This window comes from Pollicipes pollicipes, unplaced genomic scaffold (assembly GCF_011947565.3).
Source record: "Pollicipes pollicipes isolate AB1234 unplaced genomic scaffold, Ppol_2.1 Scaffold_3087;HRSCAF=3621_pilon_pilon_pilon, whole genome shotgun sequence".
NCBI classification, from domain to species: Eukaryota; Metazoa; Arthropoda; class Thecostraca; order Pollicipedomorpha; family Pollicipedidae; genus Pollicipes; species Pollicipes pollicipes.
The window spans coordinates 26,638,147-26,780,112 of record NW_023596225.1 but is presented as its reverse complement, the minus strand read 5'-3'; the positions used below and the strand labels follow the sequence as shown (position 1 = coordinate 26,780,112).

Here is a 141,966-nt window from a genome sequence, read left to right as displayed (position 1 = left end):
ACCTTGGTGATGACCGGAGCGTGCTTGTGAGGGTTTTTATCTGAAACAAATTGAGGCTAGAACCCCGTCTTTGTATTTTTCATCACATTTGTGACCTCTGGGTCTAAGGCTACTTTTGAAGCATAATACATCATGGTGCTTATATACGTGCGCACGCACCTCTTCTAGTGCAAATAAAAGAACATCTGTGGTTTAACGCAGTGGGTAAGGGCCTGTTGTCGAAGGCGCACTCGTTTGTGAGCCGGGACGTCACATGGATCATGTGATACTCCCATTCAACACCAAAGTGCACTTCGCAAAGAGCCGCTGTGGTAAACGCCATCGGGAAGAAATCGAAGCCATAGTATAACGTTTCGTTGCATTTCCGCGATACTAGTTTCATGTTTACATATATTTTGTCTTTTTCAAGTGTACGAAACATTTATTATACAAATATTTTGGACAGTGTGTGGACAGTAAGTGTGTTGCAAACATTATAGAATAACGAGTTGGAAGGAGCGAGGGAAATTAAATGTGCCACTTTCATAGTGGTGAGCAGGAAGTAAGTGAGATTTCCCCCGCAGGGCCGGCTGCTTCAAATCAAGCTTTTGAGTTATTCGGAAGGATTTCCGGAAAACTGGCATAACTGATCAAATCCTACTTGTCTGATATCACAATACGTGACAAGTACAAAAAGGTGGGATACGCCCTTTTAAAGACTTGAGTCCAAACCTTCTCAATGGATGGGTGTGTTGCATGGCGATCAGCACCGCGCTATGCATGGATTGCCGCGTGAAGCCCAGCTCTGCCATCCAGCCGTGAAACTCCGGGTCAGCAGCATAATCTTCCGGAATATGGAAAGTGCCGCAATGGTTGGTGCGGCCGTACTTACCCCCTGCCGTCACCTGACCTTAAGCGCCCCGCTGCCACCGGCCACAGGACGTCCTGGTCAGGTAAATAGCGAACGTTTAAGGCGACTGGAGTCTGGAACCCACTGTGCTACGTGCTGCTGATTCGGAAGGCAGGCTCTCTTACGGGCTGAGCTATCGAGACGGATAAATGCGGTATGTGTACCGTTCAGATCCACAAAGTTATTTCGTACGGTTCTCAAGACAAGGCATCGTGCCACCTCGGTATTGGACGAGCCCTACGCCAACTGACACATTTTTGTTATTTTGATCCATGATGTAAGGACAGCTCGAGCGTCTATGGAATGTCAGCTTCAAGATACTTAGATACGACGCTGACGTCAGCTGTCCTCCGAAATTAATAACGGGCATTTATGAAGGCCACTCTAGAATGACGACGCACATCGAGAGTCACTTAAAAGAACGACCTGATGCACTGACAAATATAAAAAAGTTTTGTAGCAGGTAAAATATCATTTCAACTCCGTCTATCCCACCAGCACCGTGCCATGACCTGGAAAAGACGGAAGCGGTGAAACGAACGATTAACAGAGACTGCGTGGAAAAACACGTGATCATGCCATTGTAAGGACCTAGCCACGACTAGAAGCGCACTTCTTCTCGAGCGTTAGCAGCGATAGTGTGCTTTGTCGCTAGTAGCATCATGACGGCTGTAGAAAATTAAGTTTGCGTCTTCTCCAGCTACCCGCCTTTCGGAGCGAGCAAGACTTGCGCGTTATCAGATTGTGACCGCTTTAAGTGTCACCAGATATGCCAGATATGGTGAAGCCTTTGGTTTGTTTTGGACTGCGATATTCAAATGACTCAATATTGCTGGAACATTTTGATGGTAGAAGCGTGCCAGGAAAGATACCGCCTCCCGTGTTCCATCAAGCTTAACGAATTCTGTAAAGGCAATTAGTTGCAGCAGGACTTCACTGCGTAATTCACTGTACGCCGCGCGAGGTGGCTTCTCTGTCTGTCTTAGCATCATGCTCCAAGGTCGGCTGGTTTTCTGTGGCTCTTCACATCCAACTGTGAGGGAGGGCCAGAAATCAACAGCTCGCACGTTTGACCTTGACTAAGCGTAAATACGGCCAGCCGAGGTCGCCTGGGCTCGCATGCGACGAATTTACTTAGCATACAAACTAGTTGACGAGCTCGCGCCACACGACCGCGTGTTCGGCGATAGCTTATAACTCATAGCATTATCATGGCGGGCGAGACATCGAATTTGTGTTTTTAAGTAATAAATCACCGGTGGGGCATCCGTTTAAGTTCGTCGTGCTCAGCATTCCGCAGCTGTTCGTGGCGCAGCAGGGGCACTGTTGCTCACATGCGCCGCCAGATGTCTCACGTATCACTCGGCCGGAGAGTGACGTCAGATCTGGCAGAAGCGACCGCCTGGCGGTGGCCGGCGCGGCAACCCGCAATGCACGTTTGCTGTGCGGGATGGGCTACCACGGGTGTTTTGCGTCGGCTTGTGGGTATAAAATTCTCCCGAATGCAGCTTATTTTCGTCGATAGTGTGCAGAAGTATCATGTAGATGCCTCGCCAGCGCAAGGCGGCGCTACCTACATCCTATTGGCTCTGGAGCGCCGGCAATTGAGGGTGTAGGCTCCGGAGCCATACTCATTTGCTTCACGTGGCACCTGTGAGTCAGCCATTTGTAACGCCTAACAGCCGACAGTGATTAGAAAATCGCACAGAGGCGACCCTTTCGACCGAGGCGTTTTTCTCTGGCCACCCTAGATAACCGCTAATTGCCTATCCACAGTTCGTCAGAACTTTGTCACAACCAGCCGGAGAGCAGCTGTGTCATGACCGGAAGGTTGAGGGTTCGAAACGCACCAGCGGCCCATTTTTTCAGTTGCTTTCCTTAATCACCGAGGGTGATTGCGACGCCAACGTGGATGGAGTTGACATGCCATATACATGGTGTGAAGCCTATTGAGCTCGCGGCTTACGTGTAATGTAAGCTGTTGAAAGGATTTTGAGCTGTCCACACTCCTGCAGTTACGTCTCATTAGCAGGCACGCGCGACGGCTGCCCGTTCTGACGCAGTACGCGGCGCGTAAGTACATCACAGCGAGGTGCTAGACTTTCACGGCATAAACCATTACAAAATATCATGAAAGCACGAAATCACGATACCAACTATTACAAAATCACGAACGGCCACTTCAAAATATCAAAGTAAGCCGTGAAAGAGCTGGCAAAAAGGTGATTTTGTTGCGGAAGTGCAAGGAGAGGTAATGCCGCAAGCATAGCAAAACTGGCTGATTGGTCGAAGGCGGATCCAGAACACCGGATGGGGGGGGGAAAGCCCGGGCTTGAGGACAGGAATTAAAAAAGTGTCCTAATTTTCAAAAATTGTCGGGATACCATTCCCTTTTAGCTCTAGGAATGCTGCAAGAGAGATTTCTCTTAGAAAATGTTGCCCAGATTTTCTTCGAAGTCTAAAAATGGGTCATTTTTTCCAGCTTCGGCCATCTTTGGTAATGGTATGGTCCGGTTAGCCCTTCCTTGGATCCGCCCTTCTTAAAGGCAGTGTTCCAAATATATGGAGTTTTGAACCGAAATAGCCATCTTGAAGACCTTTCCGTGCTGTTCACAATCCTCTCCCTCGTAAGACCTAAGTCCCTTTAATTTCTGAGTCACACGCCCGCGAAAATGGTGAAAGGCATATCGTAGACAGCATTTAAAAGCCACCTTGGCATTCATGACGTCATAATAATGTCATTCAAATTCTGCCGTTCCATAAGCCATGCAGCGATCAAGGCCAATAAAAATACAGCTGTCGAGACATTCATATCTGGCGTTCGTGAGCGTGATTTCCAGATTTGACAGCTGTCAGTTGGCTTGCAATAAGTGTTGTACAAGGTACAATGACGTAATCAAACCATGATGCATTGAGGAACATATTTACTAAGCAGAGAACTGTGCTGTCCAGAGTAGTCTTCTCCACTTGAAAAAGTATGTCAATATTTAAAAGTGGGCTTGTTTCGTCACATCTGACGCTGGTTTCAATATCTTCATGAGGGGATGAGCAGTTAAAAATGAAGAGACCTATCCCCAAATACGCCAACAAACTGTTTCTTTCTTGGGTATGGCCCATTGTCTTCTCAAAGTTGGGGATGGCGTCGGAGCACCTCCGACCAGGTAGGAAACTACACCTCTGTATTCAAGTAATAGCTTCAGAATCAAAGGAGTATTTGCCCTCCGTCCTAGGATTACCTGCCTTCTTCATATAAAAAGATGTTATGCAAACATAGTTGCACAGCTTTCGTCATCAAAATTTGAAGCCTATCACTTGGGCCAGTCATATTTCCCTTATGGTGAGATGTGGCACCGAACGTTAGAGCATACGCTATCGACGAATGCATGGAAAATTTATAGAAATAATAATTAACCTTAATGACCTGCAAATACAGAAGCCCGGAACCTCGAACGATGCAAAAAAAAAACAGGCAAATGCTAAATAAGCCGTCGTTAGCAATCAAGCGCGCAAAAAAGAAAACATTTTGTCAAAATACACGATCGTAACCGTTCTGGTTACTCACATCGGTCGATGAGGCGACACCAACTATTCCAGGATAGATGTAACCTGGACTGTCATCAAGACACAAGGATATCCGCTTCTTTCATCTGCTTTCTGATTGGTACTAATTCACACCTGAAAGCTAATGGCTCCTTTAACACCAAGGTGGAAGGTGCAACCACCTTAATACAGTGCGTGCAAATTTGCAATTGTTCTTAGTTATTTCACATCCTCGTCTGTATCGAGTATCACCCGCAGTACAGTTCGCCCTCACTACACGACCCTCACACTGGTGTTGCAAACGGCACGTGGCACATTAAGGTGCTAGTTCAGCGCGATCCAGTTCTTAAACATGGCTGTGCTCTTAACCTTTGAACTTTTGAGATGATGAGGCCCGAGTCGGCGGCAGTGGAAGTCAGCAAAATCAAACCGACTCCGGCTCCACGATTGTGATGCTGGCTGGTGTGCGGCGTGTGCATGTTTTGCTGTATGGCTGAACCGATGGCCAAAGTGGGTTATTTTGGACCGCAGAAGCAATGATATGGTTAGCCGTGCCATTTTGGCTTTTCAACACGGATGGGTATTTCACGATTCCATGTTTCCAGTGGTGGAATCTCGATAGTTGTCTTCCTGCACGGGATCGATGATCCGTTTAGCCGATAAGCCATAACAACATCACACTGAACATGCACCTCTGACTTCCCTAGGCACATGCGAAGGGATTGCGCAAGCCAATGGGAGTCATTATTTCCCGGTGCAGTGTCGTTTGCGCCGTCCCCTTCCCGCCACCTGGTGTCGGCTCTGGCAGCCGACGCCGCGCGATCAATGGAGACTGCAACGCCGGGTGTCGATGTGTGCGATTAAACAAGGCGAGCACGCAGCCTCGAAACGTTGCGCTAAAGGTATTCAACGAAGATTTTCCTTATGCTAGGACCGGGGAAATCGCACTCATATCCTGATCATGTGCAGTCCTATCTCGATCTACCCTATTGCGCATGGGCCCAATGTAACTTATTCAGCCTTTCTGCGTCCTTTTTTTCTTGGTGAGCGATTCTTCATGACTTTCTTTTGTATTTTAGCAGGGCTTATTTCAAGAGCAAAACATTGGGGAAGCTCGAACAAGACCTTTTTTAGCGTGAGGGGGGCTAAAACTCCGAAACGTTGAAAAGAAAATGGCAACATGCTCAAAAATTCATATTTTTGCACCATAAAAATAAACAGTACTTTCCAAACGTCCAAAGTAGTACGAAAAAGTACACTACTCAACCCGCGTAGCTAATTTACCGAAGGCAGAGAAATATGGAAAGCGTGGGCGATGAGTGCCGTAACAAACGGGTCAACAAAGCCCGAAGTTTTCGTTGCCTAACATAGTCGATTTACTGGAAACAAAGAGGTGCGCAGTTAAAAAATGTTGGCCCCGGAATATTCAAGGGTCAAACTCTTCAATTAGTTCACTGCGAACACGATCAAAAACACCTTCTTTAAGTCCGATCGCAACGAGACGCACACAGTGCAACGCGGTGTAGTATATTTGCCGGACGCAAACGAGCATGTCTGGTATGTCTAGAAGTATGTCCAGCAGTATGTACAGTAGTATGAGGATGAGCGGGCTCGAACTGCCTGACCAACGGCAACACAAAGTCTTCTTTGTTAGCTGCGGACATGCTAAAAAGGCATTTTCTCGCTCCGAGAGCAAAAACGTACACAAATCAACGCGCCGTTGTCGGTATACCGGAGGTAAACCAGTAAAGGAGGTGTGGACCACGATCATCGGGACCCACGGGTCAACAAGGCCAGAAACTAGCCAGAAGATGGCAAAGCTGGTTGCAGCATGTCAGCAGCCAGCAATGTTGACCAGTGAGCTACGATGTGCATTATCCATACGTCACATTTGTGTTTGTCTCCGGTAAATCGACGACGCCGCGTCAAACGGTGCACTTCTTTTAGAATTACAACATGGGTTAAAGGGTTGCTCACACTATAGCGGCGCGACCTTTTCACCACAGGCCTCAGCCCGGACAATAATACACCTGACCTTTTCGGGTCAACGGAAAGGTCACGGTGGTCACTAGGTGGCTCACGGTGGTCACGGTCACTAGGTGGCTTCTAGGGTCGGAGTGCGACCGATGGCTACTTATCGAAGCCCATCTATTAACGACGCAACATTGAGGAAGGGGGAGTACCTGTGACCAGCGTTGCGCCATTGGTTAAAGGAAGCGAGTTTGCCCTGAAATAGCGTTCGTGGAAGAAGACGGAATCATGTGGAGCCATTGCGGAGTTACGCATTAATCTTTCCCATGGTTGAGGTTGTGGGACATCCACACCACAACCCACACCCTCTGTGGCAGCTAACACACATGACGATTACGGTTTGCTATTGAATAAACAGAGGATTACTAAAAATGGAGAGCTGAGGGGACATGCTATCTCGGGAGTGGAGCAGCAGCCCCTCCCCCAGAGACAGCAGTCCCCTATCCATGGGCGGGGCAGCAGCGAGTACATGGGATCATGATAGGACAAAAATCATGATCATGATAGGACAAAAATACGCCTGCCACAAAGCTGCGTTTTAAAATGTATCCAGAGAAACATTTTTGAACGCGCGGGGTAAAAGGAATGAACAAATGTAAATGAGTCCTTCACTCCAGATGATTTCTAACAAGCGCCCTCATACGGGCGGGCCAGATCTGCATGCTTTTGACCGGATGATCCTTCTCACTCGTTATCGTGCTTCCATTAACACACAAACAGGCTGTCAGGCACTCAAATCGCAAATGCAGCGCGCGTGCCGATGAAAAGCACCATTAAAAGACACATTTCACACGCACACCTAACGAACGTTTGCGTGGCTGCCAACACCGTTCTGCGAGCCCTATATACTGGGTAATGGCTAAGCAAACAGGATGAAAGTCAGCAGCGGCACGATTTACGTCGCATATAGTCAGGCTCCTATATGCAGATTTTAAACAATCGGTCGGTTAAAACCATGAATAGCGATGTACATGGAGCGCGAATAGCAGAAACACGTGATTTGCTTTAGAATCAGGGTCCCCTTTAAGGGGAAGTTGCCGGGTGAAAGCTTTTCCGTCTCCCACGTGCGCTGGGCTATCGAACTGTTTCATTCGCATCTGTATACCAACTAGTATGCACGGACGTTATTTGAGGTGCCCCGCAAGGTCACGAGGACATTTGTGGTAAAGGTTTCACGTTCCTGTTCAGGAAACACAATGCCCTGTTTGACAATCATGCACACTTCATAATGTACCTCGATGCCACTGCGCCTGCAGCTCGCTGTGAGTCCAGCCCAGCTGACTGATCTCTGAGCCGCAGGATTGGAAGCAGTGCTGTGGTAGAACTATGTGCGCCTGATGCCGAAAATTGAGCTTGAAATTTTCGGCCTGTCATTTATAATCATTATCCTATTTTTGGGGTTCTGTCAGTTTCAAAACACATGATACGGAACTGGCGGGGCAACAAGCATCGTTAACGTGGCATGACATCGTTTACGCTAGCTACTGTATAGTTATTAGAACTAACAGCTATCTATTAACCAGATTCTGAGAGTGCATGACATGATCAGCGGCAATGAAAACCGCAGCCGGATCGTGGATCTCATTGCCGTCATAAGAGCTCATCGTCCACAATATTAGCGCAGGTGAGTCCATTGCAGCTGTCTGGACGTAAATGTTGCACAAAATGGCACGCCTCCGTAGAAATGCGTAGGTTGTTTGGGGAGAGTGCCATATGTCCCCACGTTAAGGGAAATGAATTGTTTTCCAACAGTCATTAGTGCTAGAAGCTCCTGACCTGTGTTAAACGTAACTCGATATTTTTCTCATCTTTGGTTAGCTTACTTCGTTAAAGTTGCATTTTTTGTTGCAGATAATTTTTGAAAAGGCTGCAAAAGGCGCAAGGACAAAGTATGATCGAAAATTGCGCCTACGTCATGGTACAGCTAAAGTTAACTGCACCCTCCAAAAACCTGTGTCGTTCTTACGAAACATAAACGAAAGGATTAAACAAAAGGTGGTGCATGGCCCTTCTGACGTGGGTCAATGATGGGAGACTAGTAGCATTCGTGTTGCGTGCCCCCCCCCCCCCCCTCCCCGGTGCAGACCGTGATGTTGGGTAACGCACGCAGTACGATTGTTATCCATTCAGTGATCATAATCAGGAGGAATTATGATCTACATACAATCGAATGATGGACAGTGCTTCACATCAGCAGCATGGGAGCAGTTTTTCGACAAGGAGTGGACAGGTGGCGGCACCGGGCCTCATTCGGTAGGCTGGTGCACCTTATGCAGCCACCAGATTGACCGCAGATCGGTTCCGATAACATCTAACGAGAGGCAAAATTGGCCAAACCCGCTCTTGGGCTACACACAGTGCAAGCCTAGCTGAGGGACCGATTTTGTTGACAAGTGTACTTTACAGAACGCCAAAATCGACCATTTCTCGGTGGTCTGCAGCTTTACTAACCAAAATCGACCATTCTACATTACAGGCAAAAACACTGCAGTTCACGAGATCCTAGGAGTCAACCATTCCTGCCTAAAAGCGTTCGTTACTACGAATAGTTAAAATAGGGGAAGGATGATGCACAACATAGAATATGCTCAAACCTCACACAGTCAAGCTTAGTCATCGGAGCGAAAGAGTAATTCGCTGGTATGTCATGATTGCGCTATCTAATAATTACCGGGAAATTAATAAGCCCTTTTCCAGAAGTCACTCATGTGTAAGGAAAATTTGTCTAGCTCAGATCCCGATCTAGATCCAGACTCGATTAACTGATACGATCTGTCGACTCATAACAGATCAGATCTGTTAACTCCTTTTCCACAAAACATTCCAATCCCCCGCAGGGTCTAATTCCCCTTCCTAGTAGCGTGTTCCTTCTGGGCCCGTTTTGACAACCTGTTTTTCCACAGCGCTGCTTCTCAATAAGGGCTCATTTATGGGCGAGGTAGTCAGAATCATTGACCTCAACCATTTTGAACTCCCCATAATATCGCACGTCGATAACATCGACGATGTCTCTCAAGTCGATGATGCAGCTTTGGTAGCAAATCATTACGCAACAAGAAGAGATGCTCTGTTGCCCATACCCTGCAGCGAATGGACTGACATTAAGTTAATTGCATACCCCATTTCGCAGGGTGTTGGGATCGAACTAAATTTAATACGCAACGATGAGACAAACCATAGATGTGCCGTCCTGTTGCTTGAATCCTGATTCCGCTAACCTTTTCGCAACTTTGTCGTTCCGGAAAAGCCCTGGTAATGATATGAACTGGGGCAGAGACAGAGACCTTTGAGTAGCGAGAGCAGTGTATTTGGCGGGGATTAATTCCGTCATTCTATTCCAAATTTCGTCGCGACATAATTACAGTGGACAAGATTGCAGTAAAAGGAGGCATGCATGCATGCATACAACACCTGGCACCACCTGCACTCATTTCAGTGGCAAACTGGCTGTCTAAACGCGTACCCCTGGGTGTAACTGCGTCGAGGGACGCTTTTACTCAAGGTGCATACGCAAATTAATTAACTGGCTTCCAACGCCGCAGGGTGTGTGAATGCTCATTGTGAGTCACCTAATCAAGGCACCAGCCCCACAAGTCGCAAACACAAAGGTTTTCTCATAAGGAAACCTAAAATATTTATAATGAAAAGGAAATGCATATAAATTCGCCAAGAAGCTTGTGTTTTCAACTAAATGAGCCTGCCAGATCCGCGATTCTACCAGTGGCGCGATTCAGGCGGAAAAGACGGCTTCTTGAATCTGAACACCTAAGTTAACCACCAATCAGTGCTTGGCACTTGCATGGCCTGATGCGAGGGAGAGCACATTTGTCCCACGGGAGGGGTTCTCACATCCTCCCCGCAGCTGTGACCCGTTGGCCGGAAAGTGTTTACTGCACAGCTCACAGGGTCATGATAGCTTGCACAGTCCAACAAGGGATGGACTGCAATATGGACTGCAATGGACTGCTTAATGCATCCTGCAATAGTGTCGGTCACTTTCACAACTTCTGCAGCCTGTTCACGTTTGTGGACTTGTAACTTGTGCTGATAATCCTAGGACTATTTCGCAATCCTGGGTGTCTGATAAGTTCAATCCTGGGATGTACCGGGATCCCGGGTTGAGCAGATCTGTTATGAATATGACGACAATTCCGGGTTTCGGCCCATCTATCGCGCACATTCCGGCTACGATCGCATCCAAATTATCTTCCGTTGTAAAAATATATTGCAATTGAACGTCCTAATTATTTTCAGAGGCGGCGCCGTAGGCCTGAAGTTCTCACATTGACTTTCCCCGGACTCGTCCTGAGTCGTCTCCGTTGATCGGGATGGTCCAACAGCACCCACACCGCCCTGATGACTCATTAGGAGGGTGTGATTTCCTTTCGTGAAACCTCCGGATATTTTCAGCACTTTTTTACATCTGCTACACTTTGTTGTGTTACCATCCTTACTTCTAAGAAAGTGTCTCACACTGCGCTGCCTTCAATTTCTACAAAATCGGAAAACTCAAGCAGCGTTGGCTTCCCAAAAAATGCACAACATTCACTGAGGATGTCGTAGCGCGCTGGGACGGTCTCATGGGTCACTCATCCACGGGGCACTGGCAGTACCTAAGTAGCTAAGGTGCACGACATGGTTACTCACCTCACAGTCAGGACGCTCGACCTGCTCAGACTCGACAGTCGGTATCGCATGTCCTGTATGACCTGTATGACCTGCTAGGTATGATGGCCTGGTAGTATGACCTGTATGACCTGCTAGGTATGATGACCTGGCAGTATGACCTGCTGTGCCGCGTGCGTTAAGAGACCGCGCGCGAGAGACGAGCTCGAGCTCGGAGCCTGACAGTGTGAAACGATGCTAATTATAATTAGGTAATACGATATAAAACAATGCTAATTATATAATAAGCGATGCTTGCTTGCAGAACGCAGCTGGTTCTTACGAGAATTCACGAGGTGCAATAATAATTTTAGACAGAAAGCCACATGAATTATTTATTTACAGGTAAAAAACATTATCAGCGTGTTTATTGCTTCCACTTGATACTTGTGAGGTTTTTAAACAATATTTTAGTATGTAAAACATCTTATAGAACTAGAAATCCCAGGATTCGGAACTAATGCAGTCCTAGTATCCCCGGTTACAGATCCCAGAATGATTAGTCGTATCTGTAGCAGTCATCTCTTGTCTGAAAATAGCTCTCGAGTCTGCCCAGCTGTTAAGGTCGCTTGCGCAAGTGCGTAGCCACACTCACCTCCTGAATTTAATACTGTGGGATGTAATTGTACCACGAGATACGAGGAAACGGTGGTTGCACTGAACTCGAGACCTAGAGGCGCAAATGTTGGCAGGCTGCCATCTCGCAGGCCGTCCAACGGCGGCCAAAGTTAAATACAGGCCGCAGAAATCCGCCAGGTGACCATGCTAACCCCACACAGAACACATACTTCGAAAGCAAGCATTGGTCGGTGAATGCATATGGAGGTTAAAAGAAGTTCAATTCATCGATTGAAATCAAACATCGAGCACAGCATTTAATAGCATGGACAATAGGTGCTATTTGAAGCAAGAAAGCGTCACACTGGATGGACACTCATATACATAGCATAACTCATGGCATAACTCATAAACATGACAATCATCGTTTGCGTTGGCTCACATCATATAAATGAGCAACGCACTGAAATATCTCGAGAGGCACTTTCAAGAACGCCACATGAGAACATAACGTTATCCGTCATGGATGTTAGAACTGGCACACGACAGTCACCTTGACGCTTAAAAAATTTACAGCTTTCACTATCTGCCCAAGTTCAGCGCATGAGAATGGAAAAAGTTCTAGAGACGTCATCCTAACAAAAATGACCCGGCTTGATAGATGTAAACCAGGTATGCCCATCGCGGATGGAAAAACAACCTTGTCTGGTGTATAAGTATGCGCAAGGCGTTTCGCTCAGCTGATGCTCCTGCCGTTGTCAGGTGTTGTTGAATTCTGAGACGGAAAGAATGGTGATGTTCGGTTTTCAGCCATATACACGTCACGCACCCGAATTTTCTCCTGGGAACTGCTGGGATCCGAACTGGGGTCTTCTGATTAGACGTTTGGTGCTCTACCACTGACATACCCGGAAGTAGCAATATTTCGGTGCTTGAATGGGCCTCATTCACCTCCTTGATGTTTGTGATGTTTGTCGCTGAATCGGAAGCCACCTTGGGCTCAGGTATACGCTTGTCCCACTAATGGAGTTGATACCAATGCTTTGCTGGAAACGTCATAACAACTTAAGTCAGGCAAGCTGCCTCCTTGATCTTGCCAGCTTTCCAGTGTTGCTCTCTGTTGATGACGGCTTGTCTTCCCATGCAGGGCGATGATCACCCCCTGACCATACATGCCCTGTCTCGTCAGGCTTCAGAGTTTCAGCCCGGGTGATCGCCTCTCTGCGCTCGTCCTGCCTGGCCGTCAGAGACCGACATGAACGTCCTCTGTAGGATCTGTCACAACTGCATGCGTCGTATAGGTAGCTCTTCGTATGCTCCTTAGGTGTCCGTGGTCTGACATTGTTGAGAGTTCTCTGGTGTGCTGAACCACTTCTAAAGACCGTCCTGATATATCGCTCACAGATTATTGTGATGTTCCCAAACAAGACCTTGTTTTGAGACGTTGTAAGATCCAAGGTCTTGCGTGATGCCGCTGCTGTTGGTTTTTCTTTGACTGGTCTGCTTGTTAAGCATGCTCTTTGGGCTCCTGAACTATGAAGTCTTTCGGGTATTCGCTCCCGTCTGTCTCTGTTGAGATGACCTATTTCTCTTTCTAGTTGTGTCAACATCACTGATGGTACTTGCACGATGCTGATGACATTTCATAATGCCTGTCTTGACAGTGTCCGGGTAGTGTGACTGGGAGCTCAGATGATAACCGGTTGCTGTTGATTTCCTGTGCGCCAAAGTTCTGAACCTGCCGGCGGATCTTTGTTCTTATGCATCTGGGAACGGGAGTCTGTTGTTCCCGCGTTCCAGAGTGAGCTGGATAGATGATCCCAAGCTGTTGATGTCGTCGGGGGCTTTCATTACGTCTCCTTGGTGTTGCCAGAGGACGAATGTGCCGTCCACGTATCGCGGTGACACTAACTGTCTAAGTGTTTTGAGTTCCAATCACCACGCATTTGGAATGTTTCATGTAGCCCTTGACAGCTACCGGTGAGAGGTGATCTCGTGGCCACTCCCTCGGTTTGCTGGCAGCATCGCTCGTTTAGCTGGAATACACTTGTGGTGACACAACTTGAGCATGTCCACAATGTATTATGCATGAACGTGTGTGTCGAGATCGTGTTGAAAGCAGCTCACTGTCACAGTGACTATTAATTCCCGCGTCACGTGTGAGGAAATAGAACATGCTGTCATTATGCAGTAACACGATGCCGTTGGCTGGGGGGCATGTTCTCCCAAGGTGTGTATCATGGTCCTCCAACCTGTCATGTACGACAATTAGGGCTTTATTTGTTGATACGCTGATGAGCAGGCTCACCACCTCGGGGGTTGATCCTCTGTGCGCCAGGCGTCGGGCAAATGTCTTGTACTAACGAAGCGAAGCTAGCTGAGCTCTTAACGTGCGATGGTGAATTAGCACTAGAGAGCCGATTGTCTTGACCACAAACTGGCTCGGCGGATTGCACGCTGAACCCTTGCAGCGGTGATGGTGAACCCCGGTGCCGGTGAGTCTTAGGAGTATGTCGGTCTCGAGCGTGTTTGGGAGAGGCAGTGGCTGATTGGTGAATGACAGACATATGTGACAGATCGCTGTGATGCTGATGAAGATGTGTGTAATAGGCATTTATCAGGTTTCCCTCGTCCTTGTTCTTGTTTAGGAGTTGGTCAGTTTCTGCACGGCTGCTGATGAACGATCTTTCTTCAGCGTGTCGTATTTCTCATCACTGACCAAGCTGTTCAACTTGCGAGTGTAGCTCTCCTTGTTCACGACTCCTGTGGTATTGCCTTTGTCAACTTAGAGTGCGATGATAATGGTGATCCAATGGCTCCTCATTCTCCGTTGGCCACATCTGGCTCCAGTGGTTTGGACGTTTCCGATGTTTGTCTGGCTTTCCAGTCAAGTCCATCTCCCTGCTCTCTCCCGGTCCGCATGGTGGTCGCTTCCATGGAAACTACCATGCCATGTGGTCTGCGTCTACGGAAGAAATTTAGATTATTACGCGTGGACGGTGAGGGGGGGGGGGGTCGGGTCCATACCAATACGAGGCGACTACAAGCTGGAGCCAAACTTGCAACAAGGAAGCTGACATGCCCACAGTGTGATGGGATACAATGTGCCGGTCGGTCAGGAATACGAGCCTGACGGGGTCGTGTGGCGCATGCATCGGAGCACCGCGTGTCGGAGTGATGGTGATCGGGGCGGCGGCAGTCGAGATACAACACATACTGTCTCCGTCTCAACACGGAAATGTGTTCCCGCGACACATCAGCTTTTCCCCCATCTTTCATTTTGAACGCCAGTTATATAGAAACACGCTAGATACCTGTTCCAGTGGGGCAAGATACGTACAGGGCTCTATATATTGCATCCACGGCAGTCTTCAACGCCACTGGCAATTAGCAAAGTAACGCTAATCCTTTGCTCTTGTGTTAACGCACGTCTGCCATTTGCTGGGAACATGCTGAATCAGTGAGATAAGCTTTTTAGGAGCCTCAAGTGTTCCCGTCATATTGCGCAGGCTACAGTCTACAGTCCGCAGTATTCTACAGTTCACTGATAACAGTAGTTCTATTTAAGAGGACGAAAATTCTCCTATGTTGGACTTGAAGGTGCTTTTGGTATCTTGCTTCAAGCGTGCAAAATTATCAACTTAGGCATATAAACTTCCCTGGAATGGTGACTGGGGGATGCACCGTGGAAATACTCATAAAAAGTTGGCCTAAGTTTCTCTGCGAACCTTTAGGGACCGAGGGTGGAAATCGCCATCATATGTGCTTTATGAGATATTAAGCGGGAGAGCACATAACCTTCACACAAACACAAGCAAGATAAGAAATGCGAATACGAAACCCCATGGACGTACCCAGTGCAGGTAAATTGGTAAATTGGATACAATGCAGGTAAGTCACGTAGCCGTCAAGTTTGGGCTCGACAACAGCCTGCTGATCGATTCAATTGCATCACATGTTGGCCTCGCTGAAACCATCAGTCTGCCGTCTAGTTTTCCTCAAAGAACGCTGCCCACCATACTCCAGCCACCACCATTAAGTTAAAAAATATGTACCACGATACTCAACACGCAGACGCTTAATGGGTGGTCAGCAGGGTTAAAACTCGGAGAAAAGCCCCTGAAGCGGTGGGAAGAGAGAAACCGGTCATAGAACGAAGAGAGAACAGCAACCTTGAGCCGATCCTTAAAGAAAATGTTCCTCATTTATATGAGGATATGAACTAAAACAGTCATCTTGAACACCTTTCGGTGTTGTTCACAATCCTGCCCTTTTTAAGACGCGGTCCCCTCTAGTTTCTGAGCTACACATCCGTGACAGTGGGAAAGACATGTCGGGGAGACTGTTTCAAAGCCACCTTGACATTCATGACGTCATAACGACGTCATTCAAACACTTTCATACCCATAACCTATGCGGCCATCAAGACCAAGAAAAATGTGATTGTCGAGGCGTCCACATCTGTCAATCGTGGGCACGATTTCCAGATCTAACGGCCGTCAACTGACTTTTAATCAATGTTGTGCAAGGCACGATAACGTAATCAAACCACGACGCATTGAGGAGCATGTGTGCTGAACAGAAAATTGCGCTGCATAGAGCAGTCTTTTCCACGTAAAAAGTATACCAATAGTTATAAGTGAGCTTGTTTCCTCATCTCTGATGGTTACTTCAAAATCTTCAATCGTGAAACAATCCCTTCAGAGCGAATGTTCCACATTGGAAGACCAGATATGGCTGATCAGATGAGATGAAACAGGCTCACATATAGCTTTCGGAACATTTTTAAGTGGAAGGGCTGTTCCACACAACACAATGTCTTTCTCGAATAAATATGATCCTCAATACGTCATTGTTTGATTATGACATCGTACCTTGCACAACATTGACTGAGAGCCAAGCGGTGGGCGTTATATCTGGAAATCGTGCTCGCAAACACCAGCTATGAACGACTCGCCCATTATATTTTCCTCAGTCTCGATCGCCACATAGGTTATGGAATAACAAGATTTGAATGAGGTTTTTAAGGCGTCATGAGTGCTCAGGTGACCGGGAAGTACTCTCCCTGGTCGACTGTCCTCATTTTCGAGCGCGTGTAGCTCAGAAAATGGAGGCAAAAAGGAAAAAAAAACTTCACAGAAGACGCATCTTAACATTCCAAAGGTTCCGCGTTGACTACGCGCAGGTAGCAATTGCAGCACAGAGAAGTACCACGCTGACACGATGGTGTGCCATAGAAACGCGCCACTCTGTGCAGAGCCGCACCGGCTCTCCTGCCAGCCGGTGCCAACGCATAAAGAGCGTCGCGCGCCAGCCTGTGACGTGCGTCCGCATAGGGAGCCGCTGCGCGAAACTCTGGATGGAATGTATCCGGGGGCCGCTCCAGGAAAGTCATCGAGGGGGCGCATGGGTAAACTATTGCTTTTGAGGAACGGCTACACACCTAACAAACTTTATTCTGAGACATTGAAAATAGGGGCAATCAAGGAGCACCAGGCCCTTCGCCGACTCCCATCCGCTTTCACTCGACGCCGGGTACAGTGGTTCGATGCTCGGGCTGGATAAGCACTGGCAAACACTATCCACATAGGCACCATTCTGATGTCTGGCGAGCTCACTCCCGATTATAAAGCGATGCCGTCGTTTATGTCAGGTCACCATGGGCCAGAGACGTCAGTTTTTGTAAAAAGTTGGGGTCAAGCCGAGGGCCCGAAAACCTACTCTTCCATGGTTGCAACACGTCTCCGAGTTTAGGATGGACAAGTTAAGATAAAAGGGTCAAACCAGAATCTGGGGAAGTGCGACTTAACCTAAAACAGTACTTTAAATGAAGAGACCTGAAAAGCATGCAGCCTGCGGGCAAAATTGAAAGGGAAAAATGTAATTTCATAATTGGGGGATATGCCTCTCAACGACTCCAGTGATCATATCCACTCAACCTTCCTTCAAATTTGTTTCTCAACGTATTTAGCCCATTTTATTTGGACGTAAGGCAATTTTGATTTGATGACATTTATCAACTTGTTCAGTGGGAGGTGTCTGCTTCGTTAAGCGACTGAGCTGACTCTTTGAAAACGCGAGGGAAGACCTGTGACGTGCTGAGGGCTATCTGTTTTGCAAAATTTCTACATGCACTCAGAATCGGTCATGGTATTCCCTGCCCAATGCGACCTCTGGCGGACGGGATATTGACGGGAGCAATCGACGGGATACCTGACAAAGCAATCATAAGCGAGCGTAAACTCATGCGGCTGGTGTAAATTAGAATATGAGTTGAGCGCTGCCATAGTGCTTACCGATTACGTCTCACATAGTCATGCGTCAAGTTGATGAGGCACGCCAGAGCAGTAAACTAAACTGTCCGGAAACACCAATTGAGGCATTCCTCTGCTACTTCTTAAAACAAAGTCGGCCATCGTCCAGATCTCGAATCTTACTCTTAAATTTTTCTTGTGGATTGAGTGTTGGTACACATTCTAAAAGCTTTAAGAAACCCGCTATTCCTACCACTGCAAAGCTCACTAATTTCGCTGCTGCTACTAGTCACACCCCTGCAATGTTCTCGTGTCGCCACATTCTGCAGCGTCTCCAACACCTACACCCGCGAAGTACTGGGCACGCTGCTTTGCCGCGGCAACGAACCTCTCTTTGCAATAGCTGCATTCCATGAGTCCTTTCAATGCATCCTTCGCACATCGTTCTTCGCTCAAAACGTGTGTCTTCTATAGTACCTCGCAACGTAAGTGGTTGCAGTGTTTTTGTCGCAACGAATGAATGAACTGAAGATGAACAGCTGCCGACGGAAGCCGGTCACACACGTTTCGTCACACACGTCTCGTCTCGTCACACGTCACACACGGCGCCGACACGTCTCGTCTCGTCACATGTTGCACACGGCGCGGGCACGTCTCGTTGTTTTACTTAAAGTACTCGCCGGCGGCGGCAGAGCGACCAGCCGACGGCTTCTTCACGACGCAAACACGTGGAACTGCGACTCTTTAGATAAAGTTGATGTTTTTGGAACAGAGCGCATCGTGACGGGTGAAGGATGGGAAATAATGGGGTCATGGAGATTTCGCCCTGACGATGGGTACAGTTTCGGCGACAGCGCGTTGTATTCTGCGCTGTTATTCGAAATGCTTATATTGCCGGCTTCCCCAATAGTTCTTGGCGCAAACGTGCGTCGCACAAACCCGTGGCGTCGTGTACATTGTATACATTGGTCGACGCTTTGAAGTTCGATTCGCGCCTCCACTCGCTCTGGCTGCCGATATATGGAGTACAACGTGAAGAGTTGTACAAACCGGGCGAACCATCTTGGTCGCATCCGTGCACGTGACATGTGGCACGTGCGACCGCACATTTGGCACCACGTGACCCCCTGTTTAATTTTCTACCGAGGCGTACCAGTTTTTGTAGCTCTGATTTCTGGCTACCGAGGTGTGGCCGCGGTTTTGAACAGCTGCTTGTTGCCTTTGTCGCGGACCAAATTTTCAGATCACCCACACATAACCAGTGGGCCGAAAACGAGCATTCCGGCATGTACCACGCCCGAACTTCGGACCGCAACGGCTGGTGAGCCACCTGTGGAAATCTGCTCTGAGCGCACACGCGTCGTGTCCAAGTTTCACCATTTGGCGGCCGGCACTGTTCGGCCCAAACACTGCACAACGCACAATGGGAGAGATAGGCCGACAGACACGCCCTGAGCGAATGTAAATAGTCCTTAATTTGAGTAAAATAAAAATTGTGGCCGTATAAAAAATGCCCAACCAATGTGGCTTCGGGTGGAAGTCAACTTTTCCGGCATTTCTATAATTTGCCAGCCAAAAAAAGTGGGGGTTAGGCCAATATGGTGCAACTGTCATTGCGCAGCCAGGCCCTCACACAAAAACACAAATCGACATCCTTGTCTGCTATGAACAAACTCACAGCAACCAGTGTTATAAAGGATAGTTACTCAGTGAAAGTAGTTTGGAAACTGACATGCAAAAGTAGTTTCGGGGTATCTCCTTACTTTCTACGCCGGTTTGATAAACATGGTAGTACTCCTCCGAAGTAAAACGTAAAATACGGAAGCTGGAATAACTTCAGTAACGATAAATGCGCTCGTTGCCATCGCAACGATGCTACCGTCTTGGATCCAGAAGCTTTGTAGGCCTATATCCAAGGCGAAAGTCCCAGTTTTGGGACATCTTAAAAAAACAGACTGGTGAAACCTCAGTACTAGTTACGCCTAATACTAGCACTGGGTAGTGCCACTGCAGCACCACCACAGTATAATGGGAGTATTAATTTTAGTTATTTTGAGGTCCAAATTCGCTGCGAGCGGTTTGCCCCATTTTGTACTTTTCTTTCTTGGTAGCCCCAGAGTGTAGCCCCAGTCCGCAACAACCGCAGATGTCGTAACTGTCGTTGTCATAACGACGGCAGGCTCTGCTAAGATCCGTCGTCTGCGGTCACGGACAACTGGTCCCACTTTTGAGCCGTTTAAACTCGCGCTCATAGATACAATTCATAAATACCAGGTCATCGACAAGCACTATGTGAGGACCCCCAGCTAGGGCTCCGTGAGCCTCGACAAGCGGCGAAAATGGCCCTCAGTAACGCGTGCTCTTCTCAATACGCGACTCTCTCAACGAACTTGCGATCCGAGACCTGCAAGTACTTCCGACAGTCCTCGTGTCATTTTAGACGGCGGAACCGAAGACGGCCAGTGCAGCACAGGTTGAGAACTGGCCAACCGACTGAACCGCTCTTTCGCGTGTATTGATGCTGTCATAGCGGACGGTCTGGCCGATGGCGACACTAGAGAGCCGCTGATGCCATGCCCACCGCGCCTGTGCGCCGTTGTGTTCACACCACGCCCCTACACTCCCCCGAAGTTGTCTTCGATGATGCAGCGCTTAGACGCGTCGCGCGTTTGTGGGCCTGACGGCATCACCGTCCGTCTAGCAGTTGATGATGACGTTCCCAGTTGTCACTTGGAGCTGTAAACCGCCGTGTCGCCCACTGAGACCTTCCCGATCGGAAGAAAGCAGCTAACGAGACCGCACTCCATAAGAAAGGAGACACCACGGATCCCAGTTACTACTTTTTTATAAATTTGATCCGAGCCCTGTGAATGGATGGATTTCTGGGATCAGCGCTCACGCTAAGCAGTACTTGTTGTGTGATCCCTGACCCCCACCACCCGATCACACAATTCCAGGCAACGGCAGAATTTAGTGGCGAAAGCTTAACGTGCCGCAATGCTCGGCACGACCCGTCTTGGCCTCTGACGTCAACTGACCTTTAGCGCAACCGCTGCCACCTACTACTAGCCAATATCAGATCTCCCTGCTGTTGTCGAGGTGTATGAACGAGCGGTGCGCAAACAGTTGATGACGTACCAGACGCACCACCATATGCTGTGCTCGCAGTGGTAAGGGTTCAGGTCGGATTTGTGTTCGGGGGCGGCCATGCTCGGCGCTGTCCTGTCACTTTCGCTGCTGATATCATTGACAAAGACATTGTGACGTCACTGGTTACAGCTTGCACATCTCCAAGGTCTCTGACAGCGCTGAGCATCGCCGTCTCCCAGACAAGCTTGGTTGGCATGATATCCACCCGGGTTGGTGTTCGTCGTGGCTGTGGGGACGTACCCAGCATTCTCCAAGCACAAATTTGGCTAACAATTGTTATATGGGGTTATCTGTGGCGCTCAGGCCGCATACCATAATTTAATTTTGACCACGACGAGGGGTCAAAAGTTAGAACCTCAGACAAGCTGGAGGTAGCATGCGACATGGCTCATTTCAAATACATTTTTATCTGCCATGAAAAGCGGTAAACCCAACACAAGACATATTTTGCTACTCTTCATAGCGCATCAAAGCTTGAATCTGGAGTTTTTGTGACTTTGGTTCATGAAAATAAGAAATGAGCTTGTAATCTAGTAAATAGTAGCGCTTCGCACTGCTAGTCTTAGGCGTGATTGTTCCTGAGGATTCAACAAAACAAGTTTCTTAAATATGCCTCAAGGTGGGACACGCCCTTTGAAGTCAGCTGGTGACAAAAATCAGCGTGATAAATTTGACTGTTACCACTTTTACTGAGACCTCCAGCCCCTCCCCTCCCGCTCCAAGGCGGGCGAGGGGCCGACTTAACAGCACACAATTCAAGTGTGACAGCACGTCAGACAGCCCACAATTTAAGAACTGTGATGTTCTTACTGAAAACTGCAAGAACTCACTCCATTGGTTGCAAATACAGCAGTGCATGAAAAATGTCCTGGCTTGGACGGGTCTTCCTTTTCAGAATTTGTCTTACTTCCCATGTAAGACTCGCTCAGGTCGCGGCGCTGCCAGAGACACCACCGGTTTTGGGGTCGCAAGGTCATGTGATCAGTGATGTGTCGCAGCTTGTCTCCTCGCCAGCACGACGCGGCAAACCTCGTGCTGAGAGAAACTTGTTTGACAGCTGACAAGCACGCCCGATCGGTCGAGCTCGTTTGAAAGTGACGGACTGGCTTTGATGTGTTTGAGTGATATAAAGGCATGACGCATAACCCGGATTCAGCTGTGCCGGCTCCAGCACCACCATGCTGTACAGCGTGCTGGTCCGCTGCCTCCTGGTGAGGTTATGAGACATAGTGGTCGTGCACGCACAGAAGGGCTCCGAGCGTTTTCAGCTGTGATCATGCCGACATCTTGTCGCTTCTTGTTGACGAACACGCTCGTTGTCTGCAAAAAGTTGTTCTGCATTCTGAAGTGACGTGTTGATTGTGGGTGGCCGGTACTTGCGTTTAATCGTTGAACATGCTCTAACAAAACTGCCGCCCAATCTGAGCATAAATAATTTGTGGTAGCGATACAGTTGAGCCAATCTCTCAAAATCATCATGCTGTGAGACGTCTAGCTTCCAAGCATTTCAGGGAAAACAGTACAACACAAGCAGCAGGGGCCACACGTCCGTTTTAAATTGTCCACATTGCATTGTTAAAAGATGTATTGAGTTATGAATATGTTGTAAATCATCGACATTCCAGGAAGTCCTACTCGAATGGCGTTAGCACGCACGCATCGATACAAACGATAACAAAGCTCGGCGTTTTAAGTCGCTGGTTAAGGTCGCGAGTGGCAATGCTTGCTTAACAACACCATGCATACCGACGCTTGCTTGCTGACGTTGTTTATGTGTTACCTCCCGGTATCGTAAAAGTTAATTACTGTCGAATTTATAATGCCGAAAAACCAGGAGCTCACAGCTGGTTTTAATCCCGTCAAAAGACGTCTTCAGACCCGCTATAGTTTTATCCAATAATCTCTGCGCAACCGGCGGATTTACAGGGGATTGGCACGCGGTAGTCCTCATTCCTCGCCGCTCCGACTTCGAAGCTTCAAGTGACACGGAGTCGAAGCTGTTTAGTGCATTTACGGCGAACATTATGTATAAAGGCAAGACAGTACTAATAGCCTTATTGTTAGTAGAATAACCAGACGAATAAAGAGATAGATGGATTGATATTTCTGCTTCATGCCTTTATCAAAACGCATATCAGTAGTTGATTTAAAATTGCCTGCTGATCTTGCCCATTTGTCAGATTTTTTAACAGCCAGCGACAGTGTTTGCAGGTCACCAACATTAATGGGATTAAGCAAGAAGCAATTGCCAGCCACTATTACGATGCAGTGGTATCTAACTGAGAATGAAAATGCGTGAAAAAATTGTGTACATGCAAATGAATTTGTGTAAGCAGGCATCACGCATCAAGCGTCAGCCATACATGCGGGCGATTTCAATTAAACAGTCATGGTACATCGCGGAGCAGGCATCATCCATAAGTGTAAACGATTTTAAGCTAGCACGCGTCACACGTCAAGGCACTAATCATATTCACGTGATAGACTATGACTAGACTAGAGATATGATATGATATGACTATGATACAGACTATTATAGACTAGAGATAGACTATAGATGATGAGCGCTGTACCTTAAGTCTGGTCACCGACTTCTCATAACAAAAGATTCGCTTATTTTCCTCTCTGAATGGTCACGCGCGCTGTACATGACTTTGAGCTCTAAAAGATAAGCAGGGTCTGTAGTACAGAACCTATATCTCTGTATAGAACCTATAAGGACCACAGACTATACAGGGTCTACAGGTCCTATATAGGGTCTGTAGTACAGACTCTGTGCCTCCGTCGATTTTAGCCTAAGCGTGCTTTGTCAAAAAAAGGTCTCCGAACCGGGTATTTTCTGTTCTGTTTTTAGCACCTCGCAGGTGTTCATTATTTCTCAAACGAGTAGGCCGCATGAACTCCCCGATAAAGACCACGTCTCCTCCATGCTTTTTGAACAGTAAACACATTCCGTATTATTTTGTACTGATATTTTCGTATCCTTTCGTACATTTTTTGCTTGCAAATTCCTCGAAATCCAGAGTTGCGTAAATGAGACCTATCCGGGCACATAGGCTTCGAGATAGAGTATTTCACCAGAGACTTTCTTAGCTTGCTGTCGTTCTTCCAAGCTATGTGCACGAGCGGTATTGATTTTCCAACGATATGTTTGATTTTCCAAAGCAATTTCTCATCTATATAAGGCAGTGTTAAGAACTCGTCGTCCGACAGGGCGTGTTTCCGTTTCCTACCAAAGTTAAGCAAAAGGTTGTTAATTAATGTACATATATAATAATGGTGTACTTGATTGCTATAAATACTATGAGTGGTTGAAGGTGTATAAACCTGTCTGCCCAGATGCACAAATACACAACCAATCTTTACACCCATGCGCACAGATAAGATAGTTTGGCCTTCGCGTTGTCACCAGCGTTACACTAGCCCTTTTCTACTTATAGTGAATGCTTTTAGGCCAGGTTCTGCAGCAGGCGATGGGGCTAAATAGATTAAGCCCTGGGGAAAGAAGCCAGCTGATACTGGATGTCCAACCGTACCTAGTAATAAAAATTACCAGTTTCCTGCAAACAAAGTCAATGATTAAAAACGTATTGACCCAAGGTTGGATCTGAATCAAACAAGCACCTAACCTTTTCACAACGTATGGTTGTCGGCTTTACCGCACTCCATTCACAAGTAACCCGGCTTTTCTCCCATTCAATCTATGAGGCTGTATATATGTGTTGCTTAAATAGAGGCCTTAGTAGATTGTACACAGCTGGCACATCTGGACTGAGGTCCGAGCTTACATGCATGATATGGAAGAAGTTTGGCATGAAATAATGACCTTCTGAACTTTGAAGTCATCTAAAATCTAACTGCCAAGATAAAATTTTCGCATTCGCATTAGCACGATCACCAGTTACACGATCCATCTCTAGCTAACCAGGTGCTAGGTGTCACAGCAGGCAGGAGTGGACCTAAGTTCCCACTCATCAATCGCTCCCTGCGCCTCCCAACTTTCCAGGGAACGTTGGGTGAAATCCGGGGGAACAATAAGACTACGAGTATATGGATATAAACAACAATCTGTATCTTTCCTATCCCCAGCTGATCTTTGGAACTTGTGCTCCTGACAGCAAGTGCCATCGTTGCGTATCATGTACTAACTTGGGGAGGGAGGGCTGGGTGAACATGGCACCTCTCACTTTGATTACATTAATGCAGGTTATGGGTATTTTGTTCAACTTCATCGTAATGCTACCCATTGACCGCAAAGGTTCGTTCAACTGCACTAGCGAGCGGACAAGTGGAAAATGTTACAATGCTGTGGATTCACTGATACGGAAAGCACCAACAAACGCCGCCATCTTCAGATGATGCCAGGTCGCTGGAGCTGCCAACACCAGATGACTTACATTTATTCTCAGTTTAGCACCGTAGATGGCTTGTATGAGGAAGCTAAAAACAAGGCACAGGGTCAGCTCTATCAGATTCACGGCAGGCGCAGACGGCTCGCCAGACGTGTCGGCCCAGGGGTCTCAACACGGCCCGTTGCGTCGCTCGACGAAGCTCATTTACCAAGTAAAGCCACCGGTGGTATCGACGACGGGAATCACGTGTTCCCCGCGCAGAGGAGGCGGGCGTGGCACAGGTGGGCCGGCGGTCCCAACGACTCGGACTGCTGTACGCCCTAGGCAGTGAGCGCTGTAACATGACGGGCGCCGCCATGTAACGATGCGAACCAAAACCCGGATCTTTTTTGCTGCTGCGAAAAGACTTGGACCATTGTCAAGCGTACAGTTCTTACGATTTGCCGTTTGAAAACCAGTATCAGGGTTGCTGTATTGGAAGTAACCGATTGGAAACAAGTGCGTTAAGTTCGCGAAACTATCAGGAGCCGCAGGGAAACAGGGGCAATACCTTGTGGTTTACAAAGGGATAACTGGAAATCCAAGTGCACGTTTTGGTTCTTACAAAAGGTCACTGACAACCGGAAACCAACAGTAAGAACCAGACAAACTCCGGCATCAGGAACAATCTGGACTAATTACTGTGTTCCTACCGCAGCTAATCGACTGATCTCTTCACATCTGACATGTATGATTTTGAAAACCTTACGGTCTCAAAGACGTATGCGATACTTAAGCGGAAAATTGACAGAGACTGCAAAAGTCATTAATCGTGCAGGAATCAATAACGCTTTCTCCACCAAACCACGAGGCCATGTCGTCCTGTCATGTTCCCTGTCACTCTTCTGTCCTTGGCGGTCAGGATTCTTGGATAGCCTGTTGTTCTGGGCAGTCTGCGCTCCCTGACTTGGCGTTCATGCCATTACGCTTTTCTTGGCACTCAGCCTGTGGTTCCTCACAGTACCGCTGTGCAAGAACGCCTGAAATACCGAGAGAGGAACCGCCGCCGGCTTCCGTCACGTGATCTTCTGGCTGGGTGCGCCACCTGTGACCACTCGCCTGCATGACGGGCGGATGGGGCAGCGCCGCCTTCGACAAGAGTTCAGCGCCGGCGGCCAGGGGCGAGGGGATGGGGAAGGGGGGGGGGGGGGCTTGCTTGGTCTGTCTACGAACTTCGATGACACCGTCAAATCTGCGAAATGCAAGGTAGCCGAAATTGATAGCATCACGAGTAAACTTTCCATCCACGTCAGTCATTCATATGGCTTGGGCCACGCAGATATACCACTTAGTCAGTGAATCAGCGATGCAGCACCCGCTGTCATGGTCATGCACTTGTCTGACGATGGCCACCGCCGTTGATGATCCGAACCGCAGCCGTTGTTCCGTACAGGATGTTCTTGACCTGGTTGTGTCCCCAGTGCTGGCTGTACAACACGCTGCTAGAGGACCCGGCCTCCGAGTGTGACCGTCCCGTGCCTGCGCCCGCGGATGCTGCGTGGCCGGCAAGTGTGTGACCTGCAAGCAGGACTCGCTCCGCAGTCCCAGTCTCGTTTGCGCCGCGCACGAGTGCGTGCAGAGCGCGCTGGACGACCACCGCGCCGGCGCGGCCGTCTGCCTGCAGAACCGCTGTGTCGAGTGTTGCTGCGACGGGGACTGCGCGGGCGGCCGCCGCTGCTCGCTCTACCAGTGTCGGCGGAGGGAGGTGGACGGCGGTCGCTACAACAGCGGCTCCGACTGCGCGTCCGGCTACTGCGCCGACAGTTGCTGCACCGACTGCGCCGACCACTCCCACTGCGGCGCGCTACTCTTCCGCCAGCGCGGCGCGCGCCTGGAGCTGCGCAGAGGCAGGAACAGCCGCTCCGACAGCCAGCAGTGCAGCTCGAACCGCTGCCTGCACGGTGTTTGCACCGAGTGTTCGGCGTCCCATCCGTGTAAACCGCACCAGGTCTGCGACGCCGGCACCCGCAGGGAGCCGGCTGACACCGGCGCCACCTGCTGGGTCAGCTTGTAGTGCAAGTCGGGAATCTGCAGAAAACGACGCTGCGGCGCATGTATGAACCATGAAGACTGCGTCAAAGATAAATTGAGTGATGATGACAAGTGCCAGGAGAAGCGTAAGCCACTATCCCCATGCATGATTCGCAGATGGTGTCTGTCCAACATCTGCAAAGACAACCGAATTTGCGTTGACAGCCTCACCGGTTGGGACTGTCTCGAGGATCATTGCTGCAACGAAAACAGCTGCAAAGCCAAGGACCTGTTCGGGTACAGTTGTCATGAGGATGATCACTATCACTCCCATAAATGCGGCGAGAAGAAAACATGCGTGCGATTTACACAGCACAAGGATTGCGAGCGTGTGGGGGGGGGGGGGGGGGACTGAACGACCGAGGGCACGGCCGGCCGGCCAGGAGCGTAAGGACCTCCAGGGGAGCTGCGACAATGACGACCACTGTCGGTCGGGGCTCCGCGGGCGGTCCGGCGACTGCGACAACTGTCTGTCCAACGCCAATTGCCATCGCTCCCACCGCCGCGACAGGGGCATCTGCGGTCAGCGGCGGTCGCTGCGCGAACGCTGCGATGGCGGCGACGATTGCAAAAGAGCCTTCCTGCTTCCGCGAGCAGTGTGTCAGGTGATCAGGCCTAGCCGGCTGTGACGACAGCCAGTACTGTGGCGCCTCCGGGTGGTGCCTGCCAAAGGTGGGCGAATGCTTGCGCTGTGATGCGGACGTCGAGTGCCTCAGCTGAACACTGTGGGGCGGACAGGGAGCGTGCGTCGCGTGCAGGCCAAAAGTGGGCTGCGATGGAAACAAGTTTTGCAATGATCCCTTCAGGTGTCAGGACAAGATAGCGGACAGGCATTGTTGCTCAGGGCAGAAAATCCTGTCAGTCAGGATTTTGCTCGTCTCTTGGTGGACTCGTTTCCTCCAAACGAAAGCTGAAGCAAGTTTCGGTTCCGTGCTCAGTGGAATTTATCGGGCTGTGTACTTCCACAATCATTATCGCCGAGGAAGTGGTCGTGAGTTCAGTTGAGGAGTAGTCAGAAGACTTTGAACTTCCTGCACACCATCCAATTTCTGAACCATTTCATATATATTAGTTTCGAACTCTTTGGATCTATCTATCTTAAGATTAGTAAACAAATATAATTTTTCGTCATGGATTGCTTGGTCTTCCTTTACAAAATATATTTTGACATGGCTGGAGGATACAATTTAGTTGTGTGTGGCACTAAAACGCCAGCCCAGCGAACTAACGTCGAGGGTACGTCTCTAGGCCAATCGTGGCAGATCAGAACTGGTCCAAAGGTGCCCGATTCTGATTGGTTGAGAGACATCACAAATGTTCGCATGGAAAACATAATTCATAAACATTTTTAAACGATACACATCCCCAAAACCACCGGTCTTTCCTGCACTTCTCTGCAAGGAAGCTGCGCAGGTGCGACAAACAGAATAGGATACAATACATGTGTTTCTCTATGCACGGTGTGCTCGTGTGCGTGTTGACCGATGAGTGGGTGCCTGATGACAGTGTTTGTTTACCGTACCCACGCGATATATAGTTCAATCTCGGCGGTGTTTTGCTGCTTTGGCTTTGCACTTGACTGAAACACTGATGTGTCAGTGGAATGGAATGGTCTTCTGTAGACTTTCACTGCAAGAATAGCAGTTGAAGAATCTGGTTGAAGTCAGGTGCAGTACGTTAGGTCTATGCAAACCAAGGACCAAGAAGGACCAAGAAGACCAAGAGTTCAGGTGTGTAGTTCACTTATATAATTGGGGGACCCAGCGCCCCTTCCCCTCAAGTTGACCTCCACCCACCCCCAACTTTTCAGAGGAAGTCAGCCAAATCCAGGGAGAAACTTTTAGAAGGTAGGTTTAGTCATCTTTCATTGCTTACCCACCTCCAAGTCATTTCGAAAGGCTTGCTACGGAAGCACATAATTTTACGACGGCTGCTTGCGTACGCCAGGTGCCCGCCGCTCGTTGTTAACTGTAGCGGCCAACGCCGCTCGGTTTGATGGAAATTACAGCCCCGGCTATCGATGCTCTTGCTCCCAAAGTTGCGAGCACGCAGCTCAACAACTTGTTATGCAATTTGTCTGACTAGTTGATTCTGAACGAGGATGGACGTCCTCTTCCCGTTACCCCTCTCCACTTTGGCCCCATTTTGACACGCTCTGTTGAACACAAAATAACCTTGCCTTCTCTGGGCAAGTGACCCAATGGGGAAGACACTAGGGATACATTCTATTTTCCGGTCGGGACTAAAGGCAAATTTCATCACAGCGCAGGTGCCTGCCGGCTGCCACGCTGACGACACAGCGGCGGGGTGCCCTGGTCAGTACGAAAGCCTTTAGAGAGACCAATCATGCAACGGTAGCCTGCCTGACGCCGTAGGCCCCATGACCCGAGCATTTGACCCCGTCTCGGTGCAGGAGTTCTGATTTACGCAGCAGGACTCGTCATTGCCGCAAGAGGGCCAATAATTGACACAGATACTCCAGTTCGGCTCAACGAGCCTTTGGCTGAAATGGGGTGGAGGTTCCTTGTTCCGCACTGGGAGCGCTGACTGACACTGACACAGCTGACTGACACAGGTCCCTTCCATTTTCTTATTATGGACTCTCATCAGAAGTTTTCTTATCTCTTTTCATTGTCAGAGGGCCTGATCAGCGCAAGAGGCCCTCTGGCATTTGGGGCACCGTCACTGTTTGTGTTCAGAAAATGTTTTCCTGGCCGAGTCGGGACCCATTGCCGACACAGGACCCTCCGTTAGGTACTGTGCGTACCTGACCGACACAGAGGCCCTCATTGTTTCAGGTATCCGGACCAGTGCAAATCGCGGGTCCCGGGTCTTGCTCCTGCATTAAAAACGGCCTCTCTGGGCTTGGACCGGCACGCTGCCGACTGCTTGGTGTTGGTGGTCTCTGGCCGAAAAAGAGGCCCCAGTGTCCCACGGGGGTCCTCAATCAGTGCAAAGGGTCCTTTGACTGACACCCAAGAGCCCATCTCTGCAGTGACCTGTGATCTACAGCCAGCTCTTCATGCTCTCCACATGGGAACTTGATGGTCAGTTGCAAGGGAACCTTCGGGCCCCTCTGCGGGCCCCCTCGAACAATGCCCAGGCCGACTCTGGGTTCCTTGCCAGTACAGGAATCTTCGCTAGGCACTGTAGTCCTCTGACCGACACAGGGGACCCTTCATTCGGTTCAGGAGCCCAACCGATGTAAATCATGGGCCACGGCCTTGTCCCTGCTGGGAAACGGGCCCTCAGTTCCCAGACTTGACGCTGGAGCAATGTGGTGACGAATCCGTCTTGTCACCGTCGTTCAGCCTCCACCAAAGGTTTTGTAGTTTCGCCAAATAGGATTGAGCGGGACAAACCTAATTCTAGATACACTAGACAATAGGTTTCTCCTCGGATTTGACCCACTTTCCTCTCAACGTTACGGAGTTGGATGCCCCCTCCCCCCTCCCCAGCCGAATAGGAAACCAGGGCTCTGCTTTAATGCGTCTCATTGCTGTGTAACGCCGGAAGATGATGTCGTTTGACGTAAATGTCATTTTGTTTGTCGTCCACTGACGAAATGGGGTTTCGGCATTCGACGCAGGGTCAATGTTATGTTGCTTTATACGTTGTTGGACGTGCACGGTTTCGGGAGTAAATTGTCAGCTGATGTGCGCGACTACTAAAGGCTGCCGTTAAAACGCTACGCTCGCGTTGGGCATATCGAAACAGCTAGTGGTTTTTGTTTTTTGTTGTTGTTTTTTTGTTTGTTTGTTTTTTTGGTGGTCGTCGGACGATAACCGCCATCGATGTAGTCGGCTGTTGCCGATAGTCAGATTTTCGTGCCTGATCTAATATTCACGTCGAAGTGAAGGCCGACACATTTCAAGGACCCTCAAACGTAAACGATTTATAACTTGGTCACGTTTTTGGGACCTAGTATTCGATTTTTTCCATTTCCGATAGTGTGGAAAAATGATGCAACTTGCTGTGGTTTGCAGACACTGAAACATCAATGAAAAATGCAAAACACTCGAACAACAGCGCAAAACTAAGCCACAGTCAGCACGACATATGATTCGTGTGATTAAAAAACATGCAGCATGCAGAAAAAAGCAGCAAATACTGAAGTACACGGGGTATGAATATTGAACTTTAAAAGCATAATTCGCTCAGTCAGCCACACTCAATTAAACATATTCATACGAATGTTCAACATACGAATGCTCAACAAGAGCCCAGACTCTAGAAACTCGTGTCGGAAATTCCTGCCACGTGACACTGCAGTGGTTCACTCCGAGCCGACCGAAAGTTAACAGCATCCACGACTGGACTTTTTATAAAAGCCGTGGTGTCCGTCCTTCATTGCTAATTTCACAGTGCATGTCGGCAGAAATGAAATTCCACCCTCACAGAGCGTCAAGGTCCTGGGCGTGCATAGCCCCGGGTCCTGCGTGTTCAGCGGTGCCATTATTTCCTGGTGGGACCGGCCAGAATAATCCACAATCTACCGATGTGTGCGAAATGTCTTCTGGTGGAAGCTCTCGTCTTTCCTCACAATACGACACTTCCTGACCGTGAATGGAAGCTGTACGTCAGCGCAAGGCCCAGTGCGTTCAGAAGGCGTTCAACTTTGGCGTCCGTATTGTGATTGCCTTTCATCGGCGCACCATAGTGATCCCATCGTTAGTGAGAAAAAGGAGGTATCAATGTGACGGAGCTGTTCTCTCAATGATCATGATGATCACTGATCTCGCTGATCATGATGATCACCGCAATGTAGCATCTCCTCCCTGCCCTCGGTGCCTCTGAATTGCTGTGCGAGCGACTGTTCCGGCGCTCTGATCTGTCTGCCCGCCGCACGCGTACTGCTGACGACGGGCAAGTGCAGCTACCCAAAGTGCGAACAGAATTCGCGCGCCGCATTTTTTTTTTTTTTTTTTTTGCTGGGCCACGGACGCTTGGAATTGCCTGTCGTCGGAAGTAGGACTGCGGACTCCAACGGCGTCTATTTCTAAAATCAGCTGGTGGGGGGAGGGGAAAGCAGGAGTCAATAACGTCCACCCAACCTACCCCCCAATCCTGAGATCTCCCTGGATTTCGGCCACTTGGATTTACGTCCGCGATGCTAAAATTAAAATTTAAAAAATGGGTCGATTCCAAATTGTTTTAATGTTGAGGGATGGCGTTCTTTCCGAAGCCAGTGTGACAGTGACAAGGATAATAGATGATAATGATAATATTGATATTGGTATGTTTAGGTACCTAGTGTACCAGCAGCTCAGACGGCAGTTCAGACATCTCAAATCTCAGAGCTTACTGCACCGATCGCTGTGAGACCCCACCATTGTATGCGCCATGCCTGATAAACGCTTGCAGTTAACAATCTGCTAACCCTTGGTCAGGTCAAAAGTCGTAAAATTTCACAAGTTCCAAACTTCTTGTTTGCAGCCAACTCAGCTCAGAACCTATCGAACCGATCATTGCTCCACCACTGGATGCATCATACCTGCTTCATGTGCCCTGCCTGATCAATACGTGTGGCGTGTCAATACCGTTTATTCGCGATTGTGTACAGGCCTCCTCAGCAGTGTTTTGTTGGTTGCTGGCTCCAAGACGTCCAGAAGTCCGCCGAACCGTATTGAGCCTGGTATTGAGCCTGGGTCGAAACGGGCCGGTTTGGTCAGTCTCTTGCTGTGACAGATGAATGACCTCAGACTGGTCCTTAGGGACATGCTTTCAGCACTCCGTGTACAGCTTGTCACGGAGATACAAGTCCCGTAAGCAAACAGGGGCAAAACTGACGGAAAAGACGTCACTGCTGTAGTAAACGGGAATCTTGAGCCTCACCGTACGTGTCGTGTGCCGCCGTGTCAATTCTTTCTCATTTCGACGATTACGACCTTTCCAAATGTGCCGAGTTAATTATCTCTCGTACAGTGTGCTTCGTGTTTCTTAGCTCACCAAAAAAGCGACGATCTTGCATCAGCGCACAAAATATTTACAAATGTTATTGCTGTAATGTGCGTGACCGCAAAAGTGAAGATAGAAATACTCCCTCGCTTTAGTGCTACAAAGACAACAATAGCGTATGGTTTTATAATATAACTTGCAGCTGCTAGGTATGAGTGCTGAAGGTTTGGAAATGATGGGAGCAACAGTTCCTGAATTAGCTGTCTGCATGTAAAATTTTAGAGTTTATTCAATTTGACAACCTTTGAACCTAACCTAGGGTCACCAAATTTTCCACTGCAAGCAATAATACTAAGTGTGGCACATCCAATGGGGAAGATTTCACGGCGATCGGTGCAGTAGGCTCTGAGATCTGAGTTGTCTGTATTTGCGTGTACAATTTTTCCTTCGCGTTTTCGAGGTGTTTGACTTCAGGTCAGGTCTCGATATTGCCTCCCATGACTCACCTTATTGTACGGAACCGATTGGTGAAGGTTTAGAGGCGATCGGACGAGCTGTTTTGTAGAACGTGCGTGTCTGCCACATATGCCGGTTTTTATACCCTGCCTCTTAAGACACTCGCTGCATTTCATCAGGCCCAGTATTCCCTTCTTCGTTTATATGCATTGAGGGGAGGGGGGGGGGGGGTGACTCCAAAGAGCATTGAAGAGGCTCAATTCAGTGTTGGTGGGGAAGAGGAGGGCCTCATGCACCTCGAACGCACTGCAAAGTAACATCCCTGATAGACTCGCTCCGCCCTGTCCATCGAGCAGAGTCCAGGTGGCGTAACCCAACTTTTCACATCTCCCCGTATCATACGTGCATTTAATTTTGTATGCATGATTTTGCCCGCTCTAAAACCGTAAAAACCACACTTCGGCCAAAATATGCAATATGAAAGCTGTTGGGAGCTGTCAGCATGACAGCAAAGTCAACGAAATCCACGCATTTCGCTTTGATGGTACCCGGAATTCCGCCGGCCAAAATATTCCTCCCCCAGTGGTTTGCTCTTAAAACAGGCCGTGCATCAACGTGAAGTCACATTCCTCATAATATACCTTTTTACGAGGTACACCTTATGCCAGCAAATTCCATTGCCAAACTTTTAACTGAGTACTTGAGAGGATACAAATATGTCTAGAGGTCAACTTTTGGTAAAAACAGCATTGCTGACGTTCGCCCACCTCCTGCACATAATAAACAACCTCACGCTAATGTTCATCCCCTGCATTGTCACAAGCCAGGCACGTCTGTCACCGTGTTTAACAGTTTGTCTGGTGTACAAAGATTCCCTTTATGCAGAATCGCATGCAAATCCAGCGGTATGGCAGCGTGTCTCCTTTTAATAGGGTCATACCATTGTCCTACAGCGTGAGAAATTGGTGGTGAATAGACCGTCCAAAAATCATGTGACGCATTTCTGGCCATTTTCGACGAACATTACGCTTTCCTCGTTTTAGTTTATTACGTTTTGGAGGGAAACGCACATTTGTGGAAAACACTACGGCGTTTTTCCTTCCGTTCATGTGCTTCTGACTCTTCTCACCTTGTTTTTGTCCACCACATTGTCTCGGTTCTCGTTAGCCACAGCACCAAAGTCAACCAGCAGTGCTGAATCCATTGCAGCCGCAATCACAATCGCTAGCCCTCCAAGCTACGCTGAACCGAAGGGATCTTCGCGTCCTGCAGTGCATCATCTGTGATGCCAATACCGTGTGACATTTTGTAGCCATTTCATGCCCGATTCATTCCTTGCTTTTCGTTTCGCTGATTTTCTTTCTATGTTTTGTATTATGTGTTATTCTGGTTTTTCCCTTTTAAGTATTTTCCTCTCAAAGTTTCAGGATTTCTCTTCTGCTCAGGGGTGCAGCCAGAGTATTGGGATTGGGGGAGGGCACAGAATTGACAAAGGGCTTATTGCCGTTGAAAGCCCCCTCCCCAAAAAAGGTATCGGATATGACCCACTTGATTTGAAGAGGCGTACAATTTGTCTTTGTCGAATTTTAGAATTTTCCTTCCAGAAACAGAAGCCAGAAGACACCAAAAGATGCAATTTTGTTTGCATTTTGAAGGCAATATACTGAAGGGACCAGGAGTTAAATAAATACATAAAATAAATCATCGGCATTGTTAGCTTTACATTCGGTCAGTGAACTTTTTCTTTATATAGTATAGTTCTGACCATGCCCGCTCGCAAGTTTTAGAATCCAACAAGTAAGACCTGTCGGCCTTTGGCCAACGACATGGAAGCACCCTTTGGCTGACTTGCTCCTCCGCACGCGCCACCTGCTGACCCCGCCGGCATGAAACCCGCCATGGCACGTCGTCTCTCGCCAACGTTTCTCTTTCACCTGATCAATCCTCTAGCTGCGTTGTAGCTCCTACCCCTGTCCCTCTGCCTGTGCCGTCCTCCATCTGCGGCGCGACCCCTACTCCAGACTCCTCTTTCGACCCTTCCGTCCGCACCGAAGAACGAACGGAAAATAAATTGTATACCGCTGACCGTCGGCGATCGCAGCGCGACAATCTCCAGTCTTTCGCCCGCGCCAAGTGAATGAACGGCAGAAGAATACGCACGTGGGTTTTCCTACGACGTTTTACTTGAATTCTCGGCGGCGGCGACCGGGCGATCAATCGGTGGCATTTCGACGTCGCGAAAAAAAGCGATATCGTAGCCTTTTAGGTAAAGTGGACGTTTAAGCGAAAAAGTGCATATGGTGAGCGAAAAATAGGGTAGCAATTGGAGCCAATGAATCCGCGCGTGCGGTGATGTGAATTTCGCCGCGATCGTGGCGACGGTTTCGACGACGGCGTGTTGCATTGGGCCCCGTTTTTCCAAATCCCGACATGCCCGGCTTGCTCGCCGATTACCGGCGCAACGGAGCTTCGCGCAGTCTCGTGTCGCCCACGTGAAATGTGGACAGTACATGGGTCGACGCGTTGAAATTGGATTCACCCTCCATCGGCTCCGTTTGCCGAGATGTGGCGTAAAACGTGAAAAACGGTCGAAAACGGGAAAATCTGTCTTCGCCGCCGCTGCGCACGTGGCACGTGGCACGTACGCCAAACGTGACATCACGCGATTCCCTGTTGGATTTTCTGTCGAAGGTGCTGATTTTGCGTCGCTCCGACCGCCGGTTGCCGCGATGCGGCCGCTGCTTTGAACGGCCGCTCGCCGATTTTCGTCGAGGTCGCTTTTTCGCGCCGCCCATGCTAAACCAATGGGCCAAAAACTCGCATTCAAACACGCGCCACGCGCGACCCGTCGACTCTACCGCTCCGAAACTCGCCTCAACACGTCGTCACGTGCGCACGTGCATCGTGTCAAAATTTCACCTTCAAGCGACTCGCCATTTGACCTCCACCCGTGTCAACGGCAAAAAACGACCCACAGACAGACAGACAGACGCACCCTACCCAAATTACCGCAAAGTCCGGCGTTACAGTCTCCATGAGTTGGGCGTCGTCGGCTACCTGGCAAACATTACAAGCGGCAGCCAACGGGAGAACGAAAATGGTGACGATTCTGAAAAGTATCTCTGAACGCTTTAATACCTCATTTGTACATTAAAAACTCAGTGGTAGCTCGGGAGTAAGCTAACCTGTGTGATTTTTACATTTGTAAAAAGAACGGACTAGCATTTACAACACCGCAAACCGGTGCTGGCACTTGGTGGAGGAACCGGACAAGTAAAGGTGGAATCTATTCGCGTGTTACCGTAGCTATCAATTAGTACACAGAACAATATAAAAATTATGCAGGTAAAACATATGCCTTAGTCTATTCTTCGAATAGTACTAAGTGATTTTGAAGGACTTTGGGAAGCATAACGTAAGTCGTTGCGTGCATTTGCGAGGAACACGATGCATGTAAATAAGGCAGCAATAATAGCCGCATTCCTCGCAGAATATCTAACAGGATGGAGAGATGGATGCATTGATACTTCGGATACATGCCTTTTTTGAAGCGAATATCAGTGGTAAGTTCAAAATTGCCTGCCAATCCTACTCGATTTCTCATGTTGTTTTTTAAACAGCCGCCAAAGTTTGTACATGTCACCCACATTCAGGCGATTAAAGAAGGGCAATTGCCAGCCATTACTATGACACAGTGCATATCTAACTAAGAGTTAGAATGCGCGAAATATACGTGTACGTGTATCTTCCCATTCTCCGCGATACTTTACGAGTAATACGGCTCTTAGCACTGCCTTATTTAAGAGGCGTTATTTACGACGGTCGTTCTCGTACCCAGTATCACGCCTCTCGTTCTTAGATGCAGCGGTCAACGCCTCTCACAGTTCGATGGCAGCTGTACCCCTGCCAGCGGTGTCTCTGCTCATAAGATTGCGAGCGTGCAAGCTCAAAGCATTTTAATGTAACTTGTTTCAAACCTCCTCAGGCAAGCATGGATTGACTATTTTCTTTTTTTCACCTCATTTCGGTCCACCGCAATAAACACTAAGGAGACCCCCTACCTTTGCCAGGGGAGGGGCCCGTGGATAGATCACTACAGGAAACATCAACTTTCCCGGTAAGGGGCTGAAGCCCCATTTCCCCCCCCAGGGATAACTCACCCATCAGTCCTCTTTCCTGAGGTGGAAGGCCCCTTGACCCCAGCAGTTGGCTTCGGATCGACGCAGGGCCCTCATTGACCCAAACACATTCCTTGTCGCCGCAGGGTCCAAAACGTGACAGAGATTCCAGTGCGGGTTAACGGGTCACTTGCTGAAATGGGGTGAAGGGCGTCCGTTCGGCGTTGGGGACCCTGCCTGACACAGATGTTTATCAATGAAGTAGAGATGTTTATCCATCAGGTATGGAGACCAAAAATATCGCGGCCATGATTTGTATAATACACGAAAATCCCACGCCCTGGTGGCAAAAGTGCTCAGGCGAGCGGCACTCAATGCCGCTGACTGTGGCCCACGCGTCGCAGGGGAATTTTTTTAGCGTGCACCAATAATTTAGCAGCTTTTGAGTAGACTGAATGCGCCGCAGACGCTTCGATAAGGAACTGTAGTGAACATACATTTCGAATTATCTTGTGTTGTTGTTACGCCCCCCCCCCCCCCCCCCCGGCCGAGAGGCAGAGGTTGGGCCCGGGATTTTGGGAGGCTGAACTGTGCTTGATCAATAAAAGGTGATACTTTCCTTCTGTCGCAATTTATTTATCGGTATGCAGGCCGCTTGGCGACGACCATGGAGGCGCGCCAGCGGCGCAGTTCCTCATCTTCCTTTCCACGTTCGTCTGCCGATGTGGATTAGTATAGTGGATTTTCTCGTAACTGACGTAAATGCCCTTTAAGTGATAATAGTGATTAATTTTATTTTGCATCACCAGGAGGGGGTATTCTTCAAGTACTTCATCTTTTTAAGAAGAAGAAAAACCCTGGGATATATTACCCATACAATATAATACCCAACCTACCTAATATAATACCCAGAATACCCAGGAGGGTTGGTATTTTTGCACATCCAGGTTAAAAAGCATGCACATCCTAATATTGAGCCCAGTACTTGCCTGACAGGTCAGAGGGGATTGTCCAGGGTCATGACCTAATGACACGGTTGAAGGCGATCATGGACAAACCAACACAGGAAGGCAATAAAGATGTTCTGAACATCTGACTTGCTGACTGTAAGGAGGTCCAATGTGATGAGATTGCACTCATGCCAGACATGTATATGTGCCCTTGCAATGATGCCACTTACCCCTCTGCTGCCTGCATACAATGCTTTGACAATGCTGTTCTTACTGGACATGAGTCTTTGCTGAACATCAGCTGCTGACTTGGTAGAAGCTAGGAAGAAGCTAGGAAGAAGACCTGGTAGAAGCTCAAGGTCTTCACACAGGTCATGGTCCCTTAATATTGTTTTGTGAAATGGGCTGTGAGTAAAGCAAGCAAATGAGCTGCAAATAAAAAATCTGGGAATTTTTTGGCCATTCTCTAAGTGAATTTGAGCCAAGTTGTTAGGATATTGTTGTTTGATTGCTGATTGGTATGAACACAAGATTGTTGTATGGTGTGAACAAGCATTTTCTGCTATAGGCTCAGAATGAAAACATTATTTTGATGAATTGCATAGTCACATTGTATAGAGACTATGACAACCTCTGATGCATCTGATGATTATATTTTTTTGGCATTAAAAGTCTGGCACTTGAATGATGTTTTGTGATAACCAGAGTATACTTGAATAAAAACTTGAATATCCTGATGTCTGCCACCATTAGCTGTGAGTCATCATGCATACTAGTTCTGATACATGTTATAAGAAGCTATTTAAACATGTAAAGTGACTGCAGAGTATTTCAATCCATGTTTGAGATTATCATTGGGGGTATAGGTGATGCAGGTGCAGTTACAATCTCATTATTTTTTATTTGGAGATGGTTAAGGGAACAAAGGATGTCACAAAATCTATGAATGTGCCTGGAGTGTCTCTGTTTATATGGTGCAAAGCCATCCAGAATAATGTCTTCAGTGCTGTACAGCACTGGGAAGTTACACCACAGGACATGGTTAAACCAGTGAAATAGTCAAAATTGCTGTCCAGAAAATAAGTCAATTTATTACACATATGTGCATTTAAAATGGTTACAGAAAGGAACTGTCAAAATACAATTAGTTCCTGTTGGAAGTTTTGAGAGGATAAAATCAAGCACATAATGCTTATCTCCATCATATTTCAGGATGCTAATCTCCAACCTAGGATCTGTGCCAGGGATCCTGCTCCGGCATGGTCCGGACGGTGCACGGCAGCTGCTGAATGGCATGCTGCTCCGGCCCGCGACCATCTTGGGCCTGCACGCCAGACGCCGCGCACTGCACGCCGGCGTGCTGGAAGCAGCGCGAGCGCACGCCGACCGCACGGCGCTGGTGGACGCCTCGGGCTCGCACACGTACGGCCAGCTTCTGGCCGGCGCCGGCCAGGTGGCAGCACTGGTCGCCGGCGCCGTGTCCGAGCCCGGCTCGCGCGTGTGCTTCATGACGCCCAACGGCCACCAGTACGTGGCCATGCAGTGGGGCATCTGGATGTCCGGCAATGTCGGTAAGCTGGACTACAGCTGGGCTGTGGTGATGTTGCAGTGATGTCTCGGTGTTTGGCTGTCCAGTGTAGAAATGTTCGGTAAGCTAGCCTTACAGTCGGGCTTTGGTCATGTTGCAATGATGTCCCAATGTTTGGCTGTCCAGTGTTGAAATGTTCGGTGAGCTGGCTCTATAGCCGGGCTGTGGTCATGTTGCAATGATGTCCCGATGTTTGGCTGTCCAGTGTTGAAATGTTCGGTAAGCTAGCCTTACAGTCGAGCTGTGGTCATGTTGCGATGATGTCCCAATGTTTGGCTGTCCAGTGTTGAAATGTTCGGTGAGCTGGCTCTATAGCCGGGCTCTGGTCATGTTGCGATGATGTCCCGATGTTTGGCTGTCCAGTGTTGAAATGTTCGGTTAGCTGGCCTTACAGCCGGGCTGTGTTCATGGCGCGATGATGTCCCAGTGTTTGGCTGTCCAATGTAGAAATGTTCGGTGAGCTGGCCTTACAGCCGGGCTGTGTTCATGGCGCGATGATGTCCCAGTGTTTGGCTGTCCAATGTAGAAATGTTCGGCGAGCTGGCCTTACAGCCGGGCTGTGGTCATGTTGCGGCGGTGTCCTGGTGTTTGGCTGTCCAGTGTTGAAATTTTCGGTGAGCTGGCCTTACAGCCGGACTGTATTCACGTTGCGGTGGTGTCCCGGTGTTTGGCTGTCCAGTGTTGAAATTTTCGGTGAGCTGGCCTTACAGCCGGACTGTATTCACGTTGCGGTGGTGTCCCGGTGTTTGGCTGTCCAGTGTTGAAATTTTCGGTGAGCTGGCCCTACAGCCGGACTGTATTCACGTTGCGGTGGTGTCCCGGTGTTTGGCTGTCCAGTGTAGAAATGTTCGGTGAGCTGGCCTTACAGCCGGGCTGTGTTCATGTTGTGGCGATGTCCCAGTGTTTAGCTGCTCAGTGCAGAGATGTTCGGTAGCTCACCAACTGTCCCTGGTTTATTTGACGAATACTGACCGCAGTATGCAGAGAGAGGAAAATGTTCAGAAGCATTGGCAAAGGCATGCTACTATGGAACTCAGAACAAGTACAAGTGTTAATCACGCTGGCCCAATGTCTGTCTCGTTTCCACCAGTATTGCATAATCTGTATTTCTTCATGTGGACGGCTTGCTGCATGTTAATCTGAAACTTTCGTATAACACCCAAGAGGCGGCTCACATAACGACATTGACTAGGGATAGATCCAGTGGGCCAGCGAGGCGTCGATTCTACAGCCCCTGATGACCGGGAGGCAGTCCGGGTGTGGAGAGGCCCGCCGCAGCCCGTGACCAGAGCCCCCCCCCTCCGCAGCCCGTGACCAGAGCCCCCCCTCCGCAGCCCGTGACCAGAGCCCCCCCCCCTCCGCAGCCCGTGACCAGAGCCCCCCCCCCCTCCGCAGCCCGTGACCAGAGCCCCCCCCCCCCTCCGCAGCCGTGCCGCTGTGTCGGGTGCACCCATCGGCCCAGCTGCAGTACTGTCTGGAGGACAGCCGGGCGTCGGCCGTGCTCACCACGCCTGAGCTGGCGGCGCGCCTGGAAGCGGCGGCAGCGGGGGCGGCCGGCGGCGTGCCCCTGCTGGTGGCCGAGCCGGGACAGGGGCGGGAGGAGGCGCCCCAGCCGGCACCGGGCGCCGGTGCCGCGACCGACGCCGACGCCGCCGCCATGATCCTGTACACGAGCGGCACCACCGGGCCCCCCAAAGGTACGGCAGCAGCGGAGCGAAAGGGCTGAAGCGGAGGTCTCCTCCGCGTCGGCGACACGTAGGGCTTCTGGGTCTGGGTGCTCTGGACGTGGATGCCGTCGGCATGTCTGATGATGTTATGTGTGCAGAGATAACCTGGCGCAGGGGGTCGTGCAGTGTGTATGGGTGGAGCGATGCGGGTAGTCCGTGACGCCTTATATCAGCAAGTCTCGCACCACCCTTGCCAGTACTCCTTATCAGTTAAGTGTTAGCCCGTTACCTGGTTTATTTGCCTAATCTGTGTGGGGTCTAATACCTGAATGACAGAAGCTGTGAGTATTTGGAGTTGGACGCCCCCGTGTAGCGCCAGGGCCTGATTGTGTCAAGCGCTCAGGATTTGTGATTGTATCAAGCGTGTGTGCGTATTTTTAAGTGAGCCGCTGTTGGGATCTTTCATCGGCACATCGTCATTTGCCTGTAAAGCGCTATAAAACGCACTGAGGTCAGCTACTACGTCTCCCCGGCATAAGTCCGTCCGCCCCGCTTCCGGCGCCAGGTACGGGCCTCACGAGCGGCGCGTGCCTCTGACTCGTCCGCACCGTCTCCTCCCAGGCGTCGTGCTGTCCCACGGTAACCTGCTGAGTCAGGTGCGCGACATGGTGTCCGCCTGGGAGTGGCGCCCCTCGGACGTGCTGCTACACACCCTGCCGCTCCACCACACGCACGGCATCGTCAACGCTCTGATGTGTCCGCTGTATGTGGGCGCCAGGTGAGAGAGGCCGACAGGCGACCCGCGCGCCAGCGCCACCGGCCGGCGGTGTTGTCGGCGCGCTGCGCGTCCGCGCCATGTGGGGGTCGGCTGAGGGTTGCTGGCCCCACGTGCTGCCGCTTCCCGTCAACATAGCGGGCTATCACCAGGACTAGCGTCGTTCAGGAAGGAGCGTGTCGATGGAGGTTTGCGAAGGCGGACAGCTGTTATGCCCGTGCTTGCCTCTGGAATCCTCGTGTGCCCTGCCACGTGCGCTCTGCCAGAATATGCATGTTCTCTTGTGCATGTTGGAAGCCATGCTACGCTGGAATTCTGCGTCTGCTAACGTGTGAGGCTACCGTCAGTCGAGAGTCCAGGGTGTGTTTCGGTTCCGCTACAGGGACCTGCGACTGCCGTGGCGTTTGCCGCCGGTACAGTGTCGTGCTGCCCCGCCGCAGGTGCGTGATGCTGCCCGAGTTTGATGCAAAGCGCGTATGGTGGGAGCTCCTGGACACTGTGGCAGAGACGGCCGACCAGATCAACATGTTCATGGCTGTGCCCACCATCTACGCCAAGCTGCTGGAGGAGTACAGGAGGAAGAGTAAAAACAACATCGCCTACCAGTCCTTTGTGAAAGACGTGTGCACTTCGAAAATAAGGTGAGTGAAAACGATTTCTGTTGGCTGACGTGGTCATTCGGTGAACGCATGGTGGAAAATTATGGCACGGCCTGGCACTTGGCACGCCAGTTGATGCGACAGTCGTTTGAAGCCGAGAGATGATGAAGCGTTTGATCTTTCCACACTCATGCGAGGCACTCCTGTTTACTCAGAATGACATTGAGGTATGTCGCTGTCTCAAACTGATCGGACTTTGCCCGTCTCAGAACAATAGTCAATACTCGTTTCTACGTCAGACTGATGAGGACAAATTTGTTGCGGAATCAGTCTGACGGCGAGACCCAGGTATCCCCCAGACTTGTAGTGAGAGCAGTAAGGCCCGGTATGCCCCAGACTGGTAGTGAGGACAGTAAGGCCTGGGTATACCCCAGACTGGTAGTGAGGACACTAAGGCCCAGGCATACCCTAGACTGGTAGTGAGGACAGTAGGGCCCAGGTATGCCCCAGACTGGTAGTGAGGACAGTAAGACCCAGGTATACCCCAGACTGGTAGTGAGGACAGTAAGGCCCAGGTATACCCCAGACTGGTAGTGAGGACAGTAAGACCCAGGCATACCCCAGACTGGTTGTGAGGGCAGTAAGGCCCGGGTATGCCCCAGACTGGTTGTGAAGACAGTAAGGCCTCGGTATACCCCAGACTGGTCGTGAGGACAGTAAGGCCTAGGTATACCCCAGACTGGTAGCAGGGACAGTAAGGCCCAGGTATACCCCAGACTGGTAGTGAGGACAGTAAGGCCCAGGTATACCCCAGACTGGTAGTGAGGACAGTAAGGCCCAGGTATACCCCAGCCTGGTAGTGAGGACGGTAAGGCCCAGGTATACCCCAGACTGGTAGTGAGGACTGTAAGGCCCAGGTGTACCCCAGACCGGTTGTGAGGCCCACACGTACCTCAGACTCACGCCGTCTGGGTCCCAGACTTGATGGTGAGCGGGTCGGCGGCCCTGGCCCGACCCATCATGGACGAGTGGGAGGCGGCCACCGGCCACCGGCTGCTGGAACGGTACGGCATGACCGAGACCGGCATGGTGCTCACCAACCCCCTGCACGGAACCAGAGTCCCAGGTCAGTGACGCGCCGACACCGCCGCTGGCACACTGTGTGTGTAGGGTGGGGGGAGGGGTCTCTGCATGATGTTGACTCGTTTAGCGTAGTGTCGATTGGTGCGGAGCATTCTGCTGGGTTGCATTACGAAATCGGGATATATATATATATATATATATATATATATATATATATATATATATGAATATTCTTTTGAAATGACATGTTTTTTTAGCTTGTGGTAACATTTTGCATGCTGTAAGCTATCTTGATATATTTGATTCTAAATTACAAGATTTGAATTACATTGATTTCAAATTACAATTGAAGTTGGTCAATACAGCAGTGAGGAACATGACATACATAAGAGCAATACTAGTGGCCTAATTGATTATTAATGGTTGATGATAAGGTGAAAAATAAAGATACAGTGATGTTTCAGCTACAAGGCTTTGTCAAAACAGCACGTTGATGAGCAGTGGTCGCTGCTCATAAATGTACCAATTATCATGTACATCAATGTACTAAGTGGCTGATCAGCGACGGTCAAAATGAGATAAGAGAGAGGAGAGAGAGAGAGAGAGAAGAGAGTGAGAGAAGAGAGAGAGAGAGAGAGAGAGAGAGGAGAGAGAGAGAGAGGGAGAGTAGTAGGGAAGAAGAGCGAGAGTAGAGAGAGAGAAGAGAGAGAGAGAGATTAGAGAGAGAGAGTAAGAGAGAGATCGATCGAGAGAGAGCACTAGAGAGAGAGCGAGATAAGAGAGATACGAGGATGAGCGAGAGAGCTATGAGAGAATGAGGAGTCGAGAGAGATGATCGAGTGCTAGGGGAGCGTGTCTCTGCTGATCGAGAAGGTGGGGATGGTATCCTCCGCTCTCGCCTCGAGAGAGCGCTCGAGAGCGAAGAGAGAGAGAGAGCGAGCGAGAGAGAAGAAAGATAGATGAGCAGAGAACACAGAACCACACACGCATACACTTCCCTTCTCCCCTCTTACACCAACTACACCCTCCACCCGAAGATTGCCTATGGCTGAACATTTTGTGAGTCGCTTTTATTCTCCCTGCTCGGCTTGCGTTGTTGTTTTGTCATTTTGTTCGAATAGTTACTTTTGCTGTAATGCCAATTTTGGTTTTCAGGTGTTCAGAAGGAGCCTTTATTTATACACATAAAGCTCACTTTCCCCGCCGAAGATTTGATTGCTCCAAATCCGATTACCCGGCTGAATCCGATTACCCGGCTGTAGTGGTGACGTTTACATACGATGCTGGAGAAACGTAATGCAAGGCACAACTTTTGTGAAGAAGTCGTTTTCTTAAGAAAGAAGGCTTATTTTCAGCGGCACTAGTAGTGTAGCGGATGGGGTGAAAGGCAGAAGCATCACCTTACGTCTTAACATAGTATTCAACCAATCAGGTGGAATGCACGCGAACGCCGATGAATTTCGCTTGGAGTGGTACATACCTTGCAGGGTTCTGTGTCGGACCTTACAGGGTGAATAGAAGATCAAAATCCACTGAGTGTGAACCAACAGAAGTGCGTTGGTGAGCTGAGTACAAAACAGGGGTGTCCTGAAAAGAAAATGCTTCATTATTGTGGAATATCCCTTGGCCTCTGCTCCTACTTGTTCTTCAAGACACGTGATGATTTCGAATCTAATTGTCTGTGCCGCGGGTATCAGATGCCTACCCTGCGTTGGTGCTCCCTGACGTCTTTCGGTTGCCTTCTCTGGAGTGAGCGCCTTAAGAAGCTTTCCGGGGCGGCCATTTGAGGGACCTCTTTCTTGGCAGTTTGAGCCCCTTGGTTATTGCTATTGTGCTCTTCACCAGCTCGGCCTCTGCCGGGCGCACGCCCTAGACGACTCGTAGCCCGGGGCCGTCTCGGAGTACATGGCATCACTAGGTGCTAATTAGACGGGAGCATCGTTCAGGGTCCCAGGCTGTTTCCAGGTCCCTCACGGTCTCGTGCGCTGTGAGGTATCATTTGCAGTTGACAGGACACATGGTGGAGCGTCAGCACGTGTTGCGCTGTTTTATAGCGTACTGCGTTTGCGTCAACGGATCCAGAGAGGAACATCCTCCGCTACACTCCCCAAGATTGCCAAAGTCGAGCAAAAATGACAGGTTTTTTTACATGGAAGACAATTTGAATAAATTTTGCTTTGACGCGGTGATGTGTCCTTTACAACACTCCTTGAAGTAAAGCAAAACGAAATCTGATATTTTGGGAAAGATTGGGGCATGCTTTTTTAGAATAAGGTCCCCGAAGGCGCAGCTCTGTATCCGTCCTTACACTGCATACGCGTGCCTGCTGTACCTACCACCAATGCGGTCAAATCAATTTATGCATTTTTTTGAAGCTGGTTTGCTAGTTAGTTACGATAAAAAATGGCATTTGCATAGGTGTTACGAACTGAAAATATGCTTTGGACGCTTGAAGTAAGCCGCAGTGATGTGCTCATGTCGATAAGACAGTAATAGCCTTATCCTTCGTAGAAATACTAGGAGAAAGAGAAATAAACGCATCTATCTCTCTATTCCTTTGGTTTCTCCATGATGAATAAGATTATTACTACTGTATTATCTATGTTTACAATGTTTCTCGCAAACCCACTGGTAGCGCCGTGGTGTAGTCATGTACTATACATCTCTTTCCATGCGTATCATCCTGTACACCCGTCATTGCTCAGTGCCGAAATAGCTCAGTTGGGAGAGCGTTAGACTGAAGATCTAAAGGTCCCCGGTTCGATCCCGGGTTTCGGCAGTTTTCTTTCTTAGAACTTTGCTACTGTTATCGTCAAACCGCTCACGATACCAGCTGATATTGTATAAACAGCGGGTTTTAAAGCTCAGAAATCAGTTGTGCAGCAGGAAGTTTGTTAACATAATGACGTTAGTTCGCAAGTTTCTAAATTTCATACAGAAGGCGAACATAGTGTTACCGCGGTAGATTCCTCACTGCGAATCGTGGACCAGAGGAAGATAACGGATGCACGGTAAGTGGCACTGTGGCCCCAGTGCGGTGGAACTTACCGTGATTGACATGCCACCAAATTTCGGTTACTCCATCGATAGCAAATTAGCGGCCTGGTTCGCGTGAACCGTGCCGCCCGCCGCTCCAGCCTTGTGCGACGACACCCTGTGCGTCGCAGGTGCCGTCGGCCGGCCGTTCCCGTCCGTGGAGGTGCGGCTGGCCCGGTTCAAGCCCGGCTCCGGGGAGCAGTACGACGTGCTGGCGGAGGGCAACAGCCGCGGCACCACCGTCACGCCGGGCTGTGAGGGCCAGGTACGGAGAGAGCGTGCCGTGTTGGCGAGGGCTGGGCGTAAACCGGCCGGAGAGCGGCTCCAGAGGGCAGGTAATAGGGATTGCTAATAGTGAGAACAGAGACCGGAAAGTGCGGACTTTGTCGGGGAGCTGCCACAGAGCTGGACTGTTTGAAAATAGCAATGCAGCATACCGATCACGCATCATAATTTAAAGCTGCTCTAGTGCATATGCTTCGTACAGGTGGCGAGTGAGTGACGGATTTTTATCGATCGATTTTATGGTGCATCTACACCCGCTTGTGTTAGTGACGTGGTGATGGGAATGCCTGGACATGTTCGAGGATGGAGCTAAAATACACTATCACAGCTGCAATGGTGCCCGGCCCCGCTCAATATTTCTCCAGCTGCCCCGAGCCGGCTGGGAGCCCCCTGTGAAATCCCCTCCCCTTAGGAGGGTAAGCTGCTGGTGCGCGGTCCGTCCGTCTTCAGCGGCTACTGGCAGCGGCCGGAGGTGACCCCTCGTGTGATCCCCTCCCCCCAGGAGGGTGAGCTGCTGGTGCGCGGTCCGTCCGTCTTCAGCGGCTACTGGCAGCGGCCGGAGGTCACGCGCCGCGAGTTCGCGCCCGACGGCTGGTTCCGCACCGGCGACACGGCCGCCCTCACCGGCGACGACGGCCTCTTCCGCATCCTCGGCCGCACCTCGGTCGACATCATCAAGTCGGGCGGCTTCAAGGTCAGCGCCCTGGATGTGGAGCGCCGCCTGCTGGAGCACGCGACGTGCAGGACGTGGCCGTGGTCGGCCTGCCCGACCTCACCTGGGGCCAAAAGGTGGGTGGCTGTGGCTGACGCCCGCCCAGTGTTACGGAGTGTCGCGCTCGGTGCCGACATGGTTTCGGCTGACACCCATCCAGTGTCACGGAGTGTCGCGCTCGGTGCCGACACGGGCTCGGCTGACACCCGCCCAGGGTCACGGAGTGTCGCGCCCGTGTGGCGGCATGGGCTGAGCTGACACCCGCCCAGTGTCACGGAGTGTCGCGCGCGGCGGCGATATGGGCTTGGCTGACGCCCGCTCAGTGCCACGGAGTGTCGCGCTCGGCGGCGGCATGGGCTCGGCTGTCACCCGCCCAGGGTCACGGAGTGTCGCGCTCCCGGCGGCGGCATGGGCTCAGAAGCTTCTGGCGGAATTCGCGGCACCGTCGCCTGATGTGGGCCTAAAGTACGCGACGTCTAACGCGACCAGAGAGGCTCTGTGAGTCGTGCTTGCGCGAAGAAAGGCTAGGGATGAAGAATACGGCCATACCAGTGTCACGGCGGTGTTTTTTCAGGGGGGGGGGGGGGGAGTTACCTCCGTCCCCGTCGCAAGATGTGACCGTCACTCGTCTGTCTGCTCGGTTCCTGTCCGGCCTTGCTCATCACTGTTAGCTTTGGGTCGGACTCGCTGTGCCCACTCGGGGCTTGACGGCGTATGACATTAAGCTGCGCACATGCCCCAGGTGGTGACCTTTACTGACGACACCACCTGGTGGTCCAGGCGTAACCTCTACTGACACGCGCCCTGGCCTCAGATTGCAGCTGTGGTGGTGGCTTCTGCCGACCTGGACCTCGCCCAGCTGAAGGAGTGGTGCAAGGAGAAGCTGCCCCCGTACGCGGCACCCACTGTGCTGCGGCTGGTGCCCCAGCTGCCTCGTAATGTCATGGGCAAGGTCAACAAGAAGGAGCTCGTCAAGACCATGTTCCCGCAGTCGCGCGCCGGGGTGTAGGTCGCGGCCCGGGCGCTAGGCGGCGCGGCGATCGCCTGTGCCGGGAATCACGCCTCGCGGCGAGGTGGCGGCTTGTGACGGTGATCGCATGCTGGGAGTGACAGGTGCCATCGGTGCGGTTTGGTCTGTCGCTTGTGTATGCTGGGTGGCTCAGTTAGGCATGCTATTCTGCGATGACAAAATGCGAGGATGGATTTCTTCCAGCATATGCCAGTTGCTGCTCTGATTTGGCAGGTGGCATTTGTGCCTGTGTTCCGCAGGCTCATTGACTCTTCGTCAATAGAGTGTCTGTTCAGTGGTGGTGAGCTGCTCATCACGAACACAACAGCTTGTCTGTAATTGGAGGTGATATTGGGGGTACAGTCACTCAGGACTAGGGCAATGGTGGTGCTTGCACTGCCCAGAATTCACTAATATTAGCTGTAGAGGAAGGCCCTGTGATAACTTGGAATGTGATTTTATAGCAGCTGCACTGATGTCTCAGTGAGCTATACATTGATCATTGATTGGTGACATTTTGTGTCGTTGTACTGTTTGTTCCCTGGGACTCATAGTGGACAGTACCGGACGTGGACGTGATCCATGACTACAATAATTGCGTGACAATAGTTAGCAAGTGTTATGCGTTTTTGGGAGCTATGTGCAGATGGTCTGGACTTGACAGGTATAGCTGCATGATGCTTAAATGCTTATGGCTCGCAAAATATAGAGCGATCGATGCAGGACTGTATCCTTCGTGCATGAACTGCGTAATGCCAAAGCTGAGTCAATGGAGAGCCCGAAATGGTGGCGAGCTCCAAGGTCAGTCCATCTGGTGTTAGTGCGTAACGCAGAGACATAACTTTGGATCACCATTGAGACATGCTTACGGTGAACAGATGGTGTGAAAATAATGGGGAAATCGACCTATTATCCAGCTTCTCACCGTTGATAATTGCTCATGATAGTTCACTGTCCGCGTGATGGTCATAGTATGAGAGTTTCCCAGATCTCGTTCGTATGTACCGTTTTAACAGCAACTGGAAACAAACTTAAACACTGACGGCTCGGCTATCAGGATCTATATTGTAAAAACAGGAGCGTGCATTTGATGAGCCGCTTCCTTCGGCGGGCCAGTACGTGGCACCAATAATGAGTAAAAAAGACTGCAGACCCACGAGTTTCTCACCCTCAGTATTGTCTGAATGGCCGACGCGATGTTTGGGCGCCCAATCAGCACCAATAGCAACGCAGCGACGCCTGTGAGCGGTTGAGGGTGACGGGCAGGACCATGCCGGGATATTGCCGGTGTCAGAGATTGCTATGGGGTAGATGTACTGAAGGCCGGTATCAGGGAGTGTTAGTCTGGGCTGGATGCACTGAAGGCCTGCAGTAGTGAAGACACCGCCTGACCCTTACCGGCTGCTGGTCGCTACTCATGCACGCAGACGCATGCCGCTACGGTGTGGATGCCGACCAGTTTTGCGTAGCGGGCACGTTAGCCAGAATTGTACTCACCGAGGCCAAACGTAAAACTATCCTCAAAATCTCAAGGAATTGGACCAATTTTCGATGAAGGGGTGGAGCGGCGTGGCCTTTCCTTTGACTACATACTTTGTTTGGCGGGACATTCTCGCATCCAGCTTGCACCGCACCCTTTGCTCCCTAAATCTACCAACAGATGTCGCCAGTATCTGGCCCGCTGCCCAGTTCGTCGCGCCGTCCAGAGATGTCGCGGCGGGCGGCGGCGAGCCCTATCGATCCCGTCGGCCGTGGCGGTCGTGGCCGGCTGGCCGGCGGTGCTGTCGGCGCCCGTGGCGCCAGCCGAGGCGGCGCGAGTGAGGGCCGCGCCGGCTCGGCACGCCTGTGGTGACAACATCGGCCATGCAGGCCGGGGAGGGCCTCTTCTCGCCCAAGTCGGGCCGCCGGCTCGCGGCCAAGACGCCCGAGAAGAGGCAGCCGGAGAGCGCGCCGGACGACGCCCAGGTGGGTCAGCGTTCGGCCAAGGGTGCGGCATGGCCTGGCGCCGGCGTGTGTAGGGTCGCTTAGCAGTTGGTACGCTTGGAATGGTGTTTCACTGCTGCGGTGCTGGAATGGGGTTTCACTGCTTCACATGACCATGGCTGGCTCAGCACTGTAGGGCATGTGTGTACTTACTGAGGAGCTGGGGAAACATATCCTCAAATTTCCCAGAATTACTTCACCCTCATAAGCTGTCACGTAGAATTCAGGTTTTCTACGTGCTCCCATTCAAAACGTCATGTTTAGGTAAGGCTGCTCAGATTCTAGTTTCTACTGTAATTCTGCTTTGCTCCGCACCCCCCCCCCCCTCAATCTTAGAACCTATGGTGCCAGGTGAATCCAGGTAAACCCCGGTAGGTAAAGCTTTTGCAAACGTCCGGAGAAGAAACTGTGACAATGATTCCAGAGGTGTGGGTATACCAGCAAATGGTGCATTGGCTCATACATTACCGTTCGGATATTATAAACTTCAAAAAGTGGAGATGGACCCCAAGCTCTTACGACCTTGTCTTAACTCTAAACCCTAGCATTGTCGTTTTAACCCATTTCGAACTCCGTTAGAAGCCCATAAACAGCAGCCTGCTAAGGTGTAACACAGATGATTAGCACACTGCGAAACAGCCTTTAATTTTGGAAACGGACATTGTGCAGGACGAGAAACTGGCACGTGCATTGAACTCAGCCCGCCGTAACAAGCCGCTGCTCAGTACATTGCTTACCCCACTTACGGCATCCGTGACTGGCTAGCCCTCTAACTTGGCGAGGACGTGCTCCAGCATTTGAGCCTTTGCTTCCGCCAACAGCATGGGCAATGAAACGTAGCTGAGCACTTTTTGAGAGTGCCCTTTTCTTCAAGCACTTGTTTTCGTCCGACGCGAACCCGTAGTTATGTGAGCACAAAACGCCGTAAGTGGAATATGCATTTAAACTGGGCCGCCCTCCTGATCCCATCGTCCTGTGGTTCCAGTAAAGCACAGACGCGCATACACTGACGGATCCATAACAAGAAAGTTCGCAAAAAGCCGCATTTGGCCGGCCCGGCCGACCCGTGCTTTGGCCCGGAACTCGGACGCGACGTCAGCGGGAACATTCCATCCTCGCGAGTCATAGGATTGGGTCTCCGCAGGCTCGCGCCAGGCCAGCGCACACCAGTCGCCTTTAGACGAGCGCCATTTGGTGGTGGGACCATGGTGGGACCCTGACAGAATGTCTGGGGTGGGAAGTTGGCAGCTGCGCGGACGCTGGTGTGCATGGCTGGTCATGGACTCCCGGCCAGCGGGCGGGAGTTTTCTGTTATTATATTCACACTCAGTGCCCAGAAATGACCGTCCAGCAGAAGATGACAGGCGTAATGTAGGGACCAAAGCGCGTCTGTGGGTGCCGCCCAAGACTCCATTGCACAACCACGATCCGTCTCCACGCGTACTGTCGAAGCAGGTGACGTGATCACAGCCTCTGCTCACGTGCACCGTCTCGAGCATGGTGAGTGGTGACGCAACCACAGTCTTTCCCCGGTTAAACCGTCCTAGGGAAAGCCATACCGTGACGTTGCCAGGGAAAGTTCCCCTTCCGCGATGCGTGTTTCGTGACGTCATCGTGTGCCGAACCTTGCTTGATTAACCTTGCCAGATCAAAGTCGTCATACTTTGTAAAAGCATGCTCGCTCCAATTCAAGCATGCCTTCCCTCCTGTCCAACCTCAAACGCAATCATGCTCAGGGATATTTGTCTGTTTATGATGTTCGGAAATTGTTTAATGAACCTCCTTGCTCTTGCCAAGAGACGATTTTCCTCCATCGTGAAAATTGCTACTAAGGCTGACCACGGACGAAATAATGCTTGGAAAGGTCGCCTACGATTTAAATCAATTTGTTTAACATCAGGGTGGGCCTAAGCCTACATTTGTCAGGACAAAGCTGGAACTTAAACCGCCACTTTCTGGGACTGAACCAAATGGCAAACCAAATGTTGCCAAGTGGCAAACCAAACGGCAGCAACCAAACGGTCAGACAGACCAGACGGGTTCGGCGGATACTAAAGATGGCGGGGATCGAACAGCAGACCAAAAGGTGGACCTACGAATGGTACACGGAGAAGGATGACTGGCATAAACCGAAGAAGGGAGAAGTCCGACAGACAGACAAAGCGCTCGTTTAGGGAGAAAACAAAAAATGAGCGAAAATGACAGAGATGTTGATGAAAGAGAAGGTTCGGAAGAGACGAGGGAATTTTCAAAGAGGAGGCTGGGAGAAGAGGAGGGCCAGGGTTAATTATAACGGTGTGAAATGGGTGGGCCGTGACCCTTCTGTCTGGGCGATCCGTTTACCAAACGCCTCCAGACGGGATCGAATCGATTATGGGGCGGGTAAAGAGCGCCGCGTGTGATCCATTACCGCCCGGCCACATCTGCATCACGGCAGCGGCCGGAGGGCCGGGCCGCCGCCTCCGAGAGTGATCAGGGGAGAGGCCGTAGAGAGGGCAGAGAGAGAGAGAGAGAGAGAGAGAGAGAGAGAGAGAGAGAGAGAGAGAGAGAGAGAGAGAGAGAGAGAGAGAGAGAGAGAGAGAGAGAGAGAGAGAGAGAGAGAGAGAGAGAGGGACGAGAGAGGATGAGAGGGAGAGAGAGAGGGTAGGAAGAGGGGGAAGAGAGGAGACAAGTGAGAGGGGAAGGAGGAGAGGAGAAAGCGAGAGGGGAATAGGAGATAAGCCAAACAAGTAGGCTGTAGAATGGTAGGTGAAACCGCGAGACAGCGTATATTTAGGTTTCGGGGATATACAGACGCGTCATGTCAAACAATGACAACTTACTGGTGTATTCATATCGAGCTTGCTGTCGCAGTTAACAACTAACCTGCTCCACTCACTTGAGGCATTCATTTTTGGAGTTTTGAACTATGGCACTTTTCTGTGAGCCGCTGTTATACGAAGCAATTTGTCCGCCATGGCCCTGTTTGATACTCTGTTTTACTACTAGACTGTTACAAATATGGTTTGTTTCAAACAGGCCCCTCAATAGGTCGTGTTAAAAAGCGAGTCAGTTCCCCACCGTGTTTGCTTATCTCGTGCGGTGCACCTGGTCGCGTTCATCAATTATTCCTTCGTGTCCTGGACGTCGACCGTCAAAAGGCGAGAGCGCCATCAATCAGCTGGTGATATCCGATTTCCCATCTTGTAGCGGCAGTCTGCTGCTATCGATCCGAATTAATCAAAGCTTGATGAAAGAGCCCATGCGTATGGAAACACCCTGTTGGCTGAGCCGGAGCGCGGGGAGCGCCGCGCGCCGCCTTGCCGAGGGCGGCTGGGACCTGGACTCTCTCACACCTGGGGGAGCTCCGCGTGCTGCCTGACCGAGGGCGGCTAGGACTCGGACCCTCTCACGCCTGGGGGAGCTCCGAGTGCTGCCTGACCGAGGGCGGCTAGGACTCGGACCCTCTCACGCCTGGGGGAGCGCCGCGGGCTGCCTGACCGAGGGCGGCTAGGACTCGGACCCTCTCACGCCTGGGGGAGCTCCGAGTGCTGCCTGACCGAGGGCGGCTAGGACTCGGACCCTCTCACGCCTGGGGGAGCGCCGCGGGCTGCCTGACCGAGGGCGGCTAGGACTCGGACCCTCTCACGCCTGGGGGAGCTCCGAGTGCTGCCTGACCGAGGGCGGCTAGGACTCGGACCCTCTCACGCCTGGGGGGGCGCCGCGGGCTGCCTGACCGAGGGCGGCTAGGACTCGGACCCTCTCACGCCTGGGGGAGCTCCGAGTGCTGCCTGACCGAGGGCGGCTAGGACTCGGACCCTCTCACGCCTGGGGGAGCGCCGTGGGCTGCCTGACCGAGGGCGGCTGGGACTCCGACCCTATCACGGCTCTCCTGCGTTACGACCACATCGCGTGTCGTTTCCAGGTCATGTCACACGCCGTGCGTGTACTTGCCAGCTCATCGAGCTCGTTTGCGTGGTGAACCAGCTCACTGAGAGTAGTCATTTGTCGGTCATCAATCATGCGCGTGAGTAAAAACGCGCCGTCTGTCACCTACCGGTGACCGCGATGGATTGCCTTTCACCTCAGGTCACCGGACGGGCACCGTGCACGCGGAAGGGGCCACCAGTCACGCGGGAGGGGCCATCTGTCAACGAGACTTTGTGCTACAGGTACGGCAAAGAGGGTCCACTGACTTGTGTTGCGTACATCACAGACTTCTCGACGAGCATGCGAAGGGACGTGCTTTTGCTCCCAGCCCCCTCCCCGCTTCCCCGTTCCCCTACGTTGCTATCTGGAAGTCCTGGTCGTTCCAGCGCGGTCCCTGGACGTCCGGCTCAGTGAGCGCGCTCAGCGTCCGTCTCCAGTCGTCCGACGGCCCCGGCGCCGCGTCCAGCTGCGGCACCGTCGGCTGACCGGACTCTGTCACGGACTGATTAGCATGAGGCTCGTCAGGGAAGCGCCCCCTGGTGGGCGCGACCAGGCGCCGTGCCGCCTGCTCCGGCGATGTCCGGCGCACAGACACGGCCTGCCTGGCGGACACCGAGCTGTCGTTCGACCAGCGTCTCCGTCACCCGCGGCATTAAGCATTAAGCGCAGGCATTAAGCAGCTGGAGAGACGAGGAGGCGCGCCGCGCTCACGACCTGCCACGCGGAAGTCATGCAAAGTGTTGGCATCCTTGAAGGCGGCGTCCGAACCTCGCCCCCGGGCACGCGCGGCCTCTTGACGTGAATCGGAGCACTAGATGCGTCCTTGTCTCGCCTTTTCACATGTCTCAATGCGATTCAGGGACGTGGACCACTCACCGCACCGTAATCGGATCGCCAGGGACGCTGGGCATTCGACGTTAAAAGGTTCTGCAGCGGAGGCCGCACCCAGTGCCAGTCTGTTTCCTTGTCTCAGTCCGCGTGGCATGACCACGTCGGGCGGCATGGGTGACAAAAAATCGACCTAGGCTATGGATCAGCCTTCGTGACATAGTGCGTCGTTGCATCAATTATATAACCCCGTAAATCGTTTAGAATTCAGCTTGGCCCATGTAGCTGCCAGTCACCCTCGCTTAGGCATAGGCTTGCCTTCGCTATGCCACATGTAGGCATAGTTTCCGCCTGGGGAAGATATTGAACGACCTGCTGCACACATGACTTGCGGCTCGTGAAATCGTGACTCGTTAGTATCGACACCGCGACTCGTTACATGGTGACTAGGGAATCACGAAGACGCAGTTCGTGCAGTCATCAGTCGTGACTTCCCGTCCTTCTCTGGCCGGGAACAGCCCGCCAGTCTCGGGTGAGGCGAAGTCTCCGGTGACACGTGCCCCTGACAAGCCGGTGGTCGGCCGGGCTGGTGCGGCGGTCGCCCCGGCGGCGCCAGCCACGCCGTGTGCCGCCAGCCACCGGACCGCCGCGACCGTCGTGACCCCCGGACTGACCGTCACGGGTCAGAACGCCGGTCGTTCGAGGCTGCCGCTACCTCCCTGGCGCCGCGAGCCGGGATGTGACGGCCGCCGCGACGCCGTGTGTGGCCGGGCCGTCGGTTTTCCTTGAGCGGCCGCCGAGCAGAGCCGATCGCCGTTCGGTGTGGCAAGGTCGGCAGCCGAGCGGAGCGGCCGTTTTTCCGGGGATTGTTGCTCGGTTGGCCGCTCTAGTCTGTCGCCCCTCCTTGCTCTACTGACGCCGTGAGCCGTGGACCATCACTCATCGCCTTAGTGACCCGGTGAGCGCGCTCACCACCGTCCCTCCCCGCAGCCGATGCGGCAAAGATGGCTGCCTCCAGATCGCGAGCAGGCGTTCGCCAGCCGCAGCGGACGTTCCCTGGCCGCGGCCTGATGCGGCCAGGCGGTCTAGCGCGGTGTTCGGCAGTTTTTCATCGATCTGCAGCCACCTCGGCCGTTCCCGGACTCTCCATCAGCGGCCACGTGCCTGTGATCACCGCGGCCGCCCAGCCCTCCCCCCCCCCCCCGCTCGCCTCCTCTGCTGCTCCTCCCCGAGCTTCCGAGCTCGCGTCCATAAAGTGCTGACGAACTGGTCCCGGGAGGGCTAATGTCGAGCTGGCCGTCCGCCGCCGCGCTCCGCCGGCTGGGTCTTAACTGAGCACCGGCCGGGGTGCTGCCAGGTGGAGGTAGGAGCACGTTGCGCTGCACCAGTTCGATTTTATCGGCGGCTGCTTTCGTGAGCCGCCATCCAGTTTCAATACTGGACGCAAAATGACCTTGGCAGTCGGCGAGCCATTAAGCACCAATAACTTACCACTTCCGTCCGACGCCGAAGTCTGATTGGTTCACACATCAGCTTGGGGCAAAGCCATGTGTCCAGCCGCGGCCCAGGTCAGCACATTGCAGTGCTGACATTTTAGAGCGGCTCCCATGCCGGACAGCACTTGAACCTTGCCCTTGTGCTATGCTCATTTACGATGTGAGTCCGGAGGTTAAAACACGGACTCAACGTGAAAATGGCGTGATCGTGAAAAGCTGCCTCGTCCCGGCATTGCCCTCCCCCGGCCACCTACGCTTGGCCAATCGTAGAGGTGGGCAGATGGCGTTATTTCCGACACCACCTTGCCGGAGATAAAGTCCGGGTGCTGCTGTACTTGAAACCGCCCGTCCGTGTGCACCACGCAAACACGCGGCCGCACATGCCGGCCTCGCACTGGCCACCCCCTCCCCTCTCTCCCACCACCATATCCGTGACGGATCGAGCGTGAATTACTGCTGGAATGTGTCACGCTTGTCATGGCTGCTTGACATGGCACAGGCGTGGCATGGCACGGCACCGCTCCACGCCTCCTGATCACCGCTAGCAGGGCTTATTGCGTGATGTGGTAGTCCCAACGGATGGTTGATTACATTTTGCTATTTACGAAAGATGCAATAGAGTTCTCGCGAATCCGCACAATGTGGCGTGGGTTTGGTTAAGTCCACAGTTCCATGCTTACAACGCCAGACTACGTTTCAAACTGGAACTTGTGAATTGCTGCGACCTCCGCCATACTAATAAGCAGCCATCTAAACCGCCTCACGTTGCTACTGGGGTCCTGGAATATAGAACACAAACAGTCCATCACTAAGTCAATCAAGTCATCGAGAACACAAATTGTTTTCGCTTCCAGGGCAGAGTTCCAAAGCGCGCTAGCACACACCTCCGTGTGCCGTGCCAACCATGGTGACTGCCCCACGTAGGAAGCCCCTCTCCTGGCCGCTGTCTGAGTCCGCCCCGTGAGTCCGCCGCCTGAGTCCGCCCACGTGAATCCGCCGCCCGAGTCCGCCCCCGTGAATCCGTCGCCCGAGTCCGCCCCCATGAGTCCGCCGCCCGAGTCCACCCCGTGAGTTCGCCGTCCGAGTCCGCCCCCGGAGTCCGCCGCCCGAGTCCGCCTCCGTGAATCCGCCCGAGTCCGTTCCGTGTCCCGTTTCGACGTGCCCTGCATAACGCCACTGGTAGGGCTGATGGGCGGTTGTGCCGCGCGGGTAGCAATCACGGCGTCCGACGGCGGACAGCCGGAACGGACCGCCGCGCAAGCTCGGACAGCGGCCGGTATTACCCGGCCGACGGCGGGTATGTGGCTCCACAGCCGCCACCCAGCCTCACGGCTTGCCGCGTCCACCGGCGGGTGATCCGATCGAACGTCGTCGCCTGCGAACACCGGACTCTGACGTCGCGTATGCAGATGGCGACGCCACGACAGACATCTTCCTCGAGAGCGGCACTTGATTTCCGGTGGGAAGCTATATTTTTGATGGAAATGGCGTGTTTCGATGGGGTCCAAGCCTGGTCTGCCGCCATGGTTTCATCTGCATCGCTGCCGCAAAGCTTCGGTGAGGTTCTGCACGACGGTGAAGGAATTCGCTCACTGTTAGTCGACGGGTGAGGCCTATTTACTTCATGCTCAGCACGATTTTGGCATAGTTGGGCATGCCCGTTGTCGACCGAGGGAATTCCACGGCTGGCAAGCTGCGGCAGACCGGTCCCGTCCAGCGGTTATCTCCTCTGTGATCAAGGAGGGCAGCCCTGCTCCCATGCTTCCCGTCGGGGAGTGTCTGCACTGGCTGGACGGATCGGCTATTGTTCGCGGCTGTCCGGTGCAGTGGCCCCGTCCGCTGCGCCAGATAGTCCACACTCTGCCGCTATCCCGATCCGGATCGATTAGTCCACGCTCTGCCGCTATCCTGGTCCGAATCAGGCCACGCTCTGCCGCTATCCCGATCCGGATCGATCACTTTATACTCTGTCGTTATCCCGATCTGGATCGATCAGTCCACGCGCTGCCGCTATCCAGATCCGGATCGATCTCTCCATGTTATGTCGCTATCCCGATCCGGATCAATCAACCCACGCTCTGCCGCTATTCCCATCCGGATCGACCAGTCCATGCTCTGTCGTTATCCCGATCCGGATCGATCTATTAGGGATCTGGACGGTACCCACTCCGAACTCGCTCGCTTGCAGCCGGGCCCCGCTCTGAATGATTGAACGCACGGTCGGTGCGGTCTGGGCAGACCGCTGTCCGTGTGAGTGACAACGCCCCAGTTGGTCGTCCTCGGTGTTCAGGCGGGCGGGTGTTGTCAGCACCGTCGCCGACGCACCGTGTGAGTGACATCTTCCTAGTTGGCCGTTCTCAGCACTCAGACGGGCGGGTGTTGTCAACGCCGTCGCTGACACTCGGTGTGAGTGACATGGCCCCAGATGGCCGTCCTCAGTGCTTAAGCGGGCGGGTGTTGTCAGCGCCATCGCCGACACTTAGTGTGAGTGACATTTCCCCAGTTTGCAGTCCTCAGCGCTCAGGCGGGCGGGTGTTGTCAGCACCGTCGCTGACACTCGTTGTGAGCGACATCTTCCCAGCTGGTCATCCTCGGTGTTCAGGCGGACGGGTGTTGTCAGCGCCGTTGCTGACACTCCGTGTGAGCGACATCTTCCCAGATGGCCGTCCTCAGCACTCGAACGGGCGGGTGTTGGCAATGCCGTCGCTGACACTCGGTGTGAGCGACTTCTCCCCAGTTGGCCGTCCTCGGTGTTCAGGCGGGCGGGTGTTCGGGCGGGTGTTGTCAGCTCCGCTGCCGGCAGTTCGCTGGCGTGGCGGGTGTTGTCAGCTCCGCTGCCGGCAGTCTGCCGGCGTGGCCGACGCTGGCGCGGCTTCCCGCAGTCAGTCAAACTCGTCCGCGGTCGCCGTGAGGCCGACAGAGCCCCGTTCTCAGCGTGCCAGCCGGCGCCGCTGGGTGGGTCCGTCACGCGCCTGGCGGCCGGGCTGGTGGTCCCGGCCCACCCGTGAGGCCTGGCCCGGCCGCGGGGCCTGAGGCCGGGAGGTAGCCCCTGTTGAAGGACGCTAGGTATTCAGAGACAGTGTGCGGCAGGGCCCCGCTCCTACTAAACACAGACTGAAGTGGACGGGTGCAATATATTCGCAGCTCCCAGTTGGATGCGAACTGGCCTGTGGGTTGTTCTCGAGCTTTCGTTTGCGACATAATTTTATTGCTGAAACATTTTTGTGTAGGTCGTCATGCAGAAGAAACATTATTTGCATGGAATGGTATGCTATTGTGAATGGGTGAGCAAGGCACGTGACATGAATCGTGTTGCGTAAATCCATAGGAGATATAGGGTTTATATCGTCCGTGAGGAAGTGAGAGCCTTAGCCATGCAGCATCTGCGGCCACGCTTTTTTATTCATGTGCTTGACAAATGGCGATTCGGCAGCAGGACTGTTTGCTGTACAATAGCATAAGAACGTGGCGACTGATCAATGACGCCACCGGTCCAAACCTACCGACTCGCGAATTCTTGTGATGGCTGCCATTTCAAAATATATCTTGCTGCAGCAATCCATATCGGTTAGAACTGGGGGTAGAATGTAGTCTGCATCGGTCTGGAAACACAGAATATCATCACTTTTGCACGGCGACAATCACACCTTCAAAGTAATATAAATGTAGTTGTTTAAGAACAGGGCACACAAGAATGGTTAGGAAAATACAGGCCCTCAATAAACTTTCAGGATCATTGCAGTCCCTTTATCAGAATGATTTTCGTTATTATATAATTGTGAGACATATACATTTGATGTTTAAACGTGCCAGATTACTGCGCGCATAAATAGTTCCGTGATCTGTTCACACTAAAGGTTTTAGCTCGCAAGCACGCAACATGTTTGTGTAAGGCTGTTTTGATTCAGCTAGCTTAGCTTTGATGAGTTAAACTAAATGATCGCTTCGCAGCAGGGCGATATTGCTTGTCAAGCTGCAAAGCGGCCAGGCAATTATTGCTCACCAAAGCTAGGTAAAAATGAGCTTGCACAAACATCTGGACACTGGGACGACACATTGAGCTGGACCGAATGGAAGAAACAAGTCGATATCAGAGATATGCATTGAGCCGTTGCTATTCAGGCATGTTTCTATGTAGGTCTGGCCTAACCTACCAAAAGTAACGGATCGTTGTACGTGTGCTTGCCGTAAATGCATCAGCTCCGAACCCGTAAGGATGCTTCGTAGAGCATTTTGATCACTCCCAACATCGTGCTTCGATTACTTCAGTGCAAGCTAAATGGTGAAAATGGCTTCTACAGTGCTTAGCTGTGTAATCGTCCGCTAGCCGAGAATAATTTGCTTTTTTAAAGTTATAAAGGAAGGCATCCTTATATCGAAATCATTGTTTTGTTGGCTCATTGATCTATCTTAACACCAGCACATTAATAGTGGGAGCAGGTGCGCGAACTATATTAATGGGGGCTCTATTGTCGAGAAAGTCCCTATATGTGTAGGTATGTCAGGGCTGCGCACTTGTGATTGGGGATTTACGACGCACTCAGCTTCTGAGGCAATGTGACGTCACCAGGGTCTCAACCTAGCAGGAAGGGCGGGTATCGCGGGAAATCGAACCCCGTGCCTTATGTCAGACCTGTAACCCCATCGTTGGGCATAACTCAGCGTGTTGAAAAGATTTAGTTTTGTCAGAACCTCACTTCATCTCGGAATGCCGATGTAGTTTCGTCCGTATAAACATGCCAGATACGCTGATGCGATATTTTCACGTCCAAGCAAATAATTTGACCAAAAAAATGGTAGAAGCGATCATTTTTCATCCAGGCTAGTTACCTTTATTCGTTTTGGTAACGGTAATGGAAAACTTGGACATGCGGAATACGTAAGGTAAACATGAACAAGATGGCTGTCTCGAGTGGAGCGCCCGGCATGATTTTATCAGTATCGCACGACTTTTCATCATGGTTCTGATAGCCTGTTAACTAAAGGCCCCTGTGCATTTGTACTGGCATGTCCAATAGCGCGCAATGGTGCTGAGAATACAATACACATTTCAAACTCATTTCGACTTCGCTTGCGTCACGCCCGTTCACAGACTTTTCAGCGCGTCAGACGTGAGCCGAGAGCCAGTGACGTCATGAGGAAAAAGTGACGCGTAATGCATAGCCGAGGGTGTTCATCAGTCACAAATGAAAACTGCAATCGCCAAACCACCGCTAATCACTTACAAATACAAGAAAAATAAGTTGTGCGACAGGCGTCCAAACATATAGCCCAAAACGGGAGGTGGGAGAGCAACGGCGATATTTGTCCAAGTGTGAAACGTTCAGCAAAAGTATGACATTGGTCGGTGCACGGTTTATGGCTTAGGGTTATGTACACGCTTCCGATGTCCAAAGCGCTTCTAAAAAAACGACAGAAAATGTGAGGCAATGCACCTAAATGGTTTACTTCTGTGGCTTACATAAATGAACGCCTTTCCTTAGACAACGAAACTCTAAAACTTGGCTCCACTATACCACAAATACATCGCGCCTTTTTGCATCTTACGACAGCCTCATGGTACTACACACACATTTTGGTTGACGGGAGAAGCTTATGGCACGTAACGCGTTATGGGGGCCAAAACGTGTATCTCAAGCACGTGCTCTGCAGTTGTCTTGTTCGGCAGAACCGTTTCAAAGTAAGTCAGAGCTGTCCATTTCATAAAACTGTGCCGAGAATAATCCTGAAGTATTTCAGCTGTCGATGTTCAGAAATTCCGGGCGCACATAGTGCTGAATGAAGGGCACTTTGAGCAAAAGGCTGTAGTGTGTAGATGACATTGCACGCAATGCAACGAACATTATATTGCGATGCAAAACGCATACGAGCATTGTCTCAACTTTCAGTATCGCCTTATCCACGGAAATGTTCTACTCGTGGTAGATGGGCATGGTGTAAAATGTCCTTTTCGGATGGGCTATTCATTTCCACTTCCTATGAAATATTCTTGAAAACTTTGAGTATAATTGGGGTGTCTTAGGAGAGTGCTGCTTGAGTTACGGAATTGGACACGCCGATACCCGACTTGTTATTAAAAGTCATAGGGTTTGCTGAATATCAACAGCCTCTCGTTGAACGTTAATGAGTGCATCTCGCCCCAGTCTACTAATTTAGAGTTTATACCACGTAAAATGCATATCATGAAGACTGCCTACAATCTGGAATGAGGCGGATCGATCGAATATCAAACAATAGTACAATCAACAGTTCTTACTTGGAGGGTGGCTTTTGACTTTTACTCCGCTTTCTGCTGCAGGAGCGTCGTGTCTTCTTTCTCCTTCGAGATGACTTCCTCCTACTTCTCTGGCTTTTGGATCTCCTGCACTTGGATCTCCTGCTCTTGGACCTCCTGCTCTTGGACCGCCGATGGCCTGACTTTTTCCTACTTTTTGACCTTGTCTCTCGCGCCTTGCTTTTTGATTTCCTCGAGCGACTTTTGCTTCGCCCAGTTCGCACTGCACAGCCACGTGATCCACCCCGACCTCGATTTGACCTTCGGCTGCGTGCCCTTGACGTGCAGTGCGAGTGCCTAGATTTGCTGCGAAACGGTCTCGAACAGGCCACATTCATTTTGTCCCTCCACCTGCCTGGTGTGGTTTGCTCGAGGCGCCCCACGGACATGTCTTTACGGTAATATTTATCGTATTATGGCTAGTTGAGAACAAACTGTGCAAATGAACGCGATAAATGGTGAAGTTATTGAGTGCAATTTGTTTCAAGAGGTTTAATTTTATAGCATTATGTCGCACTAGGCACTGGATTTTGCGTCAAATGTATTTTTAGCCGTGCGATTTGATCACTGGTAGACAAAACTGGCGTCTTGTATTGTGTGTAATCAACCCATATGGCACGTGGAATTACTCATATGTAGCTTACACTACCGGCTTAAGAAGACTTAATAGAGGCGGTACCCGCCGTTAACAGCATAAAAGAGATCATCAAAATGAGTGGTCATGATTGAATAATTATTTCATATGGTCACAGCTACCATTCAGGGTAAATATCCGACCTAAAATTAACAAAATTTATGTGCTTCGCACGGTCAGGCTGCAAGGCTTTACTTATTGAGCGTTTTGGATATTTCCGAACACTGTGGTATAAATAGTGTTTCACAGTTCATGCATATTTCTTCTTTACGTGCAAGGTGGAAAATGGCCGCGTCGGATCCGTGAAATGTCTCAAACAGCATCGAAATCCTTTGGTGTCGTAGTTAATTCTGATCGTCATTCACTGTCACCCACGTGCACCAAACTACAATAAATGTTTGGAAAGATAGTGATGCATGCCGTTTTCTTCACCCCCAACATTAAATACCGACTTTTCCCTCAGATTTCATCCTCGATCTTTGTCTTTCCTCACATCCCGTGAAATGCGCATAATTCGGCGCATCTGAGATTACCGCATGCAGCGCGCTTATCCCAGCACTCTTGTCTCCGCAGTCAAGCGACGCAAATATGTTCCGCAATTCCATCCATCTCACATCTGTAGCAACATACTGTGCACCGTTCGATGTGCAAACAACCGTCCGCATCTGCAGCACCGTGGCAAACCTCTTGCGCTACATACTGAACGTCCTATTCCACCCCTCCATTTCCTGAATAAAAACGTACCTTTTGATTGAGCAACGTTTTGGAATTCAGGCAAATCGACACAACTAAATTATGTATTACAAGTTTGGAGTTCGCCGGAGGTGCACTGTCAAGCCATTTACTTCACACGCTCATGCTGCGGCATTCGCCCAACCTGGCATTAAATGGGCATCAATCAGGCATACTTATAACACACGGGGCCACTTTCACCCAGGCGTCGTCTACTGATCATGTGGGCTAATGACCCACCCAACGCGGAAGAAAGGCCCATCGTTCCGGTCTCGTGGTGCCCCTCTAGCGTCGCTTGCGTTTACGATGAACCTCCGTAGAGGTGACAAGGCTGTTTTTATGCAATTTGTGTTGAATGTAAAAATACACAACTTTTAGGGACAAACAAGAGCGGGCAAAGACAAGCAATCACCCAAATCATGCGAGGAGAAACCATGCAGACAGTTGCGTCGATTACAAAAAAGAATATGACTGTAGAAACGTGTCAGAAAAAGACTAACAAGACATATGAAAGTGAATCGTACTGTCTTGATGCGCTAAAAAGCTTGGATGATACCAGGCTGTATTGTTGAACGTTAGTAGCCTCAGGGTTGACAACGTTAGTCAGGATCGCACAGAAGTGCGGGTTCTTCCTATTCATTCGGCTTTACTCCCAAATATAAAAAGAAGTTTAACGGATATTGATTCAAATTTGGACATGCTTTAGGCAGACTTGTGCTTAAACCCAGGTGAAATGAACGCTGGTTTCGTGATGAACCGAACGTTACATTGGGTCCAGGTGTTGATTCTTTTTGAAAACTAGACAGAGCCCTTGTTCAGCCTGAAATCATTATTATCTGAAGCGAATTATCAGCCGACTTAGAAACTCTGAGATGTGTTATAGACGGAACATAAGATATGTTGGTGTCTTACCATCAAAACCGATACCAAAATTAAAATTACAAAATTGCTATCGAAAAAAAAGATTATTTGTTGACCATCACTACTATGCCGCTCGAATAAATGACTTGTTGACGAGTGATAAAACGAATTAACTTTCATCAAAGTAAGTGAGTTAACTATGTTGCTGAACATGCAACTGGGCATGCTATAAGCTGTGGGGCACTCGTCCCCCCCCCCCCTTCCCCACGCAATCCTTTACACAAAGCAACGCCCCTAGCGGGGAATACGAATTCACAATGGCCGTGGCCTTACGAAGTACCTGCTGTAACGGGGGACGGAATCCATGAGACAACAGGGCCACATTTCCACGGGAAGCCAGCACAATTTGATCGCATGCCTCACTTTAATGAGAGGCCACGGCCTCTAGCGGCCGAAACTAATGGATGCTCCCGGCGACGGTGGCAGCTCTGCTCGATGAAGAGTGACTCCGTCGTAATTGGACGGGCACGCCCTGGATGTATGCACGTGATTGATGTCCATCACGTGCGGCACCTTCCACGAGCAACGGCTCTTGCTCACGTGTGGAGCGGACTGCTCGAGGCTGGGGCATCTGGTACGTGCACCGCTGACACAACCAACGACAGTCCCGATGTGGTTCCGCTCGACCGATTGGACAGAAACAAGGTTTCGCCCACGTTTGATCGTGATGTTGAACGGGTGGTCGAACTGTAACTGGATCTTCTGTTGAAATGAGCTTTCAACCCCATATCCGGCGAGCCGATGACATCAAAGCATTCTGGTGAGGTGAAGTCTAAGTCCACCTCCAAATGCTCGGCGTTTCTAGACTTACTTCTGCGGGTATCTGATTACGCCGGCGTGCACCGGACCGCCCGCTGCTCCTGACCTGACTGCAAGCAGCGCGACACAGAGTAGCTCACCTAGCCTGCTGACGTTTGTCAGGCAAAGCCGTCTTTGAACTCTCGAAAGCTTACGAGCGGTGTAAGAGCGGAAAAATACATGTTAAATCTCTCTGTCGCGGCAAATGAGCTATGTGCCGTTGGCTTGAGAAATGTCGCCGACACGATGCTTCGACATTTGGTGAAATCGCACACCGACATGCGATGCTGTATGGAGATCTGAACACCACTTTTGCGACATACCGCCAGCGCCAAGGTTTTTTGGTGAGATGACCAGCTCGTGACTCGACCCAGGCCCAGCCGATGACATCATTCATACCCCGAACAGGGATGGTTGCATGAGGACTGCGCCACAATCTGATCGCAGTGGAAGATTGCATCTTATGCCGATGCATATGGACATTATCGTCTGGTCCCCAAATAGAAATGGATACTGTAACTGGATCAGACATCGCCACATAGGCACTAACACTGAACATAGCCCGGTGCGCCAAGACTCCCTGTTACCGATCGACGCCTAATGCGCTTCCCTTGCGCTCGGCGTGATATGCGACCGCGATATGGGGACCAGCTTACTGATGCTGTTGGCTCCGGGCCTGTTTGCTTTGGGTCTGAGTGTACCTGGCCAGATGAAGACCCGCCGGGGTTGCGACCCAGGTCCCGTGACTGCACCACACGTCGCGCATCAGACGGCTGTGACGCGGGCCACAACACTCTGTTTCACTGCGTGTATCAATATTTGCCGAGCCGCGATGATATTATGATTCCGTAGTGGGGCGCTTCTGTAAGCATTCGGCGCACCTGTCGCTGCTATGCACATTTCGTGAGTAGTGTCTCAAGTGCCAGTGTTACGCAGCTGCCGTGTTGTAGTACTCCCTCCTCTCCACCAGTGCTCTCTCCCCGTCACCAGTGCTCTCTCCCCGTCACCAGTGCTTTCTCCCTGTCACCAGTGCTCTTTCCCCGTCACCAGTGCTCTCTCCTCTTCACCAGTGCTCTCTCCCTGTCATCAGTGCTCTCTCCCCGTCACCAGTGTGCACATGAGGATGGGGTCATATGTCGCTATAGCCATGTCGATTATCGGAGACAATCAACCCAGCGGACTTCCCCCCCCCCCTTCACCCCCACACATATGACACCAAGATACTGACCAAAGCGCTTCGTTTAGGAACATGTGTTAAGTGCCGCTCCTCCTCGTCTGCCGACCCTTCCGGGTCCACTGTGCCTGTCCAGTCCCGGCATTCCTGCCCTCCTGCAAGGCGTCTCCCCTCACCTTCAGGCGACCAGCTGGGTGCGTCGCTCGAGCGGGGGAGCCGCCGAGACAGTACGGCAGCAGCGGCGTGCCGTCCCCTCACCGCACGGGAGCGGACCATCGCCGCCCGAGCAGGGGGGGGGGGGGGGGCGCCGAGACAGTACGGCAGCAGCGGCGTGCCGTCCCCTCACCGAACGGGAGCGGACCATCACCGCCCGAGCGGGGGAACCGCCGAGACAGTACGGCAGCAGCGGCGTGCCGTCCCCTCACCGTACGGGAGCGGACCATCACCGCCCGAGCGGGGGAACCGCCGAGACAGTACGGCAGCAGCGGCGTGCCGTCCCCTCACCGCACGGGAGCGGACCATCACCGCCCGAGCGGGGGAGCCGCCGAGACAGTACGGCAGCAGCGGCGTGCCGTCCCCTCACCGTACGGGAGCGGACCATCACCGCCCGAGCGGGGGAACCGCCGAGACAGTACGGCAGCAGCGGCGTGCCGTCCCCTCACCGAACGGGAGCGGACCATCACCGCCCGAGCGGGGGAACCGCCGAGACAGTACGGCAGCAGCGGCGTGCCGTCCCCTCACCGCACGGGAGCGGACCATCACCGCCCGAGCGGGGGAACCGCCGAGACAGTACGGCAGCAGCGGCGTGCCGTCCCCTCACCGTACGGGAGCGGACCATCACCGCCCGAGCGGGGGAGCCGCCGAGACAGTACGGCAGCAGCGGCGTGCCGTCCCCTCACCGCACGGGAGCGGACCATCACCGCCCGAGCAGGGGGGGGGGGGCGCCGAGACAGTACGGCAGCAGCGGCGTGCCGTCCCCTCACCGTACGGGAGCGGACCATCACCGCCCGACGAGCAGGGGGGGGGGGGGGGGCGCCGAGACAGTACGGCAGCAGCGGCGTGCCGTCCCCTCACCGCACGGGAGCGGACCATCACAGCCTGAGCGGCCCCGGCCTCGCACGTGAAGCCGGCGGCGGCACCAGACCGCGCGTCGATTATACATGCGCGCGGGAGGAGAACGTGCCGGGTTTGGAGTGATGCATACTCAGTGAGCCGGTCCCGGCCGGCACATGCTGTCGGTTGCGTATAGAGCGCCCCGGCCGGAGAAAGAGGCTAATTTTAGCCGACATGCGCCGAAGCGAGCGTGTTTGGAGGGCGGCGGGGCCCGCATGCAGCGGCTGGAGGGGGAGGGTCAGTGTCGAGGAGGGGGGGGGGGGGGGGGGGGTTCCGGCGCGAAAGGTCTTCCAACGATGCTTCAGATCGCCGTGTGAAGGCCGTAACGCATTGAAGAGCTGCTTACTGAGTTGTTCAAACGGGACGCCCCCATGAGCGCCCCGTAGGTGGTGGGACAATGGCTGACCGTATGCAATTTCGTGCGGTTCCGCCGCGTAGGTTGTTAATCAGCGATAACGCGAGTGACCGCCCACTCCGCCCACTCCGTCCTCGCTAAGTGTTCACGGCGCATCGCCCTTGCACCTTCCCGCCCACCGCCATATCGACCGCCCTGCACCACAGCATGACTCAGGTGCCCGTACAGTAAAGCCACAGCGTCCCTCCGTACGTGAATCAGCGACGCCGACCTGCACCAGCCCGCCGACTAACGGCTGACTGACCCGCTCGGCAGGCGGCTCAGCTGGAGCGGACGCGGCCCGACAAGGCGACCTTGACCCGGCCCGAGGAGGACCGCCGCCGGCGCACCATCCTCATCGAGAAGCTGCAGGGCTCCTTCGGCTTCACCATCCAGGTGAGGCGCGCCCGGACAGCGCAGGCGGCCAGCTGAGGCAAGGCGGCGCTGAAACCATTCGTCCGCTTTTGCTCATGTTTGCACCGGATTTACGAGAACAGCGACGCATCGGCTTTGTTTGTGCCCTGCTCCCAGGATGCACAGCGTTTATCTTCTCCGCCGCCGCGGCGACTGAGATGCAGGAAAATAGGGAATAGGCGCAGCTCAATGCGCTGCTCTCTCCCCTCACATCGTGCACGGCAGCAAAAGATTGGGAAATTTCATCTTAGCTCAGAACGCTGCCCGGACTTCTTATGGCCATGCAAAGAGTAAACTGGAACGCAGCCAATGAAGTGTCTCTAAGTAAATAACAGAATTCGCTTATGATAGGTGCCGAAGTGGTCAATGGGGAGTCATTTGTTTACGTATCTCATGACGTGCGTTTTGTACGGGAGGCTCGAAGCAAGGCCCGTCTGGTCCGGTTTCCTGCCATCGCCTCGTTAAACCCAGTGGGAATTATCAGATCAGATCTCCTGTTGCCTCAAGGCGGGTGAAAAGACCAAATTGTGCTGTAGCGTTTTCCTCGGATGCTGAAGTATTGCAGCTTTGATTAAGACCATGGGAAGCCGTCACATGTGCCCTAAGCGTTGCCTCATGAGTGCGCCCAGGTCCGTAGAGGTTTTAGTTTCATGGCCACTGGACTTCCGCAGTGTCAAACAGTGGTTGGGAAAGACGCACGCCTGCTACGCGACGCTGGCTGCTGTGCCTGTGCTGGCTGCTGTGCCTGTGCTGTGCGCTATCACAGCTGCAGACCGCCGGCAGCACTCGGTCGTCACCGGGACCCCGGCGGGGTCGTGACAGATCTACGCCATTGGCTAGCTGTCACGACGCCGGCGGTCGTTTGCCGGTGTGATAACACGCAAGTGCCCTTGACACTAGTAATAACACTACACTAATAATGCTGCACGAACTGTCTCTATGTCCAGCTGTCTCTAGAAAATACGCTAGCAAAATATTGCGATGTGGCTTGTTCTTGTTCGATGAACATGCTTAGACAACTCACCCACTGGCGCAGTGGCGCAGACAGGAGGGAGGGGCACAGGGGGCACGTGCCTCCCCGCTTAGGCTTCGAGGGGCCATCGAGCCGCTCAGAACCTACGATTAGGAGCCCGAAAAGCCAGCCGGAGGTCTCATTCAGGGGCCCCGGCTTCAGAGCGGTGCACTCCTATGTCAGCCAGAGGGCCCTAAGTGGTGATCAGGGACCCACTGGGTCGATAAGGGCCTATATTTCGTTCAGACGCCACTAGTAACGCGCAGTAGGCTCTGTGGCGGCATGGGCCTGAGGGACCATTTCCCAAGCAGGGACAGGGCCGGAGCCAGCGATTTGCATTGTTCGGAGACCCAAAGCGCCTAACAGGAGCCCTGTGTTGTCAATGGGCCCCGAGTCGGCCAAAGGCGGCCAAAGGCGTGGACGCACGAAGAGCTCAGAGGGCCTACCGGGTCCGATGATCAAGGGCCCGATTGAAGAGTCTAATAAGGGCATAAAGGGCTTGTCGCAGTCTTATCCAGGGGCCCCGACCTGCGAAGACGGAGCCACAAGTAAGGGGGCAGAGGGGCCTTTACGCCGATTTGGGACCCCTGAGTGGATATGGGCCTATATGTCGGTCAGGTGCCACCGTACCACATAGTCGGCTGCGTGTCGGTATGGGCCTGAGGACCTACTTACCAATCAGCTATAAAGCCGGGACCAGTGATTTACACTGTCGGAGATCTTGTATTTGTCAGGGGTCCATAGCGCCTAACAAAGGGCCTTGTGCTCGAAAGGGCTTCGAGCCGACCAAGGGAAGTGTTCGATGAGGCCCTTATAGGGCCCAGGGCGGCCCACCGGAACCGACGATGAAATGCCCGGTTGGAGGGCTTAAGGGCCTGAAGGACTGGCTATAGGTCACATAAAGAATCGTAGTAGCCCCGTAAGACCGGACCTGAAATATCAGCCAGAGGTCCTCTTGCACCGATTGAGGAACCCTGAGATAATGTGGGTGTTTAAGTCGGTCGGAGACCACGAACACCCATGTCCGTCTGAGCTCTTGAGACCCACTTCCCAAGCAGAAACGAGGCCGGGGTCCGTGATTTGCAATGTTCGGGGTCCCTGACACAATGAGAGGCTCCTGTATCGATTAGGGGTCACAATACCGAACAGAGGTCTTGTAGCGGCAAATGACCCAGAGTCGGAGCGGTTTTTGAGTGGCCGGAAAAGGTTTCTCGAGACCAAAGGTCAAGGGCCTGATGAGATGGCTGGAGGGTCCGAAGGACTGGCTGCAGGTCATGTTAAGGACGCCCGCCCATAGGGTCGTGATCTTAAATGTCAGTAAGATGATTTCTTACACCGATAGTGACCTCTGAAACAGAGCGTTCCTCTTTTTTGGCCAGAGATCGCTAACAAGGATAAGTCGTCTCCGTTTCGGTCTGAGCTCTGGAGCTCATTTTCCAAGAAGGGACAAGGCCGGGCCCACGATTTGCATTGTCGGGCTCCTGTATCGTTCAGGTGTCCACAATGCCTAACGGGATATTCTATGTCAACAAGGGGCCTCGAATCGGTCAGGGGAAGATTCGCTCAACGGAGACGGGGACGGGGGCCCGAATGACAGGGGTCTCTTGCGTCGGTCGGGGCGCTCTGACAATTGAAGGAAACAAGAGAACTGATGATGAGTGCTATGTTGAGGTAACAAGGGAGTCCTGTGTCGGTCAGGGCCCCCAGTACGGAACGGCGGGCTCACCTATTCCTATTCCAACATGGGTCGTTAAACCAGCTGGAATCTATGTGCCAATTATTTGAGCACCTGCTGCAGGCGGGAATGTTGTTGCGTTAATGAGGGTTCGTGCGTCAATCCAGGGTCAACTGCGCGAGTCAGAAGGCCTCCCGCCTCAGTGAGCGGATTAAAGTGATATGGTGCATCCCTCCAAGGGCCTCCGGATCGACCGGGGGATGCCGCCCCGTGTCACCAGAACGACGGCCGGAAGACACCCTGCGATGGGACAGAATGGCCATTTAGCCCCTGACCGGGAACAATAATGTGTTCCGTAGTGTTGTACTTAGTGGGCCGCCTTACCGGTAAGAAATAAGGGGTCCCATTAGTGCTCAATGGAGTGGGTCGAAATGGGACACGCAGAGGGCCTTCCCATGTTTCCCTGAAAACGCCCATTCTTTGCAGGATCGACGAGTGGAACAAATACCATCAAAAGGTTTGAGCCTACGCTGTGGGTGCCGATAGTGTAGTAAAAAACGCTCCTGCGTTAACCACTGTGCGTCTGGGAAACCACAGGTACGGGTTTCGATTCCCCACGGTGCCCGTCCTTCTCTCCAGGGTGAGAGGCGGGCGGCGCCATCTAGCCCCAGCAGCTGAGCGCGTCATAAAGTTCCAACGACACGTCCGCAATTTCGGGGAGCAAGGTTAGCGATGGCTTGGGTCGCAGGTTTCACAAAGCCGAACGGCGTTGGCCACCGCAGGTGACGCCAGGGGGTGGGCGCCCAGCGCGCGACAATGATTATCGTAAAATAATGCTCATGAATTCTTTCAAAATTAATTCGTACAGTTCAAAGATTACGCTGCGCGAATCTGTTTCTTACGACTTGGAGGTTATCTATCCTCTGGACAGATTAACAGTTATGGCAATACGAAAGTAGAGATTTTGCATTTCTTCTTCCAGTTCAATCGCCAGATTCCAGCACCTTTTCGCGGTGCTGTGAAGACCGATGCGTTATTGTTATGAATCTAAACACTGCGCAGGTGAAATATACGCCGAGAATATCTCTAAAGGCACGATTTGGTGTCCAAAAGCTTTCAAAGATACTTCTTTCAAATGCGTCGACATTTTCGTTCACCCGTGGGCCATGGCCCCAACCGCGGGGCCGACGCTGCGTGGCCTAAGGAGACTGCAACGCCTGGCGTCGAGCTTTTTGTTTCGAAGAGATGCGAGCACATGTGGTCAAAACTACGTCACATGATTTGCACCACTTATCAGTTCTGACTGAATGTTAAAGATATCCAGACAAACATGGCTTGGCCATGCTAATACAAATTGTTCACCCATTTTTATCTTTAATCTACATTCACGGAATCCTCCTTATATCTGTACAACCCAGATCAAAGTTCTGGCGATGTTTTTTAGTTTTATTGGCTTAAAAAGAGTCCACTGAACCATTGTTAACTGAAGAGCGCCAGCGAACCATTTCATGCAGTCATTTAACGCATGATTGATCAGTTTATTTGCCATAAACTTAGAGCAGAATTGGTCTCGCGGTAACTTTTGAATGATATTCCAATTATAAGAAGGAACAATGCATTTTATATGTATATATATATATATATATATATATATATATATATATATATATATATATATACATGTATATATATATATGTATGTATATATATATATCTCTCTCTCTCTCCCTCTCTCTCTCTTTCTCCCTCTCGCTCTCTCTCTCTCTCTCTCTCTCTCTCTCTCTCTCTCTCTCTCTCTCTCTCTCTCTCTCTCTCTCTCTCTCTCTCTCTCTCTCTCTCTCTCTCTCTCTCTCTCTCTCTTTCTCAGTACAACCCGGATCAATACTATGTATACATATATATGGTCTCATTTATAATTTCGATTCCAGTTCCATTGTACATATAATAGCAAGTGGCCATATCCGGGAATTTTTGGGAGGCCCTTTTGTCAACCCTGTGCCCCCTTTGCCAAGGCTCTGGCCGCGCCGCTGCACTGGTGCCGAGCCAAGGGTGATGATGGGTTATCGTGACCTTTGCGACGATCGTAAACTTGAGCAGCTATGAACGATTGTCCGTTGAATATGGAAATCATCAATCGATTAATCAAAACCTCACGGATACGCCGTGTGAATGACGTCAAAAAACAGTTTGAGGTAGTTGCTTATGCATCGTTTATCAAACGAATGCATTTTGCGCCCTTATCATGCGCACGAACGTTCAGTGGAACAGTAGCAGCCAGCATGCACCCACAGGGTAGATTGGGAGGAGCGAACAGAAGCAGCTAGCCTGCACCCACAAGATGGATCAGGAGTGGACACGTCTTTTTAAATACAATTATGTCCTATGCGTCTGAACTGCAATGTAAATGGTGTCCTAGGTTCACAATCTGCCGTCCGTTTCTGGCGGAATTATTCGGAAACTGCGCGTACTTCAGCGACTGAATTAAGTTCCTGAATACGTGGTTTGTTTCCTTACCCCAATCACCAAATCGCCAGTCGACGCTAATCCTGAGTATTAGTCAACAAAAAATCCAGTTCTGGTCTCGCGAAGTGAAAGAAATGCTTAATTTCGTATGACCTTCGTCAGACGCTCCGGCCTCTGTTTCGCGGCGCCACGCCGGCGGCGGAGGCGCGCCACCACGAGCGCACGGCGCCGGCTCCTGCTGGAGCTTGTGGCAGTGGGCGCAGCGCCAAGAGGGGCCGGGGGGGGGGGGGCGGGGGGAGGGGAGGGGATCGGCAGGGTGCAGCTGGCAGGTGCGGCACGCCAGCTCGCGGCCTCCAGCAGAGGCTGGGGTCCGCACGCCAGGCATGCCTCTCGCGTGGATGACGCAGTTCTCGATTTGCGCCAGGTTCCGCATCTTCCCGGATTCTTCCCAGCACTCGTAATGCAAACCCGTGACGTCAGCTGCGAGGTGTGAGGAGAGCTTATGCAGCAGGGACTGCGTCCGAACCATTTTCCGCACGAGCGCGTACCCTAGCGCCCCCGGATGACTCATCTGCCGGCGGCGACGCTGGTACCCCCGCTAACATTTGATCGCGCACTGCGCAGTGCCACGCCTGGGGACTGTTGTACAAGGCATCCAGCGGGAACCCGGCTGTTTAGGTGTCCGGGGGTGGCGCCGGAGAGTGCAGAGGGCGGCTGTCGACCTGTTTGTATGTCAAGGCCGCCCCGGCGACAGGTGCCACGTGGGGACGGGACGAGTTTGGCAACCTCACTCCAAAAACAGGCGGCGTGAGCCATCATGCGTATTCAGAATTTCGCCGCTTGGTGGCCGTTTGCAAATATGACTGCAGCGACGAACAGGAGACCATGACAAACACTGCAGATTCATAAACGTTACGTTTTTGTAAGCTAATTTAAATGACCTATGATTTGACCAGATAATATGAAAAAATAAATAATACGAAAATACGAAAACGAGTGTGTGTGTGTGTGTGTGTGTGTGTGTGTGTGTGTGTGTGTGTGTGTGTGTGTGTGTGTGTGTGTGTGTGTGTGTGTGTGTGTGTGCGTGTGTGTGTGTGTGTGTGTATTCGTGCGTGCGTACGTGCGTGCGTGCGTGTGTGTGCGTGCATGTGTGCATGGGTGTGTGCGTGCGCGTGCGTGCGTGCATGCCTGTGTGTCAGCGCGCCTTCAAGTCACCTTCAGCGACTCGAAGCATGCGTTCCTTCAGCGTGAGCTAGGTGTTCCATGACTAGGCACGGCTGGTATGAGCGACGTGCTCTGCGCACTGCCAGTCATAACATCACTCAAGCTCATGTGATGCGGATAGCCAGGGCCGCCCGTCCGGCATGCCGGCACATTTGTACCGCGTCACTGCAGCTGTTGAGGTCACTGTCTGCTGTTTACGTGTGCTTGTGAGTGCGAGGTGTGTACCAACAGTGCGTTATCGTGCTTGTGAGCGCGAGGTGTGTACCAACAGTGCGTTATCGTGCTTGTGGGCGCGATGTGTGTACCAACAGTGCGTTATCGTGCTTGTGGGCGCAAGGTGTGTACCAACAGTGCGTTATCGTGCTTGTGGGCGCGATGTGTGTACCAACAGTGCGTTATCGTGCTTGTGGGCGCGATGTGTGTACCAACAGTGCGTTATCGTGCTTGTGAGCGCAAGGTGTGTACCAACAGTGCGTTATCGTGCTTGTGAGTGCGAGGTGTGCACCAACAGTACGTTATCGTGCTTGTGAGCGCGAGGTGTGTACCAACAGTGCGTTATCGTGCTTGTGGGCGCGATGTGTGTACCAACAGTGCGTTATCGTGCTTGTGGGCGCGATGTGTGTACCAACAGTGCGTTATCGTGCTTGTGGGCGCGATGTGTGTACCAACAGTGCGTTATCGTGCTTGTGAGCGCAAGGTGTGTACCAACAGTGCGTTATCGTGCTTGTGAGTGCGAGGTGTGCACCAACAGTGCGTTATCATGCTTGTGAGCGCGAGGTATGTACCAACAGTGCGTTATCTGCCCGCGTAGAGTCGCGTTTTAGCATTGTGCCTGTCATCCTGTCGGTCGCTTAGGGAAACGACCATCCCACGGTCATGCCACGTGTTGCGGTCTGCAACACGCACATGATGCCTGTTACATTCCTTGACCATCCTCTTGGCGGACGCGTTACTGTACAGATACCCACACCCGCCTTCACCCCGTGTTAAAACTTGAAAACGAGCCAGATCGCTCCACGAAACCTCAAAACAGAACCGATTTAAACAGAAACGGCCAGCAAATTATTTATATTCGCATATTGTGTGCTAATTTGGAAGTCGCCTTTCAAAACTGTTAGCGCATGTCACAGGGCATCATTTACGAGCATAGCCATCGATGACGGAGCTCTCGGTTTTAACTCTCGTGGGTTGCAATTCTTTCCCTGAGTTGTCATTTTTCACATCATATTCGTCGTCGTCATTGGGGCTTTACGACGCACTTAGCTGCTGAGGCAGTATGGTGTTGCCTGCCTCTCACCCTGGCAGGAAGGGTGGCACCGCAAGGAATCGAACCCGTGCCACAGGCTTCCCACACACCATCAGCTACCCGACCCCGCATCGCATCGAATAGGACATAAACCAAACAGCACGACTGGTGATGTACATACCATGAGATGACATGGAAACAAGATTCGTAACTGTGATTATGATTACGTTAACGCCGCGTAAGCCTTTATATTTCGATCTCATGATAAGCTCAATAGCTCGTTATCAGCAGTTTTTTTTCTGAAAAACTCATAATAGTTATGTTGTCATTAGACCAATAAGAGCACCGAAGCCCATGTTTCTGTCTATTCGCAGACCTCGCCTGAGTTTAGCTCCAGATGAGGCCAAATGACCGTGTATTTTCGTCGCCGGCAGAGCTACGGTATCCAGTACCGTCGCGACACCGAGGTGGAGATCATCACCTACATTGATCACGTCGAGCAGGGCGGACCCGCCGCCAAGGCCGGCATGCGCGAGGGTAGGTCTGCGCTGCTCTGCGGCGGTCTGCAGTGGTCTGGAGGTCTGGTGGCATGCCGGTGCGGTGATCCAGAGGTCTGGCGGCATGCTGGTGCGGTGGTCCGAAGGTCTGGCGGCATGCTGGTGTTGTGGTGCGGAGGTCTGGTGGCATGCTGGTGTGGTGGTCTGGAGGTCTGGCGGCATACTGATGTGTCCGCCTGCTGGTCTGGTGGTCCGGAGGTCTGGTGGCATGCTGATATGGTGGTCTGGAGGTCTGGTGGCACACTGATGTGTCCGCCTGCTGGTCTGGTGGTCCGGAGGTCTGGTAGCATGCTGGTGTGGTGGTCCGGAGGTTTGGTGGCATACTGATGTGTCCGCCTACTGGTGCGGTGGTCCGGAGGTCTAGCGGCACGCTGGTGTGGTGATCCAAAGGTCTGTTGTTCCGCTGACAAACCGACTGCTGGGGCCACCTGGGTGAGCCCTCTGCAGGCCACACACTTGTCCTACCGGCTCACAGCCGCCTGCTAATCTTGTCTTTGCTTCCTGATTTACCCAAAACTTTTGTGGCGTATGTTGGGGTTGTGTGGAACAGCCGATTATTGGCCGATAAATAGTGTGTGTGTGTCTGTGCGTGTTTGGTGATAATGATGGATAATCTAGCTCAGTGAGTCCTTGTGTACACTGGCCAGCTCCAGCGGATGTGACATGAAACCTCGTTAAGATCATCAGCTGATGGCTGTGATGCAACGGTCTCATGGGATCAACAAGTAATGGGTGTCTGACGCAACCCGTACCTGTTACTGCAACTTTGCCTTGATAAATGACGAAAGTTCAGATCCTTATTCCTCGGAGAAAAAAAAAACCAGGAGAATGGAGATGCAGTTGGATTGATATTTCAACGTGCCTTTATCGGCACAATGCGGCAACATGCCTTCATCGAAACAATAACAGAAGTGAATTCACTTATGCTATTGTATAGAAGTATTGTAAGACTTCTGCTTTTGTTTCGATAAAGGCATGTTGCCGAAATATCAACCCAACTATATTTCCATTCTCCTGGTTTTCTCCAGAGGAATAAGGTATTACTATTGTCTTATCTATGTGAATACTGTTCCTCGCTAATGCACTGAACAACTTACATGACGAAAGCCGGTGAGCTTCGGCTCTCTCGGAGTGTGTCACGTATTCTCAGCGTCATGATGACGCTCTTCCGCGTTCGCAGGTGATGTCATCCTCTGCATCAACGGTCAGGACATGGAGCAATACGACCACCAAGCTCTGGTGGGTTTCATCAAGCAGTGCCCAGACCGGTTACGAATGGTCGTCTTGTTCGAGGACTGCGTGAGGAAGGTAACTGCGCCGGATCCGTCGATGCGTGGAGAACGGTACAGCGACTGCTGCCAATTCTGATGATGCAGTAGCTGTACGCGCAAACACCAACGTCCGTCGCGCCTTCCGCGCTGGACGAACGTGATGAATCCACATGCGTGAATGTAAATACGAGAGTGGCGTTGGGAGACACTGGCGGAGACCACACGCGCGCGTCAGATGGCGTGACGGGCAGGACCTTCGGCCGGTCACTGCTTGTCGCTGTTCATGACTGCAGACGCAAGGCCGATTACCTACGGGGAGCCTCCAAATAGAACCAAACGCTTCCAGTCTTACGCTTGATATTGCGTCTAATGCGACCTCCTGCATCCTGTGAGTTTGAGCTGAGTTTGACCCGGTGTGACCGCGGCCGCAGGTGAGCCTGCACATGCGGTACATCCAGCTGCAGCGGCAGCTCACCGACAGGATGTACGCGCTCGAGCAGCTCTGCGAACAGGAGAAACACTTCATCGCCAGTTAGTGAACCCGCGCTGGCGTAGTGTAGCTCTTGATACGCTGGTTTGATTTGGCATGATCACATATATCTACGATCGTTTCCACAGCGGACCATTCATACTCGATAAAGTTGTTTATGTTTTGTAATGTCTCACATCCTGGTCAGACAAGACTGACAATAGTCTATGGTTATGGGTCTTAATTTTGTCCGATTCAGGATATACCCTTTGCAATTGATTGGGCCTCATTTGAATCATTCACGGCGTCGCGTAACGACGGGTCAGGCCGTCGTGGTTCTGTTCGTGATTATGTCATTCAAAAGGGCAATGTCTTAATTCAAAACCATGACATTCAAAGGAGGGCGATGCTCAACAACCCTTGAAGCTGAGTGATCCCTAACGTCCCACCCTGCACGGCCCGATCTCCCTGCCTGACGCCGCTCTGTCCACGCTGTCCTCCCCTTGTGACGCCGCTCTGTGCGAGCTGCCCTGCCTCTGTGATGCCGTTCTGTCCGAGCTGTCCTTCCTCTATGACGCTTCTCTGCCTGAGCTGTCCTGCCTCTCCGACGCCGCTCTGTGCGAGCTGTCTTGCCTCTATGACGCCGCTCTGTCCGAGCTGTCCTGCCTCTGTGACGCCGCTCTGTGCGAGCTGTCCTACCTCTGTGATGCCGCTCTGTGCGAGCAGCTCTGCCTCTATGACGCCGTTTTTGCCGGGCAGGTCTGCGGGCGCAGGGCCGCCGCGTGCCCGCCTTCTATCCGGCGCAGGCGGGCTACGGCGGCCGGGCGTCGGCGTCGCAGCTGCCGCACGGTCCGCCGCCCAGCTACGCCGAGGCCGTGGGCCGCCGGCCGGCGGCGCGCTACCTCTGCTACCACCGGCGGCCGGGCGAGCCGCGCTGGCCGCCCGAGCCGCGCCGGCCGCCGGAGCCGTGGCGCGGGCGCGGCCAGTCCTGGGATAACCTGGCCGGCGAGGCGGCGCGCCGCGAGCCGCGCTGGCGACCGGACGCCGGCGACCGTCAGCTGCTGCTCGACGGCGGCTTCCCGGCGCTGCACCGGGCGCGCGCCAAGGCCGCCAAGTCCGCCGAGAGCCTGCTGGCACCCGGCTCCGAGTTCGACACGAGCTGCTTCAGCTGCGACTGTCTGCGCACGTTCCCGGGCGAGCCACGCAGGCCCTTTACCAAGCCCAAGTCGGTCGAGAGCCTGCTGGCGGCGGCGCGCGGCGGCGGCGGCGGCGGCGGAAGCGGCAGCGGCAGCGGCAGCGGCAGCGGCGGCGGCGGCGTTGGCAGCGGGGGTGGCAGCGGCGGCGGCGGCGGCAGTGTGGACTCGATCCGGAGAGAGAAGCGGCGCTCCAGTCTGAAGCTGGGCCGCAGGGGCTCGCGCTCGGCGCTCGTGCCGGGGGACGACTCGAGCGAGCGCTCAGAGCGCGTCTGACAGCCAGACCGGTAGCCGGGGACGGCGTCCGCTGGGTGCCGCTCCAGCAGCGCCCGACCGGACCGGTAGCCGGGGACGGCGTCCGCTGGGTGCCGCTCCAGCAGCGCCCGATCGCGCCCACCCACAGGCTAACGGCGGCTATCTGAATCCATTGAGACGCGGTCTCTGGCTGCCTGCAATGCAGCTCTCGTTGACCCCGGGCGTTGGAGGTCACTGAGTGGTCCTCTGGCTCAGGTCGGTGTTGACAGCGCGAACGACCAGTGGGCGTCATGCCCAAACTTTCTCGGAGGTGGACTCTGGAGGGTCGATCTCCGACTGCGATGACTGCTGCCAGAGCTCAGTTGCACGATATTGCTGTGCCGCTGCCAGCGCTCTGTTCGCTACTCTTCAACGAGATGCCAAAGTTAGTGCTTCGTTTTCTATCTCCATGCAGCATCCGTATCTTCCCGTTGATAGAGGTCGCCGCGGGGCAGTCTTCGAACTTTTTACCCTCATTGAGCTCCGTTTGGTGGCGTGCTATGACGAGCGCCACCCCCAGACCTGCTCCGCGATCGAGAAGTCGGGTATGAGAGTCGTGATGAGCAAGCTCTCGGGCTGCTCACCCTAGGTCATAATTGATCGGTGCACGGCGGGGCGTGGCGGCGCAGTGCGACTCATGAAGCCAAATGATGGGAATGTGGCACTGCCATCTGGTGTCTCTTTGTTGCGAGCGCCTCCGCGGGCGGAGATTTTCATTCCGTGTTCGGTTGGCGCAGGTTTGTGATGCACCTCCCCCGGTGGTGTGCTGCTGTGTGAGACGCGCCGCGGCGACATCCGGGCCCGGGCGACCCGGGGCCGGTCCCGCCGCGGGCTCGTGACTCGGCCTCCGCCTTTTCGGGGCGTCCTTGATAGTTTACACCCTGTTTGTGTGACCGTATGCGAGGTTTTCTCGTATGTGGGAGGAACGAACTGCTTCGTAGATTGGTTTCAGACAGCTTTAATGCCCTGGTTATGTTATTTATTGTGATGCGTTAGAGCTAATGTCTTTAAAAGAAGAAACATATGAATAGTGAAAACGATGGCTTTCTGTTTTGATGAGAAAACTCTGCAAAGAATATGTATGTTTATTTGCTCACCTAAAAAAGTTGCAATCGGCCAGGGGCACATCCACATCGAAAAGCCCATGCGAGCATTAGGCCTACGTGACGTTCATAAAACTCTAAAAAAACAAACAGCACACTGACACAATACAACTGTAACAAAGCAACACGAGCTTCGTAAAATTGGCACATGTCAAAATGCGGGGCTTCACGGAAACAGCTGCGGGATGTTGGCTGTGGGGGGGGGGGGGGCAACACGTCCTGCCTCCGCCACCAGGACGCACCCCGCCCCACACCCTGACTCCGCCTCCAGGGCACGCCCCGCCCACACTGGGCGGGGCGTGCGGAAACGTCAGCACAAGCGCGCAGCAGGTCGCAGACAGGTGGAAAACGTGAACAGCTGGCTAGTGACGTCACTAGACCGGTGCAGTCGTCCTCTGCCTCGCAGGGCTCAGCTCGGGGGCCCAGCCCGCCGTTGCCGCATCGCCCACCGCGCCCCTCGGCGGCCCGGCACGGCACATGTCGAGCTGCCGTGTCTCAAACGCAAGTATGGAAGGAATGTTAAGACTTGATCCCCGGAGTTACTAAGGAACAGCTGCCAAACGTTCGAAACACACTATATATGCATATGTATATCACATCTGGGAGCTGATCGATTAGCGGTTCCATCGCGACCTCGTTTGTAAACACTTAGCGATGCACTCAGTCATGAATAGTTAGTACTCCCTTCCGTCTTACAATTACCTATGGCAGTCCCCGAAGTATTAATTACGCGCAGCTACGCACGACTCGACAACCGAGTGCGTCACAGTTACAGGCACTCTAGTTTGAAAGGCTTCGTACAGAATTCACTTCTTCTTAACCGCCTTTTCGACTAATTTCTCTGCCTTCTTTTGTAGCTTGTCCTTCTCCTTTTTCTCCTTCTCGGCCTGCTTCTTATCACGCGCTATTTGCAGTTTGAGTTCTTTCAGCTTGCGCTTCACCTGCAAGCGACACGAGTCACCGGCCGCCAACACACGACTGAGATCGACTAGAAAACCGTATGCGAACGAATACTAAGCACTCAGGGTCCAATCGATTAAAAAGATCAAATATTTAACGCGTAAAGGCACCACGTTTGTGGAAGACAACTTTACGACGTATGGTACACACATGCCACATCTCAAACCAAGCCCAGAGCCATTTGCGTGTCCTTGACCTACCTTGACCTTGTCATCGCCGTCGAGACCAAGCTGTTTAAACTGTTTGGAGTCGAGAGTGAGCAGGTGTGCGCCACTGATGTTCTGGTCCATGAAGGTTGCGGTGTGCTGCTCCAAGCCCAGTGCCAGAAGCCACTGTCCCACCTGACAGTATCAGAGGGGTCAGCGGGCGGTCACCAGGGTCACAGGAGGGACATCAAAAGGGGTCAGCGGGCGGTCACCAGGGTCACATGATGGTCATCAAAAGGGGTCAGCGGGCGGTCACCAGGGTCACATAGGGGTCATCAAAAGGGGTCAGCAGACGGTCACCAGGGTCACATGAGGGTCATCAAAAGGGGTCAGCGGAGGTCCCCAAAGTCACAGGAGGGTCATCAAAAGGGGTCAGCGGGCGGTCGCCAGGGTCACAAGAGCGTCATCAAAGCCAACAGATGCATACCCCAAAGGTCCGTGTCAAGCCGGAAATATGTGGAGGTACCTACACTCCTGTATTTTATCGTTCTCTGAGAATGCATTTTCGCCCGCTACGTTTATATCAGTTCGCTTTCTATGTAAGATTGGCTAATGTCAAGATTCTTGTAGGTCCAACTTATCAAATCCTATATGCTAGGAGGATAGTGTGGCTATGACGCTGAAAAGCAAAAAGCGAATGGTCCAGCATTTGGACATCTAAATATGTTAACCCAAAATGTTTTAACACTTGACAACATCTCCCAGACTTTTAATATTTTCGCCGGAAGACATTAACCTACTACCATCATCACCAACAAGTTTGCTGTTCGCTATCATCAAGTCGATAACCTATGCAGTCAGAATAAATGCGATGCTTGTATTACGTTGCAGCGCGGCTTTACGAGCGCGGATTTACGATTTAATTAATTATCGTACAAGCGGTGCCAACTGCGGGGTTTTCCTCTCAGCGCGTAGGGTGGGGGTGGGGTGGGGGGGGGGGGGGACTGCAAGCGGACGGGGAGGGAGGGACAAACGGCCTTCTGGGTACAATGGATTTACTGAACAACGGAATAATGTTGTCTAAGTCCACCGTAGTTTCACTCAAAGGAGCCGAGTAGCAGAATCATAAGTTAATGGCGCCGTGGCGTGGCATGAATGCTTCCAAATGGTTCCTCCCGCAAATAGTTCATGGGTTGCACAGAAGCGATTGCTACTGCGGCCAAGTCGGGTCAGCTCACAGCAGCCAACTCGGACACACGGCGCGGGGTCACGTGACGACGCGTGTTCCCGTCCGTCACGGTACGTCACGTCACCCATCACGCCAACAGAGCTGGGGCGATGACCCCCCAGGTCTGGGCAGGACCGGGACGGCACGGGTGGTCCGGCCGGCACTGCCAGCAGCCGAAGGGAGAGAAACACTTACAGTACCACGCAGAAACCATATTTTTGGTCAGAGACTGGGCAGATAGAACCAAGCACCAACTGGGTAGATAAAAACGGCACGCAGCGAGTGCCAACAGACGATTTTCTATGAAGGCACGTTCAACCAAGGCACGTTCAACGTGAGCACATCCAGGCATCTCACTGCTTTGCTTCTCAGTGCGCATGGCAACGAATTATTTACTAACTCAGAAATTCACTGATGAGCAAAGCAGACTCTGTTTACCAAAACACGCTTCAGGCTTTAGGTGCACAAGCATTTCGCAACCAGCGAAAGCAAGAGCCGCCCCACACTGAGCAGCTTCATTTTGCGCATCAGAGCTGACCGGACCGGCCTTTGGACAGCGCCGTCTATCGGCAGCAGCCAGTCCGGCTAGGGCGCGCCACTGACCTGCTCCTTGGACCAGTCGTGCACGGGGCCGCCCTGCCACACGTGGGGACCGGGCCGCTTGTGCTCGCCGGCGACGGCCGGCACCGCGCCGGCCGCGCTCCCCGACGACGGAGAGAACGAGGCCGCGTGCAGGTGAGATGGCCGGGGCAGCGGCTGCTCGTCTGCAACGGCCGTTCGCCCACGGTCAGTGTTACTGTCACCGTCACCGTCACCGTCACCATCGCGGGCCACCCACGACCAGCTCCGTCACGTCACGGTCACGGACAGGTCACTGGAAGGTCACCGAGACTGGCCTCCTTTGATCAGTCGGTGCATAAGCAAATAACGGCCCGTCGGAGGCTGCCGTCAACTGGAAGACATATGAAAGCCAGGTCACAATAAGGTCAAGGACGGATTACCATCGGACCAGTGGGGTCAAGGTGACGCATAAGGCACACACCAATCAGATCACAGTCGTGTCAGGGTCGAGGTAGTTGCAGAGACGTCAAGGTCATATCACGGTCAGGTTAGATCAGATCACAAGACCAAGAACCTGTCAAGGTCGGGTCCCCATCGCGGCAGTGTCGTGGTCAGGTCGGAGCTAGACCCTGTCAGGCCACGGCCCCGCTCCGGAAGTTAACGGACACCTCAAGGTCACGAACGTTCGGGTCAGGTCGCGCTCACGTCACCGACGAATCACACTCGGAATCCGTCCACGACATTCTGAAAAGGTCCTTGGGCACATCCGCAAGAAGCTCTTCTCACTGCGCAGGACCTGCCCATGCGCATGTTTCTTGAGCAGATCGCCCTCGCAGGGTCGACAACTTTCGAAACCACTGAGCAGAAAACATCCAAGCAAAAACTGCATTGAATGCAAAGGGTAGTCTGTAAATTACGTTACGAATGTTCGGCGGTTTTTCAACATTCCCTCCTCTGGTCACGCACTGGGCCCGCTACACTAAGCGTAATATCCAAAAAGATAATGTCCCCTGGACATTTCACCACTACATGACAGTGTGAAAAACTGAGGCGCTACCGGTCCCAAGCGCCGTGTGGTGTACTCCTCCGCGCCGTTCCCACCTCTGGTCTGCGGCGCAGGCAGGCTGGTGTCCAGGGGTCTCTGACTGAGCAGCACGATACCGCCGCCGTCAGGCTTCCTAGCGCCGGCGTTCTCCCTGGGTCCGCCACCCCTGGAGACGGGTGCCTCGCCCGGCGGGTACTGCTGGCCCTGCCACACCGAGGAGGAGCCTGGCCGCCGGCCCAGAGCACCGGTCACACGGGCTGGGGCACGGGTCACAAGGGCAGGGGCACGGGTTACAAGGGTTGGGGCACGGGTCACAAGGGCTGGGGCACGGGTCACAAGGGCAGGGGCACAGGTCACATGGGCTGGGGCACGGGTCACAAGGGCAGGGGCACAGGTCACATGGGCTGGGGCACGGGTCACAAGGGCTGGGGCACGGGTCACAAGGGCAGGGGCACGGGTCACAAGGGCTGGGGCACGGGTCACAAGGGCAGGGGCACGGGTCACAAGGGCTGGGGCACGGGTCACAAGGGCAGGGGCACGGGTTACAAGGGTTGGGGCACGGGCCACACAGGCTGGGGCACGGGTCACAAGGGCTGGGGCACGGGCCACACAGGCTGGGGCACGGGTCACAAGGGCTGGGGCACAGGTCACATGGGCTGGGGCACGGTCACACGGGCTGGGGCACAGGTCACATGGGCTGGGGCACGGGTCACACGGGCTGGGGCACGGGTCACAAGGGCTGGGGCACGGGCCACAAAGGCTGGGGCACGGGTCACAAGGGCTGGGGCACGGGCCACACAGGCTGGAGCACGGGTCACAAGGGCTGGGGCACAGGTCACATGGGCTGGGGCACGGGTCACACGGGCTGGGGCACAGGTCACAGAGGCAGAGGTGCCAGGCCGCTCGCAGTATATCGGTAACATACGAGCGCTGTCTACTCGTGCTCGGCATTGCCAACGCGCGCTACACCAGTAGCTTCTAAGGACGCTCAGAAGCACGGCACCAGTGTGTCACACTTCGGGTTTGGGTAGCACACCAGAAGGCCGGCGAATAACGTAAATATCATGGAAGTGATCAGCGGGACTTCTACTGATGCACTCCATCGGGAGCTCTAAGAATGCGTCTGACCTCTGACCCGGCTGACCCGGCGCTCCACTGACCCGGCTTTCTCGGCGAATACTGGCCGGAGGTGCGCGAGTCGTGCACGGCGTTCCTCAGCTCGTCCATCAGGCCGCGCGGCATCTGCAGCTTGGGGTCGACGCCCGGTGAGAGGCCCTGGTGTGTCTCGGGCGAGCTGTCCTCCCTGTGTGGCGGGGGCGAACGCCTCAGGCTGATGCTCCGGAGCGGTACCAGCACGGCCCAGCGCGGAGACAGGCCAATACCGGGAGATTACAAGCCACATTAAACATGTTTAAGTGAGCATAATATATAAAGTCCTGTCAGATGACATAACTTGTGCTGAGTGCCTCCAAATCTAAACAGCATATTTCACTTAAGTTTAAGTCACCCTCGGCTTATTTTGAAACCCCCATGTTGTTCCCAACGTCAGACCACCTTAAAAACATATGCTGAGCGCAGCATGCCGAAACTACACTGGTATTGGCGCAAGACAAACCGCAAAACCAAACCAAACCAAACCAAACCCAAACCACTAGACTGTGGACACGTGAACTTTGTCATATGTCAGTTACCAGGCATCACCGCTTCTTGTTCCACGGAACAGCAGAAGACAGCAGTAGACGAGCTTGTGTTGCTGTTTGCGAGCAGCCCCGACTTACCGCGGCGTGCCCTGAGGCGGGGGCAGACCCGCGGAGCGCGGGCTGGGCTGAGGAGCCGGCGGCTCGCGGTACGGGATTTCCGGCCGGCTGCCTCGCGGCGGGCTCCGGGACTCCAACTGTGCCGGTCCGCCGTGAGGCGGCGCTGGCATCGGCGCCCGACCAGGTGGCCGTGGCGGGGACGACTGGTTTGCGGACGTAGGGCTGAGAACCATACAGATATATCAGCAAGGATGTAGGCCTGTTGTAAGTCAAGCCGCAATGTCATCTAGGAGGGGTTCGTTTGGGTCCTATTTCAGTATGCAAGGACAAGTCCCAGTATCTCCAGTTGCAGCGTTTGAGACAAGCTAAACCCAGATCGTGCATGTCACCACATGGAGGAATCCTAGATAACCATATTGGAGGGGGGGGAGGGGCACCGTGCCAGATGCCACCCCGCCAACTCACCGCGAGTTGAACGTTATGTCACCTCCCCAAATCGGCATTACTTTTGACATGCTTAAACAACCTGGGAAGCATCTGTCCCTTGCAACGTAAAATACTATGAAGCCCACAGTACAAGCCGGCATGAGCAGGCATGCAGTGTCAAACAACGCATAGAAAGAGCTCGAAACTACGGTGTCCGCTCACATGGGTATTCCGAGCGGCTGCAAACCAGGGTCCCGCTGATTGGGCGGCATCTGCTGCTGGTGCTGGTGCTGTTGCTGGTGCTGCTGATGGTGCTGGTGGTGGTGCCGACCCGAACTCCGCGGCGTCGCGTTCACCAGAATGTCTGGGTACTCCTGGCCAATGTCGTTGAAGTTCTGGTCCTGCGCGCCGCGGCGGCATCGGTCAGCGAAACGGCTGGCGTTCTAAACCGTGGCCTGGGTGTGAAACCGGGCCGCAGCCGCACAACCGCGGCCAAGACCGGCGGTGTCTTAACACAGAGTTCAATCGGGCATGCCGCTTCCCATCGTCATCAATATGAGGCTGGGCTCCGTCTGCTGGGACTCGCTAGCCGGACGGGTTTTGATGCTGTCCCGGCCGTCCCGTCAGGCCCCGTCGGGCCCTGTCAGGCCCCGTCAGGCCCCGGCCGGCCCGTCAGGCCCCGTCAGGACAAAGGAGCGTGGCTCAGCCGCCCGACGGCCGACTTCGCTCCCCCCTCCTCCCCTCCTCCTCCTTCAGCCTGCTGGCCGGCCCTCACCACGCTGCCGGCGCTGCTAGAGCTGGTGTTGCGCTTGAGGTGGGGCGGCTGGCGCTGCGAGAGGCTACCCTTGCTGGCCAGCTCTGCGCGACTGCGGCTGGCCGAGGTATCCAGCAGCTCGTGCGGCGGCACGGCCCGGTCCAGCTCCTCCTTAAGCTGCCGGCGGGGACGGCAGGGCTGTCACGAAGGGTTACCGGTTTGGGGTGTCACGGAGGGCAACCGGGCCGGGGCGTCACGGAATCCTGTCAGGCTGGGGCGCCATCGAGGGCTATCAGACCGGGGTGTCACCGAGGGCTACCAGGCTGGGGTGTCACCGAGGGCTATCAGACTGGGGGATCACCGAGGGCTTCCAGGCTGGGGTGTCGCTAAGGGCTACCAGGCCGGGGTGTCACCGAGGGCTGCCAGACAGGAGTATCACCGAGGGCTATCAGACTGGGGGATCACCGAAGGTTTCCAGGCTGGGGTGTCGCTAAGGGCTACCAGGCCGGGGCGTCATGGAGGAAGGTCAGACAGGGCGTTTTCGGCGTTTCACAGACAGAACGGATCAACAAGTGTGGTGGACAAACACCTAAATAGATGCGTCAAAGGCAATGCTTTCTGTGGAAGGATCCTTAGACGGGTTTGTCACAGATCACAATCTAGGCATGGGTGTTACCAACGTGTGATGAGAGCGCAAGTTTTGGAGGGAAGACTCTGGGACTTTCTTCCCGGCCTAGCCAAGTCAAAGAGTGCCATAACAGCCATTGAGAACGGGTTATTGTAATGTACGGACAATACAATCATAGCCTAGCGCAGCTGGCGTAAAATAATGCGAACTAGACAAACTAATGAATGCGTGCGGTTTTGAATAATAAAAAGAAAGAATATATGTGGTTCTGAATGGCATTAATAGCTGAACTGACGCTCATTAGCAACCGATGTAAACAGATGCACCACTGTGCAAGTTTTATTACGTTTTGTTTAAGACTACGTAAATTCCTCGCAATGCCTAAAATGAAATGATCAAGCCTAGAGCGTGGAGACCTCGGTCAAAGTCTGCTGCCGGAAAGCGGCGTGCCCAGCTGCTGCGGCGCGCGGCCACTGACCCGACTATCGCCGGAGCGACGCGCCGGCCGCTCGCCGACCGGCGGCGGCGCCTCCGCGTCCGACAGCTCAGACGTGTCGAGTCGCTCGAGCCGCGGCCGCGGCGGCGAGGCGCGTCGCGGCGGCCCAGCGGCCCAGCGGCGCCGGCAGCTGCACGGCCAGGCCGGCGCTCCGCTGCGTCTCCGCCAGATGCCGCTCCAGCAGCTGCAGCCGCTCGCTGAGCAGCTGCACGGCGCGCTCGTACTCGCGCTCGCGCCCGGCCTGGCGCTCCTCGCGCTGCAGCATGCCCGCCTCGCGCCGCTGGAACTCGCCGATCAGACGCTTGGCCTTCTGGTACTTGCGCTCCAGCTGCTCGGACAGCTGCCGCTGGGCCAGCAGCGTGTTGTGGTGGTTGGCCGCCTCGAGCCGGGCGGCCTCCAGACTCTGTTCGCAGCGCGACAGCTGGTCCCGCGCCTCCGCCAGCTGACGCCGCTCCTCCTGCGAGGCGGACAGCAGCGCCTCCAGCTCGCCGATCTGTACCAGTCAGACGGCACAGGTCAATAACGGGGTTCATCAGAGGGCAGAGGTCACTGGCAGAGGTCGTCAGCGGGCACAGAAAAGAGTCAAGGCCATAGGCAACGATGTGAGGTCAGGGTCAGGTGTCAGAGACAAAGGTTCCGGCTTACAATCAGAGGTCACGGCCAGGGAATCTCAGTGAAAGGTCATGACCGCAGGTCAAGGTTAGAGCGCCGGTCACGACTGAAGACCACAACAGAAGGCGACAAGCAAAGGCCATAGCCATGCCTCATGGTCAAAAGTTGGTAGGGTTAACAGCCCCTAGCCTCATAGCCAAATCGATGGGCTAACTGATGGTTAAGCACGATCATATACGAAAAACACTAAGAAACTTTTGTTGAACGTGTACCATGTTGATATTTTTAACGTAACGTCCACAAACATTTCAAAAATCCTAAACTGACTATATCTTCGAATGGAGCAGCTTACCCTGATTTTTAGCTTTGATATCTCTGATTCAAACTTGTGATGTTTGTCCAAAGCCTGCAAAGATTCATACACAGCTGTTAAACACATGCACTGACGAATCACTGTTAAATCATGTTATCGCATATAAATATAAATCACATATCACACATAAATCGCTGTTAAACACATGCACTGACAAAACAAACACTGACGAATCGACCCAGTCAACCCTGCCCCTACTGCATTCACAACCAAATGACGCAACCCTGTCATACATCGAGGTGGATGCGGATAACCTTCAAAGAGACGACAGACTGTGCCGCTTAAAGAAGCTGCACAATCTTGCACCAAAATCACTTGCGCTTGCACATCAATCAATCACAGTCTGGCAGCAGTCCAGCGTCTGTCCGCTGGTTTTTCCGTCGGCCTTGACCCCGGACCCACCTGCTGCAGTTTGCCCTGTAACTCCAGCTCCGCGGCGCTGGGCTCCGGTACCGCCTCGGGCGGCGGCGCGGGCGCGGCGACCTCTGTGACCTCCGCCTCGGCCGCGGGCGTTGCTTCACGGTTGGTCGCCTCCTGACGGACCGGGGTCGAACAGGTCATAGGTGAAGGCACTCGGGACGCTGAGGGCAACGCTGGTTGAGTCCGCGGCAGGGACAATGAGAGCATGATCTAATCCGGCGACGACGGAGACAATTAGTGAACACCGAGTGAAACATAATTGCCAGCGGTCTTTCACTCACTGACTGACTAGCCAAACGTGAAGTCGACGGTCCATTGGAGTTTCAAGCCATACAGTGGCAAATCATGCAGTAATTCTTACTATCCTCTATGCAAAAGGGGCGGCTTGCGCCAAACTGATTCAACATGGGCACACACATGTGAAATGGCTATGACTGCGACACACGTTTTGATTTGACAATGGACACGATTCTCTATAGCGCTAAACCACAAGAGGTGTAATCATTGCTAGCGAATAGATTAGTAGTCGATCGATCCGATTAATCAATTGATGGTTAATGCCACCCATCCACCCACCAGCAGGGGAGGGGGGGGGGGGGGGCGATTGACGGCAACATCACAGTAACTGGCTGCCTCTCTCTGCGAAGGAGAGCACCACTCACGCATTTGCCAGCTAATCCCACAAATGTTTCCAACGCCAGCCACCCGATTGAGCCCAGTCCCCGCAAATCACATCCTGGACGCCTGGCCAGTGTCCGTGTGAGGGTTCGGACTGGGTCACGGGGGCGTGACCTCGGACCTGATAGGACGGAGGCGGCGTCTGGCCCTGCTTGATCTGCTCCAGCAGGCGCTGTTGCTGGTCGAAGTCGCGCTGCAGCGCCTTCTGTCGGTCCTCGCGGTCCTTGTCGGCCCGCAGCGACTGCCTGATCAGCTGGGCCACCTACCGGGGGTCACATCGAGGTCACCTCCTGGTCTGAGGATGTCTTTAACGGCCACATTTGTCGTGGAATGTCAAAACGCATTCCTCCAGGCATGTGGTGAGGCGTCGTGCCCAGACCACCTCCTCATGGCCTTATCAAGTGTTAAAAGCCAGATTTGACATTTTCGGTGCGACACAGTAGCAAACCAAAGGGCACAAGGAGAGTATGTTTCCTATCGGATGTCATGCACCGTCCCACTGCGTGTCACGTGTCCCCTAGCGGGTGTGGCCCGTACCTCGCTGTTCTCGGGGTCCGTCTCCCGGCCGATCATGAACTTGACGTGACCCGAGGCGTTGCGCAGCACGGAGGCGGCGTACGCCTGCGTCACACCCACCAGGGATTTGCCGTCCACCTCGATGATCTGGTCATTGACCTGCCGGCGAGCACAGCGTCAGACACGGCGACTCGAGGCACGAGGCGACTCGAGTCGCGACTCCGCAACGACGCTGTGGTGTCACGCGCTGTCCGCCTGCGGCGCCGTGCTGTGCCGAAGTCAGGCCGCGGGACTGTGGTTGGCATCACTGAATCACCCCGGCTCTGAACCTGAATCACCCGGGCTCTGAACAGACCACCCTTGCCACCTTGCAGCTGCCAATGAGGCAAGCCTCAAGTTACAAACGAAATATCTCGGCCATTTAAGAAAAGTCTGTTTAAGATGAGCGAACGTCACCATAGCTCGCGTGAATACTAACGAGATATCTTCTCGTCTTCCATTTCATATGCTATATAAAAACCAAACAGTAAAACAACAAAGAAACAAAATACGGAGACCTGACGCAGAAGAAAAAAACTTACATTAGAACGCCAATACCGACGCTACAAAGACAAAAGAGAGTGAATGTCGCAGCACCGCCGTAGCAGCGGTTGCCCGGCAGCAGTAGCCCGCTGCGCTGACCTGTATGCGGCCGTCCTTGTGAGCTGCACCGCCCTCTGTGATGGTCTTGACGAAGATGCCGAGCTTCTCCAGCCCAGCGTCAGCGCCCACGCCCATACCGATGATGCTGAGGCCCAGACCCTCGGCGCCCTTGTCAAACTCCACCTCGAACACGTTCATCTTCTCCACGCCTGCGCCACAGGGACGGCCGGTCAGGCGGGATGTTTAAGGGTTAAGAGGGCGCACGGGTGACAGCCTACGGTGTCGGCCTCATTATGAGCACGCTTGGTGAGCTGTCACGTAACGTTACGCATTGGCAGCACGCCAGGGAGAGCAGGAGGAGGGCGGGACGATGTCGGCAGGAGGCCATCCTACCGTAGACTGCTTGGAGAGAGAGAGAGAGAGAGAGAGAGAGAGAGAGAGAGAGAGAGAGAGAGAGAGAGAGAGAGAGAGAGAGAGAGGAGAGAGAGAGAGAGAGAGAGAGAGAGAGAGAGAGAGGAGAGAGAGAGAGAGAGAGAGAGAGAGAGAGAGAGAGAGAGCAGAGACAGAGACAGAGACAGAGACAGAGACAGAGACAGAGACAGAGACAGAGACAGAGACAGATGACAGAGACAGAGACAGAGACAGAGACAGAGACAGAGACAGAGACAGAGACAGAGACAGAGACAGAGAGCCAGAGACAGAGACAGAGACAGAGACAGAGACAGAGACAGAGACAGAGACAGAGACAGAGACAGAGACAGAGACAGAGACAGAGACAGAGACAGAGACAGAGACAGAGACAGAGACAGATGACAGAGACAGAGACAGAGACAGAGACAGAGACAGAGACAGAGACAGAGACAGAGACAGAGACAGAGACAGAGACAGAGACAGAGACAGAGACAGAGACAGAGACAGAGACTGAGACAGAGACTGAGACAGAGACAGAGACAGAGACGGAGACGGAGACAGAGACGGAGACAAGAGACAGAGACAGAGACAGAGACAGAGACAGAGACAGAGACAGAGACAGAGACAGAGACAGAGACAGAGACAGAGACAGAGACAGAGACAGAGACAGAGACAGAGACAGAGACAGAAGACAGAGACAGAGACAGAGACAGAGACAGAGACAGAGACAGAGACAGAGACAGAGACAGAGACGAGACGACAGAGACGGAGACTGAGACGGAGACGGAGACGGAGACGGAGACGGAGACGGAGACGGAGACGGAGACGGAGACGGAGACGAGACGGAGACGGAGACGGAGACGGAGACGGAGAGAGAGAGAGAGAGAGAGAGAGAGAGAGAGAGAGAGAGAGAGAGAGAGAGAGAGAGAGAGAGAGAGAGAGAGAGAGAGAGGAGAGAGAGATAGAGAGAGAGAGAGAGAACGCGGTACTCAGCACAGCCACGATGACGGATGTTGTGTTAACGTCAAATGGCCGAGCAGCCCACGTTTGAATTTCGCTGTGATTCAGGACTGCTTTCAATGTCGTATGAAATGCAAAACAGGACGATCCATTTTTTCGCGTCACGACATCAGCAGCTGGTCTCCAAATTTGGGTTACTGACGGTATCGAAGATCACTACCAATAAATCACATGACGGGTAAACTCACGTTTCTCCAGCTCGTACTCCGCAGAGGCGGCCACTGGATCCACGTCCTCGTTCCTCCGGTCGTATTCGACGGACGTGAAGGTGCTGTAGACCTGTATACAGATGAGGTCAGAAACGATGAATGACTTTAAATCGCAGGGGCCACAGCGAGTTCTGCACGCCGTTGTATTTCAAAAGAGCTAAGGGGATAATAGATCAAGCATTTCGCTTTGCACTCACGGTGATTTACGTAACCATTTGGACAGAGCACGCTCGGCTCAACACTAAGCCCGGCTCCGGGTGGGGGGGGGGGGGGGGAGGAGGGGGAGAGAGCGGCAGGACGCACCCGCACGGGGTCGCGGCTGAAGCAGACTCTGGTGGGCGGCTTGTAAGCGGCGGTGGCTACCGGCTCCTCCTGGTCGGCGGCCGGAAGCGGCGGCCCGTCCTCCCAGTAGTGGCCGTCCTCCAGGAAATGGACGCCGTCCTCCACCAGCACCTGACGGCCCGGGTAGCCGGTCACCGACGGTTGTGGTTACACTCCATCGGGGGAGACAGGGGCGTCACCGAACTCACAGCAGACCACGGTCACCTACCTGTGTGATTCCATTTAGTCTATGCAAGGTGAGCTAAAAAAAGCAGTTTTCAAACTAAATCAGCCGTGGGGAGCAAAGATCTCACCATTTTACCTGGCAACTAGCGGCACGAAACCGCATTTTAAAAAAACACTCATCCTGACCGCGCCAAATAGCTCATGAAGCCTCGGCAAAAGTCGCCGGGTTCATTTAACGCCCACAAGCTCAAAACTCATAAAGCTTGTCCTTTGCATTGTCAGTGTTAGTTCGCTGTTGATGACTGACCTCTTCGAAGTAGGCCACCGGAGGGGAGTCATCGTCGTAGATGACGTCCACGACCAGGTCATCGGTCACGAGACGCTCGCTTCTGATTCCAGCCGGACCGGCGTTGCAAATCAGTGACTGGCTGCCGTTCTGGTCCTCTGTCTCCCATTGGTCCATATTTGGAGCCCTCTCCGGTGATTGGTCAACGTCGTCGGCGGTGGCGGGTGATTGCACGTCCGGCTGTAGTCTGTCCGCTATGTGAGGCGCGTTCAGAATTCGCTCCGCCTCCAGCGCCTGAGCATCCGAGAGCAGTTCCTTCGATCTGGGGACGAGAAGATCGTTTTGCGGTCGCTGAACATGAGAACACAATCAGTCTGCAGCCATTTGCGATTCTTCGAGTCATGACGATAGTCCATAGACTTCTATGATGCAAAAGTATCGATACCTAGACCGATAATGTTTGCAAGCTGGCCTAGCAATATAGCATATACCTGTGCCGGTATAAAATGAATTAATCCCGCAAACACTGATGCAGCATACGCAGAGTGGGTCCGACCAGCTCATGCCGTGACCCCGAGCCTTGGGCGCCTGGCAGACTTACCGGTCTTTTCTCTGAAGGATTCTGTGGGGCAGGGAAGACACTGGTTAGTACGGAGTGCACAGGTGCCGACGCCCGCAGGCTGTCTCGAGGATCAACCCGTGGTGGCTGTTAGGCACATGCGACCCACTGGGCATCATTCCAATAGAGTCAAAGGATTGCGTTTGCCCATGCAAGAAGCCGGCGGGGTTTACGGGCCCACGATGCGCAGCAGTTGGAGCGAGGATAGGTCATATATAGGTCATAGGCCAGATAGGTCATAGGCCAGAGATCATTCATGAAACACCTAACGTAGGTTGGGTTAGGCGATATCGGGTGGAAACAGAACACGGATTGGTTATAAGATGGTTCTATTTCAGCAGCTAAAGCGGCAGGCGTTTCTCGCATTCACGAAACGTGTTAGAGATCAGTTGGAACACCAGTTGTAGATCGAAACATGCCCGTAAGGCGACAAGCCATCGTTAAAAATGTTATCCGTATCACCGACGCAGGCTGGGCCGTGCCACCAACCGTGAGCTGAGGAACTGGTCGGCCTCCGCTAGCGTCATCGACTCGGGGTCCCCGGACTCCCAGGCCTCCTCCAGCGCCACCGGCGACGAGTCGAACTGAAACAACATCCGAAACAGCGCTGCCAGGCCGAGTGGCGGGGAGGCCGCGCCAAATCACCCCGGTCCATCGCCCGGTGTTCCACTCACGGATCGCTGCGACACGCACTGTCAATGACTCGAAACCAAGTGGCAAATATCCTTGGGTTGCGTGTGCTCATGGCCGGCCAGGTCAGTAAGCAGTTGAAAGTAAGGGTAGACCCGTCTTATTAGTTCTCGTCAGCACGCGGAGGAACTTTTGTATCTTAGTGGAAGGGCTTTGGCCCCTGTGCTGGAGAAGACTTGTCCCCCGTCCCCAGCAAAGTCCTTGACGCTCCGCTCACGTTTCAGACACAGACCGCCGCATTGGGCTTTCTCACATCCGCCTGGGGCACACAAAGACCGACCCTGGTGGGCAGACGGCTCAGTGACAGCGCAGGCGGCTCACCGTGCGTTACACAACGAGACGCTTCACCACCTCTCACCTGCATGTGCTCCGTGTCGGCGCTGGTGACCGTCTCGTCATACATCGCCGTCCCCTGCGGCCAGCCCCACGCCGCGTCGGCCGGACAGGGCGCCGGTGGCGGCGCCTCCTCGGCCAGCGGCGGCGGCAGCGGTGGCGCCTCTTCGGCCGGCGGCGGCGGCGGAGGCGGTGGCGGCGGCGGCTCCGGTGAGTCCTCGCGGCCCGGGCCGGCCACTAGGCGCTCCAGCTGCAGCAGCGCTGCCGACTCCACGTCCCGCGACGGCACCTGGTCCAGCGATTCATCTGACGCCGAGCTCGACTCGTGCGCTGCCGGCAGCGGTGGCGGCGGCGGCGGCGGCGGCGGTGGTGAGGGCGCCGCCGGCCGGGGCTCCGCGGTCGTCGGTGGAGCGCGCAGACTCTCCGGCTTGGGCGGCCGGGCCGGCGCCGCCGCCGCCGGGAAGAGGCGGGGCGTCGGCACCTGCTCCATCTCATGCTCCAGCTCCAGCTCCAGTCCCAGCCAGCGGCGCGCCTCGCTTGCAGGCGTGCCCGCCGGCGAGAGCGGGCCCATACCGTCGGAGGAGCCCCGGCGCGCCGCCCCGGACGCGTCCGGAGACAGCGCGCCCGGTGAATGGCCGGCTCTGTCAGAGGCCGGCGACTGAGGCTCGCACGGCGCCGGCGGCGGCTGGACGGCCCCCTGCGCCGGCAGCTGTCTGCGCTCCATGTGCGGCTGTGGGGGCGATGTCTTGTGCACCGGTTTGGAAGCGCGGTCAGCTATGAACACGTCATCTGACATCAGCTGGGATCTGACGTGCACAGGTGTTTGGGGCGAGGTCACCTCCTGCACCGGCTTGTGCCCGCGCTCCACCTTTGGCTGTGGCGATGTGGGATCTTGCGCTGGCTTGTGACTGCGGTCCACACGCGGCTGCGGTGGCGATGTATCCTGGGCTGACTTGAAACTTCGGTCCACGTACGGCTTCTCCGCCGGCCGCACGTGCGTGCGGGCTGTAACGGACCGTGGAATTCACGGTCATGTTGGGGATTATGAGTTGCGGAGTTCCACAGCATGTGTTCCGACCACATGGCACCGTATACTAAGCTCCAAGTAATGCAACCAATGGCATTCATTGCGTCACATTACGTGTACAGGAAGGTCAGCACATTAGCTGGCCGAAAAAAGCGGTCGATCGCGATGAGGCATCGCCAAACATTACCAAATTCTGCGCGGCGTTCTCAAGGCGGCGAGAGTGGTACAGCGAAGAATGTCATTTTGAGGATATCTAAGCATGCTATCGGGAAGATGATCTCTAGAAATACCATTCCTTCAGCGAGCCGCGCGGTTACCGCATGTAATCCCGAGGCCCGGCCACTAGCTGAATGTTAATCGGTGGCAAAATCCCGATCTAGGTTATTTATGCATTTTTTGACGTTAAACACTGAAGGATTGCGGATGGACGTTGGGCTTTTGAGATGTTTTAGCATTGGCCGCGTGGAACATAAAGCCGATAACGTTTAAAAAATGTCGCACAGCTTTAGCAATGAAGAGGCAGATGTCTTCCGCGGTCGAACACATAACTACCTGCCGCCGAGCGGAGGAAAGGCGGCGACTGACAAAGTGGTTAGTAGCTATCGGCTGAGAGAGTGCTAGTGACAGGCGGCCTCGGGGCGGGCGGCCACTTACACCTCGGCAGACAACTACGTCCTTGCCACTTGCGGCTAATTGCATGACTTTCATCACCTGGAAGGACAACAGCCTTCAGCTAAGCACGCTACTGCGCAAGGGCGAGGAGATGACTATGCTATATTTGTCCACGTGTGAGGTTTCCGACGCAACAGCAGACATATGCGGCCGCCCGGCCGGACCGCTTATTGTGATCGCGTGGACGATCACCTACTGAGCAGTCGGTCACCCCCGCTGACAGCTGCTTGTGACTGATAGGACAGCTGTCCGTGACCGAGCGAACAGCTGCCTGTGACGGCGCGGACAGCTGCCCGTGATCGGGCGGACAGCTGCCCATGACCGAGCGGACAGCTGCCCATGACCGAGCGGACAGCTGCCGTGACCGAGCGGACAGCTGCCCGTGACCGAGCGGACAGCTGCCCGTGACCGAGCGGACAGCTGCCGTGACCGAGCGGACAGCTGCCCGTGACCGAGCGGACAGCTGTCCGTGACCGAGCAGACAGCTGCCCGTCACCGAGCGGACAGCTGCCGCGATCGGGCGCGGCACCCGGCGCCTCCGGACCATCTGACCTGCTGGCGAGTCGGCGGCGCCGTTCCATGGCTCGGAGAGGCGCCGGTCGGGCTCCGCGTCGCGCTCCCCGCGCCGCCCGGTGAAGTGCAGGATCCAGTTCCGCTGCCGGTTAACCAGCTCGCGGCTGGAGAGGGGCCGCTTCTCGGCGGCGCCGGGCGAGGTCAGGTCGTCGGCGCAGCTGGGGCCGCGGGTGGGGACCTCGTCCAGGCCGCGGCCGACGGCCGGGGGCCCACTGACCGGCCGGCCGCCGGCGCCGCATCCGCTCTTGGTTAGCGGGTCGCGCAGCAGCGCCACGCCGTCCGTCTCGGAGTCTGGCGAGAGGCCGTCGCTCGCGCGCTCGCGCTCCTTGCAGCCGCCGTTGGCCGTCCGGTCGCGGCCCTGCAGCGTGCCGTTTGCGGTCGCGTGAGAGCGGCCACGGGGCGTGTGGCCGGCGCGCGCGGGCCGGCCGAGCGGCGAACGGTAGCAGGCGCCCGGCGGCGGCTCGGACACGCCCCGGTCGGGCCGCGCGCCGCCGTCGCTCAGCCGGCGGCACTCGGCCGGCGGCGACGGTGAGCGCGAGCCGGCCAGCCGCGACGCCGCCGACGCCGAGCGCGACGCGGCGCCGCACAGCGACGTCGGCCGCGAACGCTCCTTGGCGCTCTGGCGTCGCTCCACCGGCCGCTCGGCCATGCTCTCGAACATGGCGCGCGCGCTGTGGAAGCGCGCCAGGTGGCTCTCGGAGCGGACGAGCGGAGCGTCGCGCTCCAGGCTCCTGTCGCGCCGGCGCGGCGAGCTGTCCGCCGTCTGGCCGCCGCTCCGCTGGAACAGCGTCGCCATCTCCGTCACCTTGCGCGAGCCGCCGCTGCCGCTGCTGCTGCTGGAGCTCGTGGAGGTGGCCGTGGCGCGCCATTCCTCGCCGCGGCTCACCTGCGAAGGAGCGCGGGGTTAGTGACGTCATGTCGGGACGGCACCGCTGCGGCCAAATGTGACGCATGCGTTGGAAGATGAGCACGGCACGTGGTTGGTGGGGCTCTCGTAAACAACATGTGGTGCACAGATCACCCGATCACCAGATCGCCAGATGAGGTATCCAGGTCACCAAAATGCATAGCTAACCCGAATTTCATTCATTTCTGGTACGACGAATGGCTGAGATAGCGCATGTTCTCGTGCATAATCGGATGACAATGTGATCTATCAAGAATATGCACGACCTATTGCAACAATGAGAACAATGAAACGAGTTGAATCTCGTAGTACAAAGCAACTGAAGGACGTATAACTGTAATAGACTTGTTTTGAGATCATCAAGTAGGTCTATCATACCCCTCCCCCCTCGTTCTGTCAAGGATGGGGACAAATGATGAGACAGCCCTGATTGTTCAAGGGCGAGATAATTGGTCAAACGAATTCCTTTCGGGAGCTTCTTTTGACGCTTGTGAAGAGTAAAGGTCAACGTGTTGCTCAAACTCAACCGGAAATATGGTGATAAGGATAATTCATAACAGCATACAGTAACGTTTCACAAATCTAGCACCTGAACCGCATATCACTCATCAACATAATCAACAATATCCGCATATCGGCAATAGGGTCGCAAGAGGTCGCTCCAAGCCCCTAGCAATCGTTACCACCGATCACCACCAAAGGGCCAACACGCCTGCCTCGCTGCCCCGCTGCCTGAGGCTGGGACCACCGTCGTCAGGTGAGTGATACCCGACTGCGGAAGTCACCAGGGCCGCCATCACTCGGACCAGATCAAAACAAACACCAGCAGCGGCGCAGTCAGCCAACACTCGGCCGGTGTCAGTCCCCCACAATGGCATTCTGCGCTTCGCATTCGCCCGGCCGGCCGCCCTCCCTTCCCGTGAGCTGCCTCCGCGCCTGGGCGAGCGGCGCGCGGGCCGCAGGTGCTGCCACCTGTCGGGCCGGTGCTCGGCGCCACCGCCGCTGGCGTGCCGTTCCTCAGCGGCTGTCAGGCACTGTTAGCGCGCGTGGCGGCCAGCGGCCGGCGGCCGGGGGCGGGCGGCGGTGACCAGGCGGCCGGACTGGTACCGCAGGAGACGCCCCAGACCACGCGACAGGGATCGTCTGCAGCGGACCGCAACGGTCGGCCAAGGGAGCAGTCGAATCACGTGACGCCAATCAGCCTCGCCTTGGTCCACCCGACGGGTACCCTCAAGTGAAGCCCAGACAATGTGGAGAGTCGTCCGCCATTCTTTCCTCATTTACGCTTCATCGTAAGGCCGCAACATCCCGTTGCCAAGAAGTGCATAATGACAAGTTGCATGCATCAGCCATCAGAAGGCCTAGCAGCTCCCTTCCCCCGCTCGAGCGTCCACACAAACCGCGAAAAGTGCGCGGAAGTCTCGGTGGCGGAGGATTCTCAAATGCGATGGTATTGCCCCACCGTTCTTCACCGCCCTTCATCTCATGGCAGTGAAATTACGAATACTGTCCCAGAGGGCTCCAATCCTAACCAATCCAAACCACACCAAAAATACCAGGAATATTCCATTACGCCACCTGACGCTTCTTGCAGCTCCACCCTATCAAAAAATGGCATGGGATAGAGATCCAACGCATCGCACCGAGGAAAAACCGGTTACATTCAGGAAACTGACAGCAGTCCAGCGAATCAGGGCGCAAGGTGAGCGCAAGGTGAGCGCAAGATGAGCACAAGGTGAGCGCAAGATGAGCACAAGGTGAGCGCAAGGTGAGCGCATGGTGAGCGCATGGTGAGCACAAGGTGAGCACAAGGTGAGCGCATGGTGAGCGCAAGATGAGCACAAGATAAGCGCATGGTGAGCACAAGGTGAGCACAAGGTGAGCACAAGGTGAGCGCAAGGTGAGTGCATGGTGACCGCAAGGTGAGCGCATGGTGAGCGCATGGTGAGGTCGGACACTGGAACTGCCCAGTAAGAACCACCGAGGCTGGTGTGCAGTGACGAATCAGGCATACCAAGCTGATCGCATGACCTGACGTGGAGTCATCATAACAAAATGGCAGACTAGAAAAGAATGTCCACTTCCAGCATCGCATACTTTCGCGAGCGACCAGGGCATCGTCTGAAGCGGGCGGGTACGGCAGAAGTCATACGAGAATGAGAGCAAATGGAGCCTGAGCAGAACACAGCAACCGAGCCCGCCCGATCTACATAGAGACACAACGGCTGAAAAATTATCAGAAGAACGTCCCCAGGCACATGCAGAACGCACAACCGAGCACGCGGCAACTGCGACGTGCAACTCAGCAAACCGCGCATCCGGAAAACTTCACCATTCGTTCGAGCAGCGTAGCTCCGCCCTCGAACGTGCGTCGGACTTTTGGACACCAGCAGCCGTGCGTGACCGCACGCGTCTGTTGTCTGCCCCAGTGGCCTGGGGTGCCGCCTGGGGCCAAGCGCGGCGTTTGCGTCGCTCCCCGATCTCTGATGCCGGACTTCATTCAGTACCCCGACCAGCACCAGCAGGCGTCCCACGCATGATTGTCGGAATCGAACAAAAAAGGCGGCGGAGGCGACAGGTGAGTGTAGTCCGGCGCCGTTGTTGCGGGATGACTCGGCAGGCGGGAGATGACTCTCTGCCCGGCCGTGTCAAACGCGCCGCAGAGCGGTGCTCTGAGTGACTCACCGCACCATCAGCTCGGAGGTACCGCCACCACACAATGGGGAAAGTGAAGTGAGCCGTGCTGCCTCGCAGACGGCCGACGCAATTGTGCACGGTCGTGCTTGCCTCAGCGGGGCTCCCCGGCACACACTGCACGTGCAAGCGTATGCAGATCTGCTCCTGGGATCTGATATACCGGGTGGCGGGCGCCGTTGCGAGGGCGGACGCTCAACAGGGCTCCCCGGCACACGGCGCACGTGCCAGCGTGTGCAGACCTGCTCCTGGAGTCTGGTATACCGGGTGGCAGACGCTCAGCGGGGCTCCCTGCACACGGCGCACGTGCCAGCGTGTGCAGACCTGCTCCTGGAGTCTGGTATACCGGGTGGCAGACGCTCAGCGGGGCTCCCCGGCACACGGCGCACGTGCCAGCGTATGCAGACATGCTCCTGGGGTCTGGTATACCGGGTGGCAGACGCTCAGCGGGGCTCCCCGGCACACGGCGCACGTGCCAGCGTGTGCAGACTTGCTCCTGGGGTCTTCTATACTGCCGCGGGTGCCGCCACGAGAAGCAGACGCTTTCGTGGAGGCTGACCCGCCCCGACCGGCGGGCTTGGTTAATTGCTACGTGGCCTCACACCTGCGACCTCAATTATGTGGCTCGATTTTTCACGAGCCGAGGTGTAGGAGGCGCATTCTTTAAGAAACGCATGGGAAAACAACAGGCCGTGACCTCAGAGAACAGCGTCGTGTTATCTGAAACTACTGAAACGCTTCGGCTGGACCTGTGAGACATCCGACGTTTTGTAGGAGAATGTAGACCGGAGTGAGAAGTTAAGTGGTTTGGACGATTGTTTTTTTCAAAGATTTCTAGATCAAAAGCTGTAAGGGTTAATTGCACCTCCCTGGTTTCCCGAAAGTGTGAGCATTGCAATGACCTTCAGACGCGATCATCGATAAATGCAATATTTACGCCGGAGACTGGCGTTATGAAATAACCTGACTGCATAAGCATTGTGTATTTGTAATATTTCGTCACGAAACAAAAGCTGATACTGAGACTTTTGATTTCCACTATCACTGAACCAGCACTGGCCGTGGCTTCTCCGTAGCAGCGCCCCTGCACCTGACACAGGCCCGGCTTGCCCGCGCAAGCTGCTTCTCCCCGTTCGATGACTGCCGCCAACCCAACCAGCACTCGCTTCAGCTTTCGCAGCGTTGTTGGGGCGGCCCTTCGGACCCCTGGGCTCGCCATCCACCGGACCACCGGACCGCCGGACCACCTGGACCACCAGACCACCGGACCACCGGACCACCGGACTACCGGACCACCGGACCACCTGGACCACCGGACCACCTGGACCACCGGACCACCGGACCACCTGGACCACCGGACCACCTGGACCACCTGGACCGCCGGACCTCCAAGTCCAGCGGCGACGGGCGGCATGCAGGCCGTGTGAAGGACGTGGGAGGGCTGATGCCGCGGTCGCCGAGCCTCTCTGGCAGCCTGGACCGCACGGCGAGGGTGGTGTGCTCGGCCGTACCATCTTGTTACCTGTGCTGCCAGTTCGCTGCAGGCGCGCGTACTCAAGGCTGACGCTAACCCCGAGGTAGCAGCCAGCAGGTCTCAACAGCGACCGCCTCGCTCTAAGGTAGCAGCCAGCAGCTTTGATCAGCAACCATCTCGCTCTGAAGTAGCAGCCAGCAGGTCTCACCAGCGACCACCTCGTTCTAACGTAGCAGCCAGCGGCTTTGATCAGCGACCATCTCGCTCTGAAGTAGCAGCCAGCAGGTCTCACTGGTGACCGCCTCGCTCTTAAGTAGCAGCCCGCAGCTTTGATCAGCGACCATCTCGTTCTGAAGTAGCAGCCAGCAGGTCTCACTGGTGACCGCCTCGCTCTAAAGTAGCAGCCAGCAGGTCTCACTGGTGACCGTCTCGCTCTAAGGTAGCAGCCAGCAGGTCTCACTGGTGACCGTCTCGCTCTAAGGTAGCAGTCAGCAGACCTGACCGAAGACCGTCCCGTCCGCGCCAAACTAAAGGGTCATGATTTGACCTTTCACAATGGCGGCCCAGCGCATCGCCTTTTTTCCCGCCTCGGACTCGGCACGTACCGGTCACATCAGGGTTGCGTGCTGCCCAGTACCGTTCATTTGGCTTATTAGCGTTTGTTTCAGCGATAACCATTTTCACCAGTCCAAATTACAGTCTTTTTACTCCACCCACCCGGTCTAGGAGCCACTGGCAGAAAAGGATCCGGTGCGCCTTGTGCCTGAGAGTGAGAGGCACGACAGCGTCTGGTTTGTAGAGGCACCTTAACAGTTTCTTCCACAGTTCTCCGCACGCCGCTAACAGCGATGTCAAGCAGCCTGGCTTCCATGACGGGGTGCATATGCTTCCCGCTTCCGGACTGGATGGATAACATTCCGCGCGCTGTCGACCAGGCCTGATCAGAGAGCGCGGCCGCCCGCCACGCTGCACGTGCGGCCGGGTGAGGGCTGCGGTTTCGATGAATCGGTCAACCGGTCTTTTGAGAGCATCAAGCCTAGGCATTTGCTCTGCAGATAATCCGCACCGCGCACGGTATTTCCTCCGAGCAGCGGCAGTGCTGCGAAGCGCACCACATTCAGGATTACCCACGTCTTCTGGTCGACTGAAGCAACGAGTGAGCGTCCCCATGAATGCGCACTAGCTGCAAACAGGAAGTCCATGAGTATGAAAATGTCCCTCTTTTTTGTTGTGGACACAACTTTTATGTATTTGTTTACGATGGTTGAATTTCCATGGTGTGATACACTCATATTTAACGTAGAAGACTCTATAGCCAACCATTTGGAGGGCAAATTTCGGGCAAGATCGTGTAAAGCATTCAAATCCATACCACCAGATGAGTTTTTCATACATCATCTCCCACAGCAATAAGTCCAGCGTACATGCTAAAACATAAGGTTTTAACCATCATATCAAAGGAAAGACGTTTTGATATCGCTTGAAATGTGCAGCTTACACTCCTATGAAAATAATTACACCGAACCAACAAACAGTTGGATAAAATAAAGCAATTTGTAGAATATTAACTATACGCCACAGGCTACCAATTGTCATAATTATATCTAGCCATTACTGCACAGGCGACACAGTTGCGACACAGGTCAGTGAGGTCTCAGTCCGGCTGACCGGGGCTCGTGCAGGCCAGGGGTCAGCGGGGGCAAGCACCGGCCCTGGGCTGGGGCCGGGGTGTCCGAACCCAGCGCTGCACGCGCTGTGGTTCGCTACGGGAGGCCACGGGCTTGCGTTTGGGCTGAAGTTCCGCGAGTTTCGATATTAAGCTGCAACTCGCTGCTGCCTCGGACGCTTTTTTAATCCGTAGGGACTTTCACAACAAGGCTATCGCAGGTCTGGCCCTCGACACGTTTGAACGCTACGGGAACACGTCAACGCTCCTGACAACAGTCAAAATGTCTCGGGTCATAAACGTGTTGCTGTGGGCTGAACGTTACAGTTCGTGTTGTCCGCACCAGTACAGCCTGGACGTCATAGCTCGAGGCCGCGTAGTCAGTGCGCGTTCGAGTCCAGACACTGTAGCGGTGTCAGGGGCGCCCTGCCGCGCCGGCCGGTCCGCCAGCTGCCGTGTATGGAGCGGCTGGAACGGCCCCGCCCACGCGCCACGGCCGCCGTCCGGGACAGCGGGTCCGGCGGCGCAGCGCGCTGGGTCCAGACAGCCCACGCGCTGCGGCCGCCGCACGGAACAGCGGGTCCAACGGCACAGCGAGCTGGGTCCAGACAGCCCACGCGCCGCGGCCGCCACCCGGGACAGCGGGTCCAGCGGCGCAGCGAGCTGGGTCCAGACAGCCCACGCGCTGCGGCCGCCGCACGGAACAGCGGGTCCAACGGCACAGCGAGCTAGGTCCAGACAGCCCACGCGCCGCGGCCGCCACCCGGGACAGCGAGTCCGGCGGCGCAGCGAGCTGAGTCCAGACAGCCCACGCGCCGCGGTCGCCGCCCGGGACAGCGGGTCCGGCGGCACGGGCCCAGGCAGCCCACGCACCGCGGCCGCCGCCAGGAACAGCGTGTCCGGCGGCGCGGGCCCAGACAGCCCGCGCCGGGCCCAGCTTGGAGAGCTTAAGACAGTGAGCCAAAGCCGCGCCTCACACGGCTGAGCTTACAGAACCTGCAGGGAGTCAGGACCGGTCTCCTGCGGGCTTAGCCATGTCACGTGCAGCCATCCGGGGCTACAGAGGCTTCACACTCAGAAGTTCGGGGATGACGGACCCGGTAAGACGGAGATATAGGAGCAGTGCTCAGCTTTGGAAGAGACGGCATTAACCTCGACTAGGATACGATATTAAATGGCGTAACATGGGCAGAGGCATTATCAGTTCGTAGATTAAAGGGGAACTGCACAAGTCTGACTAGAAGCACCTTGCGGCGTCTACAGGATTTCGCAACATTTTAATCTTGGGCAGAAAACAGCATTCTAGCGCGCCAAACGCGTGCAATCTTGCTTTGCTTTGATTGTTGCATGACGTTAAAAACACGGCATGCTTTCAATTTATATATTTGTACGGGCTTCTCTCGCTTCTTAAATTCTCAACAACTCTTTACAGATGTGTAAAAGTTTGATACGGGATACATGCCTACGGTGTATTTCCCCTCTGGAATACTCCCCCTGAGCGTACCGGCATTTAAGGAACGCGGAGTACGTCGCTTAGGCTCTCAAAAATCCACCACCAACAAGCCTTTTCTTGCTGCGGGTCAGTTGTGACAGGACATGAAGGGTCAGGCTCACGCCAGCTGCGTCTCTACCTGCGACTATCACCAGCGGAACATGAGGTGATAGATCTGTGCCAGCCGCGTCTCTGCCTGCGACTATCACCAGCGGAACATGAGGTGATAGATCTGTGCCAGCCGCGTCTCTGCCTGCGACTATCACCAGCGGAGCATGAGCTGATAGATCTGTGCCAGCTGCGTCTCTGCCTGCGGCTGTCACCAGCGGAGCATGAGCTGATACATCTGTGCCAGCTGCGTCTCTGCCTGCCGCTGTCACCAGCGGAGCATGAGCTGATAGATCTGTGCCAGCTGCGTCTCTGCCTGCCGCTGTCACCAGCGGAGCATGAGCTGATACATCTGTGCCAGCTGTGTACCTGTGTATCTCTACCTGCGGCCATCACCAGGGGACAGCTGGCATACCTTCTAGGCGGCCGGCTTTCGGAGAGGGTCCACTGATTTGAGGTCACGTGATCGGCCACCTGTACTGTGGGGATTTCTAACGGGCACGGAATGCTTCCAGTAGCTGGTGTCCCCTTTTTATCATCCTCACGGGCCACATTGGGAAAGGAACATCTTCAACATGGTCTGTCTCCTCGCAGCGTCCCTGTCCCTGTCCTTGTCCGTGCATCCGTGACCTGGACCCCATCCGGGGAAGCGCGGGTCCCGGACGCACCGTTTTTAGAGGTGGGGGAGACCGGATCTAGTCGTTCCCACGACGAACTGTTTAAGTGTTGATATCACTGAACCGTGAAAATCGGTGGTGCCAAAAACACGGTCGTGCTTTGCGCGAGAACCGAATACGTTTCAATGTAGTTTAAGGTCGTTGTGGCCGCTATTTCAGTAATCATAGCCCATCACCTCATTTTTTACGGCCGACTGTAATTTTCAGACATATGAGTGCTAACTGTTTATGATCAAGCCGCAGACTTTTGCTTAATGTGACGGGGAAAGCAAATATATTTGTTCACCTCTGCGTTTGGAGGACCAAATAAATATTAGACCAGCATTACAAACACTTGTGTTTGAACGTGACATGAGGGGGGCAGAGCAAGTTGTAACGTAATTACAGTGATGAAGAGGGCAGGGTCTGTTGAGAGTGGCTGTCAGGGAGCGTCATGTACGCGCAAGCAATCAACAGGACCTCGTCATCTGCATTGAAACAAAACTATCTATACCGTCAGACGCTAAAAATATTTATTTTCAAATAATTTCACGTATGAAACTTGCACCAAGCTAGTGTGTCTTGCCTGCGGTGAACACAGCTTGTTCGGGTACAGAACTACCAGAACATAAACCAAATGGTACGTTGTGCATGCCTTTTTTCTCGAGTCGTCAGGATCAGCTGAAAAAACAACAGACGCACCAAGGACTAATTCCGCTACCGGAACACTGTCATGAGGTGCCCTGTTAACGGGTATACTGATGTCCATTAGCAATAATGTTAGACTACAATCAGCACTCATTTTAACCACAATATTTCATTACATTACAAATGAGATCAATCAACTCAAAATGTTCTGGGGCATCCCGATTTGAGAATAGCATTTTATGTATGTGCGAACAACCACCTGGCATGCTTCAGCCATACGGGGAACCAGCGCATGCCTGAATCAAATATGGTTAAGACATTGCATTGTCTCAGCTGAAGCTGGTCGCTTTTACCCAGCGCTGGTACTCGATCCGGATCGCCGTGACACGTCAGCAGGCCAGGCCCACATCCAGGTGTGCCACCTCAATCCGAGAAGGAGTATCGTGTTTGTATTCCTCACATTCCCCCCGACCGCTGCCGTGATGGCTGAGGACAAAGCGGGCGAGTGCGGCGCACCTGACGCAGCTCGGGTGCCGCCCATGTGAGCCCCACGTGCCATGTGTGAGCCCCACGAGCTCGGTTCCGTCAGTCTTTTACCACGGCGACGGCAAGACGGCCACGGCTGTAAAACTGCGTCAGAAAAGTGTCGGGCGTGGTCGGTCAGCACAATCAACCCATAAAACTTGCTTCAGTTCGTTGGAGATCAAGAGCCAACCACGTCACGGAAGCCACTGTTCAGGCGGATATGGAAGCTCTCCATGGACACGGTGCCTTCCGCGGCGATCACGGCGCAAGATATCAACACGGCGGCGACGTGCGTAGCGCAGGAGACGAAATAACTTCACCAGTCGTAGTGCATGGCTCCCTTGGGGAATGTTTTTTGGTCTGCTGGCATTGTTATACAGATGGCATGTGTGGTACCAAATTGCGGGGAAGAACACACTTAGGGCAAAGCATGGTTGCTCTGAATTATCGAATCAGAGCACAGTACTAGGCTGAGCTTGATCACAAGCCTGACAATGTCAAACCGCGGTGAGTGCGGTTCAAGGAAATAAGACGTACTTGGCACGCATTGCTCACTTCTAGCCAGATACATTCTGCAGTCCCCTTTCCGCAGTATTCCACAAACAGCCACATGACTAAGCCATCGCTCACTGACCAACGTTAATGCGTCACCAGCCACAGGAAACGAATCAGAAGAGGGCTGTGGGCTGCGCCACCCCTGCACCTGCTGACTGTGTCCGTATCGTCAGAACGGGGCCGGCGTCCTTAGAGCACAAGGTCTGGCAGGAGATACGGACGCGTGCATGCCCCCCGGCGCTATCCTGCAAAACAAACTACACTGGGCAAACACGACGCCCCCGACACAAAGAAGCCGGCTGAGCCGGCAGGAAAGTGGCTGCCCTGCAGATAAGCTGCGATATCTATTTGCAACACAGTTCTGATCAAGTCTAAATCAAAGGGCCATGTTTCAGACGGCTACATATTATTCCCAAAGCCAACTGTCAGCCAGGTAATGGCATACCGCATTACTGCCAGACGTGAAATATCGACAAATTTCCCCTTTATGCCGGCACTAGACGCATTACACGCGTGCGCAAAATGACCGCTGCGCTTGGGCCGGCCTTAAAACCCAAATACCATACCAAAGCATTACACGTGTGACCCTTTGTTCCGCTCGTGAGCAACACGATGACGCAGAATGGGCAACCGTGCTGCCACAGCGATAATTCATGAGGCATGCCGAGCCAGCGATCGGAGCAAGCCAGTGCCAGCCACCCCTTTCTTCATGACCCTTAATAAGGACCACCAAGGAGGAGCAGTATCAAAGAGTATCACCAGGGAGGATCAACGGCGGTCAGCCCGTTGATCCATTACTGGACGCCCCACCTCAGAATAGTGGCAGACCCGAGAATGACCCAAGATCGACCACTACATCCCACCGACCCAGAACCTACCGCTGCGTCCCATCACCTCACGACCCCCATCCCAGCCGTGACAACGCGTGCCGACCTCGGCAGCGACCCGCCCATGCCCCGACAACACGGAGCGCGGGTGTGCAGCGGTGGCCTTCAGAACGAGCGGAGACCCATCGCCCCCGCCCACCGGTCCCGGCACGGCCGTGTGTGCAGCGGCGGCCTCGAAGGCGACCTGAGACCCACCTGTGCCCCAGCCTGCGGCGCGGCGCGGCGCGGCGCGGCCCACCCCTGTGTGTAGGTCTGCAGCGGCGGCGGCGGCGGCCATGGCCCGAGGCCGGCCGGCAGAACCAGTCCGGAATTCCTGCCCGTCGGCCGAGCTGCGGCTGGGCTGGACCGGCTCGGGATTACAGAGCTCTCGGCCAGAGACCCCTGCTCGCCGACGCCGTTTGGACCGGAGTATAGAGCTGCATCACACCAGCCGACGCCGTCCGGACCGGGGAACAGAGCTGCATCACACCGGCCGACGCCGTCCGGACCGGGGTACAGAGCTGCATCACACCGGCCGACGCCGCCCGGAACAGGGAACAGAGCTGCATCACACCGGCCGGCGCCGTCCGGACCGGGGTACAGAGCTGCATCACGCCAACTGTTATCCGCTGTCCCGCGGCACCCAACTCTCTCAGGAGGAAATGGCCTGTGGCTCATCCCTTGCTTTCTCGCCTGGGCTTCGACTGGTCCTCGTACCAACATAACGATAAATTCATTTCTGGAAGCGTCGCACTTAACCCCTCCAACACCTAGACAGGCATTAACAATTTGCATGTCCACGAGCGGCCAGAAAAGCCTGAGGCGACAGTCAGCTGACGGAGCGCGGCCGGCCGTGTCGCGTCTACAAACGAATCAGCGTCGACGAGCTGCTGGTGGCGGCCAATGATTATGATGGATTCCCAGGGCGTCAATACTCGACGGAAGACGAGCTAGATGAATCGCTGACTGAGCCAAACGTGGCATGCTGGATCTGAGCCCGGTGGTAGGTCTATTTTTCAGACACTCACTTCTCCAGTCTTCATTGCGGCCGGGGAATCATTTGGCCTTTACAACCACTCAAGCCGTCAAGTGATAAATCTAAAACACCGATAGATGACATGATGAAGTAGCGAAGAAAAGAAGATAAATGTGCATGGCGGTACGAAAATAAGCAACGGGGCAGAAAATACTCGTCCTCCATGTTTTTCCATTGTACGGCATGAAATTTGGACTTCTGAACAAATATAGGGCTGTCTCTTCGCTTGCACGTACATGAATACGAAAAGTGCGCTTAGACAAAGCTGACTCCTTTTGTGTGAGCAATCACGTCTGACAAGAACATTGGCGGATAATATGAATATGTGGAGAACGCCAGCGCTCTAGGCCATGGCCAATCATTGCCTTCGGGCATGCGTTCTTTACTTCAATTTCCATGCACAAATATATACAAGAGATCATTTAAGTACACAGAGGCGACATAACTTCGTCCATCAGATCAGGCATTCTTAACAACCTAACCACAAGGTTTCCTTTCTCCACTCGTTTGAGTCTCGAACGATCAGCTTTCGAATGCCTGACAGCAAGTTTTTATCTCGGTTCTGTCGGGATGTTGACTGTTGACCGAATCCCAAAAACATTCTACATGGTACTCGCAATCATAAACGCGCTGCCAAACACGCGATAAGTTGTAGCTTTCCAAACATCATAAAAATTAATATGACGCACAGTTCCGTGATCTAAGACACGATATCTACGTGTGGACGCGCACGAACGCCACAAGGTCGTTCAAAGGTCACAAACCATCGGCGCGGAATCGGGAGCATACACAGCAAAAAAGTACGAGGGCGTCAGCTGTATCAACGGTCACTGGATTCTGCGGGCTACGTGACGATGCTAAAATGTGTGCACGGTGCGACGATCTCAGCCCATTTGACGGCAAATCATGAATGTTCGAAGCAGGTCAGGTCCAACGATAGCTCCTGCTGGTGATTGGGGGTTTGGGGCGCGCCGACTGCCAACATCTTGTGTCCACCTAATATCGATCGTCGCCGATAAACACTTGCGCTTGGTATGTCTGTAGGACTGGACAGAAAGCCCCTGGATTAGTTTGTGATTTACGGGACGGAAAAAGCACGGGCCGCGTTCAACACTGAATGATTCGCACATCGCAAAACATGTGGCATGCGACCGTTAACAACATTCAGGTGAGACCGCAAGCTCGGCCAAATGCAGTACGGTAAACCTTTTCCACAAAAGATGTGATGGATTCGTATCTGGATGCCATTCTTGTAAAAGCGCCCGACTGATTTTCGTCTACCTCAAAGTACATGGACTGGCTTTAAACGTATTTATTATGCTGTAAACCCCGCACAGCCATGCAAATGGTTCAAAATGGTTGGAAAATTTAAAACACAGCTGGCACAAATGCCCATCCGTGGGAATCGGGCCGAGGGCGAAAAGGGTAGGCCACGAAGGAAATAGCCACGGATATTTTTTGTGAAACTTAGCATTAGTCTAATGATGATGCTAGGAAAGACTCGGCTTAAAATTACAAATGACTTGGCTCTCTCACTTATGAGGAGCTTCCTACGGCCCTGTCCATGTACAAAATGCGCTTGCAGCGTCCGAGAGGGAAAACAAGATAGAAGAGAAAACGTCTTCGACTGACTAAAAATCTCTCAACAGGTCGCATAAAGGTACAATTTTTATACAAATTGGAGAACGGGCACGGACGGCGCTTTGACTGTGTTGCAATACCACACACAGTCGAGGCCGTCTCAAGAGCCACGTTGCGACCAACCCACTCGCTGCCACCCCGTACAGGAGCACACGTGCACACCCCACCCCACCGTCCGTCCCGGGGCAGGTCCGGCGATGGCCGCCGGGACCGCCGACGTCGCTCACCGTCTTGGAGGAGCCCTCGAACGCCGACTTGATGCTGGAGAAGTCGCGTATGCGGCCGCCGGCGCCGGCGCCGTACACCGGGCGGCGCAGCTCCGTCGAGGTCATGACTCGCCCTGGAGCGCAGGGGCGTCACCAGATCAGCGGCAGGCGGGACGCAGAGCCGCAGCTCGGCGGACAGGAGCCGGGCAAAAGCCCACACTCTTGCGCCCGTCACTAGTGATACTCCGATGGGGTCAATGTCAGTGGAGAGGGTACACTCACGGAGGAGGATGCATGTTCCTTGCTGACGTCCCGGTCAAGTAGCGTTATCACGAGCCAAAGGGCAACGGTCGCAAACACACCTTATGGCTCAACACGGCACTCAGCACGAATGCACGAGAACGCATGGAGCCGGGACCGAGCTCGCACGGCGGTGGAGGCATTCTCACATTACGTCCGCGATCTTCTGACGGCACTGTTCCCGTCTCACCAAGCCCACGGCGGGTCGCGTAAACATGACCACAAGACCCATGGGGCGGGATCTGCCGCTGTGTCCGATCGCCGAGGATCGATGGCGAGTCCAGCGAGGTCCGGCAGCTGCGTTCAGCCGTGCTGACACACGCCGAGCTGGGAGAACAACCTGTCACTAGGCCGGCGGACCACGCGAGAGGAGCGATAGTGGCCATGCTGGTACACCCAGGTGGGGGGAGATCAACCATCCGCATAGCCGCTACTGCAGAAGAACATGCTGGGTGCATATAACATAGGAAAAATATACACGGATGCAGTGTAAGGGTAGATAAGCTGGGGGTGTGAAGCACCTGTCTGAGGCCTGACAGGTGAGGCCTAACAGCCTCACCTGTCTGACCCTACAGATCGGGCACTGAGCAAACTTTTTTCCTGAACCTGTGTCACAATTTAAAGGCTGGAGCCTCGAATAGAAGGCTATCTGGCATGTATGCGCTCCGCCTCCAAAGCGTCCACTGTTTCACCGATAGGCCTTATCAATCGATGGCGTCTTTGATAGCGCGGCTTTCCTCGCATGGCGAGATTAAAGCCTCACATAGAGAGGCGGGAACGCAGCGAGCGTCAGCACTCGGATCGAACGCTGGCACACCTGAGCCAGCCGGCCCTTGGGCGAGGCGTCGAGAGGAGCGCATTAACGAAACGTGTCACGAGTCGCTGCCGTGACAACTGGAGACACATGATGTCGCAGGAACCAGCCAAAGCTGTCCACATATCGCGCAAAAAACGCATATCCTCAAGTCACTCTAGCACATTATAGACGGGGCAATTTTACAGGCCGCGCCCACGTCGTCACGAGGATGTAATTAGCCCTCCGATAAAACGCTTAACCGTCCTCGGCCGAATCATGGAGCAATTATAATCGCGGCGTCCGACCGACGTCCCGCGGGGCTGCCCACTGCCCAGGGCAGCCCGGCGCCGGCGCCTGCCCGTGCCGCGCCCACCGCCTCTCACGCCGGGCCGCTAACCCCGTGGGAGGCCGCCGACGGGGTGGGGTGTTCCCGTTGACCCCTTGGCCCGGGTCAAGCCGCTGGCGCGCCGCCGGCTCACGCAGAGGCCGGAGTCGCCCCAGGGCACGATGACGCGACGGTCTCCGACGTCGTGATTGGTGGGTTGGGTTGTCAAGGCGACGGCCGGGAGCGACTGGACGCCGCCGCAGGTGATCGATTTGTGTTGCGGTCGTCTGCTGTGCTGTCTGAGGCTGCATGGTGTGTGCTTGGATCGCGACGCCGATCAACGTTCGCGGCCGTTTTGCCATTGGCAGACCAGGCGGAAGGGCTGTTGTAGGCCTGGGGCGCCTCAGCTATAACGGTGGGAACCCGGCGGCGTGTACCGTAACAACACCGTAACAACGGTCCAAAGCCGCCGCCCCGCCGGGGATGTCCAGCCCTCACTGACCAATGTCTTCCACGGCGCAGGACTGTGAACATGTGCGCGTCCTCAGGCTGTCCGCCGGTTAGCCGTCCGCTTAAGAACGGCGCCGAGGGTGCGGCCTCGCGTGCGGCGGTCCGATGCCGCCGCTACTGCCGCCGATGGCAGGCGGTGATCACGCCGCTAACGCCGCGCCCGCCTGTAGAGCGTTGAGGGCTGACAGAGCCGCGCGCCGCGGCGGCGTATCAACTGTAAAGCTCTTTGTGGAATGAATTTCCAGAACCTGGTCCATGGCGATAATCGGCGTTTTACGGCGGACCGACTGCAGGAATTAGCGGGTGCCCATTCCGGATCCAGTCCAACATTATCCTCCAATATTAAAATCAATCCGACCGTCCATCCGCATTTCTCACGATTTCCATAATCATTGCCGTCTAACCAGTCAGCAGAAAGTATTGATCGACATAACCGATATATATATATATGTATGTGTATATATATATATATATATATATATATATATATATATATATATATATATACATACATATATACACATATATGTATACATATATGTGTATACATATATGTATACATATATGTATACATATATGTATACATACATATATACACATATGTATATATATATATATATATATATATATATATATATATATATATATATATATATATATATGTATATATACCCATGTATATATGTATACATATATGTGTATATACCCATGTATATATGCATACATATATGTATATATACCCATGTATATATGTATACATATATGTGTATATACCCATGTATATATGCATACATATATGTATATATACCCATGTATATATATACATATATGTATATATATATATATATACCCATGTATATATATATATATATATATATATATATATATATATATATATATATATATATGTATATATATATATATACAGTCAGGGACAGAGGGCAAGAGGACAACCCCATCCAATTTTCGAGGATTTTTACCAGCGTCACGATTGCGGCGCACAAAAGGGCTTCAAAATTGGTTCAGCCAGCCTTTCCTTTCTGAGACGTTCCCACGCTTTTAGCCTAAATTCATCACTTGGCAAATATGGGGCAGATCTACTGCTCCCTAACTTGAATTTGAGCCCAGCCCGTTCAAGCACATATTCCCTGACCAAATTTTAAGCCCAGTCAAATCCTGATCTGTGCCACTTGTTGATTCCTATTTCAGTCCAATGCAATCTCGCCACAAATTTTACATTCATGAACTTATCCGGCCCGTGAAGAGCCCTACCAATCCCGCAGCTCATTTCTATGGCTATGACTTGGGTTTTAGGATGCACCAATGATGATCCCGCTGTCATTGCGCCGCCCAAGACGTCCAGGAATAGACACCTTTTTAGCCGGATTCGCAGCCGCGCGCCCGCGCGCAGCACCAGCCGCGCGCGGCACATCCCTCGTGCGGAACGTCGCCATCAATTCGCTTCCGTCAAAACCGCTGTCGAACTAAAAAGCCCAGCGAATGACTGTGCTGGCCCATACTGCGAGCGTTGGCGCGGGCCGATGGGTGCGTGGGTGGTCCGGTCGCGCCGGTCCGGGGCCCGGAGCCCTCGGACTGGTCCCCGCCCCACCCCACACCTCCGGACCGGTGCCCGCGGCCCCCGGGACCGGACCGAACCCCGACCGGCTGCGGCCGCCTCGATCTGCGATGCGATCTCTCGGAGGCCTCGAGGCTGGGCCGCAAACATGTCCGGCGCCCGGCGGCGGCGGGCGGCGGTCCCCGACCCCCGGCGAGCGGCGGCCGGGCCCCTGCCCCGGCCCCGGCCCGCCGCCACCTGGGAGAGGCCGCCCGGCGGCGCGCGGCATCCGACCGAACGTCGGAACAAACAGGATCACGGCGGGCGAGCTTCTGAGACGGCGGGTTGATGATGGCTGTGGTTGATGATGATGATAATGATGATGGTTTGAGGATGATCTGCATGGCGGGCTTGGTCATGTGCCGCGCTCGCAGGGGATCTGGCGGCACATCGCCGGCGAGGTGAAGTGTCCATCAGCGACGGCTGTGTCGTCAGGACCTGTCGCCACCTCTGTTTGATCAACCCCGTATCCGTGAGACAAGGAGTTCGCGGCGTGCCCACACGTGTCGGCGGCAGCCGCTGAGCCGGCACCAGTCCGTGTCGGCTCGTGACATCAGACGACTTCAAGGGACGTGACGCACGCGAAGTGACGTCAGCCGTGTGTCCGTTACGCGACACAGATGAGAGCGAGCGGCCGTTTGTCACGGCCCGCCGCGCGCCGTGTGGGCGACACCTCACATCGGCCGCCTCAGACAGGTGTGATGTGACCGTGTGAAGTCTGCCGCGGGCCGGCCTCCTCGTTCCTCAACCGCCAAAGCCCGGGCGCACAGGCGTGGATAACGCGAGCCACAACGGGATCTCAGTTCGGGTCATACATCCGAGCAACTGTCTGTTCTCGACAGCTGCAAGATAGATGCATGGCGTGGATGGAACCTGCAGAAGGCTTGATCGAATAAATCTAGCTACAGCTCGCACGTATTAGCGATAGCAGTCGCCGATTCCTCAGCCAAGTGGCAGCGCCATTAGAAATCCTGTCAGAAGACATATGCGCGTCCAGGACTGGAAATCCGTTAGAAACGAAGATCAGCTGCCTACTTGGTTAGACACCTGTGGTCAAGCTCGTCTGTGCCCGTACGCCCCGCCCATCGTAACCACTCGTATGCTCCTCGGTCAGCCCAACGCAGAAGTGGTGGCCTGCCCCGTTACCTCCAGCCCAGCTGCAGCCCACTGGACCCGCTGCCAGCTGGGAGCTGCGAGGCAGCAGAGTCCGCCGGGAGGGCGGCGACGGAGGCCGGCACGCTGCACCCAGACCGGTCCGAGAGCAAGCCGCGCCCTCCGCGACCCTGGCCAAGGACACGCCGTGCGGCGGGAGGGGAGGGGGCGGGGCTGGCCTCGGGTCAAGGCACGTCCGTAGGGAATGCTCTTGCTTGTTAATCGTCTTGTGCTGGCATGTTGCGGACGGCTAATTGGCACGGTCGCACTTTTTACTGCTGTCATCCTTGACGCTGCTTAGAAGAGTCGCAGTTTAAATTTCAAAGACCCAAATGAGGACTTGAAACGGAAGCTAGTAACCGCTGCGATTTGCCAAGTGGTTGTGACTTTCCTGGTGATTCACCACGCAGGAGTGAGAAAATCGAAATGCATGAAGCGTTGACTCGTGAATTTTCGCCGAGAGCGACCGGGCGACCGGCCACAGCGACTCAAGAGCAGCGCGTCAGGTGTCATTTCACGAGGTCACGAGACCACATCCAGGTCACGGACAGGGGTCAGAGGTCACCACACCACACCGTGGCTGGTCGCATTATGGTAATGGGAGCTCGGGCATTGTGTTATTGTGCGAGGTGCTGTGAAGCCCATTGTAAAGTAGCAATGTGATGCTTCTGGATGTAATGCACAAAAGCGCGCAGAACCACGTACTTACCGGTTATCCGTCCAAATGACACAAGCCATGAATGCTTCTCATCTTAGCGTCGACCCTACGACCAAAATATTGCAAGAACCCACACATAACAATTAGCGTTTTGGTTGTTTTTACTGCGGCGAGCGTGTCGAGGTGCAGCTGCGTGGCCGGCCGGCGCGGGCCTGGCTTGGAGCCGGACGCGCCGGCTCGAGCCAGGCCCGTGCTCGCGTGATGACACGCCACGGCGGGTGCGGCCGCGGGGACCGCGCAGCCGGCGCCGCGCGGCGTCTCCCGCCCCGCGGTGAAAGCTCGGCCGGGCGGTCCGGCGCGCCTCCACCGCCTCAGACACCGGCCACAGAGGCTGACGTCAGTCTGCCGCGCCTGACCTGACCCGGACGCGGCTCAGGTGTGATACACGCAGGTGTGATACAGGCGTGACCGGAGACGCGTCTGACCTGACCCGGACACGGCTCGGGTGTGATACACGCAGGTGTGATACAGGCGTGACCGGAGACGCGCTTGACCTGACCCGGACACGGCTCAGGTGTGATACACGCAGGTGTGATACAGGCGTGACCGGAGACGCGTCTGACCTGACCCGGACACGGCTCGGGTGTGATACACGCGTGACCGGAGACGCGTCTGACCCGACCCGGACACGGCTCGGGTGTGATACACGCGTGACCGGAGACGCGCCTGACCTGACCCGGACACGGCTCGGGTGTGATACACGCGTGACCGGAGACGCGCCTGACCTGACCCGGGCACGGCTCGGGTGTGATACACGCGTGACCGGAGACGCGTCTGGCCTGACCCGGGCACGGCTCGGGTGTGATACACGCGTGACCGGAGACGCGTCTGACCTGACCCGGACACGGCTCAGGTGTGATACACGCGTGGCCGGAGACGCGTCTGACCTGACCCGGACACGGCTCGTGTGTGATACACGCGTGACCGGAGACGCGTCTGACCCGACCCGGACACGGCTCAGGCGTGATCCACGCCTGACAAGACCCACGCCCATAATAGGTATAAACACCGACTCAGGATCAACAAAGCACCAAGCCAGCATACCGGGCCGTACCAGGAGAGCCGGGGAAGTACAGCTCAATACAGTAGCAGAACACGCCTTCGTCGAGGGGAAGTGATATATGGGCAGAATGGGGAGAGGACGAAATATCTGTTTCCATACCGCTGGAAAAAAATCCCAACTCCCCTACGCGAGGTGAGAACTCACCGTGAACCGCTGCCGCGGAGCAATGATGGCCTCAGAGCCTCCGCCACTGCATCCTCGCGTTCCCAGTCTGCAGCTCCGCCGCGGCGGTTTGTGGGCCACTGACGGGCGGGCGGGCAGCGGTCACAACAAAGCAGCGCCTCTCACCACTCGGGGTCAGCCGTGGGGTCACGCGTCGGCTGACAGCCCGGCGACAGTGGCGGCGACGGCCGCTCTCGACACCTGTCTGCTCACGACCGGCTCCTCCGACGGCGGTCGCTGGGCCCGCTCGCGTGCGCGCGCGCTCTCGCTCTCTCTCCCGGGCACGGAGCGGCTGGCGTGGCCCCTCGCACAGAGACTGCGGCGGTGGAGACGGCGGCGGAGTCCCCGCCCGCGCACGATCCGTCACTGGCCGTCGGCGCCGATTCGCGGCGGTTTGGCGCGCGGCGCCGCGCGGACCGCGCGCGCTGCCGCTAACGGTCACCGGCGGGCGCACCGGGCTCTGGGTCAGGCGCGGACGCCGCCACGACTGATCCCGATCACACTGGGTCGCTCCGCCACCCGACGCACTCCGACCGGGCCCCTCCCGTCACAGGCGGCCACTCACACTGCGGACACGCGGCCCAACTCCGAGCGTCAAGGCGGGTCGGCGGCTGTGGAGCAGCCGCTCGCGGACGGCTCGCGTGGCGACGGGCGCGCGGCGGCTCCACGAACCGCCAGCGTGCCGGGCGCACTGGGGCCGCGGCCGCCGCCGGCCGGCCGGCTCCGCGTCCCGGCAGTCGGGCAGGTATGTGCCAGGCGCGGCGTCAGCGAACACAACCTGGGGGGCGGCGGCGCGCCGGCTATAGCCGGCTGAGCGAGGTCAGGTGGCGGCACGAGGGGCGTGTGGGAGTGCTGGGCCATGGGCTCAGGAAGGTGGTCTCAGCAATGCTCGGTATGTGGCGCCCAATCGAGGAAAAAGGTCGGAGGGAAATGATTGAGCCATTTTTTTCGGATGTTTTAGGCGCGTGACAGTGCAGAGCTCGAGGACGGAATGCAGTGGTCCGCTAGACGGTGGAGGCGGCTGAAGGCAGGCTGGGCAGTCACCCGGGAGAAAGCGGACAAGCAGTGATGCAACCAGGCACCAAGATCGATTGCACCGATCCATGACACCATATCATTTGAGTAAAACATCAAACTAATAACAGATAATGTAACTCACCTTGTTTGTTCTGCACGAAGACATGCCAAGTCTCGAGATCCTTTCAAAGACATGTTCAGTCTGGTAAGCATTTGAATGTAAATAATCCGGTCGCCGCTGGTCATAACAAAGATAGGCGCATCCGGGCTTGAACTCCACGATGCATGATATAGCGATAAGATAACGACTGTGACAACTGCCACATGAAAATTAAGTGCCGACTACCACACAGTAAGGAGTCCCTTTGTTCTCCTCTGAGTGCGGTCCTGACCGCGCCTCTGAGTGAGGGGGTGACCGCACCAATAGCCGGGTTCGACCACTGCTGCCGCCCCCGTGGACATCCCGCCGACACCAGCCGACATCGGGACCCATAGGGGCCGCTGTATGTCGGCGCCCCGGGTATGGTTCGGACTGGAAATGCCCCGCCATTCCTGGCTGTACTGCTGATGATGGTTTCAGCACTCGCCCGGGCCGTTGGCGAGCCATGGATGATAAGCGAGAGCTCGTCAGTATCGACGGCTCGGCTGTGAAGGGCACACCAGCGTGCGCTCCTTAACATCAACATTCGAGTTGGACAAAAAACTCGCAATGTGGCGTTTTCCGTTCCTCGGTGTAAATACGCTTTGCTGTTGTACACTTCACGCCGGCGGCGAGCCCCAGCTGGGTCCGGCCGAACCATGCCGGCGGCGGTGGAGCGGCGGCGATAACTCAGGAGGAGGCCGTGCGGGGGCGCTGCAGGCGCCGCCGGGACCGGCGCGGGCCAGTGACCTCGGCTAGCGCGCTGCACCACCGCCCGCTGCCGACCCCGCTGCCGCCGGACGGAGGCTGTGCTGGACGGGTTGAGGGCGCCGTCTATTACAGCCGGAGGGCCGCCGCTCAATGCAGGGGACGCCTGCCTTCGCGGCGGTGCAGCGCAAGAAAGCTTTCGGCGCTCAGACGGCGTGTAAATGAAGTGATTATGTTAATGAGCTCGTGGCAGCTTCACGTGAAATATTACTGCTGGTCTGTTGACGCTCCGAAAACAGCGGCCCGATTAAAGCTCGCGAGCTGAACGGTCCGCCGCATTCTTCCGAGGCTCGTTAGCGTAACGACCCTGAAATACAAGCACACTCACCGAAACCGGCCGCCACCATGCGGTGTGGTCCACGTGAACCACAGCATATAGCCATGGTGTGGTCCCTCGTAACGACGTTTTCCATATTCCACACGGTGGTGACGCCCGCCACACGCCGACCTTGGCGTCTGTCGACCTTGCCGCCCCTGCATCACGTGCGCACCGCAGCGGCGGGGACCCGCGCGGGGGTCACGTGCCCCGCTGCAGCCGCGGGGGCGCCGGCGCGTCACTGCCGGGCGGTGACGCCGGCTGTCTGTGTACGCCCCTGCCCCCCCCTCACACCCCCCCTCCCCACGCGCTGGGGTCTGCAGCCGCACCGTCACTCCTCACCTCCCTCCGAGCGCCGATCGTCTGGCCGCGCAGGGTGAGAGAGGCGAGCGCATTGTCTGCTGATCGGCCGCGATAGGGCGGGGATGAGGAGAGCGGCGTGTGCGCAGGACCTAACCGCGGACACTCTAAAGTAGGTCACGTACAGGGTGTGACAGACCTTCTCGCTGTCAATGGTGCAGGTGACTGCAGCAGGGGTTTTGCTGGTGACATCATTCGATCGATGGTGCTGCACGAGGGCCAGCACGCTTTCGTTCCAAACAGAATGAAGAAGGTCGGTTATCACAGATCGTGGCTTGTTTCGCTCCTCAGAACGAGTGTGTCACAGAGTCGGCTGCGATTAAATGGAAAGCAGAGTTGCATTTGGGACTTATCGATGAAAAAGTATGGGCTTTGGTTTATGACATGTGATTGTTCGCGGAAAACGATGAACAACGCGACGAGTATAGATCCATTCGAGTCCCGTCGGCTGGCTATTTGGGTCTGAAACAGCGTTATTACTTGTTCCAGGCTGCACATCCTGTCTGGTATCGACACAACCGCTTCATAACTCAGTGCAATCCATGAAAACCAATTTCATATGTGAGTGATTTACACCAATTAATCTCGGAGCCAGAAACTGTCCCGTGATACATCGACGAAAACCCTGGTTGGGGGTACTCTCCCCTTTGTGTTCCAAATCGCGGGAGTGAAGTAATTCCGCCATCTGTGGAGATGATTGCAGCATCAGTTTCTGCACAAGCGGCGCAGCTGCCGGCCTCACTAAGACATTCAAAATGACTGACACTAGTTTGGTGTGATGCAGTGAAGAACCCATTTTGAGTTTGGTTTTCATTGCTTATATCAGTGTGCCAGTGATGCGTGCAAAATGCCAATAGCAACGTTTGCATGATTACCTTAGTGGTACTGCCGCCGGACGGAGGCTGTGCTGGACGGGTTGAGGGCGCCGTCTATTACAGCCGGAGGGCCGCCGCTCAATGCAGGGGACGCCTGCCTTCGCGGCGGTGCAGCGCAAGAAAGCTTTCGGCGCTCAGACGGCGTGTAAATGAAGTGATTATGTTAATGAGCTCGTGGCAGCTTCACGTGAAATATTACTGCTGGTCTGTTGACGCTCCGAAAACAGCGGCCCGATTAAAGCTCGCGAGCTGAACGGTCCGCCGCATTCTTCCGAGGCTCGTTAGCGTAACGACCCTGAAATACAAGCACACTCACCGAAACCGGCCGCCACCATGCGGTGTGGTCCACGTGAACCACAGCATATAGCCATGGTGTGGTCCCTCGTAACGACGTTTTCCATATTCCACACGGTGGTGACGCCCGCCACACGCCGACCTTGGCGTCTGTCGACCTTGCCGCCCCTGCATCACGTGCGCACCGCAGCGGCGGGGACCCGCGCGGGGGTCACGTGCCCCGCTGCAGCCGCGGGGGCGCCGGCGCGTCACTGCCGGGCGGTGACACCGGCTGTCTGTGTACGCCCCTGCCCCCCCCTCACACCCCCCCTCCCCACGCGCTGGGGTCTGCAGCCGCACCGTCACTCCTCACCTCCCTCCGAGCGCCGATCGTCTGGCCGCGCAGGGTGAGAGAGGCGAGCGCATTGTCTGCTGATCGGCCGCGATAGGGCGGGGATGAGGAGAGCGGCGTGTGCGCAGGACCTAACCGCGGACACTCTAAAGCAGGTCACGTGCAGGGTGTGACAGACCTTCTCGCTGTCAATGGTGCAGGTGACTGCAGCAGGGGTTTTGCTGGTGACATCATTCGATCGATGGTGCTGCACGAGGGCCAGCACGCTTTCGTTCCAAACAGAATGAAGAAGGTCGGTTATCACAGATCGTGGCTTGTTTCGCTCCTCAGAACGAGTGTGTCACGGAGTCGGCTGCGATTAAATGGAAAGCAGAGTTGCATTTGGGACTTATCGATGAAAAAGTATGGGCTTTGGTTCATGACATGTGATTGTTCGCGGAAAACGATGAACAACGCGACGAGCATAGATCCATTCGAGTCCCGTCGGCTGGCTATTTGGGTCTGAAACAGCGTTATTACTTGTTCCGGGCTGCACATCCTGTCTGGTATCGACACAACCGCTTCATAACTCAGTCCAATCCATGAAAACCGATTTCATATGTGAGTGATTTACACCAATTAATCTCGGAGCCAGAAACTGTCTCGTGATACATCGACGAAAATCCTGGTTGGGGGTACTCTCCCCTTTGTGTTCCAAATCGCGGGAGTGAAGTAATTCCGCCATCTGTGGAGATGATTGCAGCATCAGTTTCTGCACAAGCGGCGCAGCTGCCGGCCTCACTAAGACATTCAAAATGACTGACACTAGTTTGGTGTGATGCAGTGAAGAACCCATTTTGAGTTTGGTTTTCATTGCTTATATCAGTGTGCCAGTGATGCGTGCAAAATGCCAATAGCAACGTTTGCATGATTACCTTAGTGGTACTGCCGCCGGACGGAGGCTGTGCTGGACGGGTTGAGGGCGCCGTCTATTACAGCCGGAGGGCCGCCGCTCAATGCAGGGGACGCCTGCCTTCGCGGCGGTGCAGCGCAAGAAAGCTTTCGGCGCTCAGACGGCGTGTAAATGAAGTGATTATGTTAATGAGCTCGTGGCAGCTTCACGTGAAATATTACTGCTGGTCTGTTGACGCTCCGAAAACAGCGGCCCGATTAAAGCTCGCGAGCTGAACGGTCCGCCGCATTCTTCCGAGGCTCGTTAGCGTAACGACCCTGAAATACAAGCACACTCACCGAAACCGGCCGCCACCATGCGGTGTGGTCCACGTGAACCACAGCATATAGCCATGGTGTGGTCCCTCGTAACGACGTTTTCCATATTCCACACGGTGGTGACGCCCGCCACACGCCGACCTTGGCGTCTGTCGACCTTGCCGCCCCTGCATCACGTGCGCACCGCAGCGGCGGGGACCCGCGCGGGGGTCACGTGCCCCGCTGCAGCCGCGGGGGCGCCGGCGCGTCACAGCCGGGCGGTGACGCCGGCGGTCTGTGTACGCCCCTGCCCCCCCTCCCCTCACACCCCCCCTCCCCGCGCGCTGGGGTCTGCAGCCGCACCGTCACTCCTCACCTCCCTCCGATCGCCGGTCGTCTGGCCGCGCAGGGCGAGAGAGGCGAGCGCATTGTCTGCTGATCGGCCGCGATCGGGCGGGGATGAGGAGAGCGGCGTGTGCGCAGGACCTAACCGCGGACACTCTAAAGCAGGTCACGTGCAGGGTGTGACAGACCTTCTCGCTGTCAATGGTGCAGGTGACTGCAGCAGGGGTTTTGCTGGTGACATCATTCGATCGATGGTGCTGCACGAGGGCCAGCACGCTTTCGTTCCAAACAGAATGAAGAAGGTCGGTTATCACAGATCGTGGCTTGTTTCGCTCCTCAGAACGAGTGTGTCACAGAGTCGGCTGCGATTAAATGGAAAGCAGAGTTGCATTTGGGACTTATCGATGAAAAAGTATGGGCTTTGGTTTATGACATGTGATTGTTCGCGGAAAACGATGAACAACGCGACGAGTATAGATCCATTCGAGTCCCGTCGGCTGGCTATTTGGGTCTGAAACAGCGTTATTACTTGTTCCAGGCTGCACATCCTGTCTGGTATCGACACAACCGCTTCATAACTCAGTGCAATCCATGAAAACCAATTTCATATGTGAGTGATTTACACCAATTAATCTCGGAGCCAGAAACTGTCCCGTGATACATCGACGAAAACCCTGGTTGGGGGTACTCTCCCCTTTGTGTTCCAAATCGCGGGAGTGAAGTAATTCCGCCATCTGTGGAGATGATTGCAGCATCAGTTTCTGCACAAGCGGCGCAGCTGCCGGCCTCACTAAGACATTCAAAATGACTGACACTAGTTTGGTGTGATGCAGTGAAGAACCCATTTTGAGTTTGGTTTTCATTGCTTATATCAGTGTGCCAGTGATGCGTGCAAAATGCCAATAGCAACGTTTGCATGATTACCTTAGTGGTACATGCTGGAGAGAGAAACCGATCGGCGAATCGCGTGCCGGGAACGAGCGACTGTCACGTCTATAAGTTTGAAGTATGGATTTAAGGGTTTCTCTTACATAGACTGATGAAGGGAAAACGGACGATTGTACCGGCAACAAGTGTTGGTTGAGTGTGCAGGCTATCACACACAATCGTAGCAAAAGTCACGAATCCTCTGTCTCCGGGAGTTTTTTTTTAGAACTTATGTCGAATCTAGGCAGTCAGAGCGCGAAGAGACGCGAATCCAGTTGTGTGGTGTGCGCGAACGTGTCATCTGTAAATCATCAAGCGATGTCAACACTGATTGATCCACAGGCTAGTCCGTGATAGACCGCCAACATCACCTTGCCCCAAACCAGCCCCAAATAGGGAATACTGCGGCTTAGACTGGTCCTAATCGGAGCAGGGAAACTACATAGGTGCTCAGACCTGTTTATTGTTACAAGCACTCACCCAAGGTTTGCAAGCTTCTTGCAATTTCTCCACGACAGAAATCAATTTTGTCAGACTCAATTACCCCGTTGATTAGGACTGTCAGGCCATGGTAAGCCATGGTAAGCGCAATCAGCCAATCTCCAACCTGCACACATATGCAATATACGGACGCTAAGCGTCGGTGCGCCTCCGCCTGCCATGCTCTTGGAAGTAGGATGTTAAAATGTATTGACACCTCCTACTCAGATGGCATTCAAAAGGCGGCGAGGTACATCCGCTCATGTCTGGGTATCATTTGCATGGTGATAATTCTCCCTGCGGTCGTTCGCCTCACGCCGCCAGAGGGCCTGACCGATATCGGTACCATGCCGTCACTTACCCTGCGTCTGACTGTTGAAGGGGCGTGGGTGCATCACCTACTGTGATGAAGGACCGAACTTTCCAGGGTATAAGCAGGGACACCTGCAAGATTTCGTAAGGGAAAGGAGCAGTGGAGTTTTTTCCACTGCCAAAAGCAATGTTAGCGTGTTACCTTCACGTGACATTGACGCCCCGGTGCTCCCTACCCTTGAAGATGCCCCTGCCCCGGAATACAAATCATTCGTGTCATTCTGGTGTTCGCTCGCAGTGCGTTTTCTGGAGTCAGCAAATAGGAGCGATCGGCCAGGCCGGAAGCGAGGACACTGTTGTGAGCATCGCCCTCATGGGCGCGGCGCAGAGTCCCGCCGCCACTGCCGCCGCTCACCGCTCGGCTGAACTACTGTCTCACCATAAGCTCATTATTCAGCAGAAAGTATCGCCTCACCATGTACTTACCACCCAGGCGGATACGTCTTCTCACCATGTCTGCCGCCATCCCGCTGGTCCGGCCGGCCGGGTTATTCTCACCACGCGGGGACGCGGGTGGACGCCGCGGGCTGGCGACGACTGCACCCTCCCTCCGCCCCCTCCCCCTCTCCACCGCAGCCGGCCGGCGAGGGCGCGGCGGGTGGCCACCCACCGTCGGGCGGACGCAGTGAAAGCGCCGGCCGCCGGTCGTGCACGGGCGTGCCGTGGATGCGCCATCTCGGATCCCACACACGCCAGGGCGGATCAGAGGACGCCGCGGACGCCCGCTGAGTCCTCCATGACGCGCGGCACCGGGCTGCAGGAGCGTCGGCAACGGGAAGACGAACTGACGAGCAGTCTGAGCTCAGTCTGACCTCAGTCTGATTTCAGCTCGTCGTCCGAGGCTCGCTGAAGTTCGGCAAGGTGCTTCTTTTTTAATGGTAGCGAAGTGTGGCTATTTGCGTTAAGTTCCTACGACGCCATACCCACGCAACTCAGGTCGGTTAGACTGCGAGGATTGAGTATCTGAGCAAAAACCCTTGGCTTGATGTATTCTTTCACGAAAGCTGCACATATCTTTTAATTACCCTCACTGGTGCACATCGTTCCAAGTCAGCAAACTCGCGTCAACAGGCTTCGCCTGGCGACCGCCTGTCCGTTCCTTATGTCATCTGCGAGTAACCATAGACGATCATGACGCGATGTCATTGAATGGTCCTCTTTCCCACTTCTTTTTCAAAGGACTGTGATCGAGTCTGATGAATTTTCCTTGAGGCGAGGTTATTTTAGATCGTATGGAACGCACTCGCTGTTTTTTGGCTGCCAACAGGTTTCGAACAACGATACTGATTGGTGACTTTTCATTTAGTTCATGGAGCTCAGCTGATAAGCGACAGCATTCGATTCGGCAATAAATATCTTAATTCGCCGATCGTAACCGATATCCGAGACCGACCATCGTCAAGCTGTTCAAACCTGAGCATGTGCAGCATGCCTTCCATTGAGTATGCGTCCAAGCTCGACAGCACATCGAGCCATGATGAGGTGATGGGGTGACTGTGCCAGAGCTCGGGAGGAACACCCCGACCCTCCCGGTCCGATGGGGTGGTTCGAAGAAAGTGTTTAAACTGGTTTCTGTAGGCGCATGGCTCGCCGTACACATTTCTAAAGAAAAGCGTCTCCATCCCCCGATTAACACATCCACGGCCAGGTAATGGAGGCTGACAACGGCCACTTTCTCTTGAATCGAAGACTCGTCTCCTTTTTTACTAGCACCTTCCTCCCAATACGAGCGAGTTATACCCTCTGGTAATGGTATACCAGTGGCCACTTTTTTATTCTTTTACGCCATGTTGATGATTCGTAGCCACTATCACTCCTTGCTGCCTAACTGATAACACATGTGGATAATTACCACATGATTGCCAAAACAATCAATCAACGTTACAACCCAGGTGGTAGCGCTAGTAATGATCGGGGCAAATGGACGGTCGGACATATACGCTGTTCTCACCACACATTGATTATTAACCCGACTGCGCCGTGGTACGGAGCTTCCGTCGAGACCGTGAGGCTACCGCGCTGCCGACCGCTTCGGCAGCGGCCGGCTTCAGGCTGCAGTCGCGGCGCAGACACGGCCGCCGCCGCCGCCGCCTGACCGGATGCGGCCCGGCCGGACCCGCACCGCTCGGCCGGTGTCAGATTGCTCCCGGCGGAGGGCTCGCACGGTAACCGCGTCGCGTTACCACCCCGTGCACGAAAGGCGCGCCGGAGCCGTGTGCGGAACGGAGGGGAGGCCGAGGCTTATCGCCTTCAGTTCTCAAGGCATTTGGGTGGAAGCACTTTTGTACGGGCGTTTTGATCCGTGTGACGTTTGACTTAAGCTGACTGGAACGAACTCCCAAAATACTTCATTAAAAAGTACCGCAGACACAGCGCGTCTTAGCCAGGTCTTGCCTGCAAAAACCGGACATGTTTTCTTGCATTACAGACTCGGCCTTTGTCATCCGGTTTGATGCGATTTTTGCTATGTCCCTCCGCAAAAAGACATGCTAAATACATTTAATCAGCAGCTTGGACGATGGCGGCCCGCGTCCAGCGCCACGCCGTTCATCAGTCAGCGGTAAATGCCCGTCATGCCGGGCCGACAGTTTGGCATGTAAGCGCGTTAGCGTTGGCATGTGAGCATGTAAGCGGTTCGCGCAGCCTGTAAGCTACCGTCGTGTCGTGTATTGTAGACCTCCGTATGCCATCACGACTATCCTTCGCGTTTCAAAGCGCTGCCATGGGCGCGACCACGGCATCGTCCAGGAGGGGCCAAATCAAGACATAGAGGCTCTGTATTCGGAGATCACATCTCGGCTGGACCACCACACACAACGGCGAGCTGCCGCACGCAACGCCGACGGGGAGACTCTCTCTACGCGCCCCGAGCAGCATCTCTTACACTGCTTCCAAGCCCACCCGCAACACGATCGGCGTGCGACTCGCCGGCACCACCGCGTCCCACCCCACCCCACCGCGTCCACGGGCTAGCGCACCGCCGCTGAGCCGTGACCGTTTCCCTACGTTAACACTGTCCTGGGACGTGATCTGTTGCTACACATGGTTCACCGCTACAGGATCCGTTCAGCCAAGGGGTCTCCACGCCGTCGCTGGAGGATACTGTCTTTGGATTCTGGGAACCTTTTCAGACTCAGGATCCAATTTTTATGCCTCAGGGCCCATTCTTGGCTTTCTAGAAACCCTACGGCTACGGGCGTTTGCTTCTCAAACCATACGAGGGTACTTTGGCCCCAGAGGCCTCACCATTTCCAGGGGAGGGGGCCCTGTCCCAAAGCACTCCCCCCCTGACTACTGTGCTGCTGCGGACACATATTTTGCTAGCAAATTATAACATTTTATAGGACACCAGCATTATGTGCACGGATGATGTCCAGCATGCTCGTTATCCACGTGGCACCGAATGACACCATTTTCCGCTTGAGCAGCCAGCTGGGAGTTGAGCCGACAGGATCGGCGAGAACAGAGGGCGGCCGGCGTCGTCAGTGGCCCGTGACGGGTGGCCGCCTACCGACGCGACCACGGTAACAACGCCCGCCGGCCAGCGTTTGGCTCAGACGTCGGCCGGCCTCCACACCGCCGCCGGACCGGTGGACGGTCGGACAGCCCTCACCAGTTCAGACGTCAGCCGGCCTCCACACCGCTGCCGGACCGGTGGACGGTCGGACAGCCCTCACCAGTTCAGACGCCAGCCGACCTCCACACCGCCGCCGGACCGGTGGACGGTCGGACAGCCCTCACCAGTTCAGATGTCAGCCGGCCTCCACACCGCCGCCGGACCGGTGGACGGTCGGACAGCCTTACCAGTTCAGACGCCAGCCGACCTCCACACCGCCGCCGGGCCGGTGGACGGTCGGACAGCCCTCACCAGTTCAGACGTCAGCCGACCTCCACACCGCCGCCGGACCGGTGGACGGTCGGACAGCCCTCACCAGTTCAGACGCCAGCCGGCCTCCACACCGCCGCCGGACCGGTGGACGGTCGGACAGCCCTCACCAGTTCAGACGCCAGCCGGCCTCCACACCGCCGCCGGACCGGTGGACGGTCGGACAGCCCTCACCAGTTCAGACGTCGGCCGGCCTCCACACCGCCGCCGGACCGGTGGACGGTCGGACAGCCCTCACCAGTTCAGACGCCAGCCGACCTCCACACCGCCGCCGGACCGGTGGACGGTCGGACAGTCCTCACCAGTTCAGACGTCAGCCGGCCTCCACACCGCCGCCGGACCGGTGGACGGTCGGACAGCCTTACCAGTTCAGACGTCAGCCGGCCTCCACGCCGCCGCCGGACCGGTGGACGGTCGGACAGCCTTACCAGTTCAGACGCCAGCCGACCTCCACACCGCCGCCGGACCGGTGGACGGTCGGACAGCCCGCACCAGTTCAGACGTCGGCCGGCCTCCACACCGCCGCCGGACCGGTGGACGGTCGGACAGCCCTCACCAGTTCGGGTGGTCAGCCGGCCTCCACACCGCCGCCGGACCGGTGGACGGTCGGACAGCCCTCACCAGTTCAGACGCCAGCCGACCTCCACACCGCCGCCGGACCGGTGGACGGTCGGACAGCCTTACCAGTTCAGACGTCAGCCGGCCTCCACACCGCCGCCGGACCGGTGGACGGTCGGACAGCCCTCACCAGTTCGGGTGGTCAGCCGGCCTCCACACCGCCGCCGGACCGGTGGACGGTCGGACAGCCCTCACCAGTTCGGGTGGTCAGCCGGCCTCCACACCGCCGCCGGACCGGTGGACGGTCGGACAGCCCTCACCAGTTCGGGTGGTCAGCCGGCCTCCACATCCACATCGCCGCCGGACCGGTGGACGGTCGGACAGCCTCACCAGTTCAGCCGATCAGCTGGATGACTGGATGAAGGTCCGATCTAGCAGCTAAGGCTCTCCACGCTCGCTGTCATGTGAAACCGGAAAAATCCGGAAACCAAACGCCAGGAATATCGACATTTGGGCGGTGAGCCTCTGCCTTTGAGTCGGCGTCCGTCTGTGAGCCGGTGGCAGCGCTGATTTCATACTCTGGCGGCACAAAAGCTGGTGGCAGAGCCATGCTATAGACACGGAGGGGCGTCGCGGCGGTGGGCACCAGCAGACGCCATGCTACAGAAACGGAGCGGCGTCGCGGTGGTTGACACCAGCAGACGCAATGTGAGCAGGCTGTCAGATGACACAAGCACACCGAAGCGAAACTCCAGGGAAACGGCTCGATGATGAGAGGCGTCATGAGGCAACAGTTGGGAAAGACGTCGTAATTGAGGCGTAACCAGGATCGGAGGCAGACTGGCCGATCGAGGACAGCGTCGAGACCGGTCACGGTGGAGACAGCCGTGTGATGAGAGCCCAGACGATTTCCACATTGACCCGATCAGATACGAGAGAAACGGAAAAATCGAGCGTGCGAGATGAGCCGACTGGCGACCGACATCCATACGAGGTCCAGCGTTGGGTCGCAATGTTGCATGGGCCATCCGACCTTCTGTAGATGCACTGGTTGAACCCAGCATGTGTGTCGAGCCTTTTCTTGCAATTCGGCCCAGAGGCGTTGCGACTTGGTTCACGCTTATTGTAGCAACTGGTTTCCATATGATTGGATAAGGCACGTCGGTACTGTTGTACGGAACAATCGCGACGAGGTGTTGGATCTGTTCATACACCGGCGTTATTAAAATGCGTTGGAAGTGGTTCAAAAGCAGATGACGTCACGAGAAAAAGTGTAACGCGTAATACGTACCCGAGGTCCTCAAATTGAAATAGAAGACGACATGCTCGTCGCATTGTAACTGTCTTGCCAGGGGGGGGGGGGAGGCTGTTTTGTTTCGTGTGTCGTACGCCCGTACATAGCCCGAGCCGTGCATGTTTGACCGGGTGGGACATGGAAGAAGCGAGCCAATTCCGTCTGCACCCCGCATCTGGCTGCGTCATACTTGTGCTGAACGTGTCATGCTTTTCGACGGAGCTATTCGCCGTCGCACGCACGGCTTGCTTTCTTCCGAAAAAGCGATTTTTAAGGCCGAACGAAAGATGGGAGACCCTCGCCTCTCGTCCGATCCGTCCGGCTTCTGGAGAAGTGTGGCTCAAGATACTTTGGCTGCGTGTTTAAATGACTAGCATGCAACTTTTCTCGTTGTATTTGTAGACCCAGTTGCACCTAATTAAGCCCAATTAATTAGGGCTGGCTTATCGACTGCAGCCTTCTTGTATGGCTGGATGCTCAAGGTGATTTAAGCGGACTTTGGGACCTTAGGCTTGGCTTGCGCTGCGACGAGCAAGCCCGCTTGGATCTCAATCTGGGCACCCCCGGGTATGTTAATTACACGTCATACCTTTCCCCACGACGTCAGCTGTTTTCGAATCGTGATTGACGTGCTGAAAAAGCACCTTTGTGAAGGGACCGTTAGTTGTACCCAAGGCCTAAATGGTCGCTTAAACGAGCCTCAATGTTCATGTATACAAGATAGCGGCAGTTGATAAACCCTCACCATTCGTCCACAAACATGTTGCGTGCTTGGCATTAAACACGCAATCAGAATTCCTAAGGCTTCTCATATCTAAAAGACTGCAGTTGGTGAGCTTACGAGAGATGGAAGAAGAAAGCATATCCTGTATACAGCAGCGATAGCTGTCGAACAATGTGATGCATTCAGCAAAGGTATGACGTAGGTAGCCGCGCGGTGAATAGCCTGGGGGACTTAGTTCATAGGGACGCACGCGCTTGGCGCGAGAAAAACGCCTGTCAGCAGACCAGGAGCCATGCGGATGGAACAATTGTTCAGACTGCCATCATCATCTATTGTGTTGAAATGTGCACAAAGATCCTCCCATTGCATTCCTCGGCCATTAAAAGGAAAACAAGTAAAACTACCAAGACAGTCTAAGCGCCCCTAAGCCCAAATACCATCGAGAGGCAGGTTGCACGGCTCTTTGCGTGTGCTCGCCTGATGTTCAGTTCCAGCCGCTCGCCAGTTGAATGTCATCTGGGATCCGTACCGATCCGCTACAGTTTCACGGAATGAAAAAGACGAGGTGCTAACGTAGCGGATGGAACCATCCTTCGGGCTGTCGCTCTCGCCTGGCGTGTTGGTATCTACACAGCGTTTCGGTCATTTAACTCTCCGGCCGTCACGATAATATGACATACCGAGCGACCGGCTATCTGACCTTCCTTTTGATGACCGGAGGATTGACCAGGCGGTCGTTGTGAAGATCCTAACGCTCTAAGCGAAGACAATAATCCGAATGAATATTCCATGCGCAGAACCCGTCGCTTAGAGTGCATTTCCATTATGTTTTAGTCACACGCCCACGTGCCCGCGAGCGTGTCCCTGGTCTCGATGTGTGGCCGGGAAACGAAGCTCCACGATCCGCTGTAATGACAAATTCACGAGCAATGTCTCCACAAGTTTACGAGGTCAGGTGACAGCAGTTATGTCTGGACGTGGCCTGTATCGATCCCTAATCGAGCGACTCTAAATGGCACCGAGCCGCGGTCTGCGTCGGAGACGACCGTGACCGGCGGGGTCCTAGGGTCACCGGGCCGCCGTTCACCCGGCGCGGCCTGAGGTCAGGGACGGGCCCAATGGGCAGTGGAGCGGGCGGGATTTCGGCTGCCTTGGTGCCGGGTGGAATGAAGGTGACCGGGCAGCTGGCTCGGGGCATGGCTGGCGATGCGCAAGGCTGGGTAGAGACGAAATGGCTCACAGATAAGTGAAGAATCTCACAGCATGCTTCTCTGTGCATTTGCAGGGTACTTCGTAAGTTCTGTACTTGAGACCGCAGATGTAATCCTGCACGCCACCGAAGGAAAGGGGGGGGGGGGGGGTGATGGAATGTCGTCCGACCATCGCTGCGTAAAGTGGCCAGGATCGGCGCGATGGCCTCCGTCAAAATGAGGCACTAAACGTGCTCCATAATGCACGACCAAGAATGCAGCACCCTATCTTCCCAAGAAAATGTCTGCAGCTGGAGCCTCACCGTGCATGGATTATGGGAATTCCATTGGTGCTAGCAGTGGAGTGGTGCATTCGTATTCAAACGCGCATTGGAGTGACCCTCAATTATGCAAAATTTTCAGAGGATATCTCTCATGATATCGCAATGACAACACGGACGCTAACACTCGTTTTGGAGGATGTTTAAGCGCTTGACTTCCACGGGCCAAAACAGGTCACACAACGAGAAATCTTACGTGCAAGATGGAAAGAAAATCGAGCTTTCATGGAAATTCAAACACCACCTCATTGAGAGCAGATTAAAAAAATGTATTTCTGGCGTGTAGCTTTCTAATATCGGTTGGAGGGGAGGAAAGTGGGCTGGACTTGGTGACAAATGACTACAACTACTCCCTCTTAACGCGATGTCCACTTTCTCCATGCAATTGCCCCAATCCCTTTGAAAGTTTAGGAGCACTGATGGCCAGGTCGGGCGGCGAGGGCTGGTGTTTCTTCCGATGAATACGAAACAGCACATTTGGTGCACCACCGCTAAAATGATCCCTCACATGCAATTCTTGAAGTCAGGACACAGGTTGGAAACGACGGAAAAGCTGTGTGGTTTCCAAATTGGTGTGCATACATGCTTACATTGAAAGGCTACAAAGAGGCCGAGGCACGTAGGTACATGGTATGCACTACTGCGTACACATTCGCGTCTCAGCAAAAATACGAATCGGGTTGCCCTTCGCCTGGCTTGAATTGTGTACGCGGCATGACGTATGAACAGAGCTAGGGCCCAGACCGTTTCTGGGACACGTTCGTCCGTCCGAGGTCAGTATGGGTGACAGGTCACATCGGTCTCGCGCCGCGGTGGCGGGCGGACGAGCAACGCGGTCAGCGCACCTCTGGAGGTAAAAAAAAAAACGCGCGAAGGAGGATTTGGCGCGGAACTCGTGCTGCACGGGACCAGAACGCCATCTACAACATTCTTAATGCGGGAAATCGCGTCAATGGGGCACCAGTGTTCACTGGGGATTTGGGCCGCTGGCGCGCCACGCTGTTAGACCTAGCCGTTCTGATGCGGCGCGTGTCGGCACACAAGCGTAGAACTTCTGCTGGGACGCATGAACAACTGGGAACCTGGGTAGTTTGCCTATCGCGTGGCATAGTCGTGTCAAGTGGATAAACTGTGCTGGAGGAGAAAGAGAATAGGCCTGTCTTGCAACCAGGACGTTGACTTATTTCCAACATGCTTCATTTATTTTGAACAGACAGCCCCCCCCCCCCCCCCGGTGGCAGTTCCGCCAGATATGCCCAGCGCACTTGTGACCGTACGGACGAGCCACTGTCAGGCGCGGGTCGGCGGGGGGGGGGGGGGACGTGGCGGCGGGAGCGTCCCTGGCCTCGATCAACGGCGTACCGACACTTGGAGTATGCCGGAGCCGGCTTATCTCGATGCTGTTATTTTCTATGACGATCGACCGATCCATGCGACGCACACCAACATCCGCCAAAAACAACTATGAATGGTCTGAACTCCAAACGACGCTGGTGCTCCGATGCGCCTCGCGCAGTCCCAGACTGTTACTCATTGAGTCCGTGGAACCACCCACTTCCCACGACGAAAACAATGGCAAGCAAAACGGGTCTATTCTCATGTCACAGGCATCATTATCATTCCATCACACCAGTCGCGCAGTCGACAAAAATATGGAATGCGACTTTCACACACGCTTCAGATACGTCAGCAATGTGCGGTACAAAACAAACATTCGTCTTCGTCAGGTGACCACAGTGCAGCGACCGCAAGTTTACTCCGACACCAATGACGTCATCATCGTGGGACCACGCGTTCATCCGCGGCGGAAACGGGGATGGTTCACTGCGGAGACCGTCACAACGCGAGATTGAGCATCGCTTCCTGGACAGCCGAACAGCGACCACTCGCACCCCACGGGGAAGAGTCTGATGGTCCCCGGCGATCCCTGCCAGACGCTGGCAGCTCCAGACTCCGCCGCCACAGACAGCAGGCCCAAACGGTCTGTGGGAATTATGTGTACTTCTTTCCTGGCGTCCTCACGCCGCCAGCAGCAGCAACAGCAGTATCAGCAGCATCACGACAGCCTCATCAGCTCAGAACTCCACTGTTCACAACACAACTTGAACGGTCTCAGAGCTCCCATCCAGACCGCTCCACCGCGCCACAGCCGGCCGCTGTCACATCTCGCCCACTCGCGACCAGCCTCCCGCCACACCAGTGCCGACCTCCGTCGCCTGCCTCAGGCGGCCACCGGCGCTGGCTCCAGCCTCTCGGCGCGCTGGCGGCGCTGCTCGTCCAGCCGGCGCGCCTCCTGCCACACCTCCTCGGTCAGCTCGGTCTGGCCGCGCGACAGGCTCAGCAGGCGCGCCAGCACCAGCAGCTGGTGCAGGTCCTCGGCCTTCACCTGGCCGCCGGCCTGCTGCCGCCAGCTGACGAACTCCTGCTGCACGGTCGCCTGCAGCCGCTCCGGCACCGCGTACGGCAGGCAGCGCGCCACCGTCAGGTACCTGCCGGCAGCGGCGGACCGTCAGCGATGCCATCGTATCATGCTCGCATACGCACACGCACACGCACGCGCGCGCGCACACACACACACACACACACACACACGACGGATGGTCAGACTGCAGACAGGACGGGACTCCATCGCAGCTTATGCCGAGTAAGGCAGGTGACGTGCGGAGGAGCTCTCCAAGGTCAAATGCACCGTGGCGTGCTCAGAAATGGCAAGGCACGGGTTGCTGGGGAGACCGCATGCCACCGCTCGGCACCAGCTCAGAGTATGGTACCATACTCGCGGACTCGTTGTGGCCGTGATGGCACCAAGCACTAGCCACGAGCGGGGTACCCAACTGCTGACCTGATGAAGAGCTGACGTCAGTGCCGGCTCCAGTGCGCGGTGCCGTACCTGCGGATCTGCTGCAGCAGCGGCGGCGTCAGGTACTGGTCCAGCGCGCGGTGCTGCTCCTCCAGCCGGTCGGCCGGCTCGGTCGGCTCCAGCGGCACCCGGCAGTCGCTGGGCAGCAGCGAGCGGCCCTCGGACAGCACCAGCACCGGCACGTCGGCGACGTAGGCCAGCTTGTGGAAGCCGAAGTCGTATTCGACCTTCTGCCAGGTGATGAGGTGACCGAGCGCTGCCAGGTTCTGGACGCCCCGCTCGTCCAGCTGACCTGTGGACAGACGTACAACAGGTCAGCCACGGCCGCACACAAGTTAGCGAGGTCACACCGCCACGGGAAAATAACTAAAATACGATGTCTGTGGCGGCGTGCATCAGCCACGGTGAGTGAAATTAAGAGTGGATACGTAAAAGGAAACGAGAGAGTATAATACAAGACATCGATGGCCACATGCCTGGCCCAAAACCAATCACGAGGACTTCACAGCATCTGTTGCAGAACTGCAACGGTAACCGAAGGCCTGATATACATTATGGAGAACTTTTACCTTCAAGCAAGCAAACTTTTCAAGCAATGCAGATTAACCGCTCCACAAGCTGCATGAAATCGTCCAATGTGGTCTAATTTAAGCTATCCTCAGCACAGCAAAGGTGGGGAGGGCACCTGTCGCCCGCTCCGCCCGCCCACCTGGCGACAGAGCCGTCTCGTCCAGCACCAGGTGCGTGTTCTGGGTCAGCTGCAGCCGGCCCGTGTCCAGCACGTTCCGCTTGTAGTCCTTCTTCGGCACGAGCGTCATGCCGTTCATGTTGCCGAGCGAGAGCGGCACAAACAGCGCCTTCTCCGTCAGCCGCTCCAGCAGCGCGAACAGCCGCTCGGGCAGCGCGCCGGTTGCCGGCACGCGCGCCAGGTTCAGCGCGAACTTGCCCAGGGCCATCACATCGCGGCGCACGTACACGGACGAGAGCAGGTGGCAGAGCAGCAGCTCGGCGGCCAGCGCGTCGCCCAGCAGCGCCGTGCGCAGGACGGTGACCAGCTCACGGCGCGTGGCGGCCAGCTCCGCGGGACTGGACGCCGTCGCCGCCACCGCCGCCTCCAGCAGCGGGTTGCTGTGCTCGAGCTTGCGCCAGGCGACGGCGTGCAGGCGCGGCGCCAGCGAGGGCGGCGGGTTGTGGGCCGCCAGCTCGGCGGCGTCCATCGCGTCCTCGGCGTCGCCGGCCGCCGCCAGCGTCGGGTCCAGCGTCAGCACGCCCACGAACTCGACCATGTCGTTCAGCGAGAGCCGGTGCTCGTCTCCGTAGATCTTGACGAGACAGACCATGGCGTCCGCGTCCGGGGGTGGCACGCCGTGGGTCGGCGGTGCCGCCGCGGTCCCCTGCGCGGCCGTGGCGTCCGAGCCGCGCCCCGCCGCCGCCGCAGGCTCCTCCTTGAACTTCTTGTCGACGTCCTCGCTCTCCGCCTCCATCTCGCAGTCCTCTTCCTCCTCCTCGAGCCCCCGCTTAGAGGCGGCCGACGCCCGTGCGGGCAGCGGCTCGCCATCCCCCGCCGCAGCGGCGGCGGCGGCGGCGCGGTCCGCCTCGCGCACCCACGGCGTGCGGCACGGCACGGTTAGGCAGCGCAGCGTCTGCCGGTCGCCGCTGACTGAGAGCGCTGGGTCGAGCTGCTCGTCCGCACCGCAGTCCACCACGTCCCGGTAGCGGCCGCAGCCGGCGCGCACGGCGCCGCTCGGGCCGCGCACACCGTACGCGCGCAGGTAGAACTCGGGGTCGTGCATGTCCTGTACCATGCCGCGGAAGCGCGCCAGCCGGCCAGCGCGCCACGTGTGCGACGGCGCGCCATTCAGCAGCGGCAGGTGGCGCCAGGCGGCCGGCGCACCGACAGCCGCGACCAGGGCGGCGGCGGCCTGCTGCTCGGCGGCGGCGGTGGACAGGCCGGCCGCCACGCCGGCGGCGAACTGGCGCGCCATCTCGTCCAGCGGCGCCGACGTCCAGGCAGTGATGGTCGATGGCTCAGACATCTCGGCAGGCATGGCTGGGACCAATGCTGGTGACAAAATATGACATTCAATTGTAATACCTTAATGCTGGTGAAAACATACCAATATTGGTCCCAGGTG

The 141,966-nt window shown here is 54.5% G+C and overlaps 5 protein-coding genes, 1 long non-coding RNA gene and 1 other non-coding gene across 7 annotated transcripts; 3 read left to right on the top strand and 4 right to left on the bottom strand.

Annotated features, from left to right (window-relative positions):
- The first annotated feature begins 38,513 nt into the window (after positions 1-38,513).
- LOC119089971 (malonate--CoA ligase ACSF3, mitochondrial-like) lies at positions 38,514-50,401 on the top strand. The gene is given in 11 exon segments (XM_037212773.1): positions 38,514-38,589; positions 40,144-40,502; positions 41,947-42,216; positions 42,808-42,964; positions 43,402-43,602; positions 43,830-43,908; positions 44,518-44,686; positions 47,811-47,944; positions 48,467-48,695; positions 48,698-48,753; positions 49,491-50,401. Coding segments are annotated over 10 exon segments (1,848 nt in total). The 5' UTR covers positions 38,514-38,589; position 40,144; the 3' UTR covers positions 49,686-50,401.
- On the top strand, positions 47,350-47,422 carry TRNAF-GAA (transfer RNA phenylalanine (anticodon GAA)). The gene has a single exon. It is a non-coding gene; the product is annotated as a tRNA-Phe (tRNA).
- A 1,078-nt stretch (positions 50,402-51,479) lies between the features above and the next one.
- Positions 51,480-81,741, top strand: ssp6 (PDZ domain-containing short spindle 6). Its single transcript, XM_037212772.1, has 8 exons — positions 51,480-51,650; positions 70,218-70,337; positions 78,410-78,512; positions 79,713-79,840; positions 80,235-80,334; positions 81,032-81,147; positions 81,331-81,497; positions 81,627-81,741. Exons 1-8 carry the CDS (start codon positions 51,549-51,551, stop codon positions 81,739-81,741), a joined length of 951 nt encoding a protein of 316 aa, XP_037068667.1. The 5' UTR covers positions 51,480-51,548.
- Positions 61,022-64,785, bottom strand: LOC119090633 (uncharacterized). Its single transcript, XR_005093276.1, has 2 exons — positions 64,158-64,785; positions 61,022-61,503 (listed from the first exon to the last, which is right to left on the bottom strand). It is a non-coding gene; the product is annotated as an uncharacterized LOC119090633 (long non-coding RNA).
- A 1,088-nt stretch (positions 81,742-82,829) lies between the features above and the next one.
- On the bottom strand, positions 82,830-98,337 carry LOC119089969 (neurabin-1). Its single transcript, XM_037212770.1, has 21 exons — positions 98,205-98,337; positions 97,646-97,740; positions 97,139-97,159; positions 96,559-96,859; positions 96,048-96,197; positions 95,724-95,814; positions 94,144-94,313; positions 93,484-93,621; positions 93,068-93,208; positions 92,251-92,382; positions 91,828-91,881; positions 91,081-91,356; positions 90,846-90,929; positions 89,761-89,916; positions 89,208-89,386; positions 88,581-88,781; positions 87,963-88,105; positions 86,859-87,026; positions 85,800-85,960; positions 84,023-84,163; positions 82,830-83,803 (listed from the first exon to the last, which is right to left on the bottom strand). The coding sequence occupies exons 1-21, from the start codon at positions 98,247-98,249 to the stop codon at positions 83,669-83,671; spliced, it is 2,982 nt and encodes a 993-aa protein (XP_037068665.1). The 5' UTR covers positions 98,250-98,337; the 3' UTR covers positions 82,830-83,668.
- Positions 98,338-99,913: 1,576 nt separating this feature from the next.
- On the bottom strand, positions 99,914-122,236 carry LOC119089968 (uncharacterized). The gene is made up of 5 exons (XM_037212769.1): positions 121,549-122,236; positions 114,947-115,059; positions 101,032-101,337; positions 100,673-100,809; positions 99,914-99,917 (listed from the first exon to the last, which is right to left on the bottom strand). Exons 2-5 carry the CDS (start codon positions 115,049-115,051, stop codon positions 99,914-99,916), a joined length of 552 nt encoding a protein of 183 aa, XP_037068664.1. The 5' UTR covers positions 115,052-115,059; positions 121,549-122,236.
- A 16,328-nt stretch (positions 122,237-138,564) lies between these two features.
- LOC119089967 (mini-chromosome maintenance complex-binding protein) lies at positions 138,565-141,636 on the bottom strand. The gene is made up of 4 exons (XM_037212768.1): positions 141,493-141,636; positions 140,541-141,348; positions 139,862-140,123; positions 138,565-139,460 (listed from the first exon to the last, which is right to left on the bottom strand). Exons 1-4 carry the CDS (start codon positions 141,634-141,636, stop codon positions 139,193-139,195), a joined length of 1,482 nt encoding a protein of 493 aa, XP_037068663.1. The 3' UTR covers positions 138,565-139,192.
- Positions 141,637-141,966: the final 330 nt, after the last annotated feature.

Excerpts from the sequence above, each read along its gene's own strand:
- ssp6 (XM_037212772.1), top strand. The coding sequence starts at position 51,549 with ATGCAGGCCGGGGAGGGCCTCTTCTCGCCCAAGTCGGGCCGCCGGCTC. Across the intron at positions 70,338-78,409 it reads CCTTCGGCTTCACCATCCAG|AGCTACGGTATCCAGTACCG; the intron begins GTGAGGCGCGCC and ends CGTCGCCGGCAG. Across the intron at positions 79,841-80,234 it reads TCGAGGACTGCGTGAGGAAG|GTGAGCCTGCACATGCGGTA; the intron begins GTAACTGCGCCG and ends CCGCGGCCGCAG.
- LOC119089969 (XM_037212770.1), bottom strand. The coding sequence starts at position 98,249 with ATGTATGACGAGACGGTCACCAGCGCCGACACGGAGCACATGCAG. Across the intron at positions 97,741-98,204 it reads CCGACACGGAGCACATGCAG|TTCGACTCGTCGCCGGTGGC; the intron begins GTGAGAGGTGGT and ends ATGTTGTTTCAG. Across the intron at positions 92,383-93,067 it reads CGCCGCCTCCGTCCTATCAG|GAGGCGACCAACCGTGAAGC; the intron begins GTCCGAGGTCAC and ends CCGGTCCGTCAG.
- LOC119089968 (XM_037212769.1), bottom strand. The coding sequence starts at position 115,051 with ATGACCTCGACGGAGCTGCGCCGCCCGGTGTACGGCGCCGGCGCCGGC. Across the intron at positions 101,338-114,946 it reads TCGAGGGCTCCTCCAAGACG|GTGAGCCGCGGCGAGGAATG; the intron begins GTGAGCGACGTC and ends GCTCCTTCGCAG. Across the intron at positions 100,810-101,031 it reads GGCCGACGTCGCTGTGCGGC|GGCCGCGACCGGACGGCCAA; the intron begins GCCGCGTCGCGC and ends GGCACGCTGCAG.
- LOC119089967 (XM_037212768.1), bottom strand. The coding sequence starts at position 141,636 with ATGGTACAGGACATGCACGACCCCGAGTTCTACCTGCGCGCGTACGGT. Across the intron at positions 141,349-141,492 it reads AGCTCGACCCAGCGCTCTCA|CGGGGGCTCGAGGAGGAGGA; the intron begins GTCAGCGGCGAC and ends GCCGCCTCTAAG. Across the intron at positions 139,461-139,861 it reads CTGCTGCAGCAGATCCGCAG|GTACCTGACGGTGGCGCGCT; the intron begins GTACGGCACCGC and ends CGCTGCCGGCAG.